The sequence below is a fragment of the Phoenix dactylifera genome, chromosome 9 (assembly GCF_051530095.1).
Source record: "Phoenix dactylifera cultivar Ajwa chromosome 9, Ajwa_hap1_PhDact_Kaust_v1.1, whole genome shotgun sequence".
Classification (NCBI taxonomy): domain Eukaryota; kingdom Viridiplantae; phylum Streptophyta; class Magnoliopsida; order Arecales; family Arecaceae; genus Phoenix; species Phoenix dactylifera.
Genome location: NC_143198.1, coordinates 30,566,759 through 30,671,131, shown reverse-complemented (window position 1 = coordinate 30,671,131; position 104,373 = coordinate 30,566,759). Strand labels below are relative to the sequence as shown.

The 104,373-nt window shown below is 40.8% G+C and overlaps 6 protein-coding genes and 1 pseudogene across 11 annotated transcripts; 3 read left to right on the top strand and 4 right to left on the bottom strand.

The window, feature by feature from the left end:
- Positions 1 to 1,433: 1,433 nt before the first annotated feature.
- Positions 1,434 to 5,302, bottom strand: LOC103709012 (S-type anion channel SLAH2-like). The gene is made up of 6 exons (XM_026805334.4): positions 5,178 to 5,302; positions 4,411 to 4,617; positions 3,499 to 4,056; positions 2,297 to 3,067; positions 2,028 to 2,059; positions 1,434 to 1,934 (listed from the first exon to the last, which is right to left on the bottom strand). Exons 2-6 carry the CDS (start codon positions 4,600 to 4,602, stop codon positions 1,610 to 1,612), a joined length of 1,878 nt encoding a protein of 625 aa, XP_026661135.4. The 5' UTR covers positions 4,603 to 4,617; positions 5,178 to 5,302; the 3' UTR covers positions 1,434 to 1,609.
- Positions 5,303 to 15,222: 9,920 nt separating this feature from the next.
- On the top strand, positions 15,223 to 29,648 carry LOC103709011 (uncharacterized). Of its 2 annotated transcripts, none has more exons than XM_008794165.5 (16): positions 15,223 to 15,823; positions 18,980 to 19,101; positions 19,197 to 19,285; positions 19,363 to 19,398; positions 19,820 to 19,913; positions 22,256 to 22,298; positions 22,393 to 22,493; positions 25,187 to 25,251; positions 25,423 to 25,919; positions 26,006 to 26,093; positions 26,193 to 26,297; positions 26,842 to 27,410; positions 27,546 to 27,684; positions 27,756 to 27,824; positions 28,452 to 28,577; positions 29,294 to 29,648. In XM_008794165.5, the coding sequence occupies exons 1-16, from the start codon at positions 15,606 to 15,608 to the stop codon at positions 29,405 to 29,407; spliced, it is 2,475 nt and encodes an 824-aa protein (XP_008792387.3). In that variant the 5' UTR covers positions 15,223 to 15,605; the 3' UTR covers positions 29,408 to 29,648. The 2 variants fall into 2 exon arrangements, with proteins under 2 accessions (XP_008792387.3, XP_008792386.3); XM_008794164.5 differs by having other exon boundaries at positions 26,839 to 27,410.
- A 1,845-nt stretch (positions 29,649 to 31,493) lies between these two features.
- On the top strand, positions 31,494 to 52,187 carry LOC103709010 (golgin candidate 4-like; annotated as a pseudogene). Its single transcript, XR_015969048.2, has 14 exons — positions 31,494 to 32,048; positions 35,485 to 35,613; positions 36,690 to 36,887; positions 37,149 to 37,284; positions 37,360 to 37,424; positions 41,703 to 41,873; positions 42,071 to 42,184; positions 43,040 to 43,159; positions 44,076 to 44,372; positions 44,530 to 44,595; positions 47,354 to 47,556; positions 49,183 to 49,237; positions 49,338 to 49,523; positions 51,629 to 52,187. The product of XR_015969048.2 is annotated as a golgin candidate 4-like (transcript).
- Positions 52,188 to 52,426: 239 nt separating this feature from the next.
- LOC103709009 (reticulon-like protein B2) lies at positions 52,427 to 57,334 on the bottom strand. 4 transcript variants are annotated; one of them, XM_088704954.2, is made up of 6 exons: positions 56,588 to 57,222; positions 55,634 to 55,814; positions 55,379 to 55,520; positions 55,222 to 55,291; positions 54,962 to 55,124; positions 52,427 to 52,705 (listed from the first exon to the last, which is right to left on the bottom strand). In XM_088704954.2, the coding sequence occupies exons 1-6, from the start codon at positions 56,781 to 56,783 to the stop codon at positions 52,678 to 52,680; spliced, it is 780 nt and encodes a 259-aa protein (XP_088561080.2). In that variant the 5' UTR covers positions 56,784 to 57,222; the 3' UTR covers positions 52,427 to 52,677. The 4 variants fall into 4 exon arrangements, with proteins under 4 accessions (XP_088561080.2, XP_088561078.2, XP_088561079.2 ...); XM_088704952.2 differs by having other exon boundaries at positions 52,685 to 52,825; XM_088704953.2 differs by lacking the exon at positions 52,427 to 52,705 and adding an exon at positions 53,326 to 53,448.
- A 7,682-nt stretch (positions 57,335 to 65,016) lies between these two features.
- On the bottom strand, positions 65,017 to 66,349 carry LOC103709008 (allene oxide cyclase, chloroplastic-like). The gene is made up of 3 exons (XM_008794155.6): positions 66,052 to 66,349; positions 65,835 to 65,956; positions 65,017 to 65,755 (listed from the first exon to the last, which is right to left on the bottom strand). The coding sequence occupies exons 1-3, from the start codon at positions 66,263 to 66,265 to the stop codon at positions 65,354 to 65,356; spliced, it is 738 nt and encodes a 245-aa protein (XP_008792377.3). The 5' UTR covers positions 66,266 to 66,349; the 3' UTR covers positions 65,017 to 65,353.
- Positions 66,350 to 75,629: 9,280 nt separating this feature from the next.
- On the top strand, positions 75,630 to 77,243 carry LOC103709006 (putative membrane-associated kinase regulator 2). Its single transcript, XM_008794154.6, has 2 exons — positions 75,630 to 76,817; positions 76,922 to 77,243. The coding sequence occupies exons 1-2, from the start codon at positions 75,707 to 75,709 to the stop codon at positions 76,999 to 77,001; spliced, it is 1,191 nt and encodes a 396-aa protein (XP_008792376.4). The 5' UTR covers positions 75,630 to 75,706; the 3' UTR covers positions 77,002 to 77,243.
- A 16,886-nt stretch (positions 77,244 to 94,129) lies between these two features.
- On the bottom strand, positions 94,130 to 95,168 carry LOC103709005 (late embryogenesis abundant protein At1g64065-like). Its single transcript, XM_008794153.6, has one exon. It carries the CDS (start codon positions 95,054 to 95,056, stop codon positions 94,352 to 94,354), a length of 705 nt encoding a protein of 234 aa, XP_008792375.2. The 5' UTR covers positions 95,057 to 95,168; the 3' UTR covers positions 94,130 to 94,351.
- Between the last annotated feature and the right edge of the window lie 9,205 nt (positions 95,169 to 104,373).

The window sequence follows — 104,373 nt, the reverse complement described above, 5'->3', positions numbered from 1 at the left end:
AAGTGGTTTTGATGGAAATTTATTTGAGGATGACTCATATTACCTAACCTATTGGACATTTATACAGTCCTCAAAGTGGAGATTTTGTGTAATGTCACTTCTCTTTCATTTTCCCAACCTTTCTACTTTTCTTTTCCCTGTCTTTTATCTTTTGCTACGCTTTCTTCTGCCTCTTTTCTACTTGCATTTTGTTATAAGATAAGCAGTGCAGACCAATTTTCCTTGCCTTACTATAGTTTTGTAATTTTGATGTGGTCTAAGTTAGTTAATTTAGCTAGATCTATTTTCCTTTTACCGACAGAAATCATACAAGGCAAATTGCCACTTGGCAACGATATCGTTTATTTATGCCAACAAAATAAGTAATTTGGATAGAGTGAGAGGCAGCTTCCTTAAATTTGGAATCTAAGAACGCTTTTTGTACACATAGTAGTTAAAACTTTCAAACAACTGGTGCACTCATAACTAATATCCATTGCCCCATTAGCTCCTGGTTTAGTAAATTTTCTGTTGCCAATCCACATATGACAGCACAAATTGGTTATACTAAATAGTTGGCATGAGAGATTGGTGAATTTTGACCAAGTTTTCTTTTCAAGAAAAAGGAAAGAAAACAAAAGAAAAAATTGTGAAAAAAGCGACCTATTTCGAGCATTGTGAAAGCTGCCTTGAAGCTTGTTTACTGAATTTTAATTTCAGCAGCGGAAAAAGCTATGTCAAAAGCAAAGGCACACGTTCATATGGTCTAAACTTGTTCTTTTTTTCTTGACTGGCTTGGTCAACTAAGTATTGGTCACGATATGCCCCATTAGCTGACATATGATGATATGAGCTCATATTGAATGCACCCAATGATGTCACTAGACAACCCTTTTTTTTCCTTCACTTTAATGCTTATCGTGTTGTGGGGGGAAGTCACTAACCAGGTCCTGTGGTCAGTCTCATTTGTTATATTATTTATGTCAGATCTCACAATTGAACTTCATTATAAGGAAAGATAAATGGCTAAATGCATCAATTATACAATCACATGCATGATGATCCGTTTATTATTTTTTTTCACTCTTATATAATTGGAACAGGTGATTGCTTAATTAAGAATTATACCGAAAAAAGGAAAAAGGAATTGATGTAACTGAGTATTGAAAATCGAAGGAACCCTTGATGGCATGAAAGGTTAAAGCTCAGAGTCATGTGGCATGGCAAGAAAACAGGAGTAGTCATGAGATGACTTGGATGAAAGTTGAAACTTCACTTGATTCAGAATCAGGATAGTGAAAGAATGAATAAGAATTTAAAATGTTGACCTGAAAAGATGAGATGAGTCTAAGGTTTAGAAATTGACCCATAAAGATGGCTGAAGCTTGCTGATATGATATACTCGTATTCAAATTTTTTTTTCCTCAAATATCAATTCTTTAGTCAACTATTGATTTTTTAGTTGAATAGAATCTTCTATATTTCCTCTAGCGTACAAAAAAAAATTGCATTTGAGTTTTGGCTTCTGTCTCTCTCTCTCTCTCTCACACACACACACTCACTCACTCTAGTCTTATCAACGGAGGAACAGGATCCCACCATGACAAATGGTATAAAGATGACACGACGCTCATGATTGTGGAGTGCTTCTTGAGACAGAAGCTTCAATGTCTTTCATGTCTGAGCTCACAAATCTCAGAAGTGCCAGCTTCCTCGTAAACTTCGATTTCTTCTGGGTGATGGCAATCGAGACGTCATTCGGGAATAAGTCGTGGAGGACAAAAGCATGAATGATGGTGGTGACGAGCAAAGCTGTTACTGCGAAGGTAGAGATTGCGGAGAGTCCGACAGAAAGTATCTTAGTAAGCACATTTGTTACATCCATGGAGTATTTAATGGTTGCGATGGAAACACCAGTCATTGGGAAAGTATATGCCCACCATGCTAGCGAGAACCTATTGAAATAATGGAAACGTAAGGAGCCATAGACAACAGGATGGCGGCCTAAACAGACAAGAGAAAGCATAAGGAATGAAAGATATTGATACCTGAAGCCTCGGAAAAAATTAATCCGCACAGCCTGCAAATACACAGGAAAATGCGCAAATGAGTTAGATGACCAGCTTGAAGAAGTAAAAATCCGCACAGATAAATTGAATAAATGAACAGATTTGCTGATGCAATGGTCATTTCCTATTGCAAATCTGTAATCTAATGCAACCAAGGAACTTCTAATAATGAACAAATCAGAGCAAAATGTTTTTTATAATACACCAACTTGGATTAGTCGCTGAAGTTTGGAAAAGAGCAGACTTACAAGAGAGACGTAGAGGAACAAAGCAATGAAGTAAGCCATCTTTGCCCCGTAATTAAATTCCCCACAAATCTTTTCCCATGCCAGGCAAGCAACAGTGGGTGCTGCTACGAACAAGAAGAATACTGGATGAAGATCCCTTGGGAGAGCTGCATTTGAAGGAAGCCTCTGGTATAGAGTTACGAATAGTACGACATAGTGAGCTAACCCAACGGCAAAGAAGAAGAGAGGTCCTTCTTTAAGTCCCATAGTCGCGCCGAGCAATGCGCCCACAAAGTTGCCCAAGATCGCTAAATGGTTTGATGGATTTGCCACCATTGAGAGCCTTCTTGGTCCCCCGGACATCCATTCGCCATAAATTTTGAGCTCAAGGCAAAGGATTGGAGCCATGAGGACATACCAGAGAGCAGCATGAAGGTGTACTGCAATTGATGGCGGCACACCGAGTGCCAAGACAATGCCTGCTATCCAGGGAGCAAAGAAGAAGTTGATGCGGACTGGATGGTAGTACTCTCGTCGAACGGTTTCAAAGTAGAAGATTATTTTTAGAGAGTAAATGAGGGACACAGCTCCCATCAGTGCGAGCGAGATACACCAAAGGACGAGATTCACTGTCAAGCTCACATGTAGAAAGCTCATGGATGGAGATGTAGCTAAGGTCTTCCAGAGGATAGCTTGGCTGCTTACACCAAGGCACATACCAAAGGCAGATATTGGGAAGCGAAGAAGAAAAGGCCACTTCTCGTCTTCAGGAAGTGCTGACAGCTCTGATGCCTGCAGAATATGGCACAAGTTCCATAATTATGAGTAACGTTGCTGAAATGGATGAAATAGAGCATGGCATGCATGTTGTGTATAAGGTCTACTTGTACTGCGGTGCTATATAATCAAGAACTCTTGGGGAAAAGAAGAACTCGTTCGTTGCTATTCGACCTTAAAAAACAAGGGATTGCTTGAGAGGAAGAAAAGAGCATAAGGAAGCCATTGAGAAGGGTCATGAAACAGCTGTATATCTGAGGATATTATCTTATACAAAATCAAATCCGCATGTATCACCTTCTTTTTAATGTTTAGATGGGCAAAATAAACTTGGTGATCGTCTTTTATATTCTGTTAATGACGAAAAGGTGGCACTGATGGACAAAAACTTGAACAGAGAAGCAATAGTAACAGCAAGAATATGGTGTGTCCAGAAGGTTGCATACCCTTAAAGTGTCTAATTCGGGCCCTTCTAAGGCATCGAAGTAGCGTTCTACTTCCGGCACAGCCTCGATTTCCTCAATATCTGAATCATTAGCCTCCACATCTGGTTCCTGCGGCTTTCCACGAAAGTTGGATAGCTGCCTTTCGAGTTTTCCAGACCATGTCTTGAAAGAATCGAAGCGTTTGTCCCTCGAACTATAGCTTCTTGGCATCCTTTGATGATCCTCGAATGGACCGTTAACTTTTCCCGCGGCAGCTGCCTTGCCATATGAACTTCCCGCTGGTATGGACCGAGAATAAAACTTCCCCAGTTTTGCTGGCCTTGAGTTGCTAGTACTCGAGTCATAAGGTTGATTTGGTTCTTCCTCAATGGCAGCTGAGCCAGCTTTATCCCCGATCACAACTTTTATAGCTTGTCCGGTACTTATTCCAGAAGGAGAAGCAGGCAAGCCGATAGAGATCGAATTTGACTGGTGGCACTGATTTGCTCGAATGGCCGAATGCAGCGGAGGTAATTTGATCGCATTGGCCTGGCTACGTATTTTAGGAGTTTCTGATCCCTGAATTGAAGCAACTGTGAGTTTGATGGGCCAAAACGTAAACAGAAAGAATTCGTAGAAATGCTGTATGAATTTAGACAAAAAGCATGCGAGAGAAAAATTAGAAGAAGATGGAGACATTATAACACAATTGTGGATGTTACCATCGCTCATAATATAACCTGTGAATCATTCATAAAATTATCGGTATCATCTTCTATAAATTTAAAACAGAGTCTCCCCTGTTGAAGTAGGTGTCATGAATGCATTCAGGGGTTGGTCAATTTTTCAGACAATCTCATGACTATGTGGATCACCTACATGAAAATCTCAAAATTTCATCAACGGAAACACAGCAAAAGATATATAACTTACCTTGCCAGCCATTGGGTCGCCTTGGGAAGTGACAGCAGCAGCCAGCGGAGATGGACAAGTCAACCCACTGCCGCACTCAGAACTTTCAAAACAAGCAATGGTTTTGGATATGGCACACTTTGAAGGAGATGGGAGTTCTTCAGGGGAACATCGCCTCGTTGAAAGATGGACATGGAGATCCTTGCTCTCCATTGGATACGACAGTACCTAAATCACGCAAGGAATAATCAGAGTTACGCGACTTGGCTTCCACAAGAAGGTGATTATAGTAAATTACAAACAAAAACAAATACATGGGGCATGAAACTAACAAAAAAGCAAACAAGATCATGCACAGTGACTTGAGTTAATCAAAATTAAAGTATTTGATTTATAGAAAGAAACGACAAACAACAGAGCATATCAACTGCTTTCAAAAGTGTAAGCTGAATTGATGCTCCAAAATTATTATGAACACAGGGAACCGAGAGGAAACCAACAAGCTTACAGATAGATCATCAACTAACGAATGTAAATTTCAACCATGAACTCAGGCTAGGTTGGACATGGCACAACACATGCTACTCCAGCGCTGTACATGCATTGGCACGGCATCGGCTGCAAGCCAAGCATGGATACAACTGGCATGGCATGATACATAACGTGTCGATGCCCGATTGGCTCATGATACTTCAATAATTGGTTCTACGTACCAGAAACTAACGAATCAAACCTGAAGAAACAGAGGAGCCTAATGACGAAGGTAAAGAAGACAACTACCCGATTACCTGAAGTGGGTGCGCAACCCTCTTCCTCTTATGACAAACACCCCTTTCCTCAAACTTAAATACCTCTTCTGCTATGACAAACACCCCTTTCCTCAAACTTAAATACCTCTTCTGCTATGACAAACGCCCCTTTCCTCAAACTTAAATACCTCTTCTGCTATGACAAACACCCCTTTCCTCAAACTTAATTAAATACCTCTTCTGCTATGACAACCATCCCTTTCCTCAGACTTATATAGGAAACAACGCGACGACTGGAAGGTGCTCTTTTTCTACGACCAGTGGTCGAATTTGGAAGGAGAAAATGAGAGAAGAAAAAGAAAGGAGTTGGGAAACTATCTCAAGACTTTGCGCGGAAAAATGCATGCCACACAGCGTCTGACTTTGAAGCTGTATGCTGGTACCCAGCCAAGGGTTGAAAAAAAATGTCAACAATGCTTACTAAAAACATGGAACCACGTCATAGAGGAAAGAGAAATTCCTCTGCGACCACTGGTCGAATTTGGCATGCAGCCAAATTGACAACTACTCACCTTATTCTAATATAGGTATAGTCGACTGAATCAAAAGCAAGAGCCTGGCATAACGGTGCTAGAAGGACCCCCTGATGAGTACAAAAGATCTCTCCAAAATGCTGCGCCATATAGGTAGCCACCCAATCGGCAGCTCGGTTTGCCTCCTGGTAGGCATGCACAACCTGAAAGGTTGCTACATCCTCCCAATATCTGCCAAATATCATGAAGTAAAGGGCTCGCATCCTCCCTCCACTTCTTCTCTCGGATCCAGTCTATTACAGTGATTGAGTCTCCCTCCAGGATGATGCGCTCCACCCCCAGCCGCTGCTTCGCGAAAGCGAGACCCTCCCAAGTTGCCCAGAGCTCCACTCCTGCAGCTGACAGCCCGACGATGCGTCGGCCTCCTGCAGCAATCAACTGCGAGTCATGACCCCTAATCACAAAGCCTACCCCTGCTCCACTCCTTCAGTGGAAACACTCCCATCGAAATTCACATTGAGATGGCCAGGAGGTGAGGACATCCAAGAAACAAAGAAGAACCCGGGCGTTATATCAGTAGTGTGAGTGTCCCAGATATCTCCAACCATCCCAGATGAAGTCGACGTAGTGGCCCGAGTGAGCTCGGCAGCCTGAACAGTGGCTCTCTCCACTACAGTGCTCAGTTTAGCCCACCGGTCTTCGAAGACACGGACATTCCTATCCAACCAAATGTGATACGCCACGTAGGCGCAGGTGATCCCCTACTCCATAGTCCTCAAGCTCTACATCGCCTTCGTCATCTAGAGTAAAAGATCATCGGCTGATCGAGTGGTCTGTGGCAAGGTACATACAGTCCTGCTCCAAATATGTGCTACTTTAGGGCATTCTAGTAGAACATGGCTGATGAACTTCTCCATCTTCGAGCACCACTCACAGCACAAAGTGATTCTGTCACCTCTCTCCGCCAGCACGTTCTCCTTCATAAAAGTACTAAAATGAAATAAGAAGATATAAGTTATAATAATGTTATTATTTAGACAATAAAATTAAATTTTAGCAAAACACCAGCCCTTCTTCCACGTTCTTTTCCTGGAACCGCAGTCATACATTTCGCGGCCAAATCAAAGGCATGATTGCACCCCGGACCACGCAGGATCCGTCCGGTCAAAGATTGGACGGCTACTGTAGGTGAAGGGGAGAGTTGGACCATGGAATGGCATTGGTTGGTCTCCCCTCGGAGTTCGCACCCACGAACGTGTCGTGCCTGCATGGGATGCCTGAAGAGTTCCAAGGTTGGTGGTGATTCACACTGCTGTACGTGCTCGATCCGGAGAAAAGTTTAGTATTATATATATATAACTCCCTTCCAGAAGAAGGGCCGGTCCCTTCTTGCCCATAGAAAAGATTTGGCGTTTCCAGCCAAATCTAGCGAAAATCCGTCCATTTTTGCTGCCGTTGCTCGACTTCCTCCACCGCTTTTTCACTTTGTAGCAAGCTTTTTTGTACAGTTTTTCTTTCCTTAACTAATAAACTTTCTGATGCTTGATGGTTTCTAATTAGTAACCTCCGCCTTCGTCTCTACCAAAAAAAAAAAAAAAAAAAAAATCTCTTCTTGTTTGCTGAGTGCAAAAGAAATTTATTTTTCTTCGTACGAACCCACCGTTGGATTGTACAATGATCATTTCAAAATACGTGCAGATGGATAAATAAAATTTAATTTGTTTTCAGATGCGTGCGTGGTGCAATCTAACTATCGACGTTGCCAATACAACCTAAACCTTTGACATTGTTTGGAAATTCTCCACCAAGTTTAAAGTGGCGCGCGCACGCGTGCACACACACAAAAAAAAAAAGTAAATTATATCGAGACAACTTTGTTCTTGCTGAGCCACCAAAGAATGTGTAAAGCCACATATGATTGGCTGTAAGTCATCGGAGAATTCCATGGTGGAAGAAAGAGAGATTGAATGGAGGAGAAGCCGGTGATTGGGTTGACCCCGAGAATTAGGGTTGAAGGACCATTAGGCCCACGTAGATTCCACCTTCCTTTTGGGCTTTGCTAGTTTGTTTGAACGTGACAAGGAGCACGTATTGCTTAACAATCAATGCCCAGTGGGCCTGGACAATGGCTTGGGACACGTCCCGTATCCATCATTGTCTCCTCGATTCCAAACCCTTAAAAAAGTCAGAAAATTTCAATATTTTTTGTATAATTACAATGCAAATTACTATGTGTAGGATTCATGTGTCCGTAACATTCTTATCGCCACCATGAACAGTCTGTTCTCTATATTATTACATCTGCACATGTCAAATATTGATATATTTGTATTGGAAGGTTTAAGATAGAATAAATAAAGAAAAATTTTAACGAATCGAGCATTGGATTGTTCGAATTATAAACAAGTATTTATGTATTCATTCCTCATGAAATGGAGCCAATTCACCCATTGGGTATAAGTACTTACCAGCTATAGAATAGATCTACTTCTCTTTGTTTACTTGAAAGGTTTTCGCTTATCATGGACCTGATTTCAATTATTTTTAGTTTGTTTATCGGGTCAAATTTAATCAAAATTTTTATATATAGTTTTTTGCTTGGACTAGTCCCATTAAGTTCCAGCAAGATTAAGAGAACTTGGACAAAGTGTGGAGAAGGATTTTTATTAATACTTTTGAATAAAAAATTGAAAAGTTTTAGATATAGTTTTTTTCAAGGAGGTAATAAGATATTAATTATTGTGGGGGACATGTGTCATAATATAATCTTTCGTATTTTTTAATGATTAATTATTGTAGTTATTCTATTAATAGAAAATCTTAAGTTGAGGTGAATTTACATGTCATGGCTATCTAATGGAAACCCGGTCGGAAAGAAGTCAAGGAATATTTAAAATATCTCATGTTTATTGAGATTCTGATTAAATATATAAAAATCATATATCGTGTTTGGGCTTCTACAGTTGCTGATGAAATGATTGCTCGCTTCATGTATTTCATGTATGCCTCATTATTTTTTCATTTCAAGTTCTCGATTAAATGAATGAATACAGAACCCATTTTTTCTGTTTTTTTTTTTTTTAAAAAAACCCTACTTTGTCAAGGATGTAGAATTTGGTGGCAGTTTAATCAATTAATTGAACCCGTAAATGGATCCATTAGTGTTGAGTTTATACGTATATAACTAATAAAGTCTACAATGATAGCATTACCACGTAATGAATCCTCTTCATCTCCCCATATAGCTCCCATTTCCAAGTATTCTGCTAGATCATTTGAACTGGTGCACTAGCACATTACTATTGGGCAGGATCCAGGTGTTCAAATATAGGCTGCATGGGTGCCCAAAAAAACATTTCCTTTTCTACTATATTTTTAAATTTTAAGAAAGGTGATGAGTCATAAAGGGAATTCGGTTTGTGAAAGCCACAAACCTTTAAACTGTAATTTAATAACATGTTCAAGCTCCCTACATCATGCTGATGTGTTAGACTAAGTCTACCTAATAATTTCTCCAAATTAGCACTCTTAAAGTATTCTTCTTTTCTACAAGATAGTGTTACAGATCGGTATTGATGAGGTTTCCAGTGACTCCAATACCCTAAAGCACATCAACCCTGTGCATTGGATCAAGTGGTGTTAAGCAGCATTATTCTTTCCAAAATGGTTTTTCCTGTCTTTTTTTTTATGGTATAGCCAAATTGTGCATTCAAAACAGAAACGGAAATTTAGTATATTTTCAGCTTTGTAGCTTTATTTGCTTTTGAATTTGGTCTGAATTTTGTAAGTAAAAAAAAAATTATAGAAAAGATACAAGCTAGGCTGTGGGGCATTGGAATTCAATTGGGAATTCAATCTTAAGCTTGGACTGCTAAGAAAAGAAGTTAGAAGCATTGGTACATGATGATGAATACCGGCATTTGAGCCGAACATGTTAAAAATCCTATTGCAAATATTGCATGGATAACAAAGTTGATAAAATTTTGTTCTCACCTAGGCATTCCAAAAACAATTTTGTTGATTTTTCTCATAAAAATGCGTACTCAAGTTTAGGGATATAGAAAGGTAATTTAAGTTTGTAGAATTTTTATTGGTTGGTAATGATATTTCAAAGTCTAGATCACATTAGCTAAGTTTGATCAAGTTAATCTAAAGTTGGCTAATATATTTGTCCTATGCAATTTGAGAAGTCCTTAAGAACAACTCATCAAAAGGCGCTATTTTTTTGTTTTGTCGACCATCCTCTGTCATAATTCCATCCAAATGCCTGTGCTAGCTACTTTAATTTTTGATAAAATATCATTCAAACATTGAAAATTAATAAAACATTTACAATAAACTCTCACTTTTTTGATATAATATTAACATTAAAAAAGAATAGAGCACTTACACAAAACCAGCACTTTTTTGATATGATATTTCTTCTAGCTGCAACAATAATAGACCTCATTGCGCACCTTTTGCATGAGATGCTTGATACCGAAACCAGTTTCCAAGTCCAAACACATATTAGCATTGTCATTAAGTACATCACCATCCATATGTCTATAATGAGAAAGTCCTAAAAGCCCAAGACATTTAATAAAATATATATCATTACTAGGTAGATAATTTTATGTAGTTGGTCTTCGGTCTTCCTCATAGCTCCTTATTCTTTATTAAAGCATGTGCAAAGCACATACCAAACTATAGTAACAATTCTGCATATAAGATGTTCTCTAGCAAACTGAATCAGAATCCAATGAATTCGCATCTTGATCGAACAAGCCATCTTGCCTAGTAATGCAAGATTACTTACAATCAACATCATTAATAGGGAAAGGATTCCAGTCGTCATCAATTAGATCTGCCACTAATCAAACAATAAGCACAGGTCCAAGGAGGCCAGAAGCCTTTACATTTCAATCTAAAAACAAAGATGGCAAAGTTCTTTGAATCTCCATAGCTTTAGCTGCTGGCCACTCCTTTTGAATATATGGTACATGGAATGAGAAAACAAGGCGAAAGTAACTCATAAAAAGTAGGTGCACCAGAAGTTTTAGTGGTAACGCGTGTATCGCATTATCTTGCTGTCATTTTACAAGACAGAAGGTCGCTTCCTTGGGAGGGAGGCAAGTAATGCAAACATGAGAGCTCATTGGAACTCCAAAGCATCTTTCCATTGATGTGAGAGTCCGGAGTTTTGGGGCATGGCGTTCCCACCCTTACTTGAAGAAAAGTTTAACAGAAGCTAGGCACATAGGATAAGGTGTGTGGTACCTAAAAATGTTCCACCAAATATGTCATATATAAGTATATAGTGGCCAAAACATTTGGAAAATATCCTTCAAACGAAGGAGCAGCGTGTCTTCCACGTAGAAATAGCTAGGCTTTTGATGGTGGCTGTAATGTGGCTCGATTTTGCATGCGAGGAACCATTGCACCCATGTAGTTTACTTGTTTTATGAGTAATATATACGTCCACGTTCATGCCAAAACGTAGGAACCAATGGGCAAGAGAGATTATAGGATTGGCTCTTTCTAATGCATTGATTAAGAAAGCCTACGGTGTTGGTGGTGTGGCAGCAGTTCCGCCCGTGGTTTCCGCCCTAGGAATTGAAGAGTTGTATCCTTCGCATGAAAGAATGATTTTTTTTCTTCTTTTTGTTTGTGATGTGCGCTGTAGGATCGCACAATAGCCACTATGAGATTTGTACAGATAGATAAAAAAAATAAAATGCTTTGAAATCCGTGCAAAATATGATTCAACGATTGATGTCGCAAAAGAAGACCGATCATTTTTTTCGCACAAAAGATATAACCAGCACACGCTGCTCAACAACAGATGGTGATACGTTGGCAGCCAGCGGCCGACAATTTTTTAAATGGAGAATGAGTAGTTAGCGGACAAAATGCCATTCTTAATCATCATCGGACTAAAACAACTAAAGTTGTTTTAAGATTTTTTATATATAGGAACATGGATTGAGCTTCAATGTAGCATAAGCATACCTACTCTAGTAGGAGTCAAATTAATAAACTCGTGTTGCTGTTGACAGTTTTTATTATAAGCTAGGGTACCCGCACACTTTATCTCACAAGTGTAATCTAATTAAACTCTCTTTTTCACACAACTTCCAATATTGCTCAAAGCAATATGCCTCTAGATTTTTTCCCCCTGCTTTTAAAGCAAAAGAGGGATACAGCATCTCCATTCTACTTTGCTCCTAATTCTACTTTGTTGATTTTACTACAGCAATTATCTGCTTATCGATTGGTTAATTAGCAAGCTTGGAACGGTTTGCAAAAGCTTGCTTGTATTTTCTTAGGCTTCTATTTCACTATTATGTTTTCTTCCTTCGTCAAAAGCAGGTTGTAAAGAATTTTTTTCTTTATTACTTTATTGTCTTATCAGCTGCTTTATTCTTTTCCTGTTGCATTTTATAATTAATGCATCCTTTGGCCTGCGGGTATGTTTGCACCACTCAACCGATAAGATTCTGGATCCAGAAGAAAGTTTGCTTTAGTTATATTTTAATGATGACATTGAGTTGTCCAACTATTATATATTATTATATTTTGTAGCATTATTTCTTAAACAACTAACAAACATTATTGTTGGGTCGGCAAAAAAAAAAAAAAAAAGAAAAAAAATAAAAAATATATAATATGTACATGGTACCTATGTTTATGGACTGAAACATTGCAAAAATTTTACTATAGGTAATTAGAGATTACAAAATATAAGAATTGCTTACAAATTTTGGATTCTAATATATTCAATCATTAGAGCATTCATTTGCTCTTTTTTTTAATTACAGTATATAAATATAAGTTGATTTAAATCCGAATAAATATTCTAAAATATTCATATTAGAGAAGTCCATCTCTGTTTATTCAACTAACTAATTATGCATCCAAACAAAATAAGTATAGCCAACAGAGCATCATGTTCTACTCACTTTTCTTCTTTCGCTCGCTCCATACTAATTTTTTTTTTTTTGAATTTTATAGGCTCAAGATATACTTAATAATTATTGTTGAAATTAAGTAGGAATTCATCAACTTCTAATTCCAACAATAATTGTTTAAACTGTGATCGGGTTTCATGTTAAATCAAAAAATTAGTAAGGCAGTAGCGTGCTCTCTGTTTTCTCTTACCTTTTTTTTCCTTTTTTGGTAGAATCTCTGTTCTCCTCTTTGCAAGCAGCCAAGAAAAAGAAAAAAAAAAGCCTCCCGGACTCGGAAAAGAAGGGGATCCACGGCGGCGCCCCCACTGGATTTCAGTTACGGCCTGTGGACCCAGTTGATGCGTTACAGCTGTCAAGTTTGTGAGGGACCACTTCTGGCCCCCGGTGTCCGGCCCGGTCTCGCTGACTCAGCTTTCAGGACCAGCCGGCGGCTTCCGACGTGGCCGCCGCCAATAGCTGCAGCGAGTGCCCGACACGCGTAAAAGTTGCTGGAACCTACCACATGTAAAGGCTGCAGCACCTACGTAAAGGCTTCGCACATGCAAAAAGTAATATTAAAAAAATTGTTACGGCCTCCGAACTTATCTTAATTAAACCACGTGCTACTGACTTCCGTTACATCTAACGTGGCTCTTTTCAATAACGTTTAAAATAGTAGCCGTTACATGTAATGATTTGAAATGCCAAATTATCATGCCAAGTAAAAAAATTAATTGAAATTTGATAAATAGTAACAAGTAGCCAAGTAACATTGCATTTGGTGAGCATAGTTAGGTTTAACAATTATTTCTTATTTTGAACGTATACTGTCCAATATCAACTAGTATATTCTAAATTACCAAGTTATTATTTCCCTTTACTTCAATAGAGCAAGATAAGTAACCGATGCTTCCTACCTAAGCTTTCCTCCATATAGCACTATATATATATATATATATATATATATATATATATATATATATATATATATATATATATATATATATATATATATATATATATATATTATTAAAACATATCTCAATTAGTTTAGATTTCTATAAAAATAAAAGAAGCGTATTAAAAGTAAAAGCACAGTTAAAATAAAAATGCATGAAAGGGTTTTGTATTTTTTTCCCTACAAACATATGTTTATTAAGATTTGCCTAACGTTGTATGGAAAATATATGATTTATCCATCACACTAAATATAAAAATGAAAAAGAAATAAACAACATGCATAAATAATTTTTTTGTAGAAATCAAGATAGCATTGTTGATTAACGTGATTCCTACTATTTTTTATCAACAATGGTGCATAAATGCTATATATACTGTCTTATAAGATGCATGTATCTCAATATAATCATGTAATTTTAAGTAATCTAGTTACATCAAAGATATATATGATTTCCAGGGTTATTCTGCATGGATTTCACTAATTTATTGCGCGTATATTTTAGAACAGTCAAGGGCATTTATAGTTAAAACAAGCTTCTACTGAATCTCTTAAAAATGTCACAACCTTATTTTGGATACTTTGGTGGATTGCACATATAATACGCAGTAAAGACACCAAGTATTATGACATAATTGGCGATCTAAATGTAGAGAATACAATTTTCCTACTTGCGCTCTAGCAAACTTCATTAGAAAATGCTAAGAATATTCTCCAGAAGATTGTTGAGGTGATTCTTTGTTATCCTAATCGCAACTTTATTAGTTTATTTCATTCCCTCCATTTTTTTATCTCAGTGGACATAATTATAGTTATTTGGTGATACTTGAATAATATATAAGAGAATATTCATGCAAAAAAAAATTAATATGTAGCATGTATTAGAAAAAGACAACATGTTGCAAAAAGAGGTATAATGGAGAAATTTTGATGAACAAAGATTAAAGCATTTGATATCAAACCCAAAAGAAGTATCTTCACCAAAGTCTAACTCATCTTAGCCACTACTCCATCATTATGCTATATTTAATCCTGTTCAATGTAAATAATTAACAAATAAAAAATAATATTAGAAAACAAAATTAGTAAAGTATGTATGAGATAAGGAATTTTTTTTGGAACGCTCTTTTTATCCATAGAAAGAGTTGCTTGGATCTATGTCAACTCTATACTCCACTACCCTCCATGCCGTATGCACTAATTTCATATAGCATTGCTCATTAGAGAGCACAGGATGTTTTGATTTATGAAAAAAAAGAAGAAAAGAAATCTAATACCTAACTACCTAATCCATAACATCGGTTAAAGTTCAGAGCTCCAATCAAGCCTCGGGAGCAAACGTAGCCAGAGAACGCAGGCATTTTAGTGACAAGTGATGACGTGCCATGCCTTGCCCGCTTTCCCATCTCATGTGGCGTCGGCATGTCGAGGGTAAAATCAGATTTTAAAAAAGAAACGCACCAATCATCTGTTGTCACGTTGGAGAGATTTTGCGGGGTAAACTACTGGGGCTTCATAGCATGACCCGGATCCGATACCTCAGGCTCTTCGGGCCAGCTTCAAAAACACGTCAAAATTCGCAGAGGATACGTCAATTCCAGGCCGCCCGGACGACACCGTCCCGGTCCCCGTTAAATCAAGAGAATGGGGCAAAGGAAGGAAACGGAAAGAAAGAAACGGCGGCTACCGATCCCCACCTCTCTTTCCGCTTCCCGCGTTAAGTCCTTTTTCCGACCGCCAACGCGCGCCTCCCTTTCCGGCTATTTTCTAGAACTCGGATTCCGCAAGAGCCGCATCTATAAATAGAGCACCCCGGATCGCCCACCACCGTAAGAAAAGACCTCCGAGAAAAAGAAAGGAAAACCCGTCGCATTTCTCGCTTTCGCTTTCTTTGCCGGTTCCCAGAAGTTGAAATCCGTCGGAAACTCGACGAGGAGATTGGTTCTTGGTCGGATCTTTGTATGTTAGAGCGTGGAGAGGGGAGGAGGAGTCCCGGTGAAACGGCGATTTTTCTCCACAGATATCGGAGTTCCGGAGGGAGGAGGAGATGGACCAGAAGCATATACTCATGTCGGCCGTGGGGCTGGGGCTCGGCGTCGGGGTGGGACTTGGGCTGGTCTCCGGGCAGACGGTCGGAAAATTGGTGGCGCCGGCGAACTCCTCGGCCGGCGTGACGGCGGAGAACATCGAGAAGGAGCTAATGAGGCAGGTCCTGGACGGGAGGGACAGCACAGTTACCTTCGATGAGTTCCCTTATTACCTCAGGTGAAATTTTCCTTTTTTTTAAAAAAAAGCTTTTTTAGTTATTTTTCAGCCGTTCTTGATTCTTTTGCACTTCAAGATTCCGTTATTCTGATGGTACATTAATTGGCGTTAAGATATTAATTGCATCGCGAGGGCCTTCGAAAGGGAAAACGTTCTTGATTCCCCGATTCCTCTATTTAATTCAAGGGTTTTCGATTTAGCTATATTTTAGCCGTTCTTGATTCTTTTCAACCTCAAGATTCCGTTGTTTGATGTTACATTGATTGACGTTAAGATATTAATTGCATCACGAGGGCCTTGGGAAAGGAGGCGTTCTTGATTCTCTGATTCCTTTATTTAATGCCACAGTATTCCATTTTAGCTTTATTTTGAGAAAAAAATGGGATTTTTAGGTTTAATGGGTTTTCTTCTGATCATGTTCACAAATCACAATCTTCTTTTTAAAATACAATCTTTATTTGTATTCTGCCGTTCTTCTCATGATTTTTTTTCTTTTTTCTAATTTATCTTGAATAGGAAACTCTGTTCCTGCGGCTCAAACTTGGGTCGGGTGCTTGTAATTAACATATTTTCTGATTGAGTGAGTACACTCATCCTCCATGTCTTCTTTTAGAAGAGTGGCGCTGGCAATAATTGGAATACTAAATACAAGTCATGCGTTCTCGACCCATATCTGCCTTCACTTTGCATTTATTTATTTATGTTTTTATCAGAATTAGACTGGAATTTTGTACATATATATGGTCTTCGTAGCCTCTTTACTGTAAGGTGGATCGATGAATATGGTGTGGATCATGCTGGGGGTCTGACAGTAGTATGACAGCTGATAGTAAATTTAATAATGGATAACAGATGGATCTTAAAGGTGATTAGTGAATCATAGTAAAATGGTAGCTTTGTGGCTTTGATGATAAGGATAATTCTTGCTCTTGAATAGGATGCCCGTGATCCATGGAAATTGCACATTTTATAATCTGATTCAAGCTTTCTTTATTTGTTTTCAAAAATATATTTTTTTTTGTTCTTTTCATATGGACTTTGTTTTTATTGTTATAATCTTGCTAATTTGATAGAAGTGGTTTTGATGGAAATTTATTTGAAGATGACTCATATTACCTAACCTATTGGATTTTTATATAGTCTTCAAAGTGGAGTTTTTGTGTAATGTCACTTCTCTCTCATTTTCCCAACCTTTCTGCTTTTCTCTTCCCCGTCTTTTATCTTTTGCTACACTTTCTTCCGCCTCTTTTCTACTTACATTTTGTTATAAGATAAACAGTGCAGACCAATTTTCCTTGTCTTACTATAGTTTTGTCATTTTGATGTGGTCTAAGTTAGTTAATTTAGCTATAGCTTTTACTGACAGAAATCATACAAGGCAAGTTGCCACTTGGCAAATGATATCGTTTATTTATGCCAATAAAATAAGTAATTTGTATAGAGTGAGAGGCAGCCTCCTCTAGCGGCAATTGAATTTGGAAACTAAGAACACTTTTTGTACACATAGTAGTTAAAACTTTCAAACAACTGATGCACTAATAACTAATATCTATTGCCCCATAAGCTCCTGGTTAGTAATTTTTCTGCTGCCAATCCACATATGACAGCACAAATTGGTTATACTGAATAGTTGGCATGAGAGAAATTGGTGAATTTTGACCAAGTTTTCTTTTCGAGAAAAAGGAAAGAAAACAACAAAAAAAATTGAGAAAAAAGTGACCTATTTCGAGCATTGTGAAAGCTGCCTTAAAGCTTATTTACTGAAAAAGCTACTGGCTAGAAATAGGCCTTAAACCTATTTCTAGCCAGTAGCAACTCAAGAACACGTTTAAACTAGATGAACGTGTGAGCAGAAAAAGCTATGTCAAAAGCAAAGGCACACGTTCATCTAGTTTAAACGTGTTCTTGAGTTGCTACTGGCTAACCCTAATGACAGTGATTCTCTTTTCTTGACTGGCTTGGTTAACTAAGTATTGGTCACGATATGCCCCATTAGCTGACATATGAGCTCATATTAAATGCACTCAATGATGTCACTAGACAACCCTTTTTTTACCTTCACTTTAATGCTTATCTGTTGTGGGGGGGGAGTCATTAACCAGGTCCTGTGGTCGGTCTCATTTCTTATATTATTTATGTCATATCTCACAATTTAACTTCATTATATGGAAAGATAAATGGCTAAATGCGTCAATTATACAATCACATGCATGATGATCCGTTTATTATTTTTTTCACTCTTATATAATTGGAACAGGTGATTGCTTAAGAATCATACCCCCAAAAAAAAAAAGGAATTGATGTAACTGAGTATTGAAAATTGAAGGAACCCTTGATGACATGAAAGATTAAAGCTCAGAGTCATGTGGCATGGCTAGAAAACAGGAGTAGACATGAGATGACTTGGATGAAAGTTGAAACTTCACTTGATTCAGAATCAGGATAATGAAAGAATGAATAAGAATTTAAAATGTTGACCTGAAAAGATGAGATGAGTCTAAGGTCTAGAAATTAACCCATAAAGATGGGCTGAAGCTTGCTGATATGATATACTCGTATTCAATATTCTTTCCCTCAAATATCAATTCTTAGTTAACTACTGATTTTTTAGTTGAATAGAATCTTCTATATTTCCTCTAGGGTACAAAAAAAATTCATTTGAGTTTTTGCTTCTCTCTCTCTCTCACGCACTCACTCTTACTCTCACACTTGCCTGCTTTTTTTTTTTAACCCAGTATGGGACAAGTTTTTTTTGTAACATCGATGTAGAAATTGGAACTTGTAATATTTCACAGTTATACTATTAATTATTTAAGATTAGATTATGTGATGCAGCTTTCTCTTATTCTTTATTTGCTTTTTGATACTAAAAGTACTTGAATCAACTAGCATTAGGTGATGATTTGTGTGACAGAATTTCACCAATGCCTTTTCTTAAAAAAAAAATTTTAAACCCAAGAATTAATGGATTTTCCAGTCATTTGATATATCTAATCTCACCTGATTTAGATTGTGAGCCTTAACTTTCTGGTCATATGACATTACTTTTGATTATGTCTTCCATCTGCCAGAGGTTTTAATGATATTGTATATATATAGTGTAATGCTTCTGTTTTGTTTATTCTGATGGCTTAGCCTTCATGATGTTGATGTCAGTGAACAGACCCGAGCTATACTAACAAGTGCAGCCTATGTTCACCTGAAGCAAGTGGACTTGTCAAAGTACACCCGAAACCTTTCTCCTGCAAGTCGAGCCATTTTGCTCTCAGGCCCTGCAGGTACTTTATATGCAATATATTCATATTTGGTTAGATTTGAAGTATTTGAAATATATTTATAGGCTTGGACTAATTCAAGAGATCTTTGTTTGAAGAGCTTTACCAACAAATGCTTGCCAAGGCACTGGCCCATTACTTTGAGGCCAAATTGTTGTTGCTAGATGTGACTGACTTCTCACTCAAGGTCAGTGGATACAGTCATAGTTTTCTTTGTTTCTACATATTTATGATTTTGATTTATCATTGGGCAATTGGTTACAGATTCAGAGCAAATATGGCAGTTCCAATAAAGATTCTGTAAGAATTCTAAACTTACACAGACAATGTATAGTCTTTTTTTTTTTGATGAATAGGGCACAGACAACTTATAGTCAAGTAGATTTACTTTATTATCTGGAGTAAAATTTAGGAACTAAAAAATATTTTATCACTCTACGATTATTTAATTTCTTTTTTACCCCCTTTCTTTATAAAGACATGAAGACATGTGCTGATATTGTTCTTATATGTTATCTTCATGCAAGTAGTGCATATGCACACATACATGCATATACATACATATACATTTTCTAGTCATTGGTACAGTTCTACAATTATAATGAAATTTTACTCTGCTGTAGAATCATTCATTTTTACATGTAGAATCAAGCTTTTCTTGGAGAGGTTACTTAAATCTCATTATGATATATCCTCACAAGGTGCATTTATTTTTCTGCAGTTTTTTAGAAGATCTGTATCTGAGGCAACTTTGGAGAGAATTTCTAGTTTACTTGGATCTGTTTCAATCCTTCTGCAGAGGGAGGAACCTAAAGGTATTAATGTAGGAATATTTACTTCATGCTCCAAGGACCCTATATACATGAGTTTGTGTTGTTTTTATATTGTTGAGTGAATGCTTTTTGTTCTTCTTCTTTCTCATGATATGATACATCTTCTTCAGGCTGATAATTCTTCTGTCATTATATATTTACTTGAATGAATGCATGGATAGCTCGATTGCATCATAAATATATGATTCAAGAAAAGCTCCAATGCTAGCCATATCTGTGTACTCTAAACTTTTGGCCAAAGAACCCAAGGAGGAAGACAAATTAGTTTTTTTTTTTGCTATTTCTTGGTCTGATTATAGAGATACTGAGATCAGATGGATTTATTTTTCTTGTATTCAAGAAATATCGGAGATAATAGTTTACACTTTACACCATTTCTTGTGGGCCAATGAGTTTAAAAGATTGCAGACCAACAGATAAGCCAGTGGGCTCGGTACAAACCTAGTGAAGGGAAAACCGCTAATATGCGAAGTGCCTTTGCAGGGGGTGTGACGTTGTTGGTAAAAGTTGCTCATGAAGCATGTCAAGTGCATAAGCATAGATTTATCTGAAAGATATGTCTGTAAAAAATATTAACATATCTTAGCGTCGTAGATGACTGACTAGTTGTTATAGGAATTGTTGCTGCCAAAACCCGATTTGGTGCTCGGAAGGCTACTGATGGATCTGCTCTCCGGAAAGAGGAGCCATGCTTGCTATCCTACAGATAGGGAGAGAAATAGAACTCGAAGGCCGTTGGAGCTAATCCAGAAGGGGCCCCCGGAGGGCTTAAGTCAGACTGGGCTCTAGAGAAAAGCAAGGGGAAAGGAGGAGACCAGAAAAATGGAGAGAGAGTAGAATGTATGTATTGTTTTTTTGTGTGATGCGTATGCGGTATCTTTGGGCCTCCTTTTATAGATGAAGAGGCCATTTTCTACTGGAGTTGGGCTCTAGAGTCCATAGCTGGGTGGAGAGCTATTTGAACTTTCCTTATCTAGATCAGCTCATGAATCCAAGTTTGGCTGAAACTAGTCCCTATCTGTGCTACCTATCATCTCCCGATTGGCTGATCTTATTTTGGGCCACATCAGGAATAATATTTGTGCCAAGTGGAGAAGTAAATTAATATTTTTTTGTTATTTCGTTTCTCTACCTCTATAAATTGTTTATATTTTATTTCATTTAAGATCCTTAGGGTTGAGTAATTATGTGGGTGTGATAAATAGTCTGGTAGTTTGCACTTCCATGTGTTGGTGAACTGAAATAATGTTGTAAAGGATTTGGAGATGGAAAGGGCGAATTGGTAGCTTGGTCATTAGAAAGCTTAGTGGGATCCATGATGGTGCTTTTTGGTAAACATATAAGTGAAATGGTAGGATTTAGTTAATAGGTAAGAGATAGAAGAAAGGAAAGAAGATGCTACACTGAATATTCAAATCATGCATCATATGTTACAAACTTAAGATACGCAGAGAAATTGATTAAACTAACTCCTCTCCCATCCCGTGTATCACAGAATTCTGTAAGCAGGTGCACAGATGCCTATTATGCTTCATTTTGTAATTGATCCTTCCTCTTTATAAATAATGTCTCTATTGCCAACTCTTTCTTTAATGAAATAACTACCATCTTTTATGTGTTTGGCCATATCATGCTGAACCAATTTATGAGCTACACTGGTTGTAGATTCATTACAACTTTTTTGGACCCCATGCTTGATACCTAGCTTGCAAAGCAGAATCTTTAAACATATAACTAACATGCACTATCAGGGAGTCGTCTAGAAAGAGGCACAAACATTATTGTGCACATAAACAAAACGGTTGCATAAACAGCTCTATATTAGTTTTGCCCATGAGACATTTATTTATCAGATCCCTTTTTCCTTTTGCATCATCATCATCCTCATCATCATTGATGTAATGTGAGAATTTAGACCTTTTATGGTTTCTGCACATTTCATCGAAAGAAAAGAAAATCTAAAGTATCTAATATTCAGACATTTTAGGGATTTATCTCTATTTTTTACACATTTCTTTTATTTTCTCCCATAAATATTCACAAAAAACTTTCTAACAGATTTTATCTAGGAAATTAAGTATTTGCCTAGATCATCAGAGATATTTAAGTTCTTATGTGTTTCTGTCACTTATCACACCAGTGGTCAGTTGAACTAATCACCTTTATTTCATTTGTCATCATATCTAGCTGAAGGATTTATTGTGATTTATAATTTGTTTCATCCATAATGTATTTATTTTTCATATATTTTCTTGTCAGATTATGATTTTCTCTCAATGTTTTGCCTTCTTTTTGTTAATTCTAACTCATAGGAGTTATTGCAGGATCATTGCGTAGGCAAAGCAGCAGTTTAGAGTTAAGGCCAAGGTATAAAGTTTGATACTTGCTGAATTATTGGTAACATCCAACATGGATAATTCTTTTACCATTTTTTACTTATATGTTCCTTTTTTATTTTCAGGGCATCAGATAGCAATAGCAGCATGCCTGGGCTTCGTAAAAATGCATCAGTCTCAGCTGATATGAATGGCCTTACATCACAATGTGCTCCTGTAAATCCAGGTTACTGCACTTAGTATTTGTAGGACCATCAAAATATAATATGTTTCTGACTGTTAGAATGAATGCACAACCAATTTACATACTAGAGACAATATTATTTTTAGGTTTTCTGATCATATCAGAAAACTTTTAAATTGTCAACATTGCCTCCAAATCTTTGAAATTTGGATCAATTTGTGAATTACTCATTGCTAATGATCACTTATAATTTATTTTAACAACTCATCAGCATGGGATAAGTATATCTGTCTATATAAAAGTGCGGACAAGATTAACTATGTTTCTCATTGTTTGATCATCATTTTTGTTTGTGAAATTACTTCTTCAGATGTCTTGTTTTTCTTTCTTAGCTGCAGATTCGAAGACAGACATTTCTTGCAATAGAACAAAGTTTTCCTTTATAAAAAAATGATGCCTGGTTGCCAACCAACCCTGGTCTTTTCAACCCTATATTCTTCACCGTTTGTTATGCATCTTCAGAAAAAAATGAATAAAAGATAAATTAGTTGGTCTATTTAAGAGTTAAGGGTGTCCATATTTTTTTTTGAGAAGGGACAACTTATCTTCAAAGCAAACCTGAAAAAAGGTATTGCAATTTGCAACTTTTGACTAGACTTTTTAGCTTCGCTCCCTGAGATTACTTTTGATTTATGATATTAGAATGTTTTCTTTGTGGCATCCTGAAGAATTGGATTCACCTGCATGTTACTCTTTTAGTTTACAGGGAAAATTGGAGAAAATGAATTATTATAATTGGTTTTCTTATTTTTGATACTCCTCTTCTTTGCAATGTCATAGTTTCTTCTATCAGTAGGGCTAGCATGTGCCTCCCTCATTTCTTGGGGCCTCAAACTGCCACATAAGATCCATATTATAGCTTATACATGATTTGTCTGTCCTTTTTTCAGTGCACCTTCCTAATTTTCATCAGCATCAACAGCCTTTAGCCTTGGACATGAAAGCATGTGCTTTTCAGTTTTCACCTTGCCTTCATGAATCACTTATTGACCACACCACCAATATCATCAGATAGTAAATTCTGATCTTGAAAGAAACATGGCACTGCTTTTTGATGGAGTGATTGGGTCATTCTCCCGCAGGATTGTAGGAATATGAGTGATTGTAGGAATATGAGTGTTGCATAAATTACAAAACGTAATCACGACAACTAACACGATATGGAAGGTATTCTTCAATGTTCGTAGGCCTAGCTGATCTTCTCCCCTCTGGAATTCTTGTCTCTGTCTAATCATTCAAGTTAACACATGCATGTTGCCAATAACTTGTGCAAGTAGTTTAAGGATATCATCATGCTGCCACATAAGTTGTTGCTTCACTTGGCTATTGTCAACCAACTCAACCTTCTTATATCAAATTGATGCAGGATAGCACGGAGAAAATATCTCTTTGGTTTGATGGATGATTATGTATTGCAATAAAAATTATGTAACAGCTGCTGAGATTCACAACTTGATTTGTTTTCAGGTTTTAGTTGACGCATGAGGATGGTTTTCTTACGGACATTTTAGTGTGGATATCTTGGAGAACTGCAGGGGATCCATGGTTTGGATGAAGTGTTGATGAGGATCTTTGATCAATCAAGCCAATTTAGTTTAAACATGAATTATGGAGGTGGACAAAGGGCAAGCTAAATATAAGAATATGTAATGATGATATCAAGGAGTTGGGAATTAAGCTTTAGGTGATGATTTTAATAGTCTAATTTAAGGAAACGGGGGGCTTGAAGTATCAAATTAGTTAGAAAAGGATAACTTTACTAGTAACCACCAATAAGTATATGGGGGAATCCTCATCTAAATATTGATAAATCATCACTTCAATGAATAAAGTCATCACCATGGAAGTCTCTCAAGTTTTATTTCAAATTAAGTCAATGGCACATGGGGAAGGTAACCTTCTTATATTTATTTACTGGGTTCCTTGTGGATCTAGGACATATAAAGAAAAAAGAAATTCTACCAAGGGGGCAAGTAACTGGTCCTGTTAACACTCACAAGGGAGTTGACTAGTTAGCCCCTTAAGCGCCTTGTTAACACAAGAAATAAAGGCTCGAGCAGCCCTATCCAAAAGAGATTTACTAAGCAATCTTAGAAATGGCCATATGGATTAACCTTAAAATTATATGTATTTAAATAAAAAAAAAACCTAAAGCAACCTTAGACATGTGATGCTAGTCAAATGATATAGAAACCAAGATAGGCCAATAGGATTTTCTAAAGTAACATACTGTTCTTTTAGCAATTGACTTTGAGTTGTGGCTGTTACTGCTGGGAAGATGCAAGATATGATGACCTCTGAAAGGTAAACATGATTTTCTTTTTTGGGTGGTGGTGGGGGTTGGGGGTGGGGGGGGAGGGGAGGGTTGATCTTCTTCTGAGTTCATTATCTTCGATTTTGGTATTGGCCCACGGCCCCAGCTTACAATTTTGTGTTGAGGAGGAGATGGACACTATAATATGTCACCGTCATCAAATTGTTGAACAAGTATTATTTGGAAAGAACATTAATTAATACTCAAGAGATGGTTGTTATGGCTATAAATGACACACTACCTGCGTAATCTTTTATTTGTAACTGTTTCGTTGGCCATGTGTTTGGAATGCATGATATTTAGAATTCATTTGAAAATTGTATCTTTTGATCAGTTTCTTATGGATTGACTAATTTCTCAGCTCCTCTCAAACGCACCAGCAGCTGGTCTTTTGGTGACAAGGTTCTTCTACAATCACTTTACAAGGTATTTCTTTTACTCTATCCTGTTACTTTCTATGGTCTTATCTTTCCTTATTCTGAAAACATTTTGTGGCATGACTATTTTGATTGCTCCATTTTTTGAATCTTCGGGGTTTTGTTAATTTTGATATTGCCTAGCTCTTGGAAGGATTCTGATCTTGAGATCACTGTGCAGGTCTTAGCTTCAGTGTCAAAAAGTAATCCCATTGTCCTATATGTAAGGGATGTTGAGAATCTTGTGTACAGATCACAAAGAATATATTCTTTATTTCAGAAAATGCTGAAAAACCTTTCAGGACCGGTGTTGATACTTGGTTCAAGATTGTTGGAATCTGATAGTGATTATAGAGATGTGGATGGAAGGGTCAGTAGCCTGTTCCCTTACAATATAGAGATTAAGCCTCCAGAAGATGAGACTCATTTGGTTAGCTGGAAATCTCAGCTAGAGGAAGACATGAAAATGATACAAATTCAGGATAATAGAAACCACATTACAGAGGTGCTTGCGGCAAATGATCTTGCGTGCGATGATTTGGGCTGTATCTGCCTGGCAGATACAATGGTTCTCAGTAATTACATAGAGGAAATTGTCGTGTCAGCTGTTTCTTACCATTTGATGAATAACAAGGAGCCTGAATACAGAAATGGAAAGCTTGTCATTTCTTCGAAGAGGTCAGTTGGTATATAGTGAATTTCTGGTTTGTTTTCTATTGGCCTTCCCCCCCTCTTTTTCTCTTATTGCATGTTTCATATAACAGTTTGTCCCATGGATTAAGTATATTCCAAGAAAGTAGGCTTTCTGGTGAGGACACTATAAAGCTGGAGGCAAATGTTGAGTCAGGGAAGGTATGCATGGTCTTTATGATCGGCTTGTAAAATGTGAACAGTATAGTGCTCTGCTTAGCTGAAAGATGATATTATACTTATATCGTGCTTGTTTGTTAGGAAGCTGTAAATGAAGATGGTGCAGCTGCAGCTGTGGAAAAAGCTGAGAAAATGGCACCAGGGGTGAAAGATTCTGAGGGTTCATCTCTACCACCAAAAGCACCTGTAAGTTTTCTTCTTTCTTGCTTTCTTTTGTGATAGTCTGATGTATACAAGATTAAACGTTTTTCTGTTATGCATGTAAGAATAATTTATGGACTACCTTTTATATTAGGCAGAATTCTGTTAAATATTAGTTTATTTTCAATTTCATAGATAATGTAACAGGGCAGCTTGGATTCAACAGACTAGAGTATCCCCCCGCTGTCCATCTATTCCTTAACACTTGAGAAAAGAATCTAGATAAAGAAGTCAAAGGAAGGATTTAAGGTTAAGAAGATGAGTTCCATCTTTCACATATTCTCAGGAAGAAACGAAATTTGAATGCAATGCTTTATTCATTCTTTCTGCATAAATATGTGAATTTTGGAGTTGTTGTTTTGCTAATTGTAATCAATGGTATGAAAGACTGAGAGTGAACCTTTTGTGCTGTCCTATTTTTGATTGAGGTCCTCAAAGGTAACCCCCATGTCCCCTTCATTTAGAAAATGGTTGTTAGATTCTGCCAAACTTAATTAACTCCATTTTTTTTTGTTTTTTCTCCTAGCAGGAAGTTTCTCCAGACAATGAATTTGAAAAGCGGATCAGACCAGAGGTCATCCCAGCGAATGAAATTGGGGTGACGTTTAATGACATAGGTGCCCTTGATGAAATCAAAGAATCTCTTCAGGAACTAGTGATGCTTCCCCTTCGACGTCCTGACCTCTTTAATGGAGGCCTTCTGAAGCCTTGCAGAGGAATACTGCTGTTTGGGCCACCTGGAACTGGGAAGACAATGCTAGCCAAGGCCATAGCAAATGAAGCTGGAGCAAGTTTCATCAATGTTTCAATGTCCACTATCACGTCAAAGTGGTTCGGGGAAGATGAAAAGAATGTCAGAGCTTTGTTTACACTGGCTGCTAAGGTTGCCCCTACAATCATTTTCGTGGACGAGGTTGATAGCATGCTTGGGCAGCGAACTAGGGTGGGAGAACATGAGGCAATGCGGAAGATCAAGAACGAGTTCATGACCCACTGGGATGGGCTCTTAACAAAGTCTGGGGAGAGAATCCTTGTTCTAGCAGCGACAAACAGACCATTTGATCTCGATGAAGCAATTATTAGGAGGTTTGAGCGCAGGTTTGTTTGGTTGTATATCTTATGAGAATAATGTTTGGTTTTATATTTGCATCATGCCTTGCACAAGAGCTTGATATAGTTGCTTAGTTATGAAAACATGCCTTTTTCCCAACTCTGATTTCCTATATCGGACAGAATCATGGTTGGACTACCATCAGTGGAGAGCAGGGAGTTAATTGTAAGGAAACTTTTGTCAAAAGAAAAGGTTGAAGAAGGACTTGACTACAAGGAGCTTGCGACCATGACAGAAGGATACAGTGGTAGCGATCTTAAGGTTTGTATGTTTCTTGTGGCATTTAGCATCACGGAGTGCTTAGTGATTAACTTGAGGCAATTGTTGAGCAGAACCTATGTGTGACGGCAGCATACCGCCCTGTTAGAGAGCTAATTCAGAGAGAGAGGCTTAAGGAACTGGTAAGACTTAACAGCTTCTGTATTAATATTTTCTAGAATCCAGTGTGTCAATTTTGAAATATTGCTGACCAAGCAAATTTGCCAGATAATTCTGTTCGAATAAGATTTTTTTTTTTTCTTTCTGTGTGGATGTTTTCCTCCTGTTCTTTGAAAAAATTGTGGCTTGCTAGTTTGAGGTTCTCCAGATAAGCACATCAGTCATCACATATGTCTATCTGCCCACTTTTTCTAGAATGCCATTGAGGATGAAATTTCGTTTCACTTTAAACTCAATCCTGTTCTCAAAAATATTTCAGGCTCCAGGCTACATCCAACCTATTTGCTTGTTCTGTTTTCCTCCTTTTGAGAACCAAGGAGGAACAAAAAATATCATTTTTAAGCATAGTTCATTTATCAAGGTGTTTACTAAACTTTATTCTAAAGTTTGCTCTTGAGCCATTAAGAGGATTTTTTATATTAATTTTAAAAAGCCTAATTCTACTAAAAATCTTCATTTCTTTAAATATTTACTAAATTTTATACTGAAGTCCCATAGGCCACTTCTCTGATACTGATTCCTGTTTATGACATGTGAGGCCCAGATGAATTGCTGTGAACTCATGTATTATGGTTATTCGTTCGTCTCAGGAGAAGCAGAAAGCTGAGGAAGTAGAGAGTTCAGCAGAGCGTTCAGAAAATAGGGAAGAGGATGGCGAGCAAGCAATTACCCTCAGACCATTAAACATGGAAGACTTGAGGCAGGCAAAGAATCAGGTGAGTTTATTTTTTCTAGTGGCTCCATGTGCAAAAGACATGTCCACAATCCACATTGACATGAACATATAGATACATATATGTACATGCACACACTGATACACACATATATGTGCATGCATGCATGCATGCGCATACACATATCTGGGCATGCACATGCTCTCTCTGCATGTGCGTATGCCCTCTGCCCTCATTGGTTGTGGCCTGACAACATTCTGGACAAGCTTTTGCGGAGTTTTGGTCATGAGTTGGAGTTCCATAAGCTGGACCAGTGTCTTTCAATGCCCATGCTGCAACAAAACCTGCATTCTGATGAGGAATGCTAACTGATTGAGACGCTTGTCCTCACTCCAAATATACACTGTTTGAATCTGGATATGCTACAATGCATGACCGGACTCCTAGATTTATGGAATAACTTTGAGGTTAAACATTATAACTTTGCATTCTCATACTTTCCTGACAGATTAAAGAGCCGTTCATGACCATTTTAGTGTGCAAATCTGTCCCATCTGTGATCCATATCTCTCTTTCTTTGTATCAACTATGCTATTCTGCACTCTCTATCTTTTCACCTTGTCTGATGATATTTCTATATGCATATATATATTCAAATAAGACAATATATTTTCTCATTGATTAATTAAGAAGAGAGTCAGGTATTACTTTGATGGCCAGTAAACATGCCTATGTATTTGCCAAATTTTCTAATGCAGGTTGCTGCTAGTTTTGCCGCTGAGGGTTCTGTGATGAGTGAACTAAAGCAATGGAATGATTTACATGGGGAAGGTGGCTCGAGAAAGAAGCAACAGTTATCTTACTTCCTATAAAGCATACATGTATATACAAACCAGTGGAAACAAGATTCGCCCCTAAATATCACCAATCGATGATGTTCAAAGGGACCATGAAGTTGCTGGTTGGCTTCCAGCATTGGCGAGCATTTCAGTAGTGGTGGGGCTTGCAGATAGAAAACTGGTATAATGTTGCATGGCTATATGTCAGAGGTAATTTATACCCATTTAGGATGTACTATTTTTCCAAAATGATATATTATCTGGTATGCGCGTATATAGTTGTTATTTGTTGTATTGTTTTGTTGCTTCAATTGAGACCATGCACCACGAACTCTCAAATTATATAGCGCGGCTCTTTCGTTAATTCAATAAGTCGGGGGAAGCTATCGCTTCCTCTGTTACACATAATGCGCGGCTGATCTTCCGAAGCTTTTCGCAGAAGCGTATTAAGCATTGGAGAAATATCCACCTTGCAGCCAAATTTAAAAGTATCGTACCAAAAAATACCAAATCAAAAAGAGTAGAAAGGCCAGCTAATAACTTGATTAAGAGAGGTGAGAGACTGGGGCGAAACCAAGACGATATTTTGGACACAAGAAACGGTGCACCGTAGAATCCCATTACCAGTAGGGCAGGTCTTGATTGTTGGATCGATCTCAAGAAAACTATAAGCATGTGCTTGAAGCAACTTGGTGATTATGTTGAATTTACTAATTATGAGTATCTTTCATTATTCCTTTTCTACTCTTAACTTCTTGCTCATTTTCCACTATTCCATAATAATTTTGTTCTACAACCATTCATGAAATGAAATGGAGCAGAGGCATTTTCAGTTCCATTTCCTAAATAGCTGAACATCCCGACACTTCAACTTTTTTGTCCTTAATCTACTTCTGATTTTAATACAAATCATGCACTAAACTGCTACATCAAATCTTTTTCTATCTAATCCAAATTCATGCAACAACTTCTTCAAAACAAAAAAAAAAAAAAAAACACTAAACGCAAAGTCCTGGATTTCATCTTTTACAAAAACTAGAAAATCTTTTCAAAGATAATTCCGTCTATGCAAAATTGCAAATCAAACTTCGAACAATCTTTCGGATCTTATCAACTTAAAATTTGAACAAACTTCGGTTCAAAAGCTAAATGCTTCATCACTTGGGGATTATTTTTTCAACACCTCGCCTTTGAAACGGCCGAGTTTCCTCTCCGAAGGGTTTGATATGAGCGTTAGAGAGGTCTCAACTCTGGAGATCCACACCCCTCTGCTTGGCCTTCGCCTTTCCTAATTTACTCTAATATTTCTTTGCCCAATCTCTAACTGTGTGAAAACAAAATCCCATAACATATGGGATTGAAGGGCCGAACCCTAAAAATACTTCAAAGTTCGGCGATCTGAGATCGCTTTCTTTTTTTTCTCGGCAAACTTGGATAAGATTGCACCATTCCAAAGCGATCCCTCCATATGCCCTTCATTCTAGATATTGAAATCAGATAAAAGTAAAAAAGAATAAGAAAGAAATGGCAGATTGGATGCTCGGTGAATACGGACTGGATAAAAAGATATCATATTGCCCGATCCAACCCCGAATCCGGCAATCTGGGTAGAGATTATTTCCTCCTCATCGCATCCCGAAAATGACGGCCACCGTGGTGTTTGCCATTGCAATGATCAGTGAAGTTAGGGCACATGCAGGCTTTTATACTAAATGTTATTTCTTCAAACTAAATCAAGCACACTTGGACATTGGAGGCATTTCAAATAAATATAACAGCTATACAAGTCATAATGAGTATTATTTTATAAGATCCACAGTCAAAGTCAATCAAGACGTGAGATCTTACAAAAATGAATAATCTTCATTCTCATATTACTCAAAAAAAAATTTCTTCTCTCATCAAAAAAAAAAATTCTTTTGGCAGTCAGGCACGAAGAATTTGGGCGAACCACATATATTCCTCATCCACCTCACGCTTTTTAACACGTTTTCTCCTCGCAGCCCTCGTTTAGAAGGAACCTTCTCCCGGACTATATGTGTAGCCAAGTGGACACATGTTGCCGTCGCTACCGCTCAACCCGCCACGTTTAATTGAGTTTTCATCATCTCGCAACTGCAACCTTCCGTGTCCGTAAAGGCGGTAAACCGTTCTCGTCCGAGCCAACCCCTCCCCCTCCCCGACCGGAGCCACCAATCTCTTATTTCTAATTTCCTACGGGAAATCATCATCGATATCCATTTTTTTTTCCAAGAAGAGAAAAAAAAAAGAAACAAATAAACGCTTCTCCTCCCGGAATTACTCCCCCGTAAAAACCTTTGCGCCGCCGGCGTTCCCTCCTCCAGATCTACCGACCTCTCTTCGTTCTTTGTCGGGACCGCATTCTTGCCCTAGATTTCGTCTTCTTGATCTTGGATTGGAAGGGGTTCTGGGATCCGAGAGGGACCGGAGGATGATGCGGAATTCGATCGCGGCGTACAAGGAGAGCCTCTCCCGGATCGCCAGCGAGGTGCTGGACGACGAGGAAGAGCTCGAGGTCCCCCAACCTCGAGGGGCAGTGGGGGAGGATTCGCCGGCTTCCGTTCGCCGGTTTTCCCGCCGGCGATCCGCCAGGTTTACGTCCCCAGCCGGTTCGCCGGTCGCCTATCGAACCGATTCGGAGCCCCACGACGAGGTACGATGACCGATTTCGGGAAATTTTATAAGAATTGTTCCGTTATTAGGTTGCTTTAGATTCCAGTTTTGGGGAATTCTTGCTGTCCGTGGAATTATAGATCTTTATAACCAATTTGGGATAAAAAAGGGCGGACAATCTATTGCTGATTTCCGCATAAGAAGTCATGCTTTGATATTTTGGAGCTGGCATTATCTATTCAAGTAGTTCAGCTTCAGGATCTCAACTTTGGTTTGAAAGCTTTAACAAACGAACCTGCTCTGAAAGTTCGGTAATTAGTAGCCACATCTACATTAGCGCATTCTGATCTTTCAATTAGTCTTAAACTTAGTATCCGGCATGAGAAACGATATGGTATTGACGTTAATTCTTCTTTTTTTTCGGGTACCCCCCCCCCCCCCCCCCCAAAAAAAAAAGTCCTTAGCTCTTGTATATGCATGATTGTTTTCAATGTTTGAAAACTGAGGATGATACAATATGGTTATGTACGATGATTTCTCAAAATACAGAAAGGTGGCTCTAAGGTTCAAATTGATAAAATTAGTAATATAAGCTCTTCCGAGCAATATGGTTTGAAATATAACATCAATAATACTTGGGACAAAGGCTTCTTCGTGCACAAGGTACTATTTGGGAGTCTTTTGGGGAGTGAGGGTTGTAACTTGTAACTGATGACAAAGTCTTGAGTTGCACTTTTCTGTAGCCCTTTGGAGTCCAAGCCTGACTAGAAAGATCTGGGTTTTCAGGAAATTTTTGTGTAGTTTATTCCTGTACTCTCTACTTTGAAGTTGGGGTAATCAACTTGTGTCTTGCTTCATGCGCGCAAGATAAAATGTTTGTAAAGCGCTTATTTGTGTAGAAGAGGCTAGTTTGCTATTGGCGTGATTTGTGATGTTATCTGAATCATTCACTCTAGATTTATCAGCCAAAATCAATTGTACACATGGATATTGGCATGTCACTAGGGCACTTGTTTTTAAAAAATAAATTCTTAAATATTAGAAAGATTTGATACCTAGACACTTTTCACACTTGTTACAAGCACCTGAGTTAATGTAGCAAAGGTGTGTTTGTTACAGTGGGGAACTAGTAGTCATGCCTCTATTTAGTTTCCATGACAAAAAATGGCATGCAACTCCAAGAGTTCTTTTGAAATCGCGATATGGTGCTCTTGATAATTTGCAAAAACTTTCAGCTGTAACTGAGGTTGGAATTTCCTACTTGTAGATTAGTCTTAAGGAGGGCAGAATTCTTCATGTTAAGATTTTTCTTTTCCCACCTCCCAAGTGTAATATAATTGAGAAGGTTGATATTATGTTGATTTTACTCATATGGTCCAGTGTGTTGCGTATCATGTATGTTGATAATTAATCATCAAGAAGTAGCACCTTGGATCCTCAACTAGCTGGGATTATCTTTTTCTGATTAGTGGGATTCATTGACTTATATATTGGTAGTATGGATGGCTTTCTCCAATAAGAGACTGATGAAAAATCATTATCCTTTTGTCCTTATACTATGATGGATGGTTACAAATGATGAATCAGGTAAGCTGGCTGGCTGGATAGATGTTTACATGATGAGTGCATTGAGCAACATATTGATATAGTAATATTAACAAATCATGTTTTGTTTACTATTGTGCTTTGTATTAACAATCCTTCACTGTACCTGTGTGAAACTTGGGGTGATTTTTGCAAGGGACTAAAGATATTCTGACGGAGGATTGTTAATAAGAAATCTAAGCGCATTTCTGTTAATATAGAAATTAAAAAAAATTATTTTATTTGAAAATTAGATAAATTTATTTTTATGTGGATTGTAGGATTAGAATTTTATGAGGACTTCAGTATTTTATTTTTATGTGGATTCTAATTAGAATTTTGGGTTGTCTATATAAACCCATTATTGTGTTAATTGGGAATATAGTTTGCATTATTCAGATTTGAGAGTACGGAATCTTAACTTACCCTCTTCCTCTGTCTTCTTCTCCTCGTTCCTCCTCTCTTCTCCTTCTTCTTCTTCTTCTTCTTCTTCTTCTCCTTCTCCTCTCTCTCCTTCTTCTTCTGCCCCATGTTAATTTGGTACCAAAGCTTATTTTGTTCGGCGTCAATTTGGTATCAGAGCAAACTTCGATCTACCACCACTGCCATAACATCTCCATTGCACCATCACCGCAATCCCAGCCAACCATAAGCACCACCTTCCTAGGTCCATCGCCACCACCGCGGTTGTGCTCGCCTCATCGCACCAAAACACACACACACACACACACACACACACAGAGAGAGAGAGAGAGAGAGAGGAAAACAACAAGAAGAAGCTCACCCCCTTTCCTCTTGCTGATCACCTTTTCTTTTCTCTCATAAGATGTGAGATTTCTCCCTTCTCTTCTCTCCTCATCTTCTCTCTTCGTCTTCTTCTGTCCTGCATCATATTCCCTCTAATTTCTGTTTCATTTACTCTAGGATTGGTTGATAAGATCATGCTGGTTTTTTTTTAACTGCATATTAATTTTATATTTAGCAATAGATTGCTATGTGTAATGATGAATGGCATGTGATAGTGATAACACTATTCCTTTCATTGTAGATAGCAAAATATAAAGCAGATATCCAGAAGCTTCAAGCATCTGAAAATGAAATTAAGGCACTTTCATTTAATTATGCTGTAATTGCACATTATGCTTCTTTTCTTCTCTGACCACAAGTTACCTCTTTTCTTAATATATGTCTCTTTTTCAGATTCTTTCATCTTTTGTATCTGGATTTGCATAATTTGGTCCTGTCAGTTGTCTGCACACACTTTGTATCTGGATTTCTTTTATCTCTTTATTTTTGATGCATGTCTTTGTAGCATATAATAGCTTGACGGTTTCTTTTTGTTAGCTACTTAGCTTTTTATTTCAAAGGCTTGAGGAAAATTGGTTTTTCAGTTCCTTATATCTTTTGGAAATTAATGTGTCTGTGTGGTTATTATAAATTTTTGCACATTTTATAGCATATAATAGATTTGATGGCTTCTTATGGTCAGTTTTCTAATTTGAGGGATACAGAAAATTTGATTTTTTTTTTTAATTCTTGATATCTGTTGGAATTATACATTCTATACTGATTATTGTAATTTTCTCGAGAGTTCCTCTAATATTTTGGGATTAAGTTTATTATACCGAGTTCAAATGTCGCTACTTCTTATTTATCATGGAAGATCTTTCTATCAGCTCCCTTCTGTCTGGCATATTTTTTCTTCACTAAGGGACGTACCTTATTTTAACAATCATTTCCAAAATTTTCACTTCAGCCATTATCTTTTTTGATCGGAGTTCTTTAGTCAAAATACAAAATGAGACGCAGTGATGTCTACAGCTTGACACAATAAATGTTAATTTTAGCTTTAAGCATGTGTTACTTTTCATTTATCTTGTCATATGTGACAGGAGCAACTTTCCAAACTATGTGAGGAAAATGGTTTATTAAGGAGAAATATGGAGACAAAAAATGCTCTTGGACATACATTAAAAGACGAGAGCCTTAAGACATTATCAAATTGCTCTAATGTGCTGAAGGTAATCTTTCCATGTATCACGTTTTATAGCACCTGATGATTCAGTTCGGAAGATTTAGTAGACTAAATGATAGGTTGGACTGGTCAATAACTAAATAAGACTTACTAAGAATGCTTATTTGTGCCTCTACTCTCAATTAGTCAGTAGTACTTAATCTGTGAATGCATGCAGCCTGTTAGAATTTTGAATGCCTTTTGCTTCGATATTTAATCTTGTCAGTACTCATTACGAAGTAAGCTGGTAGATCAAACTCTCTTCTTCAACTCAGATTATTTTTTCATAATTTCTGGAGCTGTAGATCTACTTTTTATAATCCTCTGTTTGGTTGAATATAAGGATTCCTTTGCTTCACACTTTATAGTAGGTGCTTGCACGTGTACATTTTGAAGTTTGTTGCAACAACCAAATCAACCTCCATTCTTCATAGATAGTCTTCTCTGGAAGTGGTCAAGAAATAAGTCTTCTCTGGAAGTGGTCAAGAAACCTTAATGACTTGTTTCAAGATAGGTTGATGACCTTTGTACAGGGAAAAGTAGCAAAAAGAATTCATAGAGTGAATTCCATTTGTCTTGATAACACTTCTTTGTTCTTTTCATAGTCATGATCTAATTTGCATGCAGCGAGAAGGTCATGCAAGTGAATAATGTGCATGTTCAAGTATGTGTATGTATGTCTCCACTAGTGGTTGAATTGCACAGATATAAGTTGTAAACTTGCCTGACTAGACACCATATCAGAAAAACCTTCCCACGACAACTCTCTCTCTCTCTCTCTCAAATTTCCTTTGGCAAGTTGTGCTTCTCTACTGTCTCTTGTTTTCTTTGTTGGCCTGCAACTGTCACTCAGATGGCTGCAGCCATCATATTCACATTGTGATGGAATCACCATTCTCCTATGTTTACAACATTCATTTATTTTCAATTTATGATCATTCAGTTGTTACATGAAGATGCATTTAATTGCCACTGCTATGCTAATGGTGCAGCTTTTAGTCTTTGAGATCGTTGTAGAAAATTTTAGCCTATCATCACCTTCATTTAGGCCATGATTGCTTATTCGGCTTGAGATCTTTGCAGAGCACAGTTGACAAATCACCCATCAGACAACAGCGACATAAAGCTCAAGAAAATTTTCATTCTCCTGAAAACCATGCAACAAAAGATGATGCCTCCAAACAGGATGGATACTGCAATGGGGCTATGCAACCAAATCAACTTGATGCAATGCAACAAACGAGGGAGCTGAAATTTGCAAATTCACAGGGCAATAGGAAGGTACTAACCACATCATTTCTTTCTTAACTCTCACCTACTACTGTATGCTATTCAATAATGCTAACTGGCTATAGCTTATCTTCTAATGGATGTATAGAAACATTTTATGATAGGAAGTTTGCTACGAATGGTTGATATTTATTTGATTTTTTGACAAGATAATATCTGTTTAATATTTTCTTGATGCATGTATACTTCATGTACTTCAGTTCTAGTATATAATGAATTTACATGGATTTAGGAAATTGATCATTTTTGTAGGATCACCCAGATTTGCTTGAAGAAAACAGATCATTGGCAGCAATACAGGCTAGTCTTGACTCTGAAATTAAACAACTAAGATCACAAGTTGACAGTGAGCGTGAGAATGCAACAATCATGAAGCAGAAGTTACGAGGTATTGTCTTGGGATAGTTTGTGCGCATAATTCCTTCATTATTTAATCTTGTTTCTGATATTTTATGTTATTCAGAGGAGCATCGGCTGAATGAATCTTCTTTGAGGGAACTCCATGATTTAAAAATGGACAAGGAGAAGGTAAGTTCTAGTTTGAACTTCCAGTAAGAAGTTTGAGCATTATATGTATTGTCTTTTTGTCTTTTGCCATTATTTGTTTTACTCTGTCCGACATAACTTAAAGGTTGTTGTGCAATTCATTATGTCCTCTATGCTCATTGCGCAGATTCAACACAGTTCCCAGCTAATTTGTTGGCAAGGATTTCTGATATATATTTATGACAACTTTATTATTCCTCTGGCATCTTAATGTTGAATTTCTTAGTCTCCTTTGCATGAAAGTAGACAGCTCTGTGGTTACCAAGGTTTGACTATGATTGACTACTTTTTCTTTGAGATGAAAAAAACTCTCAAGGTTCCTAGAATATGTAAGGACCAGTGAAGTAAATGAAGCCAGACTTCAACTTCATCAGCTCATGCTTTAAAAGACATTTAAAGATGAGAGTTTAATTAGCAGGTGCAGAGGTAGACTATTTTATCACTGTGCATTTGGCTTGAGGGACAATTTTCTGCTCCTGAAGGCTGGTGTATCTTGATAGGAAGATTAATATATTTTTAATGATTGAGAGCTTTTCAATTGTAGTTCTGCATGGTGTGAACTCCCTTCTTGGTCAAATTAATTCCTTTGTATCCTGAACCATGTGCTTTTGCCATCCTGAAACCTGAATTCAAGTAAGAAAAGTGGAATTATTTTCTCAAGTTCCATTTAATATTTCTTAAGGTTACTTCTATATTAGAAATAAGAGTGAGAAATACATGCAGCTTCTTCCTCTTGCTGCTATGTACCCCTTGTGCCCCTTGAACTCGTTTATAGAAGTTGTCTTATTTTTTCGTATATGCTTCCTTTCCATTTTGCCATCCTTTCTCATTTCTTTTATTTGCTTTCTAGGTATCTTTGTTGCGTGATTTCCAGATCTTGGAAGCGCTTTTGGATATGTAAGTGAGAAACAAGTCATATAAATGCACATGATTAAGTTAGCTGCATTTTATTTTAGACAAGTGAGGACACGAGCACATAGAGAACCATTAAATCAGCTTTCCACAAGCAGCTTTCCTGGAGATATGTATTTTTGCGACAATATGTTTCTCCTCCTTATTTCCTTACGAATAAGAAAACATGTTCCTGGTGTTGGACCCAACAGCAAATCCTTGACGTTAAACAGCAAGGCAGATCCCACCTATATAGCATCAACTTTATGGACTTTTATACATCCATAAAGTTTTAAAATTTTTAAAACTCTCCTGTGAGTTGATTTTAGATTCTTAGCAAAGCAACTTTTGGCCAAGAAAGGGCCTTGCCTTAAAACATAGAGGACTGTTTAGAAAGGCATACTAGTTGTTTGTCACACTGGATAGAAAATTGGATATTGATGTCAGGTTTGCAATAATTGTATCCAGTCTGGACTATATAACTTGAAAGGTAATACAATTTCGTGAGCAGGTGCTACACAACTTACCTGCTTGCAGATGCTGCCTTAAATTTTGCCATTTACTCTGAGTTTTCTTCTGCCATCTGTTCATCTATTATGCCTTGTATGCTTTGTTGCACCTTAATTTTTTCCCTTGCTTTGGAGGTTTGCTAATTATTAGTAATCTGATGGTTTCTGAGCTCCCTTGCTTCTGAAACTTTCTTCCTTTGGATCATTTCTATTGAGAGTCCTTATCTTTTTTAACTTGCTAATGAAATAATGAATGTTTCCACACTAATAAATCTTGGCACTATTTGGTATGCATCAGCTTGAACAGACTGCACTCTTCCATTATATTGTTACATACATGTGTTGCATTACCAATTGGCTCCATCAATCTGTTGACTAAAATTTCTTGCAATATATTATTACCAAAATCATAAGCCACTAATTTTTGGCATGTGTAATGCATGTGAAATACAATCAGTTAAATGCACTATCCTCTTTATTGTGCTTCTTTCTTGTCCCTCACTCTATATTCATCACATTTTAGAGACAAATGGGCTGAATGTGAGCACAACAATGAAGAAAGGTTTTTTATTAATCAACGCATTTGCGAGCATGGGAATAAAGATGAGTGGTTGGATGATTCACCCCTATTTTTGAACCTCTCTAATGCATCCCTCTTGTATTATAACCATTCCCTAATGGTGGTGAGCATAAAAAGATATCCAATTCAACTCAACTTAACTAAGCCTTAATTCCAAACTAGTTAGGGTTGGCTACATGAATCATTTTGTTCTGTTCCACTCTGTGTAGGTCTTTAGGGCCATACTTTTTGAAAGATATAGAGATATCAAGTCTTTTCATACTATTTATCTTATGTGATTTTTGGTCTACCTTACCCATCTTTCCTTTTACATGTATTAAATCACTCCTTCGCACTGGTGCATTCCTCAGCTACGCTATATATGTTCAAACTATCTAAGTTGTCCTTCTCTTAGTTTGTCCTTAATTGGTGCTATTTTGATATTTTTATGAATGAGTTCTTTTCTTATTCCATCTTTCTTGTATCCACATTATCCATTTCAATATTCTTATTTCAGCTACATTCATCATGTGCATATGTTTATAACTGTCCAACGTTCTGTACCATAAAGCTTAGGTAGTTGTATGGTTGTCCGATAAAATTTGCTTGTCAACTTGGCAGGTATCTTACAATCACATAATATCCCAATTGTATTTCTCCATTTTATGCAACCTGCTTTAATTCTATGGATAACATCCTCTTTAATCTCCCCTTATGAATGATCGATCCTAAATACTGAAAATGATTACTTTTAGAGAGTTCATGATTCTCAATTTTCACTCTTTCTTCATCTTTATTTCTAATTTTACTAAACTACATTTTGTGTATTCCGTCCTAGTCTTAATGTAAAATCCTTAGATGATAATGCACTTCTCTATGATTCCAACTTATGATCGACCCTGACCTTAGTTTCATGCACTAAGACTATAGCATTTGCAAAAAGTATGCACCAAAGAATATCATCCTGAATATGCCTAATAACCTAATTTATAACTAGTTTAAAAAGAAAAAAACTTAGAGCAGATCTTTGGTGTAAACCTATTGTGATTAGAATATCCCTACTATAATCACTAGTAGTTCTCACACAAGTAATTGCTCACGTTAAGATATCTAATAAAAACTTCTTTCTTTGGTAACACCCATCATAAAACTTCTTTAGGAACTCTATCATATGCGTTCTCCAAATCAATAAAAACTATATTAAAATCTTGTCTCTTCTCTCTTTATTTCTCTATTAACCTTTGAAGTAGAAAAATAGCTTCCATAGTTGACCTTCCGGATATAAAAGCAAATTGTCTGATTGATATATTTGTCACGCATTAGTTTGTGCTCAATTTCCCTTTTCCAAAGTTTTATAGTGTGGCTTATAAGTTTAATATTACAACAGCTAGTAGACTTTTGAATAATATATTCATGGTATGCCGTATCAGCCTGAACTGAGCGATACAGAGTATACCGTACCGGTTCGATACCAGTACCATACTGTACCGTACTGATATTGTGGTAGTGTGGCACTGGTACAGGGTCCGATGCCAAGACCATGAACCTTGATTACATTTATTCTTATAATTTGGTACTATAATGTTGTTTTCTATTCATCAAGCATCTTTTTGGTTTTTAAAATCTTATAAACAAATATGTCAACTAAGTTATTCCCACGTCACCTAAACGCTTAAAATCTTACTAGGGATTCCATTAGATTTAACTGTTTTTCCTATTTTTATCTCTCTTCATAGCCTCCTTTATCTTCATATACTCTGATTCTACGTGTATATTTAACATTTCTATGATTCTATCCTTAATGGGACTAGTTCATCTTTAATGTATTTAACCTAAGTCAAGTCTCTAGTTTTCCTATCTCATAGTCTTGCAATCTTATAGATATCTTTCTCCCCATCCTTAAGTTTCCTTGCGATATAACTTTTCATGTGCTTTAAATTTAGCCTCTTGTAACATCATCTTAACTTCTTTCCTAGCCACCTTGTAGCTTTTATACGTTTCTCTGTTCCTACATTTAGGTAGTCTTCTATGGCACACTCTTTTAGTCTTAACCATTATAAAAGACATACATGAAAGATGCATTTTACTGAGCATGTAAAGATACCATTATAAAAGAAAGGTCTCTTGTATATATATGCAAATACATGTATTTCTGAGTATTTGGGTGAATGTATATCTTATGCTTTTAGAAATGCGAGATCTAATAACATATTTGCTCAATTCTAGTATCTTTTTTCTGGAACATGTTGGTTTTCTTATTTTTCTCTCTATGAAATGATGGTCCTTGTACTTAATTGGCAGATTTCGATTGAGATGAAAGAGTTGCACAAGGAATTGAATGAGAAGATATCAGAATTAAGACAACTGCAAGCAGAGTTGAGCAGGAGGGATGGCAGAGAAGAGTCAAATAAATATCTGGAGACTTTGAAAGATACGATCAGGACTTTAGGGAAGGAAAATGCAAAATTGAAGGTTGATGCACATAAACTTCTTTAGTGTAACGTGCTTCAGGTTGTATGGTTGTGCTTTTATACATCTTTTATTTACTAGTACTCTTGGATCAGTTTTTTCATGTTTCACATGACCTAGTCGATAGCAATGATCTGAATACCTTTTACTGAATGCATGAATGCTTCCAATTTCTTTGTTTAACTGATATCTTTGTGTAGGTAGAGAAGAATGAACTTGAAGCAAATCTGCAACTTTGCATGAAGAGTGCATCTGAAAAAAATGATGCTGATGATCTGAACTCTCAGAATAGGAAGTCAAGTACCTCGCATGAGGTAGTCCTTATCTATCCTTTTTGGTGGTTTTTGTGGGTTAATGAGTGAGAACTAGTAGCCATAATTTTGCGATGATCTAAATATTACTCATGCATGATGTCAGACAGTTCAACATGTTAGAAATATCTTTATAGAAAATCATCAATATTTGTCCCAACTTTCTGCAGCTAATGTGATGGCATGACAACAATGTGGTGTTTGACCATGTCAATTCTACTTTTGTCATTCATCGCTACCTGGGGTCATATATGATGTCATTGTGGGGCTGCTGACAATGTGCTTTCATGTTCTTGTGTTTCCTCACATTCCTTTTAGATACTTTTAATATCTGAGCCCAAATACTTAATATAGACTGCCATTGATCTTGTTGGGGAAGATAATGATAAAATCTCAGCTCTCTACCTGTACAATTTAGTGCTTTACCACTTTAAGCTTCTTCTAATATTGAAGTTCCCAACTTTATTCTTTGTTTTCACTACAATACATCCTTAATAATGCTACCTTTCTGTCCCCTCCCTCTCCGCCGCTTACATTATATGATAACTGACAATTTTATCTGTATTACTGTATTATAAATTTATTTCATAGGTCCTTAATGGCCTTGCAGTGATTTTCAGATCACCATCAAAATCATTTCACTGTGTCATTCACCTCCTTATTTCTTTTGACCTTTTTATCTACTTGTTTATGTAAGTGGGGGTAGCTGTATCATGTTATGGATCACATATATCTCTACTTATAAGGAAACATTGCATATCACAATAGGAAATCTGATATTCTGTTCTTATCATAGTGATACACAATTGAAGGAAGAGGATACTCAAGACTAATATATTTTTGCTTGTAATGTTGAAGGTGACAGAAGAGATGGCTCTGTCAATAAAGAAGCTAGAGGGAACATTGAAAGACACTTGTAAAGAACGAGACAAAGCATTGCAAGAATTGGGCCGGCTCAAACAGCACTTATTAGGGAAGGTAATTGTTTCCTTGAACCATTCTGCTTAAAAATTTACATTATCTAGCCGACTATCTGGTCGCTTATGACTATTAAGGTCATCGTCGAAAAACTCTATATAATAGTTCACCACAATGCTCTTTTAATTATTGTCATATATCTGTACAGATATTTGAAAATATGTACTGGGAATTTGATGATTCTTATTTCTCAGACTGACTGCACATGGATGTTTGAAATAAATGGGCAAAATTTCTGTTCATTGATGTGATTGTTGAGTATGAATATGTTGAGTTCTCTGGAAATGTCTGTATCAGATAAATGCCCCTTCAAAAGGTGTGCATATTAACTTATCTAAACTTCAGCTATTTTGTTTTTTTTTGTTTTTTTGATAAGTATATTTTGTATCTTTAATCCGGGCCATCGGTATTACTTTATTGTATGTCAGAATAAATCATTTTGATTCAGATTGTTTATGTCTCAAAATGTATTTGATAATAGTGATGGTATTGTAGCCTTGAGTTGCAGTGCATCACATCAGACAATTTTGCTTTTTCCATCATGTAGAAACATATTACAAGAAATGTTAAGATATGTAATGGTCATCCTGCTACCTGAATTCTTCTCACTCATTTTGGGACTTATTATTAGAATTGCTCTTTTGCAAAGAGGCTTTATAAGACCAAGTGCTAAACGTTTCTCTAGACAGTTTTCTTTGTAATCAACAGTTAGTTTTTATTGTTTTATGCACTTATCTATCTTGTTTGAAGCTTCTATTTATACAGATTGAATTTTAATGCATCTGTTAGTTTGATACTGCCTAAGCTGATGCCTAGAGGAATATGGTTGTACACTTGAGTGAGGGAGTGAGAGAGAGTAAATAAACAAGAAAATAAAAATACATGCTGCAGTTAAAACAACTATGGTATTTTCTAGGAGCTTGAAGATTCAGATAGGATGGATGAGGACAGCAAAATCATTGAGGAACTTCGGGCAAATTGTGAATATCAAAGAGCTCACATACTGCAGCTGGAGAAGGCTTTAAAGCAGGAAAGAGCAAAGAAAGAGGAGATCGAACAGATCAAAAGTGATGAACTTCACAAATCAAATGAAATAATTAATGATCTGAAGCAAAAACTTGCAAACTGTATGAGCACAGTTCAATCAAAAGATCTTGAACTGCTGAATCTTCAAACTGCTCTTGGCCAGTACTATGCTGAAAGTGAAGCCAATGTAAGTGTTACATTTTTCTATCTCATGCTTCACAGAGGTTTCAGGTTGGATTTTACATACCTTGAACATTATAGTGTAATTTCTGTCAATGCGAAAGCAATCATTTATTAGGACCTCGTTTATTGATGGTTGGTTTTGTCTGGACATCCATTAATAGGAGCGGTTAGGAAGAGATTTGGCTATGACAAGAGAAGAATCAACTAAACTTTCTGAGTTTTTAAAGGTAAGATTCATTTCAACCCTCCTTCCATATATTTTAGACAAGTCATTGGTTAACTTCTGAACTCATATTTATTTTTTCTCTTTATAAATGAAAGGCACAATCTGTTCTTATAGATCCATATTATCCCATTCCTCAGACAAGTTGAGTAGGTTTTCAGTTATAACATGTAATTCATGTAGTTAAGTGCTTCAGTATGTTTTCCACCTCTACATGTACTATAATAGCCAAACTTGCAGATGGGAGGCACCTCAATGTTTAAGGATACATACATGCATACATACATACACACACATATACATGCACGCATGCGCACATACATATGGTGCAGCTCTAACAGTTCGCTTTTTCTTTTCCATGTCTAAGATTCATATGGCGCAGCTCAAACTTATAATTCAAACCTTTCTCGAGATAAGAAGTTCTCAAGATTTGAAATTATAACAATTTCTATTTAAGTTAGTGTCATGTCTGGGTAAACTGCAACTCTGAGATTCAAAGCTGTGATACAGATTCTAAAATGAGATCCTATATTGATGCTATCCTCTTATCTTAATATATGCACGAATATGAACCTTAAGAATGTACTATTATCTCATTGACTTTGGTTGGTTACTTGATTCTTGCTCAGAAAATGATTTATCAAAGGGCAAACGACCATGATTTGGAATTTGGAAAGCATGTTTAATTTTCTTTTGATTACTTCTGTTCAAGCTTTCTTTGATTTACCAATTCAAACTTAAAAGCCTTCATTCTTATTGTGTTACTAACACAGATATTTACCTTGTTGAGCCCTTACTATGTACATAATACATAAGCATCTATTTCATGAATGATGTTTTAAGGTACATGATATAGGCAAACATGGCAGTTATGATATTGTTAGTGCATTATTCATTTTCACTCTGTATATGTTGATTAGGCGTGGGGACCCTTAACACGTCTTGGTAGTCATCATGGATGCATGTGTCACATATAAGTCTGGAATCGGGTCAGGCCATGCCGCATCCTTGTCTAAGCCTGGCTTGGAATTTTTTTAGGACTTTGGGATGGGCTGAAGCCTGAAAAAAAATTTCCATGTTAGGTTGGAGCTCGACCCGAGCCCGATTAGAAGGTGCAACTTGAATTGAGCCCAAGTGGCTCGAGTCAAGCCCGACATGGTGGATGACGCGCAGTTGAGGGCCTAGGTGTGGCAGATAATGGTGGCGACATGGTTGTCTGAGCAGCTAAGAATGTTGTCGAGGCGTAGGCAAAGTGGAGCTGGTCAATAGGATTGTCGAGCCGGTCACTGGAGGGGAACTTCTGGTGAGAAGTGATTGTGGAGGGCGAAGAAGTCTCCTGGCGAGGAGGCCCATACCTTAAATATGTTATGGAGGTCTATGTGGTTCAACATTCTATAATTGATTGCCTCCTCTTGCTGATCATAGTCTGAACCTCAAGCTCCCTGCCTCCTCCATTTTCTTGGTTCTCACACCTCAATCTCACTTCCTCCAGGCCCTCGAAAACCCTAAAACCGGGGGAAGAGATCTTTTTGCCCGAAACCCCAAAACCAGAATAAGGCATCCATGGCAGAGGTGAGGATGGTGCTAATCAAGCAAGTGGAGCAATCGAAGAGATGAGGGCGAGGATGGCATGGTTGTCTGAGAGAATCTTGGTCAGATTCCACTAGATTGGGGGAGAAGATGGGAATGAAGAGGTTTGGGTCAAGCTGTTGAGGGTGCGACAAGCGATGCTGCCAAAGGCTATGATGGAGGGTTAGGAGGCTATGATGGATTTTACATACCTTGAACATTATCGTGCTAGCATAGGGTTGACTAGAATCCATGGTGCTTCTTAGGGCCTAGGCGTCATTGTGGATAACTATTCTAGGTAGGAACTTTTCATTGTTGATTACTTTGCCAAGAGCAAGATCTGTACTGGTTGCTAGTGAAGCTGTTTCAAGGAGACTGAGACCATGGGCACTTGGTAGCTGATATAATACTGGATTTTTCTTGCTTTATGTCATTGGCATGGACAAGATTTGCAGTTTTGCAATCTCCTGGCCTAGGACCTCAAAAATCAGAAATTCAACTGGTGATGATGTATAACCACTCATGGATAGAAAGCTTGATGTAGATGGTGTTTGCTGGATTATTGGCTTTGAGTTGTCACTTCTCTTTGTCAAAGGAGGTTTAATTCGTTGCAAGGGACTTAAAGTGAGGGATAACTGTTTTGTTCCTTTTTTCCCTTCTTAATTCACCCCTGATCAACTTTATGAAGTTGCTTCATGTAAGGTTTGGAGAATCTCATTTGAAGGAACTTTTGGGACTGTCTATTTGCCAGTATGTCATTTGGAATATTTCTACATAATCTGGTGCAGTCATTAGAGCTGGCTCATGTCCATCCTGGAGCTAGCTTTATGATATCAAGGCATTTCATTGTCACCGTGAAATATAATCCGTTGTATGATGGCTTATTTTGTGTATCTCTCAAATAAAAATTTGTTATTGATGAATATGACCTTTTTAGTCTGAGCACCCAATATGTAAAGTTCAGCTAGTTCTTGTGTATATTATTGGCTTTCCTGGATGGCATGAACTATGGCATGGGATCTTTCATCCCTGGATTATGCAAAGCTGTGATATGCATTATTTTTACATTGCAGTCTGTTATCTTCGAAAGCTTCATGTTATTTTCCTCGTCAAAATTCCTTCAATGCTGTTTTTGCTATTCATGCACTAATGTTATTGATGTGGTATGCTTTTTTAATCCCTCTGTCTTCTAGGTTGCAAACCAAGGGCTGGAAATGTCAAATAGAGAAAAAGAAGAGATGGCTGCTAAACTTACGCAAGCTGAGAGGATGTTATCAGAATCCAAGCACTCCATACAGAAGCTTGAGGAGGACAATTCAAAATTACGCCGTGCACTTGAACAAAGTATGACAAGACTAAATAGGATGTCACTGGATTCAGATAACTGTGTTGACAGGTAACTTCTTTGGCCTTGCTTTCTAGTCATTTACAGTCATTTTTGTGAACAAGTTGCTGGTATACTCCTCCAGTAAGTTGGTTGAAATGATTGGTCTTCATTTGATGGGTCTAGCTTCATACTTTTGTTGACTGACAAAGTTATTGGCAATTTCGAGTTTGTAATTCCCAGCTCCTCTAACATGGATTGATTGGGCCAACCCCAATGAGCAGGTTCTCTTCATATTGTATTGGAAGGGTATGCAGGCAGGAGAGCTTGAATGTTGGTATTTGGGAGAAAGAGGATCAAATGTTCTTTTGTTTTCATATGCGCAAGATCCTGATACCTGCACCCCCTCCCCCTCCCCCCCACCTCCCCTCACCACCCTCCCCCTCCCCCCCCCCCCCCCCCCCCCCCCCCCCCCCCCCCAAGGCCCCCCATGTAATATAATAGGCAATAGAAACCACCTTATTTAGATTTGGAGATTTGAATTATATAGTATTTACAATATGCAGTCCAGTGCCTTCAAATGTATTAGTAATAATGTTTCATATGGTATTTCATTTGCCATATAGGTCAAGTCCATCTGGTGGGATGCTCATTCCATTGCTGGGGTAGATTGTTATTGTTTCAACGCATCTGTACAACATTTGCCTAACTAGTAAGTAGAATATGTCGTATCTAAAAGGGTTTCCTTCACCTCTCGCCAACCTGCCTGCCAAACTATTAAAAATGAATAAGCAACACTCTTTTTGGTAACCTGTTTTGTTTATATTCTGAGCACTCTTCGGAGGTCTTTTAATTAATCCAAACAGTGGCATGAAGAAAAGCACCTTTAACCACCATCCTATGGAGTAAAGTTTTCTAATTCTTGTGCTTCGAATTTATTAGAAATTTATATATGGAGCTGGTTATTCCAGATCCTAATTTCACCATGTAACTTAGAATTTATTGCTCATTCCATATTGGGTTTAGAGGAGGCGGCCAATTGTCATCATTTTTTTTTCTTTTAATCTCTATAATCAATATATGCACTATTGCTCTATACAAGCCTTTGCTTTGAAAGGAGAGTTCAGTTTTGCATCCCTACCTGCCCTTGTTTCATTCATTCTTGACTTTTAGAAGTTAGATCCAAGCTTCCTGGCAATTAGATTTTTCTTCTGATCCAGCTACACAATTGCCTGATCTATTTGGATGAATATATTTTTTAATGAAATTAATGGATCATTGAAATTGTTATTCTGTGGATAAGCTTGCATGTCTTGATCAATGTGGTGTTGGATCTTCTCTCATGTTCATGTTAGACTATGTAGGATATTTCCTTGTTTAAGACTTTATTCAAATGTCTTACTGTGATGTATTTATTTTCTTATCTGGATGGATATAATTTTGCTGAATTCAGTGGGACTTACATTCTTGTAATGCATAGTCTCCATTATTGCAATTGTCATTCTGCAAATAAGCCAACATATCTACACAAACGTGGTGCTGGATTATCCGTCATGATTAAATTTTAGATTATGACTGTAGGATATTTTCTTATTTTAGAATTCCTTCAACTGTCTCTGCAGCATATTTATTTTCTTTTCTCTAGGGCAAATTGAGCAACAAAACTCAAAAAATGGTGGATGTTGATGTTTCTGGCAGGCGCATTGTGATCAAATTGCTAGTGACATATTTTCAGAGGAATCACAGCAAAGAGGTAATTAATTCTCCAATTGAGCAGATAATTTATACTAGTTGGATCTATGCACCTTCCAAAGACGGCCACGACTGATTTTGTGAAATTTCGAGATTACCAGGTTCTGGATCTTATGGTTCGCATGCTGGGTTTTTCTGAGGAAGAGAAGCAAAGAATAGGTTTTGCTCAACATTCTGCAGGTAAAGGTGTTGTTCGAGGTGTCCTGGGTCTACCAGTACGCCTTGTTGGAGGCATCTTCGGAGGAAGCTCACCTGATACATCCTCTCATATACCTTCTGAAAACCAGGTTAGTCTTTATTTCACATCTTTGAACCCTTATTTTTCATGTCTCCCATCCTCTTCTACTCTTAACAGAAGGGATTTTCATTTGATTATATTTAAAGCCTAGTGGCAGTTCCAGACTTCCATACATCGGCTTTTGCAAAGTCGTTATATTGTCTTGGAGGGGTTGAAATGGGTTAGGTCTGCTGGTATTCTGAGCAACCTACGTATACTGTTGGGCATCATTACTACCATCAGTCTGCATGGTTGAGAGTTTGGCATGACACTAAAATAAATACCATGCTTGTACTTGCATGCCATAGGATTGAATCAAGTGGATTAACAACTTAAGTTATGTGAAGAATATCTAGGCTGTTTAGTATAAGTAAAACCCAAGAATCATGGTACTCTGCAGCATGAAATTGCTGTATTATCAATATATCAGCTGGCAGTTTAGATTCTGCAGTAGTTGGTTGTAGTTGCACTTTTGGTCCATGGTACTGTCTGTGAAAAAAAAAAAGACTTATGTAAGACTTATGTATCATGCGTCAGTAAGCATGTTGGCACATTGGGTCCAAGTGCTTGTTAATTTGCAGATATTGGGGCTACTGAGATCCAAGGTCTGCTAGTCCTTAGTAGGGTGTAAGTGATACCCGAAAACTTGATAAACTGACCTGATTATTTTGTAATAATTAGGTATGGATCCAAATTAAGTTTTCAGTAACCTTATTGGATCGAAGTTGGATTGTATATATAGGATCAGATTTTTTTATCTGATCAAAAACTTGCATGTACCTATCTTCGAATCTGAAAATCCGAAAATCTGATAAACCAACTACATATATATACGCATATGTAGTATATGTAAATATAAAAATATAATGAGAAGCGGGTACATGACTTGTCTTAATTCTTTTTCTTCATGTTTGGATTTACATCTCATGTATTGCTCTCCTTAAGTCTTGCTCACTGTTATTTCAGTTCCAAAATCCCAATTGACGCTCAGATTTTGATTATATTTCAATCGAACTAAACATTAAAGAAATTTAAATTTGTTTTCAAAAGTGATTGGATTTTTTCAAAACTAATCATTTGCTTCCCATGTCATCTCCCTCTCTCGCCAGTCTGCCACAAATTTACTATATATGGAGTATATTTAGATGGGAGTGCTTTCAATTCTGGAAATTGTTAACCCCTGACTAATTGACTCAATAAAATCCATGTGCTAAATTGAACCTCAAAAAACTCGAATCCAAACTCGAATCTGATTACTAATTAAGTTTAAATACAAGTTTGGAACTTGCTTATTTTGATGGATTCGAACTCGAAGTCGAACTTGGGTTTTCTCATCTGAGTTCGGATGCGGATGCAGCATGGATCCGATCTGAATCCGACACTTCTATGGCCCTAGACCTTAGTAGGGGTTGTAATTGGATATGGGTTGGGTCAGATGCGAGTTGGATCAAACATCTGTCAACTTGAGCACGTTCCATTTATAAATGGGTCAAAAATCTAGATCCGAACTTGACCTTTTTATTAAACAAGTAATTCGACCCGACATGCATAACCGATATGATAAACAGGTTGAATCAGGTTAATGGGTCGAGCGAGTCTTAAATGGATTAAATGGGTTAAATTGGTCCGGTTAAATGGGTTTTAAATGGATTATGTGGGTTTTAAATGGATTAAACAAGTTAAATAGGTTGGGTCATGATTTGAACCCAACTATTGAACAGGTCAAAACAAGAGATCAGGAATCCAATTCTTAACTCAACCTGTTTAATAAACGAGTCTGAGCTGGTTGACCCATTTATGACTCGAATCCATTAATGCTACATGTGATCCAGCTTAAAGCAGGTTGGGTTGGTGGGTTAGGTGGTAAATTGCCATCTCTAGACCTTAGAAAACAGCAGACCAACCGTGGCCTTTATTGAACTTGTGGAGAAGATGAACAGTGTTGCTTGAGTTTTTGTGGTGCATGCATGTGTTTGTGCACGCAACTATGCATGCCTGTACGGAAACTTATGTAGAGATAGAGATGAAACTTTCTTATAGTTGTAAATCTATCATTTCAGGATTAATTAATTTTTAAAATTTCCTTGATCTTCTCATTATTGTCTTGTTTGCCAGTCATTTGCAGATATGTGGGTTGATTTTCTTCTCAAAGAATCTGAAGAAAGAGAGAGGAGGGAATCTTCAGAAGCAGAACAGAAGCACAATCTCTACAATGATGCAATCAAACACTGAGCATGGAACAAAGTTGCCAAGTACTAGTACTGCTTCTAGTTTTCCAACTGCACTGATAACTAGACCACCTCCAAAACAAAATCAGCTCTTTGAACCTTCGGATGCTGAATTTGCAACAATTCCTCTTACGTCCTCATTCTATCCATCGGAAAGGAGTTCATTTTCAAGGTTGCCCCAAGATACCGTCATTCGAAATGCACAATGGAGGTAAGAGCTAATGTAGGTATGGTCATCTAAAACTTGTTGAGGTAAATATCCCATTTGTTCATATGAAAATCAGTGTATTCAAATTTTGATTGCATTCTTTTAATATGTAAAAGAGAGTGGAGTGCCTTCCACTAGTTATGATCAAAAAGCATTGTTCCCTCTGTCTAGTGTCCAAATTCTTTTAATATGTAAAAGAGAGTGGAGCTTTCTTTAATATGTAAAGAAAGGTTTGCCATTTTTGTTGTTAAGCATGGTTAACATACACGTTGCACCTGATTTGACTCGAACACCAGTGAACATGCATAACATCAGAAAACACAAGAATGCATGCAAACAAGCTGTTAGAGTAGTGCAAGCTAATGATCGGCAGGTTATAACATAATTAACATACCATCGAGAACTGATACCCAAATCGAAAGAAAATAAAAGAAAAAAATCCAAACACAAGCATGGCTCTAGAGGTGGTCACTCCAGTACAAAAACAAAGTATATTTCAAGGGATCTAAAACATCAAACTAAATAATGATTTTTAATCTTCTTATCATCATTAAAGAGAACAAAAAATCAGTCTAATATCTGATCCGCAAAGAATCCTTCTGACAGTTTGATGGATGTTTGCGAAAGCCAAAACAAGTATCGCAACGTTGAGTTGCCATGAGCATATGGCTGCCAATTATTCATCTCACCGGACTTCTGTTGAGAGCCTGAGAACAATCCATGAAGTACTACCAAACCAGCAGGCAGAAACACGCACTGGCATGAAATTACATTACAAAAGAGAGTTTCATTCGCGAATATAGAGATTTTACAACAAAAAGGCCATGAAAATAAAACAGACATATATGACCAAGGAGCGCCAAATTACGGCATAACCTGTCAATTAGGTATAAAACGTTTCCTCATGAATTATAACCAGAACATGTAATAATCTCTAATAACTGTTCCAGAAGTCGACTGCAAAATGAAAAGCAATCTGTTTTTTTTTTAACTCACTAAAAAATGAAAACATTTCCGTTTCCTTGACAACAAAAATCCGGTAGGTATGAAAGAAGTGATGATATCGCTACACAGTTACTATAAAAATGTCGCAACGTGCAAGCGGATTTTTCCGCTCATGTTCCTAGAGTCTAAGAACAGCATAACTGCAACAGCTCTCTAACCAAAACATTTAGTAGTAGGTAAAAAAATTACCTAAGCTGGCCAATCATCCAAAGGCACATAAAAGGATCTCAAGCCAACAAAATGAAACTCCAGCCATGTCCACGGTCAGCAAGAAAATTACATTGCATGACAACCCTAAAGCAGCATATGACAACGGATCATCCAAGAAAGTAGGACACCATAACTTTACAGCCCTCCCTCCACTCAAAAGCACTCTTCTTATCAGGAGCTCTTAAATTATGGCAAAAATATTTCGGGAACAATGAATTCCAATTGTGCTAAGATTTTACAAAAAGTATCCTCATGATAATTCCTGGATTGCCTCACAAGAAGTGCTGGATAAAATATATGCCATCAGCAACCAAAAAAATTAAGCAACGCAACACAACCAAAGGTTTATCCAAACAGCATGTTGTAAAGGATTTCTTTCTTATCTTGCAGGAGAAGCTCAAATATTTCGACATTATTATGAGTGACAATCCCCCCCATCGCAAATTTTGCTTAACCCCAATTAACTATTAATCCTTTACCCAGCATTTCTAGCCATACAAAAGAAACCTTAGATGATGTGGCTAATCTTGTCAAAAATAAATTGGTAAAAACCTTGCTCGGTACTTCTTAATTCATTCACCCTACCAGTTGGTTTCTGCATGTCCAACAAGTAAGGTCTCACATGTTGCCCTATTGAATCAAGAATCTAGTTCCCCAATATTCCTACAGAAGCATTCCACCGTCTCTGTGCATAATGGCATATAGAAGTAAAACAAAACAATCATCCCCTTTTTTAAACCTGAACATCTTCTAAAAAGCTTCCTGTTGATGTTCACATTCAACTCATCTAGTAAAACTACATTCAACTCATCTAGCAAGAGACCCGGTATTACCTTGATTCCATACTCATCTTTAACATAATTCTGACAACTATTGAAAGAGTTCTTCAATAACACCCGCCATTGTCATTTTCAAGATTCCATATTTCTCAAAAAATTATTTTCCAATAAAATAGTTCTGACAGATCAGACACACCAGAATGAGATCTTCAAGAAGATTAAATGCATATATATAGACTTTAATTGGAAACAAGCAATGTGAGATATTCCTAGATTACCTTAATCACTCAATTTACCGTGGCTTAAAAGTAATCATGTTGAACTTCAAATTGTATACCAATTCAGTGCTCTCAGCTACCTCTTTCAAAACAAAAGAGAATTTTTAAAAACTCTTCAAGGTTGCAAATAAAAAACTAAAAACAATATAAAAAGGACATCAGTAGAAGAAAATTAGTGTGTATATCCTAGTACATGATAAATAAATAGTACATAATTTTATCTAAAATAAATTTCCCTAAGACCAGAGACCATAAAAGCACAACAAACCAATTTACACTTATCTTCAAAATGCTATCTGGATCCCCAATGACTCCAAGATTAGGTAACAAGTATAGAAGACACGTTGCAGCAAACCCTTAAATAAATAGATAACTGAAACATGAGAAGAAGCACGAACCCTGGACTCATATTGTAAAACATGTTTACACTCATTCAAGCTCTGGGACTGAGACCACTTCTTGCATCACTATAAATCCTACTTGGAGACATCTAAGGGCACTACAGGACACAGATGAAACACAAAGGGAACATCAACTAATCATAGCATATAAATGGTGCAGTCAAATCACCAGCAGAAATGGCATACAGTAGGATGCTCACATTAGGTAAAATCGTGCAAACATATTTACGATCCATATCATAAATACTCAGCATCAAAGAGAAAGTTCAGAGAAAAATGAGTAAACAGTCACGTGAACACTGGAAAATCCATAGATAGACACTAACAGTCAGAACCTACTGGTGCTTCTTTTTCAAAGGCCCCCTTGGAATCTTGCTCAAACACTTGGCATTAAACGTTGCATAATTCTTCTTGACTTTTGTCATCGCCTTCTCTGCAAATGAGTCAACTTTGTCCTCATACTTCTCGTAGAGAACGGGTAGCGTGTGCAGCGTAACAAATGCTGCTTCCGCGAAAAACACCAGACAAGAATGTTAGACCAAAACAAATAAATAAGAGAATAGAAAGTTAAATGACAGACCAAAACATCATGTTGTTACCTATGTAAAACAAAGTCAAGAAATTACAGCAACTCCCAACGATGGAAAGGACCCACAAACCTGCAATCACCTGGAAAACCAATATACCAAACAGTATAACACCCATTGAAATACTCCAAGATCCACTAACATTTTAAAGAAAGACCGAGCAACATACCATGAGGAACTTCTTCACATCGCGTCCTGATGCAATGTCCCTTAGAACAGCAAAACCCCTGTTGATCTCATATCTCAGCGAAAGCGCAAAACTCACAGCCACATCTTCAGGGATGCTCACCTCAGGAATGCGAGGTGGAGACCTGCAATCAATAGCACAAAAAATTCAGTATCCCGACTAAAAAATTAATCTCCAGGCTAAAAGATTAATCTTTGGGCCACCATATGCAATGGAAAAAATAGCTTAAGAGCTCACTTGTTGATGAAGGTGGTCGCATTGGACCAGAGGAACAAGATCGCCAGCGATAGAATGAGGCAGTGGCAGACAAGAGCAAGCAAGTGGTATTCCATCAAGTCGAACAAGACCCAGATGGCCGTGGCCCCACCAAGCACACCGGCAGAGATCTTCTTGTTCCTCCATAGGAAAATATCAGCAGCTGCATAGATGGTGGAGCAAAAACTCGTTGAGAACAAATATTTTCATAAGCCAAACTATACCCGATCAGCGGCTCAACCACCATATGTACGATCAAAATATAATAAGAACAATAAGACTCCATGCCTCAATTAGCGACCAGGGGAAAAAATGCTATAAAAAAAACCCTAAGATTTGCTACAATTAAATATATGATTTATGTAAGTACTGTGTTCGTCCCTTCGACCGACAAGGATTTCATCGATCGAATTCTCTCAAGTTGGCAGTGAATATATTTTTATCTGCAAATCATTAGACATGCATTCATAAATCAACAAGGCAGCTACCCAACGTCCAGATTAGGGTTTCTTAAAGGAATATTCTCGCATCATCTACCATCAATGGAAATCAATGACCAGTATCTTAAAATCAAATTAGGGTTTCGTTCAGAACGTTATAAAGTAGTCGAAAGCTAAACGTACTTTGCTTTTTTGAGTAAAACGACGCAAACCCTAACTAACCAAGCCTCCCTCGAACTTAAAAAAAAAAAAAAGGACGTAAAAGCTTTTGGATTAATTCAACTAAAACTAATCAAATGAAAAGATATCAATAGCTAATGAGCCCCCAGATCTCAGCCCGAATCATCTCAAATAGATCAAAACTCACACGATTCGCTTCAAACCGATCTTTTTAAAAATAAAAAAAATAGCAAGAAATTATCTAAAAGCAACTAGCATCGGATTAAAAAAAATCTTAAAAAAAATTAGAAACGGAGAAAAGTCGGATATTTCGTACGCTTTCCGCCGCCCAAGACAGTGTGGACGGGCTTCTCCCTGCCGAAGAGGCGGCATATCTTGGACTTGACAGACGAGGAGGACGGCTTCGATTTCTCGTTGTCCGAGTCCGAGGATGATGAGTCACCGTGGTGGAACTCCTCCACTTTCTTCTCCATCACCGACTCCCCGACCGATTCCTCCTTGTTCTCCGCCATCGCCTCCGATATCCCGACACAGCCACAAACTTCGTCGCACCTCTCTCTCTCTCTCTCTCTCTCTCTCTCTCTCTAGTCTCTCGGCAGTCGGCAGCTAAGCTAACCTTCCCCTCGCCGTGGGCAAACGTGGGGTATGTTAAAGGATCGCACCTGGTATGGCCGACCCCGAACGTCGGTTCGTGCGGCTAAAAATCCAGGCCTCGCGGCTCCGAGCGAGCCTTGGGTGACGGACCCGGGGTCCGAAGGCCGAGATAACCCGACACGCGGACGGTCGTCGAATCTGACGGCGGGTCCTGAAGGGGCTTTCGCAGCCGGACGTCACGTCCGGTTACTTTTTGGACGGCGTTGTCCGCACGATATACGGTGGACGGCGAATGCTGACGCTGACCGCCCTATAATGCGGCAGGTCATGGACGCACCTCATCCGCAATCCAGTCTCAAACTATAGGTCATGACCGCCCCATAGTTCCTTGCACATTTCTGCTTTCCGACACGTGGCAGATTGTAGAGCTACAAGGTTTTCTCTTCGACGGAAGAGCTACATAACCTTAAATGCTAAGAAAAAGAGCATCCGATGCAATTTAATGTATGTATATAATATTTTTCATAGTCTGACATTATCAGATGAGAACTGAAAACCGCGGATGCGTTGTCCACTATGTTGCTTCCTCGTCAAGTATATATCTTCTAGAGAAAAAAATAATAAATTACTCGAATAATTTAAAAGAATATATATTTTTACACTCTATGATGATGTTTTAGAATAAATGAAATCAACACGATGATCTCAAATCGCCGATAATTTTTATTTTATTTAAAGTATCTAATACTTGATGATCTGAAATCACTACATTTGATCAAAGATCTCCAAAAAACTACGAATAATTCATTTGGTATTCCATAAGAATCTAAAATTATTAATCATATAATACCAAAACTATCCCATGTTAGTATATTTATGAAAATTAGCTTAAGAAAACATCCTGTAGTAAAATCTCTCAGTCATGGTTGGTATGGAAGCCAATACACTTGAACAATTCTGGTATTCCTCTTTTTTTTTAATGAAAAAAGGGTGCAGTGGTGGTATTTCTTATCAAGGGAAAGATGCATAACCTTATGATGCACCTTTTGACAGCTTCGGGTGCCTAAGAAAAAGTTAGGCAGGATTACCTGGAGTTGAGAGGTGAAGTTCGTAAAGGCCAAAAAGTTGGTCTGCTAAAGATCTAAAATACAAGAACAGGGAAAGCAGGGACAAAAAGTAACAAATGAGCATTAAAGAGAAGATAATAATTCGGCAGCTAGATTATGATCTAGTAACCTGTACTTTAGGTAGAATTTCATGAGACTCCTATCAAAAGTCTTGCTACGCTTGAAGAATTTCAGAAGAAAAATTGGTGCTTCAAATTCCCACTAAATTGTCCCAAAAGAACTATAGTTGAGCTTAAACACCTTTTTCTTTCAACATGACCTTGGAAAACTAAAATTTCCATATCTAGCGAACATCAATCATATTACAAGAAGCACAAAAATTTGGTCTCATATTTTGAAATGGTTTTAGTATTCCATAATGCCCCTATTCATAATAAAGATATAGTAGATATTCAAATATTATGCCTTAGGAGTATAAAAATATCGATTTCTGCATCAAAATGCTAATGTTATTTCGCTAGGAAATTAAATGGTACAGACAAAGAGTAGTTATTTTGACCACAAAAACCCAAAACTAGAAAAATAGTTCAATATACATCAATATGTCCTCAGCACAAATTCCTTAAGATCGGAGAGGTTAGGCCAAGGGTTATGGCAATTAGCAACTAGGTCTGTCATTTGTGATAAGGTCAAGCCCAGGGTAATGCGCACAACTTCAAGCTTATTTGATCGAGTCCCAACAAATAACTTGGCATAGCTAATTCCTTAATGCAGGTCCAATCCCCTTGTCAAATTTTTAAGTAAGACAGGGTTTAGGCTCATTATTGGTCAACTAGGGACGCAACCCATTTATAAAATCAAACACCTCAGGCTTCACTTCTGGTCCTGAAACAAAAGACAAGCCAATAGACAAAACCAGGAAAGTCTTTGGTCGGCCAGAATTCCTTTGAAAGATTTATGACAACCATGTGCCTGACAGTTGACCACTGTTACTAAGTGACTCTTGCATGATAAATGACCAGAAACATGCTGAACAACGAACCACTGTTTTCCATGATTCAATATGCAGCAAAAGCATGCAAACCGAGTGTAACTTGATGCAAGGTGAACAATTGAACTCTCGACCCTCTGATCTGATAAATAGATTTTGCTACAATTCCATGTTAGGTTTAGGAAAGCAAACAGCCTAAACTTCAATTTTGAGTGACCTCAAAAAGAGTTTACACTATAACCATGCTAAAATAGATTGGTCCAATTCAAAGACCTGATTCTCCATCAACAAAAAGCATGGTATAAGAGTACATTTGAAAAGAGGTGCCCCAGTGATATGATTCCCAGGAATGGGACTTATTCAGCAAAAAAAAAAATGCAGAAAAGAAAGCGGTCTGTAACTTTAAAGTCAAAAATATACCAGAAAAATTATGAAGATCCAAGTAGTAGATGGCAGAGGCAATAGGATTAATTGCACTAATGGCTGTAACCTGCCAGTGTGGAGTGCTAGCTGCCTGATCCTATCCATGTATAGTGCCCTCAGTTGCTGAACAAAAACATAAACTATATGATTCGTTATGTGCTGAGGCAGGGATATGATTCGAGCTGATCTGGGCAAAAAAATGCTCAAGGAATAGTTGATTGGAATGGTTTTTGAGTTGTTCTAGAATGATCTATAACATATATCCAGATAAGTGGATGTTGTTATTCAGGAGCAAGGAGGTTAAAGATTGTCTAGTATAAAATTGGAATTTAACCCTTCTCCCTGATAAATAAATTTACCTTCTCAACAGTTTCAATCTTTTTTAGTTTGTCTCTTTGTATCTTGATTGAGAGACCTATATACATAAAACCATTCTGTCAGTTGCTGCAAGTGACTAAAAGACCCTACATAAGTCATGTGCTGCCTCCTAAAAGATGCACAACTGACAACAACCACCCAAATGTTTTTATCTGAAACATCAGTGGAAAAACAGGAAAGGTACAATTCGACCTGTGGAGAATAATTTAACTAGCAGATTCCTGTTGGTACTAACATGGAGGTTTGATTTCCATCTATCGGAGAAAAACTCAGGGCTTTGAGAGCCGAATTTACTCCAGAGTTAACAGTGATGGAAACCAATATATCTCGAAGAAATTTTCTAGAATTTATAATCTTAACGTGAGGTATCTTGATCGAAGTTTATCAGTTCAGCAAAAGAAATGGAAATCAAGATCCTTAAAAAAATAAAGAAAGGGAATCAAAGAACAAACAGAGATCGATTCTGACCTTGTGCTCTGGATCACTAACTTCCGAGCTTCTTCACCCCTGTGACCGTAAACAAACCACTATGAAAATAATGACGCCGTCTCCTCTGATCGACGGGAAATCGCCCGACTGCCGATGCTCGAGATCCACCCCCTGGCTTGGAAGTTTGTGCGGAGAGAAGATATCGAAAGTGAAAAAGGGCAAATACCCATCGGTTTGAAGATTGTTCGCAGAGGATATATCCAATGAAAAACTCAGGGCTTTTGCCTGCATGTGATCAGAAGAAAATCACTGGTGCTCGAAAAACTGCCACTTGAGTGACAGAAACTACATTAACGGCTAGATAAGAATAGCAAAGCAAAATAAATCTCGTCAATGAAAGATTGAGGCAAGAATGCATGAGAGCCTGCTGCCTGCCTAAACCAAAATATCTAGGTTGAGCTTAGGAATTTTGCCAGATTGTCTATTCATTTTTGACACAGAAAACCACAAAATACAAACCCTCTAAGCACGTTGAACCAACAAATATACATCTAACATTCTATATGATTTCAAATTTAATGGCTAACACTGAAACTTTGCAAGCAAGACCAGATATTTTTCCAGCAGTTTGGTTGAATTAGAGATGTTAAGCAATAGGTGGTAAAGGTAAAATTTTATAAGGGACTAAGAAAACTTCCTAGCATATGAATTGACACATGATAGAGTTTCGAAAATTGCCTCAAGATGAAAAAGTCCAGGGTGTCCCAACAGCAGAAATACAGAAATCCAGAAAATCAAGAAAAAGCAGGCTGATCGTTGCAAAGACATTAGCATATCACTTCCTACCAAATATCCAAAAGACAAAACAAATGGTTGTTAACTCCTCGACCAAGAGAGTAATTTTGGACAAAAAGGAGGTGAACAATAGTATGCCGAAAAGTAAATTACGAATGATCTATTTGTAAAAGAAACATAACTAAAACAAAATGCCATCATCTTTCATCCACACCCTTATTATCCAAGCACAATTATATTCATAGAAGTGTTTCAATAGTTTATTGCAGCATTTCTTATGAAATGGTCAACAATCATACGGCAAATTAATGCCCCGCCGATTGGCATGTTGCACTGTCAAATAAATATTTGTGAATATATAGTATGCATAGCTCAACAACTTGAAAATCCTCTGCAACTTAGCATTATAGATGACTTTCATAATACCATCATCACAACTCATCTCCAAGCAGTCAAACGCATACTTTGGTTTCTTAAAAGTAACTTCGAGTCTCTGCAGTTTCCGATGCTTATCCTCTAATGATAACTGTGAGGACCTTTGCAGGCATGTGTTTAGTCCTACATTGGCTATGTACTGGGTAGATCTTGGGTACTTATGTAGCGCTAAGGAACCTAAATAACACCTTTCGACTAGTCTTTTTGGTAGAGGTTCTGAATTGTTGCTAATGATATCAAAACAGACTCGGCCCATGGTCCATATGGACTAGGAAACACTGCAGCATGAGCATGTTGAGGCTAACTATAAATCGATCATGGTGCTTGTGATTATATTTGAATGAATATGAACCCTTAGCCTAGCGAGAATACTCGAGCTTCAAAGCGGGGGAGTATGTAAGAACCATGCGGGCGTGTGTTTCGTCCCACATCGGCTATGCAATGGATAAATTTTGGGTACTTATACAGAGCCAAAGAACTCAAATAACACCTTCCAGCTAGTCTTTTTGGGTGAGGTCCTGGGTTGTTGTAATAACCCTAGTGCTACATATATGGCTAGGTTTCGTGCTCGCACTAAGCATATTGAAGTTGATTATCATATACTCCGAGATTTGGTCGCAAATGAACAGCTTAAGGTTACATTTGTTCACTCTACTTCACAATTGGCTCGCCAAAGGTCTGCCAAGAGATCCATTTCTATCGAGCCAAACTGTTGGTTTGCACCACCAACAGTCTGCAGGGAAGTAATAGAATGAACATGGATGGAGCCAGGGAGCTGAGGGAGGCCATGCCTCTCTATTGGTCTATTTTCTGCTTCTGTTTCCGTTTGTATTTATCTGTCCTGATCACCGAAGCCACCGCCCAGATACAATTAGAATTTGAGAGGAGAATTTACTCCAGAGTTAACAATGATGGAAACCAATATATCTCTAGATTTTATAATCTTAACGTGAGGAATCTTGATTGGAGTTTATCAGTTCAGCAAAAGAAATGGAAATCAAGATCCTCAAAAAAAAAAAAGAAAAAAGAAAGGGAAATCAAAGAACAAACAGAGATCGAATCTGACCTTGTGCTCTGGATCGCCAACTTCCGAGCTTCTTCACCCCTGTGACCGGAAACAAACCACTGTGAAAACAATGACGCCGTCTCCTCCGATCGACGGGAAATCGCCCGACTGCCGATGCTCGAGATCCACCCCCCGGCTTGGAGAGAAGATATCAAGAGTGAGGAAGGGCAAATACCCATCGGTTTGGAGATTATTCTTGGAGGATATATCCAATAGAAGGCGAATATGCTGGCGGAGATGCTCCCAAAGATTCGCTGCGCCTGACGCAAGCCCGCGCTCCGCAACCTCGCTCTAGTCTCTTCGACGCCCGCGCCATTGTCTCTCGTGGGAGACGGATTAAAAGGGGCTATTTAGGTGGAGCTGGATTAATTTTTAGTATCCGTATATATAACTTTTGATTTTGATAACCATTTTATATTTTACTCTGATCTTATACAAATTTACACATAATTATATATAAAATAGATGTAAGCAATTATGTGCAAAACATTGGACCGCGTGTGCAAGTATAGAGCATCAAGGGCTCAACATAAAATGATGGTTAAATAAAGACCGAATGCTAATTAATTCATAAAGTAGAAAACTATATGTGCTTGCCCTATTAAATTTTTCAATACCAGTTGGCACATGGATGATAAGTGATGGTTAAAGTAGACTCATCTATACCATAAAAGCCACTATGCCTAATTATACTTTTGTATGCTTCACATTTCATGAAATGAAAAAAATAATGCAGCTAAAGATCCGGTTGGTACTAGAGTCAACATCTATTTTTTAAAAATAAATTTTAGTTTTTAATATTTATTTTTACTAGTCATATCTATTTCAGAAGTATATCTTCTTTTAGTATTATCCGTGAGCAGTAAGTTAATGCATATTATTTGAGAAAAGAACCAGTTTACGCCTAGTTCACATTTTATTATGACCCAAACCATTTCTAGACTAAATCAATAACAGCCATGCTTTTCCCGTAATTGAGCTCGAGGCAAAAGGTGGTAGGCATGAGCATGCGCAATGAACTCCATGGCCCCAAACCAGAGTGCGCCTGCATGGAGTTATAATTTTGATGAGTTATTATTTCTATGCGAACGGAGCAAAGACATGTCTACTTGTCATTACCCTACTTTGACCCTTTTTTTTTTGTTGTGCTAAAGCGGATGGATCATACCTAATAAGTACGGATGCACCCAATAAAATCAAAAAACAAAGTACTTCTGAGTGTCAGGGATAACTCTCCATCTCCAGCCTACATGATACTACCGAAGACCCTACTTTGACCTTCAATGGACTTAGAAGACATCAGCCGTTTGCTCTCTAATGTGAAAGAAAGGTCTGTTGGTATTCACCCCCCCCCCCCCTCCCTTTTGATACAAGAGCTGCTCACCCTACTTTGATGTAGGTGCAACCAACCAAATCAAGAGCAAGAACCTGGCAAAGCGGTGCAGGAGGGATCTCTCTGGAATGCTGAGCCGCATAGGTAGCAATCCAATCTGCGGCGCGGTTTGCCTCCCGGTATGAAATCGCCTAGTTTGCCGCTTTATAAAGAAATTGCAATTTACTCACGTGCGAGGTGTGTTTATTACTTCCCTTGCTACATGGTTCTGCATGGTAGGTTCGTCGTATGACGCCGAGAGTTCTTAGATTTTGTAATTTGGGATGTTAATTTTATCTTTGCTTGCACCATGTACCGCACTGAAAAATATATGATCAAGTTTGCAGGATGCATAAGATTGCTCATTTCCAAGATAGATGACGTGATGGCTATCTACAGTGATATAAGATAGAGGATCCAAACTTGTGCACTTGCTCGGTGCTTTCTGACACTGAATTTAAAATGCTAAAGCCCATAATGCACTCCTATTGGTAAACATTGTGCACCTCTCCTTATGAGACTAGCTATGAGATTATCTTGTTAAAATAGTAAATCTTAAACTAATTATTAAATTAAAATTTTATGGCTTCCATTTGTTTAATGTCGTCTTGCTGCCTTTGGCCATTGTTTTATAGCCTGAAGCATGACCATTATTACAACAACAATTGTTAGCTACAAAGACAACCGAAAAAACACACTTAAATCGAGCCGAGCTGTCAACTAGAACCATTAAAGATTCTCCACTTCCTATACTTTCTATATTCAATTTTTCAGTGCACCCGTGCTGGATCTCAACTACCAACTGGGCGTTTCCTAGTCCTCTATTTGTACACATTACGCGTGCTCTGCAACTAGCAAACCAGTTCTTGGCTCCCATTACCCTTTGCATTGCTAGTGCTTCACGCACCATATATTCCTGTACTGAGAGCTGCAATAAAGAGTTGCTCATTAATATATATATATATATATATATATATATATATATATATATATATTTGGTGTCTCTGTGAATTCCTTTTTTGATCCAAGTTAAGCTTGTGGTAAGTGGGCACGAAAGACTCGAATTACCACTGAGCAAGCCACACAAGGTAATTATAAATTGCACTAGCAAAATAATACGTACTTCGCAGTGAAACATGAAAAATATGAAAAACGGCAAAGATCATTCATTTTGATCACTTCTTAGATTACCAAATTCATGTGGAACTTGATGATTAATTGAACGATATCCAGAGCTCTAATTGGCATCATCTCTCCCCCCAGTACCGCATTAATCAGTAATCACTCAAAACAGATGATCCGTAGCAGCGTTCATGAAATATAACAGACTAAAACTAGAACTAGAATAGGCATACACCAACTGAAAGGTGGAATCAAAAAAAGTTTCCTAAGAAAGGCTCTAAAACAATCCAAGTTACACTAATTCGCCAGCCTGATAGATAAGAATAACATCAGATAAACACGACAACCAATCCTACCCCAGGTTTGTAACAAGACTACTAGGATGTTTGATTTGCCATCCAGCCAGCAAACTAATTGGTGTAATTCTTGACGGCCGCGTGGGGCTCCGCGGCCTTGGCGGCGGGGGTGGGCTCGACGGCCGGGGACGGCGGCACCGGCTTCCCCAAAAGCTCCTCGGGAATATCCGGTATCCCCTCGAGATAAAAAGTATAGAATACCTTAAACGGGAATACGATCTGATGGAGCTTAACCTTCCCGTAAACCCCAGTGAAAACCCCCGACCCGCCCGTGATGCTCAAGTACGTGTCCTCGTAGGTCAGATACGCCCCCTGGACCGATATGTGGCCGTAGTCTCCGAAATAGAAGCTATATATCGCCTCGTATCGGTCCCCGTTACGTTCCGGGACGTGCTGGATCAGGATGCAGATCCCTGCCGTTATCCCCAGCCTCTTCTCCAAAGTGCCGTGGTAAACCTGGAACCAAAGGGAGGAATTTTTAGTTAGTATTAATTAGGTGGTTCATGTGATAGGGATAAAAGGTGGATAAACTTGCCTTGTTGCTGAAGGGTACGAGATCGCCGAGGGAATTGTGTTCCTTCTGGCTCAGGCGGAGGTAGGCCGGGCTGCTGCGGTCCCTCTCGTTGATTTCGTACACGTACATCTCCTGAACCTTAGCTGAGGATTATTAGAAAAAGAAGTTAGTACTAGTGGCCAAGCAAAAAAGAGAATTGAATTACACATTATGGAATAGGGTGGGAATAGAGGAGCACTTGGTCGCGAATAGGAAGACGTGTCCTTCTTGTTAGAGAAGAGGGAGGCGGTGATGCTGTGACGGCGGGGGATAGCGGCTACTTTGGGGGGTTTGTTAGGGTTTGGAATAGAGAAGTGGAAAGGTTTTAGAGATCGGGCTTGCGGGAGAGGAGAGAGGGTTTTGCCTGAGCTTGGGATGCTGAGGGAGATAGAAGGAACTCCGAGGGAGGCCATGGAGGATGGGAGGGCGCTGATTCCAGGGTGGAAGACGAAAGAGCGAGAGAGGTCTTTTATAAAAGCTGAGGTGAGGTCAGAGCAACGCGTGGCGCACGTAGAAAAGATCTGGAATAAGCGGTGTGGAATTGTGGAATCTAGCGTCGGAGTGCGGAGGGACCGGGCTAAAAAAAATGATCCACCGATGGATTGTGTGATAGTTCCTTCGGGGTGGATGGATGGATGAAGGCAAGTTCAGAGTGCTTTGTGATGTGTACAGAGTCATGTGTTTTTTCCATCAGGCCACTTATGCTTACAAAGAAGCTAACAGTGTGGCTGACTGAATGACATCCTTCGTAACTCATCACTTCGAAGGTTTCACTTGAGATAATCGATCCTTGGTTCCATTATCTTTGTATGCTCTTATCCTTTTCGATCTTATAGGCTACATCCACATTCATTATGTTTGAGCCGTCGTTGTACCAAAAAAAAAAAATACAATTTAAGTCGGACCCGAGTAGAGATGGATAAGGCCGTGGGGGCTTGGACGAGGGGAGCGCATGAGTTAAACATGCGCCCTATGTGATCTGTGGGATAGAATATTCCTCGCTTTTGGACTTTTGAGTCCCTTGGTTGGTGGTTCAATGTCATGTGATATCAACTTTATACCATGCTATTTCGAAATGAACGCATGATAGATAAAGTCAATAGAAAACGAGATGCATGATTAGTGTGCAACAACCCTCATACAGTGTATATGGCGTATGATATAATTTTTCTACTTTATCAGCTTCATGACCGTGTTATTATCGTTTATAATAATTTCAAATGCATCCATGCCAAAGAAATAACTAGGCCAACTTGTTCCGACAATGGGAATACGCACCGTCACACCGATCTATTTGAATGTTGTTTTGGATCTGTTTGCCATATGCTTTCTAAATATTTTTTTGGGTCATTGGCTCCAACCTTTCTGTTTCAAGAACGAATTCAGTAATTTTGAAACAGGTGAAACCTCCTTTTCTTAAAACAAGCCTCTCATATTTAATGAAAGATTTTAAGTTTGCTACATTATTCATCAAAACATTGAGTTCGAAATAAATGGAGAGCAAATTCTTGGTGTATGCACAAAGTTGTGCGTTTATGCTGAAATAAGATAGTGAAGTCCTCACAATTTGTGATGCTTCCTCCATTTTAATTTTGAGTCTCCTGGCTTAAAAGTTAGAGCTAGGAGTAGGCTTCGAATTGAAGTAGGATTATTGAATATAACTATCAAGCTCAAGATTTGTTGATGAATGATGTTGATCAAAAAAAAATTTACTGTAAGCTGATATATTTATTGTCGAACATATTTTGATTAGTGGTACAGGAACGAGACTGCTGATATTAACAGAGCTGTTTTTGAGGGGAACAGAGCAGCTATAAATTATTTTTTTCCTATTAACAAATTTTCCTTTTAAAAGATAAACTTTTGTTTCATATTCCTGAAAAAATGCCTTTAGTAACTTGCAGACTCATATTTGCCGTCCCAGTTCCTTTGGATCCGTCCTTCAACTCTCCTTTCCTCTCCCTCAGAGTTGTCCCTCCTGCCATGGGAAGCAAGGAGTTTTGATTCTTTCATTCTCTCAAGTTAGCCATTTGCATTTCTATATATCCGTAACATCTTGCTATTTTTTCTTTCAGTTATTTTTTTTTATCTGAATGTACCAAAAAGAAAAAAGAATGATCGTTTTCTTGTCCTTATATGTTTTTTTTTTTTGACTTTGATTTCTTGTCGTTGTATACATGGTTTGCCCTTTCTTTTCTTCATCCATGTATTTTCTAATTGATTCTTAACCTTCTTTAATAAAAATACCATTTCTTAATATGTCTTATGGATTCAATCTTAACCTAACTAATAAAACAAATTTTTGAGGTTAAACCCAGATTAACCTAGTATTTCTTTTTATTTTCTTAGTCTATTGTTAGGGTTAATAAATACAATTGTATTTTTTAGTTTCTACAAGTATGTTAGTACGAAAATCAATCAACATAATTTAATAAAACTATGTTAACGTTAAACCAAGATTAACCCAGTATTTATTTCTTATGTATTTTTTCCTAACCACTTATTAGGTTAATTAGTTATTTTTATTTCTTATTACTACGACTGTATTATTAAGGAAATCAATTAACCTAGTTCATTAAAATAACATTTCTCTGTATATTTTATTGACTAATTTCTAACTTATTTAATAAAAATATATCAAGGTTAGATTAAGATTAAATTAATATTTCTTTTTTTTCGTATTTTTCCTGGTCTTTTGGGGGTTAACAAATATTCATTTATGTCTTAGATTTTTATGACTATATTTAGTAAGGAAATCATTGCATTTTTTCCTAATTCTATTAGGATTCATTTTCTATTTAACGAGAAACCTATTTTAATTACCTGAATTAATACTTAATGCTTTGGTTGATCTCAAATTCTCAATATGAGTTCGAATGGGAAGTCTCTAGCGGTTCCTATGACTATTTTCTAACCAGCCAATACAACATTCCTTTCTCAAAAAAAAGAGAGGCTAATACAAAACTCCGTTCTCTGAAGAGCTTAGAAGTTAGATCCATTTAAGACTCTTTAGGAAAGTTTCTAAAGTTCAGATTATAATAAATCTGAAACTATTTGTTGGTACTTGAACCCAACAAATAAGTAGAAAAAATGGGAAGCAGAAGGCTACGCTTGGATGAAGCTTTACTGAATGCGTTGGAAGGCATGTATAGAGTGAAAACATGTGGTTGGTTGATCATGAAGAGCGAAGGGCCCCAATTGAGAGGTCAAGAGTTCTATTTAGGCTCTTATATGGTTAGTAATAATGAAAAGCTAACATCATATGCAGAGGGGTTATTACTTGGTGCAGTGATGGAACGCTTGGCTCACAAACGTGATACCCTTATGTTCGAACTCCTAAGGCAGCCACTTTATGCAAAAGAAAGGGCCAAAGGTTAGGTCCACGTTGGCTTAAAATGTAAAGATCAGTGTGGATGTATATTTAGTCCCATATTAGTTATTCGCTGGAAAAATTTTGGGTATTTATATAGGACTAAAAAATCTAAAAAATATCTTTTAGCTAGTCTTTTTGGATGGATCCTGAGTTGTTACAAATAGTAACAGAGCGGATCTGACTTATAGCTTATATGGACTAGGAGATATTACGGTATGGATTTATGGAGACCGACCACCAGCCAATCGTGATGCTTATGATTAGATTTGAATGGATTTGGATTCTTAGCATGATGAAGACGTCAGAGATTAAATGGAAGAAATGTGTAAGGATCCGTACGGGTGTGTGGTTAGTTCCAAAAAAAAATATTTTTTGGCTAACTTTTTTGAGTAAAATCTTGAGTTGTTACATAGAATGTTCAATTTTCACACATTTGTATGTTTCACTTTGAATTTTTTCTACACAATCGTATGTTTCACTTTGAACCAGAGTGACCTGGAAATGTTAAAGATGGCATTGCAAGGTCTGTGGCAAAGGGTCTGAAAGGAGAACTGGCCAAAGAGAAGGGAACACGAGTAGTGAGGGAAGAGCTGATTATAATGCAAACGCAAGGCCCTAGTCACCACCAGACCTCATAACCCAGCCAGAAACAGCAATTTCATGATGGATTGGTTGATGAAATGGGAGCCCATTTTCGTACGAGATTTTGAAGCGTTCGCTCCGTGATTTAAAGAATGTTTTATCCTTTGTTATTTTAATGATTCTCAATAGTTATCCAAGGTAAAATTATTAATTGGGACGGCATGCGTGCCCTCTTCTCAGAAACTTTGGAACACGCAACATATTAACGAAGGATTAAGGGGGCTTCGTCCTTACATCGTTCACAAAGGACACTATTTGCAGAATTAATTTCATGTACCTTTTAAGTGTAACACATAATGATCCATAGTTGACTATCTTATAGATCGACTTAGCCTTATCATTATCAGACTAAATACAAACATACATGTTATTCTACCTTTTCAACAAGTTGAAACGGATAGTGTGAAAAACCCAACATGCCAAGTCCAGTGAAGGGAGTTATGCAATGGTGTAAATGAGCTGTTTCCTGATGTAGGATATATGCATTTAATTATGTCTCTGTTAGGTACTGCGAGGGGTTTGAGCCATTAAAGCCCGGGTGGCTTTGTTGCTTCAGTCCAACTTCGCATTGTTTGCAATCACTTATGCAGCGGTCTTCTGTTTCAGGCGTTCTGGCGTAATGTAAAAGATATGATCATACTTGGGAGTGATGATGGAAGCTCACCCACATTTTTGTTTTGTAGGTGAGAGTTGAAACGTACGTCTCATTTTACTCCATGGTTCCCTGTGATTCACATCACAAATCCCTCCATCGGCACTGATGTGGCTTGGATTTGTCAGGCTTGTTACCGATCAGACCAGCCAATCGGACTGACCGTCCTATGATGATGATCAAACTAGCCAACCAGCATCAATAGGCTCCATGGCCCAGATTCAAAACTATTAAAAAAGATTGAAGCACGAAACCCTAAGTATTCATGAGCCACATTGCAGGACGATTGCAACTTCTCTGCACATTGAGCAGCTACTGACTTATTGCACATCTGGGCAATTATTGCACACCCAACAGTTATTGTGTACCCCCTCTTTTTGGGCAAATGATTCCATGCTCACTCTCCTATATATGTAAATAGATTCCAGGAGATCTCTAGCTATGTTTTTTTCTCTTACTTTGCTCCCCAAAACTCGTTGTGATTTAGATATCCGAGGATTTCTTGCTGGATCAAGTTCGACAACCTTCAGTATTTTCTCTCTAATTTGCATAGAGGTAGGAAAAGAACTCAGTTGTCTGAGCTGAATCCTTTACGGCCAAAATCCTTACGCCACTCTGTGCTCGTATGATAAACATTAGTTTGGACGACGACAGAAAAAACCAGAAGCATCCATTTGCAGCAGCTGCGAAAGCTCGGGTGGGAGCATAGATTAAACCTTATGGAGCTAATTGCCATTATTGATTTGTAATTTAAGTGCCACTTTTGTCGATTAAGGATTATTGCCCAACTGTGATATTGAGGTTGCAAGGACCCGCGTGGATGTGTATTTACTTTCACATCGGTTATTCGCTTGATAGATCTTAGATAATCATATATGATCAAGGAGACTAAATAATATCTTTCGGCTAGCCATTTTGGGTGAGGTTTTGGGTTGTTAGAAATGGTATCAGAATGGACCTAGCTTATAACCTATGTAGACTAGGAGACACTGCAGCACAGATCCATTGGAACTGACCACGGGTCGGTTGTGGTGCTTGTGATTAGATTTGAATGGATTTGAACCCGAAAAGTCTAGGTTTAAACAGAGAGAATATGCGAGGATCCATGCGGATATGTATTTAGTCCCACATCGACTATTCACTAGGTAGATCTTGGGTACTTATATAGAATCAAGAAACCCAAATAATACTTTCTGGCAAGCCATTTTGGGTGAGGTCTTGGGTTGTTAAAAAAGTCGTGTTTGATGTCTCCGCATGTCAAGATCAAGCAATGGAAAGATTTTTTTTGTTACCTTAGATTTTTTGTTCCACTGTTTGTTAAGGACTTGTTCGGTTCGCAGGAAGAAGAAGAGAAAAAGTCTGGTCAACGAGAATTTAGAGAAATGCCTCATTGTTTGATTGAAGTTTTCAAAAAAAAAAAAGAAATGAGAGAGTAGTCTTCCCATGAGAATAATATTCCCGCGTTTTAAAGAAAAATCCATATATGACATAGAAAAGTCCAATTCCCACGTAAGTGGGATATTTTTTTTAAAAAAAATATTCTTAAACTTTTAGATAGAATGGAGTAAAGTCTTTGTCTGTAATAAGGGTATAATAGATATTTTATATAACTTTTTCAGATTAATAGATACTCAACTAAATATTAGTCATTCTGAAATGTGTCATTTTTTCGTGATCAATCAAACATATAAAAATCATCTTTCCAAATATTATATACCCACGCACCAGCTTCCCTAAAAAAATATTTTAGTGAAAAACATTCATTGCACAAACCAAACGAGTTTTAAATTCCTTTTCCACTGCAGTGTAGTTACTCATAGATATTTTAGGTCTCCGGCGACAGAAACGACTCAATACATTTGGGGGCCTAAGGCAAACTCACTAATGAGAGCCTTTTTTTTCTTTCCGTTTTGTTTATTATGCCTTCTCTATAGTAGGCTAGCCTAAGGCAAACTCACTAAGGAGGCCTTTTTTCTTTTCGTTTTGTCTTTGAAGCGTTTCCTACGGTGGGCCTTCTTTGGGTCGAGGCCTTAGGCGACCGCCTCAGTCGCCTAAGGATTGAGCCGGCCCTGTCCGAGAACAAGGGGTTAATCTAACAAAAAAGCACACTTTATCCCTTTCTATATCAATTACTAAGCCAAATAAAAAGTTTTTGAAAATTTGAACAGCAACCTTTTGTGTAATCTAACATTCTGTCTCGCCTAACTAGATCTAACTAGATTAAGATAATTCTACGGATACCATGGAATAGCACATTCAACTCCATTTTGCTATCTCATGAATGAATGACGAGAATTTGCCATGAAAAATAACATGCATAAAGCCATCCTGCGGGAGACTCAACCTTGGAAGCAACTCGAATCATGGAATAAGGACCCAATTTGAATTTTGGGCACCGAGTTGATGTTTTAAGGCCCCAACTCAAGCAAATCCCCAGTCCAAACTCCCATTCCACTATCTCTATGCTCACTTTTGGAAATCTAAGGTGACATGAATTTGTTATACCACTTAGACTTAAATTGTAGACCTTGTTCTTATGGTATTAGTGTGAGAATCCATGCGGACGTATGTTTAGTTCCACATCAGCTATGCACTAGATAGATCTTGATATTTTTATAGAGTCAAGAAATCCAAATAATATCTTTTAGCAAGTTTTTTTGGATAAGATTTTGGATTGTGGCAAATAATATTATAGTGAACTCAGCCTATGACCTAGATGAACCGAAGAGCACAACAACATAGGTTCTTCTTAGCTAAACCCAACCAAATCTCAGCCTTTGATGGGTGGGTCCATCCCACGACCCACCCTAGTATGGACCTGTTCTCCAAATTCATTTTGGTTTAGTCCTACCGAACCCACTTACCCCTCTGCTTTCGTATGGTCCAATCTATCAAACTTCCAAGTGAGTTGGTGGCCTGAACTTTCCTTTCTCTCTCCCGAGACATAAGTGTCAGCCTGTCGGACCTCGGCAAGCAGCAAACTGGTTTTGATCAAGATGATAAGCTAGGAATGGTTGTTGCAGAAGGGAAGCACACAGCAAAGTGTCCTCCAAAACTAATCGTATCAATTTTGAGCTCTCCCGAAAGGTAATGCCTTGTCTTTGACCGAAAAAAGGCTCACCCAGTTGAAAACATCATGATCAATGTCTTTGGCCTATTACCCAGTGATAGAAAACTATTCTGCTTCACACTTCTCAGTCAAATAATAGCAGAGAAGGCTACAGAAGCGTTCCGGGACTGGGGCTGGAGCTGTGGCATCTGCATCCCGAATGCTCTACTTTTTAGGGGGTCCAGAGCTAACATTTGAGTAAATGATAGAACTTATCAGTCGTCCATCAAGATATTGAGTTCAAGTAAAACAAGGGAGCATATCCTTTAGTTTTTATTTGGGAGGGACCATTGGAACTCTTTCATGGTTTTCTCACCGAAATGATCCTGGGGGCGTTCAGATTGGCGCAGAAGCTGGTCCAAGTCTACGGTCCACCCAATATGATGAGTAAGAAAGGGTACGGTCGGAATGGACCCCTGAGCCCGTGAACGCGGAAAAGCCGCTCACGTTACTCGAGTTTCTGGCCTCGGCACCGGGTCTTTGAGAGGGCCTAATATTAGGGAATCGCAGTGTCAGCGCGGATCAAAGTATTTATGATGTCACGACTCACAACGAAGCGAGGAGAGAATAAAAAAAAATTATCTTCTGATCATTTCAATAATTTATTTCGGGGTAGTTATATGATGACTATCATTTTTAGTGATTAAAGCTCATGACTTTTTCTATCTTGAAAAGAAGCATCATTCGCTTATCCTGGTTATGAACTTTTTTTTCTTTTTTTTGGCCAAATGCGCAAGCAGGCTCTTCATTTTAAAATTAGCTTTAAATTTAATTTTTGAAGCGTAATGCAGTTTTTTCAGAATAAGTATGAGTTTCAGAGTATGGGACACGACCGTTTGGATTGTGATATCGTCGTAATAGCATCAAGGATGCGGCCCCTCTCAAATTCATAGCTATCCAAACATTAAAAGAGCTCCTCTCATTGTACATCCTATTAAATTCAGAGACATCTAGATGATCTCATAAAGATGTGTGGTTATGTGTATGCGCCAAAACATTGCTCGAATATTCTGCCTACTTGGTAAAGCTATATTTTGCTATAGATGGCAATTGGTTCAGATCAAGCAAGATACAGATGGGTCGGATAAAAAATTTATTAAGTCTAACCCGATATATTTATTAAACATATCAAAAATCCATATCAGAACCTAACCACTTTATTAATAAGTAATTTAGTATGATCTACAATGGGATGGAATAAGTTAAACGGTTGAGCATTATCATCCTTACCTTCTACCGTAGCTCCCATCTAAATCGGGGTATAAAATTCATAAAAATCAAAAAGGCATGGAACTATAGAAGTTTAGGTTAGCTCATGCTTAGTCTTCAGATATAAAGAATATTTCATGTTTGAATGCTCTCCTATCATTTTTACCCCCTAAATCAATCTTCAAAACCAATAAGACCCAGAGAAACAATATTCAGACTGGCGCCCAATAGGCTTGGACTCGTGCCATTCTGACATACGACCCTTCACCTCCATAGAAACTAACTCTAATTTCTATTAGTTTCATAATAATTTTAACTTTTGTTTGAATCAACAACCCATATCCTGCAATCAGATGACAATCACCTGATGCTCCTTTAGTTTACACCATCCCTCGTCCTTCTCATTCATCACACAAAGCCGAAGGCTTCGCCATCCACGCTCCCTTTCCCGGCAAAAGACGCCTTTGGCCCGCTTTTGCGAAGCTTCTCCGCACCCCCGCCCCACGCCCTCAAAACCCTTTCACCTTTGCCGCTTTACTCGAGCGCCATTGCACATCACAAGCTCGCTCAAAATCCAAAAGACTTTGTTTTGCGGCCCAATCCAACTTCTCTCAAATCCACCGTCCAACCTCCCGAATGTTGTAAAAAAGGATGGCTGATCGTTGATTATTCATAAAATTTGTTGTATATATTGTCTCATAGGATGTCATTTTATTATTACGGCTGCTGACACGGTCAGGGGACCCACTTTTTCTTCTCCAATTAAATCATTGAACGGGACTTGTGAGTCGCGAGCTCGCCTTTTCCTTTATGCTTCTTTTAAACCCCCGTCCCTGGGGAGAGGGAGAGCACGAGTAGCTCTCCCGACCATGGAACTCATCAGCTTGCTAAAAAACTGGAAGGGAGGTGGCGGGACGCTGTCTTCGGCCGCTGGAGCTCCGACCCACGCCACCACCACAGTCGCCGCCTCCGTCCTCCGCTCCTCTTCCGAGTCGGACGACGACGACGACGACGGCGAGACGGAGGAGGATGGCTCCTTCATCGATCTCGAGTTCAACGTTCCTGTCGAAGAAGAGGTGGGAGGAGAGAAAGACTACAAAGACTACTCCACTTCGGAATCTGAGTCAGAGGAGGACGAGAAAGAGGTTGATTTCGCGATGCGATCCAACGAAAGCTATAAACGCGGCAGCTTTCAGCCCGATCGCAGTCTCTCCTTCTTCCCCTCTGACGATCTCTTCTTCAAGGGGCGAGTTCTTCCTCTGGAGCCCTCTTGTCTGGCCTTCGCCCCCTCCGAGCCCGACTCCAAGCCCCAATTTGGTGGTTCCCTCCTTCGCTCCGCCACCAAGCTCCGAATCTTCGCGTTCGGGCTCAAGAAGACGAAATCCTCGCCGGCGGAGCTCAATGTCGCTTCTCCGGCACCGATGGAGGCGTCACGGAAGCAGCACCAGAGGAAGCTCTTTATCAAATTCAAGGCGGAGGAGGTGCCGATCGTGTCGCTATTCACGCGTGATAACAGCTCCAGGAGCTCCGGCAGCAGTCGATCGTCGAAATTCCACGCCGCCGACGGCTCGCTGGCCTCGGAGGAGAAGAGATTCTCCAAGGACGTGGTTCAAAAGTACCTAAACAAGATCAAACCGCTCTACGTTAGGGTGTCGAAACGTTACGGCGAGAAGCTCCGGTTCTCCGGATCCCTGAGCTCCGTTGGCAGCAGAAAGGTGAGCTCCGCCAAGACTGATGGAGGAGAGAGGGGGTCGGTGGCGGTAGGCGCTTGTCGGGATCAGAAGCGGCAAGCTGGAAATACTCCGGCGGGGTTTATGGTGGTCGCTAGGCACCTGAGGAAGAGCCGCTCGGCCTCGTCGGCGATGGCCGCAGTCCGCTCACCGCCGCCTCCGCGGCGGCGGGACGACTCGCTACTCGAGCAGCAAGACGGGATTCAGAGCGCCATCGCCCACTGTAAACGCTCGTTTAATGCCGAGAAAGGTATGGATTCGACTCCGATCACGCCGGCCGGTCCCGGTCACCGCTGCTAATGTCTTATATGTTTCCTCTGACCCTTTTTTTTTTAAAAAAAAAATTTGTTACAGGGACCGAGTTGCCGTTGGTCCGGTCGAGGAGCGATCCGGGGGACGGGAGATCACTGGAAGGCTTGGGCAACGGCGTTTGACTCCCACTTTCCGTTCGAATTTTTGGTAGAACGGAGGAGGAAAAAGGAAAAGGAAAACGAAAAATAGAAATGTTCGCTCTTTTATGTTTGTCTTTGGAGTAGAAGCGTGGCAAAAGATCTCTTTTTATCCCCTGTGAAGTAGTTGTATCTTTTTCTTTTTTTCTTTTTTGCCTTTTTTGCGCTTTCCATATGAAAAGAGCAGGCTACGAGACTCGTTATTAGATCCATTGTAACTTTGTCAAGGAGCTGTTTTCTTCTTCTCTTTTTCCCTCCTCCCTACCCCGCCCCTTCTCTCTCCCCCCAGTTCTCTTTTTCTCAACTAGTTTGCCAGATGCGTCCGCCATTAGGCTGAAGTGGAGCAAGGGAAGTCACGTTATGATATGATGGTGAGATGGATTCGGACAAGCTCTCTTCTCTCTCCTTTTCTAATAAGAAGACAAAGATCTAAATGATTCTTGGAAACACAGTCTTGTCCTTTTGATTGTCTTATTTAAGGCCGCACCTGGCCTTGCTCCCTACCCCCACTTCCCTTCTCTCTCTCTGCGTGCGAAGTGTTCGGTTTTAGGTCGTCGGGAACAAGAAATCCCTCTGTTTTTAACTTGTGCGGGGCGAAAAGAAACGAAGGGAAGGGTGGTAGACCACCAAAAAGTTAAAGCAGAGAACTTTCCTCTCTCTCTCGCACACCCACCCTTCTTTTCCCGAAAGAAAACCTCTGCACCTTTATCTCTATATGACCTTTTTCGGCCTTCTCTCTCTTGACTCGCTCGCTCACACACTCGCTGTGCAGCCAAGCTCTTGCAGAGCCCGTTTTAGAGTCGCACCGTGTATGGTCTATATTGGTAACGGAGAGCCAGTCGTGTCTGGGCCCCTTGGTTTTCTATTTTAAATCTGCGGTCAGAGGTAGCGCGAATCTGACCCTCTCCTTTAAGAGCCGCTTGTCGGGTTACCGTACGCTCGCGTGAGATCCTCCGTGAATAAAGGTGCTGCCTTTGCTCTCTACTATGGATTCTGGTCGATCTAATGATGTTTTTGGCTCAGAGCAACGGTTGAGATGACTCCTATCTTTGGTGGGTTATTTACGGTACCAACAATTGCTTTGCCGCCGGGTTAAAGTTTATTACGTTAATTAGAATGTCATAATCTATTGCTCCCTAATATAGAAACTTTCCGAGGAAGTAGCGTTCGTGGATGACTTGGAGCTCTCTCTCTCTCTCTCCAAATGGATATCACGGTGATCGATCAAAACATTCGTCATTTTGGAAAGATCTATTGATGATTTTGGGACCGAACAAGCACTGTATTTGTATTGCATGGCCATTCTTATGTTGTTTTGAATTCTATATAACTATGGAGTTGTGATGGTGTCAATTTTTGGAGAAACTGAAGTGTTTCTCTAAAGTCTGCAAAGGAATGATGCATTATTTGAAACTTGAGCCAAAATACACATGCCTACAGCAGTTTTTTCTTCACTTTTTTTAGTGAAAATAGGCCTTATCCAATATTGCTTGAAGCAATATCCCTTCAAGCTGCTGTCTAAAAGGCTCAACGTCCTCGTTTTGGTTTTTATCTACTTCGCTGCAATTCTTTCCTATCTCAAAGGCCCAACTTAACTTCATCCTTAAACAACACTTTTATTTTCAATGGATCATACTAAACTTCTTTTGTACCTCATGGTAAGTGTTAAAATATTTGCCAAAAAAAAAGAGAGAGAAAAAAAGATTTTAATTTTTTATTCTATCATATTCATTACATATCAGGAGTTATATATACTAGTATACAGACCCTGTACAAAAAAAAAAAATATTACTGGCTAATATAAGTTGTTACATGATTCCTAAAATCATTCTAATAAGATCATGCTTGTTGCTAGAAATTGGACCCGGGGGCCGCCGCGAAACCAGGGGGAGGAGCTCCGCTGCCGGAACGGCGGACGGCGGTGCGCCGGCTGGCTGCGTCCTCCTGTGGAGTGGGCGTCTGTCCTGCAAAAAAGCCGGTGGCCGGGCTTTCCGGCGCCGGCCCTCCGATGCCTAAGTCAGAGGAGGCTAATATGTGGAGAGAGCAAAGAAGAGAAAATGTTCTGTTCTTTCGTGTCTGTGCTGTTTACTTGTTTTTCATCCTTTCCCTTTTTCCCCCCAGGCTTCCTTTTATAGAAGGATATTATGTTACCTGGGAGGTGACAGGGGAATTTGTCCTCTTTTGTGATAATTGGGCACGATTTGGCCCATTAATGGTGTAGTGGAGAATAAGGCCGAATCAGGCCGGAGTCAGGGAGTTGTCGCGGTTGATCAGACCAGTTGGAGTGGTTGAACCGTCGGCCGTAGTGGGCCTGGAGTTCGTAGATGGTAAGTGCATTTATTACCGAGTGAACCGGCGGTCAGGGAGAGCCATACGCTTTGATGGTTCAGTGATCCGGAGATCGTCTTGAGCCGTGTTCATTAAATGACTGAGTGCATCGGAGACTTGAGGGGGTCTCATGCATTAATGATAGGTCGTGCCAAATACCTGCGGAGATCTTGTGCCTTGACGGCTCAGAGATGGTGGCAGGTTGCAGTGGAGTTGTGTATTTAGCCGTCAGATCCTTTAAAAGGCTAGGCGGAGATTGAGTATTTGGTTAAGGCATCGGCTCGGCAGGGGTGCCGAGCCGAGCTGGTCGCCCAGCGGGGCGCCCTGTGGCGGGGTCGCTTCTAGTTAGTATTTTCTGGTCGGCGCTCTCTGGTCGGCTCTTTCTAGCCGAGCGTCCCTACTTGGCGCTTTGGTTGGGCCTCTTCTGATCGGCGCTCTCTAGCCGAGCACCTTTCTGGTCGGCGCCCTTTGGTCGAGCGCCTCTGTGGCAGTATGACTTGGGTTTTTCCCCCCGACTTCCGAGTTCCAGCTGGCTACCAGCTTGAGCGCGGGAAGTAGTTTTAGTTGGGTCATTACGGATTCTGAAAATTTTAAATAATTGCGCAATTCGAATTATCGGGCGCTTCGAGGTGCCTTTAATAGGCGGCGTCTCTTCTTTTCCGAAATGCCTTATTATTAGGACGCCTTCTCCGAAGCGTCCTCGCGTCGTGGGCTCATGATGGGGCCGCACGATCCGATGGGGCGCTTCGGTGTTCGAAGCATTAGCCTGAATTAAATACGGCGTTCCGTCTTTTGGGCCGACATGTGTCGTAATCTAAACGGGATGCAGCGTTTTTCTCGCCGATCCGGGCCGTTTGGGAAGGTCTATATAAACTCTCCCCTGGCCTTCCGTCCTCTTCTTATTGTCTTCTTCCTCCAGCTTTTTCAGTCCGAAGTTTTCTTTCTCCGGCGTTTTCCACAGGTCCCCTTTTCCCTCTTAATCTCTCTCTTCCCCATAATGGGTTCTATTCCAAGCGAAGTCGAGTCCACCATGAGCGTCCTGGAGGTCGAGATGACCGAAGAGTGGTTTTTTCCTCTTCAAGGGTTCCGTTTGGAACCCGCCAGGCGGGGGGATCGGGTAACCGATCCTCCGGTAGGCCGGATTGGAGTGTATCTAGAATCATTCTGGGCCGGCCTACGATTTCCTCTCCATGGCTTTGTGAATGAGTTGCTAACGGTATACCAGCTGGTTCCGGCGCAACTCGCTCCGAATGCCTGGAGAACAGTGATCGGTTTCCTGTCGCTGTGCTTACTGCACGGGATTCCGACCTCTGTTAATGTTTTCCGGCGGCTTTTCATCTTGAAGTCGAATCCGGGAGACGGAGAGTGGCTCTATATCGCCCTTCGGGCGGGTCGACCGCTCTTCCATGGTGCCCCTTCGTCTATTCATGACTGGAAGAAGAAATTCTTCTTCCTAGGTTCTGAACGGTCGTGGGGGTACGACCCTAGGTGGAGACCGACCCAGCTTAGGTCTATCAACAAGCCCCCCCGGCTTTCTCCACGTGAGCAGGGGATCGTCGACACCATTCGCAGCCTCGGGGACGGCATTTTACTGAACGGCCTCATAAGTGAGGACGCTCTAGTGAACGTGGGCTTGAGCTCGGCGCGTCCCCACGGTAAGAATAGCAGCAAGGTGTCTTTTTCGTTTTATTGTTGTTCTAATGTTCTAATCCTGCTCGCCCTTGCAGATATCGCAAAGATGGTGACCAAGAGCGAGGTCCTCTACGCCCGTTTCCAGAAGAGGGCAGCCGAGCTCTCGGGCGAGCCCACCGAGCCGAGGAAGAAAGTGAAAATCTCGACGACCTCGGCGCCCCCGGCGACAGCAGTGGCCGAGGCGAGCGCTTCTCGCCCCGCGCACTCCGACGCTGGTCGGAGGGAGGGCGCGAATTCCAGGGGCACGGGCTCCCGGGGAGCTTCGGTGGTGCTCCCATGCCCAGTGCCCTTGGCGCAAATTCCTGGTCGGCAGGATGCCCCAGTTGCCGACCAGGGGAGGAGTTCTGCGGGTCTAGCGCTTGCGCGCCCCGCTTTAGTCATGCGGCAGTCAGATCGGCCGCCTGTCCGACCCCAGCCCTCTAGCTCCGAGCCGGGGAGCAGTCAGGGAGCCTCGGGGTCGGCTCCGCCCAGGCCAGCCGCTGCTGACCTTCCGGGCCCATCAGGCTCGGGGGAGCGGGTGCCTCTCGCACCCGTCTGGTCGGTATTCGAGGGCGATTCAGCCCTCGATAACCCTCGAGTGGCGCGCGAAGTATTTCGGGTCGCGCTGCTTCCGGCCGACCAGGCCAAGATACGGTCCATGAGCTACAATGCTTTCATGGACGCTACTCTCTGCAACGCCGTCCGGGTAAGTTGGTTTTTTCGTCTATGTAATTTATGAAATTTTTTACTCATAATTCCTTAACGTTTCTCACGTCTCTTTTACAGCACTTGCACGAGACGGAAACGCTGATGCACGTCGTTCAAGACTACCGGGAGCGGGCCCGGAAGTATCAGCGTGGGTACGAGGAGGCCGAGGCGAGATGTCAGGCCTCCGAGGCCGAGCGCCAGGTACTCCAAGCGAGGGTGGGAGCGGCCGAAGACGAGGTTCGAGCTTTGACCGCCGAGCTCGACGAGGAAAAAGGCGCGCACACGCTGGCGAGGTCTGAAGTGCGCGCCGTGGAAGCTCGTCTGGCTGAGGCCGAGCTGGCGCTGGCCTCCAGCGAGCAGGAGGTGGGGAATGCCCGCCTCAGACACTTGGAGCTCGAGCGGGAAATAAGGAACCTCGAGCGGAAAGCCGCATACCATGAGGCTCGGGAGCTCGAGGCTCGGGAGCAAGCCCAAAACGCGGTGAAGCTCTTCCGTGAGTCAGAGGAGTTCCGCGATCTCCTGGAAGAGGAGGGCGTGAATGGGCTGATCCAAGGCTTCAGGGATTTCCGCAACCAACTGCGGCGGCTCATTCCGGATTTCGACGTGAACCTGCTCAAGCCGGGAGCAGGGGTCGAAAATGAGGCAGAGGCTTCGGGGGCCGACCAGGGAGGTCTGGCCGAGTCGGCCGAGGCCGTTCCCGAAGTCATCGAGGCTGCCTGCGAGGCTGCTCCCGTCACTGCCGAGGCCACCGAAGAGGAGGCCCCGATTGCAGAGCCGGCCGCCCCCGAAGCTACCGAAGCCGAAGCTGCCGAGCCTGAGTCTTAGTGTAATTTTTTGTTGTTTTGTTAAGTCGGGATGGTCCCCACACTTGTAAGGGCCGAGCCCGAGCTTTGTACTTAGCCTACGGGCTTTTTGAAATGAGTATGTTTTTGGCAACTCGTAAATGTCTGTTGTAGACTTGAAGTTTCTCTGCTCGGATCTATTTTAGGTTCCAAGAGTATGGGCTCTATGGCCTCAACTTCGTCCGCCACAGGACTTGCGTTTAGGCTCGGCTTGCCGAGCTCCATTGCTCGGTCTTTCGACCAAGGGTATAGCAGTGCTTACATCTAAGGTGTTAGGGCTCGGGGAATCTTTCCGAGCCTAGCCCAGAAGTCGGCAAAGCCCTAGGACGGTCACTAGGACTTAAACTTTTTAGCAAAGTTAGTGAACCTTGAGTCCGAGCCTTGAGTTGCCGGGGCAGACCGGATTCTTTCCCAACGAATGGGTTGAATGCTTGTCAGCTTGCGACGGGGATTCACTGAGCTTAGTATAAACTGAGCTTGCTGGTATCGTGAGCATTTTTACGTCGAGGCGACTGAAGACGCTCTGCTCGGAGTCCGCTCCTTGAGGACGTCCGCAGAGAGAAATCCAAGAATAAAATAATGTAAAGACATTAAATAAATGGGTACCTGGTACCGTGAGCGTTTTTACGCCGAGGCGACTGAGGACGCTCCTCTGCTCAGAGTCCGCTTTTTGAGGATGTTGGCAGAGAGAAATCCAAGAATAGGTAAGATAATGTAGAAACATTAAATAAATGGGTACCTGGTACCGTGAGCGTTCTTACGCCGAGGCGACTGAGGACGCTCCTCTGCTCGGAGTCCGCTTTTTGAGGACGTTGGCAGAGAGAAATCCAAGAATAGATAAGATAATGTAGAAACATTAAATAAATGGGTACCTGGTACCGTGAGCGTTTTTACGCCGAGGCGACTGAGGACGCTCCTCTGCTCAGAGTCCGCTTTTTGAGGATGTTGGCAGAGAGAAATCCAAGAATAGATAAGATAATGTAGAAACATTAAATAAATGGGTACCTGGTACCGTGAGCGTTCTTACGCCGAGGCGACTGAGGACGCTCCTCTGCTCGGAGTCTGCTTTTTGAGGACGTTGGCAGAGAGAAATCCAAGAATAGATAAGATAATGTAGAAACATTAAATAAATGGGTACCTGGTACCGTGAGCGTTCTTACGCCGAGGCGACTGAGGACGCTCCTCTGTTCGGAGTCCGCTTTTTGAGGACGTTGGCAGAGAGAAATCCAGCGATGGAGAACGAGCCGAGCTCGTTGGCTGAAGTCGGTGGAGAACGAGCCGAGCTCGTTGGCTGAAGTCGGTGGAGAACGCATCCCAACGTATCGGGGCATCCCGACGTATCGGGGCATCTCGACGTCTCGAGGCATCCCGGCCGTGGTCGGGGTAGGAGAACGAGCCGAGCTCGTTGGCCGATGGAGAACGAGCCGAGCTCGTCGGTTGAAGTCGATCGAGAACGAGCCGAGCTCGTTTGGTCAGTGAAGACCGCATCTCGACGTCTCGAGGCATCCCGACGTATCGGGGCATCTCGACGTCTCGAGGCATCCCGGCCGTGGTCGGGGTAGGAGAACGAGCCGAGCTCGTTGGCCGATGGAGAACGAGCTGAGCTCGTCGGTTGAAGTCGATGGAGAACGAGCCGAGCTCGTTTGGTCAGTGAAGACCGCATCTCGACGTCTCGAGGCATCCCGACGTATCGGGGCATCTCGACGTCTCGAGGCATCCCGGCCGTGGTCGGGGTAGGAGAACGAGCCGAGCTCGTTGGCCGATGGAGAACGAGCCGAGCTCGTCGGTTGAAGTCGATGGAGAACGAGCCGAGCTCGTTTGGTCAGTGAAGACCGCATCTCGACGTCTCGAGGCATCCGAACGTATCGGGGCATCCCGACGTCTCGGGGCATCCCGAAGTATCGGGGCATCCCGACGTCTCGGGGCATCCTGACCGTGGTCAGGGTAGGAGAACGAGCCAAGCTCGTTGGTCGATGGAGAACGAGCCGAGCTCGTTGGTCGATGGAGAGCGCATCCCGACGTCTCGGGGCATCCCGACGTATCGGGGCATCCCGACGTATCGGGGCATCCCAATATATTGGGGCATCCTGACGTCTCAGGATAGGAGAACGAGCCGAGCTCGTTGGCCGATGGAGAACGAGCCGAGCTCATTGGTCGATGGAGAACGAGCCGAGCTCGTTGGTTGATGGAGAACGCATCGCGAGCTCGTTGGTTGATGGAGAAAGCATCGCGAGCTCACGAACATCTTCAGGGAGTCCACGTAGGTACTCCATCATCCCGAGACATCGGGGCATCCCAACCGTGGTCAGGGGAGGAGAGTAAACCTGGTACCATGAGATAATCAGGAGAATTGGTGAGCTTGAAATAAGTACGCAGACCATCATAAAATGAAATTCATAAAATGAAATTCATAGTTGAATAATGGGGGACCCCTTGGGGTTCTACTAGTGGTACGCGCGGAGATTTTCAGAGCTCCAGCTTCGTGGAATGGGAGTCCCGTCTAGGGACTCTAGCTTATAAGTTCCGGGTCGGCGGATGCGCGTGACTCGGTAAGGTCCTTCCCAGTTCGAGGCCAGCTTCCCTTACTCAGTTGGTCGGGAGGCTTCAGCTCTTCTGAGGACAAGGTCCCCTGGTCTGAAAGATTTGACTTTGACCCTGGCGTTGTAGTACTGAGCTGTCTTTTGCTGGTACCTCGCCATGCGAACTCGGGCGGCCTCCCTTGTTTCCTCGATTAGGTCAAGGTTGCTTCTGAGCTGCGAGGAGTTGGAGCTGGCATCGTGATACTCGACTCTCGGAGAAGGAAGCCCGATCTCCAGCGGGATGACAGCCTCCGTCCCATATGTCAAGTTGAAGGGAGTCTCGCCAGTGGGGACACGGAACGTGGTCCGGTAAGCCCACAGGACATTGTATAGGTCTTCGATCCATTGTCCTTTGGATTTGTCGAGCCTGGCTTTGAGCCCCTGCAAAATAGTACGATTTGTTACCTCGGTTTCTCCGTTCGTCTGAGGGTGCGCGACCGAGGTGAAGCGATGGTCAATGCCGAGCTCGGAGCAGAATTCTCGGAAGTGAATATTGTCAAACTGCCGACCGTTGTCAGAGATGAGGATGCGGGGAAGCCCGAATCTGCAAATTATGGACTTCCATACAAAATTCCGCATCTTCTGCTCGGTGATCCGGGCAAGAGGCTCGGCTTCCACCCACTTTGTGAAATAGTCGATGGAAACGACCAGGAACTTCCTTTGCCCGGTAGCCAATGGAAATGGCCCCAGAATATCAATTCCCCACTGGGCAAAAGGCCAAGGGGAGCTGATTGAAGTTAAGGGAGCCGAGTGTCGGCGTTGAACATTGGCGTTTCTCTGGCACCGGTCACATCTTCGGACGAGGTCCACAGCGTCCTTCTGGAGTGTCGGCCAATAGTATCCTTGGCGCAGAATTTTATGGGCCAATGCTCGCCCTCCCAGATGGTTTCCACAAATCCCTTCGTGGACTTCGCACAGGGCATAATCAGCCTCCGTTGGGCGAAGGCATCTGAGGAGGGGAGAGGTGAAGGACCTCCGATAGAGCTTTCTCTCGTGCAGTATGTACCGGGTGGCGGAGCGCTTTATTCGGCGAGCCTCTTGTTCATTACTGGGGAGGACTTCATTTTGCAGATAGCTGATGAGCTCGTCCATCCAGCTTGGCTCGAACTCAATGCAGAGGGCCTGCTCGGGCTCCTCGGTACTGGGTTTTTGAAGATACTCCAGTGCTGCCGCTTTGGGGAGCTCGCTCATGCGGGAGGACGCCAGCTTTGATAGCTGGTCGGCTCTGAGATTCTCCGACCTGGCGACATGTTGAATGTGAAAAGATTCCAAGGTCGCGGTGAGATCCCGTACCTTCTGAAGATACTTTTGCATGGTCGGGTCTCTGGCTTCGAAGTCGCCCATGATTTGATTGACGACGAGCTGAGAATCACTGAAGGCCTTCAAGTCCTTCACTCCTAGCTCTTTGGCTAGCTTGAGCCCGGCGACAAGCGCTTCGTACTCCGCCATGTTATTGGAAGCAGGAAACTCGAGGCGCAAGGCTTGCTCAGCGACCACCCCCTCCGGACTGGTGAGGATAAGTCCCGCTCCGCTACCCCCCGAGTTTGAAGAGCCATCGACATGCAGAGTCCACGTCAAACTCGGGGTCTGCTCCATTGGTGGCTCAGGTTCGGGCTCGACCTCATCCGGTATGGTGCACTCGACTATAAAGTCTGCGAGCGCTTGTGCTTTGATCGCCGGTCTGGGTCGGTACTCGAGGTCGAATTCTCCGAGCTCGATGGCCCATTTAGTGATTCGACCTGCGCGGTCTGATCTCTGCAGGATCTGTTTGACCGGCTGGTCGGTCAGCACGGCCATTGTATGAGCTTGGAAGTAGGGTCGGAGCCTCCGAGCTGAGATGACCAAAGCATAGACAGTCTTCTCGAGCTTGGAGTATCGGGTCTCGGCATCCCTCAAGACCCGGCTGGTGTAATATACTGGCTTTTGGAGTTTGCCCTCTTCTCGGACCAGGACCGAGCTTACTGCTACGGGAGAGACAGCTAGGTACAGGTAAAGGAGTTCACCCTGTTGAGGCTTTGTGAGCAGGGGAGGGGAAGCCAGGAGGTGCTTGAGCTCTTCAAAAGACTGCTGGCACTCATCCGACCATAGAAAGTCCTTCGGCCTCTTGAGGGCTGTAAAGAATGGAAGGCAGCGCTCGGCCAAGCGGGAGATGAATCTTCCTAGGGCTGCAACTCGGCCTGTGAGCCGTTGTACCTCCTTGACCGTTCTGGGAGGTGTCATCTCTTGGAGGGCTCGGATCTTTTCAGGGTTTGCCTCGATTCCCCGTTGCGTAATGATGAAGCCAAGGAATTTGCCGGAGGTGACTCCGAATGCGCACTTGGCTGGGTTGAGCTTCATCTGGTACTTTCGGAGTGTGGAGAATGCTTCATTGAGGTCGGCTATATGGTCTTGCGCCACCTTGCTTTGTACCAGCATGTCATCAACATAGACCTCCATGTTTCGGCCTATTTGGTCTTTGAAGATCCGGCTGACCAGCCTTTGATAAGTTGCCCCGGCATTTTTTAAGCCGAATGGCATCACTTTGTAGCAGTAGGTTCCCCCGTCGGTGATGAAGGCTGTTTTTTCCTCGTCTTCTGGCGCCATGTGGATTTGGTTGTATCCGGAAAAGGCATCCATGAATGCCAGCAGCTCATGGCCCGAGGTGGAGTCCACGAGCTGGTCGATGCTGGGGAGTGGGAAGCTGTCCTTTGGGCAGGCTTTATTCAGGTCGGTGTAGTCCACGCACATACGCCACTTCCCGCTGGCTTTCTTGACGAGGACCACATTGGCGAGCCACTCCGGGTAGGATATCTCCCGGATGAAGCCAGCTTCAAGGAGCTTGCTGACCTCCTCGGCTGCTGCTCGCTGTCGTTCAGGGGCGGTGCCTCGCTTCTTTTGTCGCACGGGCTTGCAAGTTGGCTTTACTTGGAGCCGGTGGACCATGATCTCTGGATCTATCCCCGGCATGTCCGCGGACGACCATGCGAAGACGTCCATGTTATCTCGTAGGAAGTTGATGAGGCGACCCCTCTCATGCTCATTGAGGCCAGAGCCGACCTGCACGGTTAGCTCAGGAAAGTTCTTACGTAAAGGAACTTGAATTAATAACTCACCAGGCTCCACCCGCTTTTTCTGAGGGTTGACCCGTGCCTCCATAGTCTTAGTTGAGGGCCGGTCGGCTGCTGGGACAGGCGCCTCGGCGGGTTGTTTTGCCTTGTGGGTCGCCAAGTAGCACTGCCTTGCCACCATTTGGTCCCCTCGAACTTCGCCGACTCCCTGGCTGGTGGGGAATCGCATGAGCAGGTGGCGGGTCGAGACCACTGCTCGGAGGGCGTTGAGACCTGGCCTTCCGAGGATGGCGTTGTAGACCGAGGGCAAGCGTATCACGAGGAAGCTCATCCCCATGGTACTTTCACGGGGGGCGAGCCCGGCTGTGACCAGAAGGTCGACCTCGCCCTCCACTGGGACTGAATCCCCAGTAAATCCAACCAACGGAGCGTTCATCCTCCGTAGCTGCTCTTTTGTCATCCCCATTTTACAATAGGCACTAAAATACAAAACATTCGCCGAGCTTCCATTATCAATCAAGATGCGTTTTACATCAAATTTATTTATGATCATGGAGATGACCACGGCATCATCATGGGGAGTTTCGACTCCCTCCAGGTCATCATCTGAGAAGGAGATGGCTTCTGAGGCGCGCAGGCGCTTCGAGGAGGTTCCTTCTCCTGAAGCTTCTCCAGCCGAGGCCCCACTTCAGATGGTGTTGATGATGCCGGCGATGGGCCTATTGGCATTTGAACCTTCAGGCTGTGCGGCTCCTTCGGCTGGCATCTTCTCTTCACGCCGGCCTTGCACGAACCGATCGAGCACCCCTCGACGGATGAGTGCTTCGATCTCGTTTCGGAGTTGATAACAATCCTCGGTATCATGGCCGTGATCCCGGTGGAAACGGCAATACTTCCGGGGATCACGCCGGGTTCTGGAATCTTGTTTCGGAGGTGGGAGCCGGATGCAATCCCGGCTCTCAATCTCCATGAGGATTTCAGCCCGAGGAGCATTGAGGGGAGTGTAGTTTCCATACCTCCCTTCGGGTGCGCGGGCCCGCAGTGGGAATCTCGGGCGGAGTGGTGACCTCTGCTGAGGCGGTCCCCGCAACCGGGGTGGACTCTTCAGACTGGGCGGGTTCTTAGCTCGTCGCGGAGACGGGCTTCTGGGCTGGCCGCGCTCCTCGCGGCGTCTCTTCTGTTTCTTGGGGTTCTGCTCGGTCCCGCCCCGCCGAACAGCCACGGCTTCCTCAGCCTTGGCGTACTTCCGCGCCCGAGCGAACATTTCGGTGAGGTCTGCAGGGAAATTCTTCTCGATCGAGAAGAGGAACCTGTAAGACCGGGCTCCAGTCTTTAGCGCCGACATGGCGATTGACTGGTCAAGCTCCCGGACCTCCCATGTTGCGGCGGTAAACCGGTCCAAGTATTCCCTGAAGGACTCTCCCTCCTTTTGCTTAATATCAAGGAGGGAGTCGGATGTCCGTCGCTGGGGCTGGCTGGCGGCAAAGTTGCCGGCAAATTGTCTTCCGAGCTGCTCAAAAGAAGAGACAGTACTCGGCTTCAGCCCGGTAAACCACAGCCGGGCTGGTCCTCGGAGTGTCGCTGGGAAAGCCTTGCACATCATGGCCTCCGAGGCTCCTTGTAGGGCCATTAAGACCCGATAACTTTCCAGGTGGTCAAGGGGATCAGCCTTGCCGTTGTAAGGCTCCACCTGGGGCATCTTGAACCGTAGTGGAACCGGTTCATCTTCAATCTCCGGGGAGAAGGGCGACTTCGTGGTGAACTCGAAGTCGCCATCGCGTCCCGATTTCCTCCCGTGGAGTGCCTGGATTTGGCGCTCCAGTTTCTCGACCTTCCTGTCGAGTTCATCATTCTGGAGGATCGCTGCAGCGGTTCGTTCGGGTGCAAGTTGCCCTGGAACCGACTCAGCTTCTGAAGGTTGTGGCCAGCCTCTATGGCCTCTGGCTGGGTGCTCTCTCCAGAGGGAGGCCTGAACTTGAGAGTCCTGACCTCGAAGGGGAAGTCCGCTTGTAGGGGGCTCCGGTTGGACTGGAGCCGGAGGAAGCGGCGCCGTTGGGATGCCCCTGGGTTGCAAGCTTTGGACAGCGGTAGCCAAGGCTTGCACCTGTTGTACCAGGGCATCAAACTGCTCCGGTCGAACTTGAGGAGTTGATTCGGCCGGAGGCGGCGAGTTTCGGACAGAATGTTCGGGACTAGACGGAGGACGTCGGGAGGCATTGGAAGCCTCTTTACTTCTTAGTTTCATGGCAGCAACTCGGGCCCTTCCTCTAGCGCCAACTGTTGCTGGAAATTGGACCCGGGGGCCGCCGCGAAACCAGGGGGAGGAGCTCTGCTGCCGGAACGGCGGACGGCGGTGCGCCGGCTGGCTGCGTCCTCCTGTGGAGTGGACGTCTGTCCTGCAAAAAAGTCGGTGGCCGGGCTTTCCGGCGCCGGCCCTCCGATGCCTAAGTCAGAGGGGGCTAATATGTGGAGAGAGCAAAGAAGAGAAAATGTTCTGTTCTTTCGTGTCTGTGCTGTTTACTTGTTTTTCATCCTTTCCCTTTTTCTCCCCAGGCTTCCTTTTATAGAAGGATATTATGTTACCTAGGAGGTGACAGGGGAATTTGTCCTCTTTTGTGATAATTGATCACGATTTGGCCCATTAATGGTGTAGTGGAGAATAAGGCTGAATCAGGCCGGAGTCAGGGAGTTGTCGCGGTTGATCAGACCAGTTGGAGTGGTTGAACCGTCGGCCGTAGTGGGCCTGGGGTTCGTAGATGGTAAGTGCATTTATTACCGAGTGAACCGGCGGTCAGGGAGAGCCATACGCTTTGATGGTTCAGTGATCCGGAGATCGTCTTGAGCCGTGTTCATTAAATGACTGAGTGCATCGGAGACTTGAGGGGGTCTCATGCATTAATGATAGGTCGTGCCAAATACCTGCGGAGATCTTGTGCCTTGACGGCTCAGAGATGGTGGCAGGTTGCAGTGGAGTTGTGTATTTAGCCGTCAGATCCTTTAAAAGGCTAGGCGGAGATTGAGTATTTGGTTAAGGCATCGGCTCGGCAGGGGTGCCGAGCCGAGCTGGTCGCCCGGCGGGGCGCCCTGTGGCGGGGTCGCTTCTAGTTAGTATTTTCTGGTCGGCGCTCTCTGGTCGGCTCTTTCTAGCCGAGCGTCCCTACTTGGCGCTTTGGTTGGGCCTCTTCTGATCGGCGCTCTCTAGCCGAGCACCTTTCTGGTCGGCGCCCTTTGGTCGAGCGCCTCCGTGGCATATGACTTGGGTTTTTCCCCCCAACAATGCTAACAAAGAAAAAACATAATATAAATCGATACAAAACTATGCTAATAAAAAAAAATATTATGAGCTGGTACAGATTATTATGTGATCCTTAAAATTATTTTAATAGTAAATATTGACATATTCAACATCCATCTAATATTCTTAGGAGCCAATACCATACTTCGATTTGCTATTCAGATTTTACTATTGATATTCTTTTGGCAGAATATATGCACATTAGTTGATGGTCGCTTTCTAGTTGGTGACCCGCAGCTCTATGTCAGATTTCAAAATAATTGCATGTCATAAATACATTTATTTGTTCTTTCCTTGGAGAGTTAGAGCGGAAACTCTACACTCTGGTGGAAAGGCTTTGAGAGACATTTTGAGGTGTTCAAAAGATGGCCGTGGCCAGGTGCAATAATACAGTACAGTACACAGGGAAACAGGAAGTTGCTGAGCTGATTGGACTCAAATGGCTGAGCCATGGGTCCCTGCATTCTTAATCTTTATGGCCGTGACCAGCACTATGAAAACGTGGCAGACTGTATGCTAAATTGTCGATGACGGATCAAGTTGGTAGGGATCAGCTCATAAGTCAAAAAGAGTCGCGTGCAATATGACTGGAAATGGACCTAACTACTACCTAAATAAGAGGATATGGATCCAAGGCTCAGCTCATTTAAAAGGAGTAAATCCACGGGAGCCTTCCAATGAGGATCTAGCGCTTGCACATGTAACATGGACATAGAAGATGTTATCCGATTTGCGTGGTATGGTGAAGGTTCATGAATGGATCCATTCCTCAATATTAGAAGGAAAATTATGGATGACAAGGCTATATAGATAGTAAAGAATTAAATTTAAATTGGTTTGCTCAAATTTACATTGGTTTAGTCACAAGATTTTCAATTCAAAGTCAAGATTTAAATTCAGAGTGAAATCCATCGAGAGCTTCTCTATTACATAAATGACGGACATATATAGTGATTATGCAATCGTTATTTTTATTTTTATTGCTTGAAAACTATCAAAAAATGCAGGCTATTTCGTAGCTCTACAATTTCAAATCAATGTAGGTATGGCAACTATCTTCCGAAAGGAGGTGGATCTGAAGGCTGCGCATCCACCCCCGAGTGGTCTTAGTTGTCTGGAAGGCGACCTGGGGTTGTCTACTCACCAAAGGAGTGTTAGCACGGCGGGAGGTGGACATCTTTCCGGGTTGCTGGGCCTGTCAGGAGGCGGAGGAGACTATCCACCATATCATTTTTGGCTATTAGCAGGCTGCTATGATCTAGGAGTGCATCCTGGCCTCAACGGAGCTGCGTCCGGGATGGATATCGACAGAGGACTTCCTGACCTTCCTGCTTGAGTCCTCTAAACGACGTAGACTTCTGGAGCAAGGGACTCGGGTGGCCTATTTAGCTTGCTATTGCTAGCTAGATAGAAATGCTCGAATATTTGAGGACCGAGATGCGCACCCGAGAGCGGTGGTGGACAGGGTCTTACTTCATGCGGCGGAGGTCCTTGATACAACTGCTTCATCTTTTCTTAGGTTGCCTAGAAAAATCTGGGGCTCTTATTCCGCTCTAACAGCATCCAGGTTTATGCTTGTCTTCTGGGAGCCCCCATCCCCTAATTTTCTCAAGATAAATGTCGACGATAGTGTTAAGGAGAATAGTTGTTGCGGCATCGATTTTGTTATCAGGAATCCACAGGCCAGACTTGTGGCAGCCGGAGGACAGCGGATCTTCAATTAGTCTGTCGCCGGTGCCGAGATCAGAGCTGCTTGGGAAGGTGTCTCCTATGCGAGACGGATGCTGAGGGTGGACCGTATCATTTTCGAGAGGGACTCCACGATAGTGATCAAGGGGATCCAGGGTCTCGGGAGTGCTATCAGGGAGATGGGATTGCTCCATGACATTTATCGTCTCTTAGGCGAATGCGGCGCCTCTCGATCTACCCATGGATCAAACCGCCTCTTGGTGGAAAGACCAAATCCAAATCAGACTTAGTAATACTAACTTAATTGCGTATGTTGATGGTATAACAACTTGACCCTGATAACCATTCCATCAACAAATCATACAACCCAAGTTCCCAACAATAATTCTTGTCCTAGAGAAAAACCGATCGATCAGTTTGTCGAAGCATGCATTAATGCCACCCTAAACGAGTCTTTCGCATCCAATCTACTAGGATTGGCTTCCTCCAAGGAGGCCCTGGACTCACTTGAATTGCTCTTTCCAACAAAGTCAGCGGCCGGAAAATCCCATCTGGAAAAGAGAACTTCAAAACCTTATCAAGGGAAGCTAGTCCATCTGGAAAATTAATCCCATCGGTGCGGCCGGGGCCTAATCTCGACGTAACAATCAACTCGACACCTCCCGCCTCATCGCCTTGCTCCACTGTCGTTAGGTTTAGGCTCACCCCAAAGAACTCTGACACCAAGGAAGAGAAGAAGAAGGGACCGGAAAAAGGAGGGAGAGAAGAACGAAAGGGGGAGGGGGGGCGGCTTCTCAGCCACAGTAAGTTCCGAGAATCCCAAAGGGAGAACGGCGGCGAGGGCTGGAGGGAAGGATGCAATCCGACAGTCTTTCTCTTTGAAGTGGGTTGGATTCACCTTCTAGATTTTAGAGAACTGAGCAATTTTTCATCACAACCAGGCACCAGCTCGCATCAATAGAATCCTAATCTCTAAGTTTTTCATTGGGAAAATTCTTGCAATGTCACAATCGATACTTGCAATTGCTCGAACGCAATCGCATAACCAAAATATAATTATATGCACAAATCTCCAATAACAACATCGATGAGGCAAAAAAGGAAAAAGAAAAAAGAGTATTTAGATATCAATCAAGCATGGATCCCATTCCCCTCTTCGATACTTCCTCTCTTCCTTCACTCGACGTTGGCCGCACAGACCGTGTTCGTGATCTCCTGCGACAGGGCAGACACCTCCAAGTTCATGCTGCAGTTCATCCTCACATCTATGTGCCGTTTGTAAATCCCTAGCACGTCCACCCTCCCATTTAAATCTGTGTAGCTCGTCAGGCTCAGCTCACTGCCCGTGATCAGGCTCATCGTCCCGTTCGTCCGCAGCAGCACCTGGTCGACGAGCACGTCCACCGTCACGTTCATGCGCACCGTCCGGTGGGCCGAAACCTTGCCGTTCGGCGCGTACGCCACCCCGACGGTCTGTCCATGGTAGTAGAATTCGGTGGTGCTGTTGTCGAACTTGAACGACGCCACGTTCGGGTTCTTTATCGAGATGTCGGCGGTGAGCGTCGCGTTCAGCGACCCGGGGTCGTTCCCCGAAAAAATACCCGAGTCGAAGCCACTCAGGCTGATGGAGTTCATGGTGAGGGTCGGGTCTTTGACCTTGAACACGGTGAGGGACAGAATGAGGATGACGATGCCGAGGATGACGACGGTGAGGCCGCAGCAGCCGCAGCACCAGAGGGCGCAACGCCGCTTGCGGAGATAACGGACCGGTCGCCACCCGGTGGCGCCGCCTTCTTCATCGCTGTTGATTGGGTTGACGGTGGGGGATGGCGCCGTGAAGGGCTTCACCTGATCATTTTCCGCCATAGTTTTGGTATCCATCTACGAGGAGGAAGGGGTGGGAGGTTAGGTGGTGGCGACGAGGCTTCAACGAACTTTTTTCCTTGGTTGGTCGCCTTCTTCAATATTTGGCTAATGCCTGCCCTTGGAATAATTAATATGAACGGAGCCAGGGGTGGGCGGCGTTTTGAAGTCTCTGCAGAGGAGTTCACGCGTTCGATTGTTTTGGAATTTCGAGTATCCGTGTTTGATTGTTGACCGGAGAATTAACCAAGACCGCGACAATTTTGTTCAATTATATGCTACCAATTTTGAATGAATGAAAATTCAACTTTGGAGATGTGATTCAGAAGGAGACACCGACCGAACTAATTGCTGATTGCATGTTACTCACGCTGAAATTGGATCGGATTATATTCAACTGTATTCATTTTTACATATGATTCGGATACTGCTTTGTTGATACAAATCTAGCTATTAAGTTCAAAAATCTTCTGAACAATGATATGGATCTGGATACATTCATTTTTTCTGAATTTGAATCGGGATATTTGAATAACAGAGCCACCAATAGTGAACCTCCTAACCTGGATCCTAGGCACTCTATAGTCCCAACTCCTATTCAAAGTCCGAATAAGAGTTGATATTAACATGAAATCACGTGATATGATAATGTTAATATTTTTTGCCACTTTTTAAATTAAAAATAGTTAAATTATCTTTAATAAATTTTGATCATTTTTATTGAATTTTTTAAATATATACCCATTTAGGTATGCGTAATTGCATAAATATCCTTGCAAAGTTTCTATTTGCATGTATATCTTTATAAAGTTTTCTTTTTGCGCATCTACTCGTAAAGGTATTTCAGTCATTTTAATTTTAAATTATTTATTTTTAGCGGCATTAGATGGTATGAGTATATATATATATATATATATATAAAGAAAAGTGTACATACAAAATAAGTATTTTTTTTAGAGGGTATGCCCTTTCTAAAATTATATGAATATATAATTTTTAGAGCATATGAATATTTTTTTTAGAGCTCGGAAACTTGTCATGTCAACAACCTTTGCCATGACACTGTCGGAAAGAGAGGACATGAGAGTGCTCAAGTGGACTCGATCTTATTGGAAGTACAATTGAAAGGATGGATTGAGTGTATGGGTAGAGGGTAAGGAAGATTTTAAGCAAATCCAAATTTCTTAAATATAAAATTTAATTTTGATATCTATTTAATATCCGCATCTATATCTCATATTTGTTGAAAAATATGAATTCAAATATAAATATACCAATATCCGAACTATTTTGAGCGCAACGAGAGGAATCATGAAAGGTCATACAATCCTCCATATAATTATTTTTGTAAAATTTAATTCCATAAATGTTGTACTAGTCTTTAACCCTTTATTGATATATTACAGCAGATATTTTTATAAGCAGAGAGAACAAGTGAAGATTAGAGAGTTCAATCAACTACTGTGTGATAAAATACGAAACACCCTCAGAAAAGATGTGGACTCCAACATCATAGACTGGAACAACATCCACTTGAGAATGTTGGGTTATAATATACTAAAACATGGTATTGATCCTTTCTCTAGCAAAAGCAAATGGGTAAAGCTTCTTCTTAGTCTGCTTTAAATTTTTTCAGAGTAGACAATCCTGTAACGTATGACTCGGGCGTTGCCACTGGGAACGAGTCTCCACTTGACTGAGCTGCGGCAGTCAAGAGTATAAATGAATCGCTCTGGTCAACTGTGCCAGATTTTTTTTTTTTTTTAAGGATGCTGCTAGCTTGTTGCCGATTGATTTGATTAAAATAGTAGCTAGATAAAGCTCGAAGAAAACAAAAGTGGGGCAGCGAGGAAAGAATGCAGGCAGGTTCCCCTCTCTGCTTGACTTCTCCCAAAGAACAGAAACAGCGTTCTAAAACAATATCAATACTGGTCAAAAACCAAGCTTTTGCATTCAGCGTACTTTGTCAAAAATGTTCTACTTGTTCCGTGGAATCAACTGGGAGGGACTCCGTGTCGTTGGGTTTGACGCAAAGCAGACGTCGATGAGAACTTTAAGATGTGGCCACACAAATCAACCATTCATCCAAAGTTTGCAAAAATTTAGTGTAATATAATTTGGAGCTTATCTTCAACCGTTCTGTTGGCAAGTCCAGCACCGGTCATTACACGTCTGTGTAGAAGAGATCCTGGATAGGCTGGTTTCTTTCAAACAGCTTCCAAAAGTCTAACGCCATTAATTGCCATCATAGTAACTTGATTGTTGGGTGCCAACTAACGTGATGGTTATTCTTCTGGAAGAGAGGAGAGGATGTGATGCGTGTGGACTTTATTAATATTTTTTGGTGCAAAGACTTTATTAATATCGGTATTATAAGATTGCCTGTGCCATTTCTGTCATCCTGTGGCAGTACAATGTTGGTAAATGTTGGTACGTAGGATTGCATGCGCAAATGCTGGTAAGTTAGTACTGAAACGTAAAAGATTTCCAGTCTATTACCCTACGGCAGTACAATTTGTCATTATTATGACGGAAGATTTTTCTCTCTCCCTTTTTTTTAAAGAAAAAGTTTATGATGCTGATTGTAATTTGTCACTTGTTTTCATGTCTCCGTTTTTGGGGATGAGGTTGCTAGGTCAGCTAGTGGGCTTTGAATTATATCTAGGCTTGCTTACTTAGGTTCCCATTAATCAAGTAGATCCACAGCCTGGATATCCATCTAATATATCCATCCATCACATGTATATATCTTAAGTCTCTATGGAAAGGCCTCTTGAGTGAAGGTAGTTTTGTGGCTTGGTAGGAGAGCGTATTTGGTGGATATCATTGCGTTGGACGAAAGAATGGAAAAAAAAGGAAGAGATTTGAGGTGCAATTTCTGACCTACTAGACCATTCAATTTGACCCACAAACGACATACTTATAGTTGATTTGGATTTGCCATAAATAGATTTAGATTATAAATAGGTCAATTCATCTAAATATATTTATTAAATAGATTTTGTTCATATTTAAATTTTAGACCCGCTTAATCCGTTTTGATATATTTAATAATTAATTCGGATCATGATCCAACCTGTTAACCTACTTAAAATATGTTTAATCGGTTTGAAACCTGCTTATTCTATTTCTGGCCTATTCAATCTAGCATGCTTAATCTATTTAAATCCATTTAATCTGTTAAAAATTTAACTTATTCATCTATTTCATTTAACCAATTTAATAAATAGTTCGAATTTAGATTTAAAATTTTAACTTAATTAATAAATAGGCTAAATTTAGATTGATTAATTTTAGGTCAGAATTCGCCCCGTATACGACTCAGGCCCAATCCCCAAGGTCTTAAATAACAGCTGGACCACGGTACCTGCAGCATGCTTGGCTTAAATGCAGCGTTTTTACCCTATATGCTTCCTTTTCTTTACTGTAATCATTTTCTAAGATGTGGCTGTGCTAAAGATAGTTAAATATTCGGCTGGCAGCTTACATTGGTTAAATATTTATCTACCATGTGTACAAGATTGGAAAGTATCTCATTCATGCGTGCTAAATTGAAAGACCTCTATTACGGACCTTAAAAAAGAGGGTAAAAAAGGTGCTGCGAGTCCACCTTGTACAAGTTTTCCAAATCCTAAGAGGGGTATGGGAGGATTAAAAGCCTCCAATAATGCATATGGAGATGGAGGATGTGGATGAAAAATGCCGCCCATGAGCAGCAATTCGTATTAATTTTTTTTTTCTTGAAAGAGAAGCATTATTGGATATTGTTCAGAAATTAAATATGAAGAAAACCAGAGGGCTTGGAATGCGTTGTTTCCATATGGCTTTTCCATCCGATCATCTTGCCCTTCTATCTTGCAGAAAGGTGGCCTCACGGAAACCCTTCGCTCGTGCATGAACTGCAGATATGATACCACAAATGGAGAGAATCATGGCTGGCGCTTTGTGGTCCACCTCGTGTATGCGATCGACGTGGCGAGCCTTGGAAACCCTGGTGGGTGGAAGAAAACGTAAATATATCAGATGGTTGCGATTCTCCATCAAAGGCTCCCCTCATATTTGTGCCAGATTGTAGCTCTTGATTCTGCTGGCTACACCTACATTAGAGTAGGATGACTGATGAGCAGCCATTGCACTAAAAAAAAAATCTCTCCACCGGTTTTCAGTTTCTTTGTGAAGCCACGAGACCATCTAAGTTCATATATTGCCAAAAGACCAAAACACCCTCATGTTTCCGATCAAGGCTTAATATTTCGGGGGCATGTGCATCGTTCCAACTGAGTCAATCTGGGATGAATGCAAGAGGAGCAAAGAAACCGGCTAGCTTTCTAGAGAAACAAAGAAAGCTCTAATTCTCATATGATGACTAAAATACCCTTGAATCTCCATCGTATTTACATGCAGACCATCGACATTTTTAGCTTAGGAATAATAAAAAACATATTGGTATATCAAATTCCATCAATTTAACATTTTTGATACTCGAAATTATTCATTTTGATGGAAATTGGGTGCAGATTATCTCCTTGATTCCTTCCCCCATTTTCTATGTTGTCATGAGGAATTAGTTTTACCGATAGTGACTATTTAATTTGAAATTCTATATTTATTCTAAAATCTAGGTTGTGGTTGGATGCAGCTATTATTTTGATGATGACCATTTAATTTGAAAAGAATGTCTCATGGTAAAAGCTTTTTGAGAACCGATGGGTTTTGCTAAGGTGTACGGATCAATATAATTTTAGATGCTTGCATGCTGTGCTTATCAGTAATATAAATATATCTATATATTGAGTCTGTACAATATAAGTTTTCATAATACTTATAATTATGAAGGATCACTTATAATTATTCATAATTATAAATCTCATCTATACATTGGATAATTCATCTAACATATTGGATAACATCTAAAGTAAATATTACAATCATGAAACCATAAAATATAACTTGATAAGGTAATATATGTAGTAAGAGAATATTTATGGACCAAATCAAATAACAGAACAATATGGTAGCTATAAACAAACATGAAATTGAAAAAATAACACAAGAGAGAGGAGGAAAAAAAACAAACATAGAATGATGAACAAATACGTCAAAAGGTAATTTAATTAGGTAATACTTTATAAATTTAAAGATGAAGCACTACATAAATTAAACAACATATTAATAAAAGTGATACTTACTTTAATCTTCAACAAAGAGGAGGCAAAAAGTAGAAACAAGAGCCTAAGAATATTCATATACATAAAATTTGGAATAGAAAATTTTTAATTTTAATTAGAAAAATAAAGGAGAGCAAATTTTTGTTTATTAAAAATTCATCCAATTAGTACAATTCAAAAAATGCCCTGTAAGTACTATCGTATCCCTTGTTCATATGTAAATTTTTTCCCTCGTTCTATTAACATCAAAATATAAACTGATTTTATAGGAACTAACCAACCAATTTTTTTCTTTGAAAATATGTAAAGTGCATGTAACATATTTTTTTTTTGAAATGTCTTAAATAAACATATCAACTGTAGGCATATCTTACATCAAGTGTATTACAAATTAAAAAACCAGTTTAAAAAAAAATATACCCCGAGCATCGCACAGGTTATAAGCTAGTGTGTCACTAAATTCGTTGATATATGCATCGCAATGTGAAAAATTACTATAGTTATTGCAAAACTTCTACCTTTTGCGTAATGCACATGGTTGATGCGTTACTAAATATATTGCTGCAATAAACCTATGCGTTACTAAATTTATTGCAAAATGACTTGTCATAATGTGAAAATTATACCCTGTGTCTAATATGCATGTGTTTATGCGTTACTAAATTTATAGTAACATAGATCCCTATACGTTACTAAATATATTGGAATATGATCCCTATATCACTCATTGCTATAGCCTGACCTAAACCAAGATATTGCTATATATCACTGCCCATCTATAAACCGGAGGGCTAGAAGGGTGGACTTATCCTAGGAAACACAATGTTAGGAGGTTGTTTCTAGGTCAAGTTTGTGCGTCGACTCCGTCTCCTTCTCAAAGATTGCAGACATGGATGATGCTAGCCTGTCTCTCTTCCCATGTTTGGGCGGCGAGAGCAGCAGCATGCGACTCCATGCTGTTCCTTACTGAGAACCAGGGTTCGATCCTATGCTTGGAGGGGGCGAAGGAGGTTCTCATGGCACGGAGATGAGCTCACACCCGTGTCAGTGGCCGGTGAGCAACTGATGGAAGAGAGACAAGAGTGAGGAGTTGCTGGCTGATGCCATCTCTGACTCGAACCCTTGAAACTCCCTTCCCTCTCCACCAGACTCTTTGTGAGCTCATTTCATTGTTGACAATGAGTGAACCACCGCCCTTGCAGAAGTAAGGCTCCTCGCTGAAGGGCCATCCAGGGTTCATATGGCATGCTGCAAGCCACAAATGCAAACAAGTCTTGCCCACTTCCTGGTGGCAGTGATGCTAGTGGTGGAGGCCATGATGAACGGTGCTCCTGGTGGTTGACGAGTTGGTGGTGGTGCGAAGGCCACTGGGTAAAAGAAGCGGCCCTATGTATATGCATGTGGTGGAACATGCATTGTGCATGCCATGCATCTATGATGGTAAGCACAGGAGCAGCCTAATGTATTTGAAGACCTAAGGCCGTTTTGTCTTTGTTGAGGCCTTTTATATATGCAGTAGGTCGGCTTAAGAGGAACTCACAGAGAGGCTTTATTCCCTTCCATTTGGTCTTTGCGGCCTTTTCTGCAGTAGGCCTTCTTTGGGCCGGGGCCTTAGGCGACCATCTTAATCGCCTAAGGATTAGGCCGGCCCTATAAGCACCAAGTGAACGTGATTGCTTAGGCTCAGGTAGCTCATTAGAACATGAGCACAGATCGAGTACTGCAGCGTTGAGCGAGCCTCCTATTGGCGAGCCTGCAGGTTGCTGGAGATCACCCTTCATGCCTCCATGACAAGCTTCAGACCGCAACATCCGTCGGTGGCGTGGCGGCAGTGTGCATGGTTCTTGTCGGAGTGGGTCATGAGCACTATCAACTTCTTGCACTGCCTCTCAATCAAGCTTGGATCGGTGAAGGGGTTGAAGTCGGCAGCGAGAACCCAACCCAACAGCCTTCTCCAACGCAGCAATCACCGGCATGCAGGATTTCACCGTTACCATGCAGGCTTGCCGGGTCTACTTGGTGGAATGAATTAATACGAGGAAGCTATTTAGCTTCCACCACCCTGTTCTTGCTGCCAATAGTACTGTTCTCCCTCCCTCATCCAAATAATTAGGCTACCATGAAAGCATTGGCACCAAAAGTAAGCAACAATTAATGGAGGAACCCCTCTGCCATAGCCCACGATCATAGAGAAGGTGCCTAAAATTAATGCATTCCAGAATATCTTTAGTGTACACTCGTTTTATAATCATGTATTGCTTTGTTTTAAATTTCATTTGAACGTTGGCTTTTCGATTTCCTGATGAATATGAAACTTACCATTTCCCACTATTGATGGAATAAGCATATCCTGAAATGCATTTCAATAATTTGGATCCATATGAAAGATTTATATTTACTTATCTCGACAAAAAGAAAGAGACAAGTCCACATTTTGCCCATCTTGAGCTTGGGAATTGCCGGTACCAGCCAGTACAATTTTGATTGTACAACAAAAGAGCCGTTAAAAATATTGGGGTATTATTCAGACAGCGGTGGTTGAGGCCATTCAGTGCTTCTTCTCCCAGGCGGTGATGCCAGGGGATTGGAAGGCTACCTTCATCACGCTCATTCCGAAGCGTCAGGAGGCGGCCGAGCCCTGTCACTTCAGACCCATTAGCCTGTGCACTACCTTGTATAAGGTAGTGGCCAGAATTATGGTTCGGAGGATGAAGCCCCTTCTGCCTGGCATCATCAGTCAGGAGCAGGGGGCGTTTATAGCTGGCAGAAACATTTCCCATAGGGCTCGTTTGGTTCGCGGGAAAAGAAGGGGGAAAAGTGTGGTCAACGGAAAAGTAATGAGATGCCTCTTGTTTGGTTGGAGTTTTCAAAGGAGAGAGAAGGGAAAGTTGTATTCCCATGGGAATGTGATTCCCATATTTCATGGGAAAGTCTTTCCCATGAGAAACATGGGAAAGTTACTTTCCCATGAGACGGGAATCACTCCATTTTTACTTTTTCCCAAAACGTCCCTTCAGCATTAAAGAAGCATTAAAGAGGCATTAAAAAACTAATTTTTATTAAGGGCATAATAGGAATTATATATAACTTTCCTAGGAAAGTGGATTGCCAACCAAACATAAGCACCTTGGAAATTTGTCACTTTCCCATGGTCAACCAAACATGCCAAAAGTACTTTCCTAGGCATCCTCTTCCTAGGAATTTGTTTCCCAGGAATCATATTCCTAGGAAGGAAAATGCTTCCCGCGAACCAAACGAGCCCATAATGTTCTGTTGGCTCAGGAGATGATGTGGGACCTTCAGCGAGCATCGAAGCGACATAGCCTGATGGCTATTAAGCTGGATATGGAGAGAGCTTATGACAGGATCAGATGGAGATTTCTTCAGCAGACACTGGAGGCGTACGGATACCATAGGCAGTGGATCGACTGGGTGCTGGGGTGTGTCAGGGGGCCAAAGTTTTCGATTTTGGTCAATGGCACACCTTCTCCTTTCTTTGAGTCTACTATGGGGCTGCGTCAGGGATGCCCTTTATCTCCTTACTTGTTTATTCTTTGTGCTGATATTTTGTCTCGTGATTTGCAGAGGGTGTGTGCCCGTAGGGAGTTGGAGGCCTATGTTCCCGCCCCGGGGGCTAGTCCTCTTTCCCACTTACTCTTCGCTGACGATTGTCTTCTTTTGGCCAGGGCGCGGGTTTCTGATGCACGGGTCCTTCGTAGGGTGGTAGCAGACTACTGTATGGCGTCGGGCCAGAGAGTCAACTTCCAAAAGTCAGCTGTCCGCTTCAGTCCGAGTACGGAGAGCAGGGTCAGACAGAAGATTCGTGGGATTTTGCAGATTCCTGAGCAGGAGGAGACATTGACCTACCTGGGAGTTCCCATCACAGGCCGCAGATTACGAGTGGCAGAGTGTTCCAGCCTGGTGCAGCGGGTGGAGAGCAGGTTGGAGGGATGGAGAGCAGTTTTCCTATCTATGATGGGGAGACTGACTTTGATCAGATCAGTGTTGGGATCCATGCCAGTTTATCTCATGGCCAACACTGTGGTTCCGAAGACGACCTTACTGAGGATTGAGCGACTGTTGCGGTGCTTCCTGTGGGGGTCACATGGCGGAGGCCGCGGGGTGCATCTGGTAGCCTGGGAGCACGTATGCCGGCCTACCAGCGAG

Excerpts from the sequence above, each read along its gene's own strand:
- LOC103709011 (XM_008794164.5), top strand. The coding sequence starts at position 15,606 with ATGGACCAGAAGCATATACTCATGTCGGCCGTGGGGCTGGGGCTCGGC. Across the intron at positions 19,102-19,196 it reads TTTGCTCTCAGGCCCTGCAG|AGCTTTACCAACAAATGCTT; the intron begins GTACTTTATATG and ends CTTTGTTTGAAG. Across the intron at positions 27,685-27,755 it reads ACAGTGGTAGCGATCTTAAG|AACCTATGTGTGACGGCAGC; the intron begins GTTTGTATGTTT and ends ATTGTTGAGCAG.
- LOC103709012 (XM_026805334.4), bottom strand. The coding sequence starts at position 4,602 with ATGGAGAGCAAGGATCTCCATGTCCATCTTTCAACGAGGCGATGTTCC. Across the intron at positions 4,057-4,410 it reads GCGACCCAATGGCTGGCAAG|GGATCAGAAACTCCTAAAAT; the intron begins GTAAGTTATATA and ends GCTTCAATTCAG. Across the intron at positions 3,068-3,498 it reads CCGAATTAGACACTTTAAGG|GCATCAGAGCTGTCAGCACT; the intron begins GTATGCAACCTT and ends CATATTCTGCAG.
- LOC103709009 (XM_088704952.2), bottom strand. The coding sequence starts at position 56,783 with ATGGCGGAGAACAAGGAGGAATCGGTCGGGGAGTCGGTGATGGAGAAG. Across the intron at positions 55,521-55,633 it reads GCGACCACCTTCATCAACAA|GTCTCCACCTCGCATTCCTG; the intron begins GTGAGCTCTTAA and ends TATTGATTGCAG. Across the intron at positions 55,125-55,221 it reads CTTGACTTTGTTTTACATAG|CATTTGTTACGCTGCACACG; the intron begins GTAACAACATGA and ends TCGCGGAAGCAG.
- LOC103709008 (XM_008794155.6), bottom strand. The coding sequence starts at position 66,265 with ATGGCCTCCCTCGGAGTTCCTTCTATCTCCCTCAGCATCCCAAGCTCA. Across the intron at positions 65,957-66,051 it reads GTCTTCCTATTCGCGACCAA|CTAAGGTTCAGGAGATGTAC; the intron begins GTGCTCCTCTAT and ends AATAATCCTCAG. Across the intron at positions 65,756-65,834 it reads TCGTACCCTTCAGCAACAAG|GTTTACCACGGCACTTTGGA; the intron begins GCAAGTTTATCC and ends CTTTGGTTCCAG.
- LOC103709006 (XM_008794154.6), top strand. The coding sequence starts at position 75,707 with ATGGAACTCATCAGCTTGCTAAAAAACTGGAAGGGAGGTGGCGGGACG. Across the intron at positions 76,818-76,921 it reads CTCGTTTAATGCCGAGAAAG|GGACCGAGTTGCCGTTGGTC; the intron begins GTATGGATTCGA and ends AATTTGTTACAG.
- LOC103709005 (XM_008794153.6), bottom strand. The coding sequence starts at position 95,056 with ATGGATACCAAAACTATGGCGGAAAATGATCAGGTGAAGCCCTTCACG.